Raw genomic sequence first — 144,179 nt, forward strand, 5'->3', positions numbered from 1 at the left:
AACAAAAACAAAACAATATTTACACATTTTCTTCCTTCTGCGGCAGCAACAATAGCATGCACGGCAGTCAGTGTGTCTGGTTTTTCCAACAGCCTCTGAATGCAACAGTTGGTTCACACTGATTAAAAGAATAAAAGCACGCTATAAAAATTTAAATAACCATAATTATGTTAAAAAATAAAATTATAAATATTTGACTGGTAGAAAATTATAGGAATATTTAGTTTTAAAATAAGGAAACTATGAGCCACAGTTAATTATCAGTAAAAGAAAAAAATATTGAATATCAGTTTATTTACATGAAACATCATCAATGATTTATTTTTAGTGCCAATAATAATAATAACTAATTAACACTGATCTCATAACGTTAACACGGTGTCAAACTAGGGCGAATGACGTCACACACAACCAATACAAGGCGGGCGTTTGGTCTTCCCGAACACTCATTGGCTGAGAGTTAGAGAGGGGGCGGAATCTTTCAAAAGCAACAGCTTGCTGAGGAAGTAGATCCGTGCAGGGGTGAGTAGAGACATGCAGCGGCTTTGTTTTTGTTTTCTACCCTATTAAACTCCATCAGATGCCTCGTGGTGACCGTCCAGCAGCCCGGGAATGTCCCCCGGAGCTGCCGATGGTTTCTGCGGCGTCACGTTGGCGTGTTTTACCGGTTATTTAGTGGGTCGGAGTGACAGAGCAGGTAGCGTTAGCAAACAGCAGGAAGTCCGGTTACTGCAGGTTTCCTGATAATCACAAATAAACAGGTCACAGAGCAGGCTGGGGGCGGAGGGATACACCAGGGCGGACTAATCTGACCCTGTTTATTCTCCACTGTTTACAGGCTAGAGCCTATTTGTTTAGGGAAGGACGCGAGGGGGCAGACAAGAGAAGGAAGGAGAGGAGGAAAGGAGGCAGAGAAGGAAAGGAGGAAGCAGAGAAGGAAAGGAGGGAGAAGAGGAAAGGATGAGGGGAAAGGGAAAGAAAGAGGCAGAGAAGGAAAGGAGGTGACAGGGAAGGAAAGTTGGAGGCAGAGAAGGATAAGAGGAAGTGGAGAAGGAGGCAGAGAAGGACAGGAGGAGACAGAAGGACAAGAGGAAGTAGAGAAGGATAAGAGGAGGCAGAGAAGGACAGGAGGAGGCAGAGAAGGAGTCAGAGAAGGACAGGAGGAAGTAGAGGAGGCAGAGAAGGAAAAGAGGAGGCCATTAAATATTTTTTGTCTTTGTGGCAGCAGGTGGCGATGCTGTGACATCACACCTCTAGGCATCCAATGACAGCACTGGGATCATGCCCGTGGGCGGGGTTCTTCGCAGGACGGACTGATGAGGAGGAGGCAGAGCCATGACGGGCGAGGGGAGGAGGGTGGGCGGGTGGAGGCGGAGGAGGGCGTGCCGGTGGGCGGGGCACCCCAGCTCGCCGTCTTCCTGTTCCCCTCCGAGATGGCGTTCTACGCCGAGCAGAGGAGCACCCACAGGCGGGTGCTGACCCTCTACAACCCCTACACCTTCAGCCTGAGCTTCAAGAGTGAGTGCAGCCATGTTTAGGGTGTGGCCACGCTCCCTCCGCCTCTAACAGCCTCTCTCTGTCCTCACAGTGTGGTGCACGGCGCCCTCGCTCTACAGGGTGGTGGAGGCGGAGGGCAGCGTCCGGGCCAAGTCCTGCGTCGACCTGTGAGTGCTTTAAACATCATTTAACATAGTTAAAGGGACAGTCATGTGATCAGACACTTCCTCTTCCTGTCAGGGTGGTGCGTCACCTCGACGTCTCTCCCAGAAACTGGGGCCGCAGGGATCGGTTCCGCATGGAGGTGAGGGGAGGAGGTCAGGTTGGGAGACGGGAGATCTGGGCGGAGCTTAAAGGAGGCCGAGAGGAAGAGGAGCAAAGAGGAGGCCAGCAGAGGGCTCCACCCCCTCTAACTGCTCTATCCCCTCTGCTCGTGCCCACACACACACGCCTGCCGCTGCCTGCCTGCACAGGTGAGACACACAGATGATTGGACAGCTCCTACAGCAGTGCACTCTGGGACATGTAGTTCATGTTACTGATGAGGTTTCTGTGTGTGTGTGTGCAGCTGTGCGCAGTGTGTCTCAGTGGGTTGTGTGTGTGGCCGTGGCGATGCTCTGTGTCACGGTGTTGATGCTCCCCCTCCACACCGACAGCAGCTCAGTGGTTCCACGCTGGCTGCACGTCTCCACCAATCAGAAGCTTGTCTGTGCCTACACCCTAGGTAACACACACACCTGCATATCTGTGTGATCAGACAGAGAGAGGAGGCAAGGAAGGAAGTGAGGAAAGGGAAACAAAGAAGTAGAGAAGGAAGCAGAAAAGAAAACTAGGGGACAGATAAGAAAAGGGAAGGAAGGAAGGAGGCAGAGAAGTAAATGAGAAGGTAAAGAAGCAAGGAGATAGAGAAGGAAATAATGGAACAAGGAGGTAGAAAAGGAAATGAAAAGGTAGTAAAGAAAATGAGGCACATTACGAAACAAGGACATAGAGAAGGAACTGAGGATTTAAAGGAGGTAGAGAAGGAGATTAGGATGCAGTAAAGGAAACAGAAAGGGAGAGAAGGAAGCGAGGAGATGTGGAAGGAAGCAGTGACGGTGTGGTTGTCTCCTAGGTCTCATCACCATGGTGTTTCTCCAGTGACGTCACGCTGCAGTGACCTGTGACCTCGCCGCCGTCCATGTGGGAGCTGAGGGTCTTCGTGATGAATGTCATGTGACCGCTGAGTGTTTGAAAAAGCTTTATTTAAACGTGTAAAGGATGCAGACCGAGCTCAGTCTGCATTCCAGGACGCCTCGAGGCCACGGTGGATGTGTGTGTTATGTGTGTTCAGATGTAAATAAAAGAGAAAGGGATGATTTCCACGATTTATGGTCTTTATTGAGCTGTGAACGGAGCTGTCAGCAGCATGTTTGTATAAAGTTATTCCGAACAGTCCTCAGAGGGGAACGCCGGAGCGGTCTGAGGGTCTCTGATGGATGTGGGCGGCTGTGTCAGGAGTTCAGACTCCGACCTGCTGCTCAGCGTGTCGCACTTTGTCACAGAGATGTCAATGAATACATTTTTTTTTTTAAAGTCCAAACTTTGCGTGCTTAGGGCTTCTGGGTAATGGCGGGCCTGGGAGTCATTTCTCCCTGAGCTTCCTAAGAAGTCCAAACTTAAAAGTTAATTTACGCAGCCACTGTCACAAACCCAGCTTGAGACATGCAGAAAAACAACAAATTCACGTGTTCAGCAGTCGAACCCTGCAGAACAGAAGCTCCGGGAGCGAAGACGACTACACCACACCCATGGAAACAGCTTCAGCTAACAAACGGGAGACAGAGGCTAGCACCCCGACCACCACTCCTGAGAAAAAAACACACACATGGACAAAAGGACGAAAGGTACGTCCCAGAACACTGAGGCTATACTGAATGCTATAAGCTCGCTGGGACAGAAAGTAGATGACCGCGTGGAAGAAGTTGGTATTCAAATGAAACAGCACAGCGCAATGTTAGCGGATATCGCTAAGTCAGTGCAGGTCAACTCAGAGGAGTTTAAAGTGTGTAAGATGAAAATAATAGACATGGAGAAACAAGTGGATATACTCACCAAAGAAAATCTGCACCTGAAAGAAGGAGTCCTAACCAGTGAAAGATAGAAAAGATGGTGGTGCCTGTGCAGAAAAGGAAAAGTCCACTGAGAACATCCAAGCTGAAGTTTGGAGCTTCTGTGCAAAATTGAACCCGACTTAGCAACAAAGATAAATGAAGTTGATGCTGTCCACAGAGTTGGTTGTAAGATACAAAGCAGGAACCTACAAATCATCATCCTGTTTGTGAGGCGACATCTGGAGGAGAACTAAAACTTCTCCAGTTTGCAAAGAAGAAGGAATTCGCTTCTCAGAGGATTTGACCCCAGAAGACTGGAAAGCGAGACGAGCGCTGTGGCCAAGAATTGAAAAAGCAAGAAAAGAAGGCAAAGCGGCGGGCTTCAGGGACCCTTATGGTTTCATCGAAGGCAGACGCATTATGGAGAACCCTCCGGAGACAGAGATGCAGCATAAATATTTTGGAAAGGTTGTGGACAGTTCTGTTAAGGGGGCCTCTACTTTAAGGTTTTCCCACTCTCCTAACTTCTTCTAACATGTTCATGTGTTTAGTTAAAAACTCATCTTTCTTTTAGATCGTTTAGATCTGTATCTGTTTCTGCACGGCGAAGGAACGAACCAAGAAGATTCAGATGATTGGATTTTTCACCACAGAGAGGCGCCAGAAAGACTGAAGGCTGTCAATAAATGAATCAGTACAGTCTGTACCAAAACAAGTTGTAGAATCAGGAATTTGGCTCCCTGGCAGCCTTGGACTGCTGCTTATCTCATTCTTCTCCTGGATGTTTTGTTAACAGATATTAAGGAGCTTATCTGAAATATAGTGAATGACAGCACTATTGAAACACCACTTCTTAAATGGGAACACTTCAAATATAACATTAGGAAGCATTCAGTTAGATTTGGACAAGATTTAAAGAGGAAAATGAAAGCAGAAGAAATGATGGTGGTCAAAGGTCTTATGTCACTTTACAGTAAATTAAGTTGGAGTGATGAGGACAAAGAAACCATAAACACATCACAGTCTAAATATGATGAGATATGAATAGGAAAAAGGTGCCTACAGAAGGTCCAGAGGCAGGTGGATCGAAGAGGGAGAAAAGAACAGTGTCTGCCTCTGTGACTTCGAAAAACGCACACAGGAATATAATGCAATTAATGGTCTTATGACTGATGGATGTTCAGAGCCTAAATGAATAACAAAGTGTTTAATTTTTACATTCATCTCTACAAATCTTCACATACAGAATAAAAGACTTCATTCTTTTTTGATAAAGTAAGAAATCTGATTCCTATTATTGATGAAAGGTTAAGAATCTCTGAATTTGATGGAACTTATGGAAACAATGAAACAAGGTATAATAAAACTAACCCCCAAACCTGGAAAAGATAAGAAAAATGTAAACAATTTAAGACCTATTACACTTTTGAATACAGATTACAGGATCCTCACCACAGGTTTGGCAACATGATCAAAAACAGGTTTATCTAAACTAATCAAACACAGTCTGGCTCCTAAAAGGCAGATCCATCCATAACAACACCGCCTGGTTCAGGACCTTATTGATTACAGTCATCTGATACAAGATGATGGTTTGATGTTGTTTCTAGATTTCCATAAAGCGTTCGATTCTGAGGAACAAACATTTACTGTCAACACACTGAGACATTTTGGTAACAGGTTTATTGATATGATCACTATGTTGAACACCAATATAAACAGCTGTATTTATCTGAGGGCACATGTGCTACATTTACAGTAGAAAGAGGGATTAGGCAGGGTTGTAATATCTCACCTCTCTTATTTATTATAGTCACAGAACTACTAGCAATAACTATAAAAAAACTCCAGTATCGAAGGGTTGGAAATAAATAAGCATAAAATAATCATAAGCCAGTTTGTAGATGACACTCTTCTTAAAGAACAAAGAGCAAACACAGCTGGTTTTAAAGGAATTAGAGTTGTTTTCTCAGGGCTGCAGTTAAAATGTGAAATTATGAGCATTCATAACTGCTCTGAATCCTCCATTTTCAATATCCCAGTTAAAAAAAGAGATCAGGTATTTAGGAATCTGGATCTTTAGGAAGTCGTTGTTTTTCTTGTTTATGCTTTACTAATAAAAACAAACAAACAAACAAACAAATCTTTGCGTGCCTGACACCGGAAACGCACCTGAAGGCGCTGCGCTCTTCTCGCGTGAACTTATAGTGACCGCGAGACTTGGAGCGAGGCGTAAGCATAGACGTGTGTATTCCCGTGTGTATGCGGAGTTCCGGCGGGGCAGGAGGAGCGGAGAAATGGAGGAGAAGAAGCAGGACGAGCCGAGCAGCGGCCGCGGGGAGTCCTCCTCAGGAGGCGCTGAGATCCAGGTGGGAGAGCAGCAGGACGGTCTGAGGGTCCGTGTGGGTCACAGGGGGATGTTTGTAACTTTACCGAGCGTGAGACCGGAGACACGGAGGCAAACATCGCTGCACAAACAGCGGGAATTCCGCGGGGCGTTTAAGTGCACCTCGGATACTCAACAATCAGTACAACAAAAGCCACGAGGGCTGTTTTTAGTTCCATAACGTGGACATGAATATGGTGCAGTTTGGAGGTTTGTTTAATCTTTCGATGCAGATGATGCTGTGACTTTGCCTTCAAACCAGGACTGTCAAACTTAAGCAAGAACGGGCTGATCAGGATTAACCTTTATTGAACATCTAAACTGAACATCTTTTAATCAGTAATATGAATACGAATTACCAGAAAACAGAAACTTTTCCTTCTACACATTAAATAATGTTTTTCTTCAAAAATAACATCAGGAAAAATTAGAATCACAATTTTTGCAATTTCTTTTTGATGTGATATCAGCAAAAAGTCCAGAAACAAGTTATTTAGTTTCCCTCTTATTCCATTTCTTTCCTACCTTCCATGAACTGACAGATTTCCTCAGGTAGCTCATCACCTGAGTGATCAGGCAGGAACTGTTTCCTCCAGACAGACTGAAAGTGCTGTGATTGAAAGCTTTGCCTCTTATAAACCTCTCTGTGTGTGTTACGGTGATTGTGACGCGTTGTGTCTGCAGGACTTTGCTGAATGCAGACGGTGCAGAGCAGAGTTTTCCTTCCAGCAGCATCACTGCAACGCTGAGCGGTTAAAACGCCGGCACCCTGGAGCTGCGACGTCAGCTCTGCGCCCTGGAGCTGCGACGTCAGCTCTGCGCCCTGGAGCTGCGACGTCAGCTCTGGATGGATACGTTAGAGCGTCGCTGATACCTGTTACTGTTTGTACAGGAATGTTTCTGTTAGTTTACCTGTCAGCAACAAGCTCTCATGGATGATGTTTGCTGAGCGCTAGGGCTGGGCAATATATCAATTTTTTAAAAAATATTGGTATATTTTCATACGCGATATGAGATGAGACAGTATCATTTATATCGATGTAGTCTAGGTCGTGTTACAGTCATACTTGTAGCTCCACCAGTTCACCTTTCTCTTCTCCCAGTTTGCCTCTGCACAGCTTTACACTGTCCCGCCTCTCTCCGCTTCCCCCCTAAAATCATCCAGGAAGTGACTGCATGGCAGTGTTCCCCATAGACATATGGTGTGTGGTGGAATTTCTTGTGATGCATAAGTTTATTTTCTTGCACAAGGAGAGAAGCTCACAGCAGAGGGTGAATCTGAGTGATATTCTCTGAAGCATCTGTACTTACATACAGCTTATATACACTTAACTCAGCCCCACCCTGGGTATAAAAACAGTTGACCTTAAGTCGTGCTTCTTGGAACGTGCCGGATGGGGTGACATTGAGAGAAATTCAGAGAAAAAGAGAGGAGGGGTCTCTGTTTGAGCGACAGTGGAAACAGGAACTGAGATGAACTCAGCGAATACAGAAATAAATTTGCAAGTGTTCAAAATATGCCAAGTACAAAACATGTACTTTAAATTTTTCCATTACAGGTGTTCCCTACTTAGTGACGTTGTTGCTAGATTGGTGGCTTTTCAGACCCTGCAGGTGACTTTTTTTTTTCAAAGAGCGACTCGCTACAAATGTAGCAACTTTTCCCGGTGATGGCAGCGACTTTTGGAGAGTTTTGGAAACCTGAAATCCTCCACTGTCACTGTGTGTTGTGTACATACAGCCTTTGTACCGCGTCTTTCGTATGCTTTGGCATCGCCCGGACCCCCTGGCTGCGGGAGGGCCCGGCATTACCACAACTCCATAGCAGAAGTTGGTTTGTACCGCAAGTCATGTGACCTTAATAGTGGAAGTGGGTGTTTTTTGTGTGCTTGCAGACGCTGCATTTTGCGTGTAGCTGTGATACGTCAGCGCATGTCTCTGGATTTACTGAGATGGCTAAAATCCTGCAGATGGAATTTTTTTCATTCAATCAGTCACAGTACTGGATATACAGGAGTACACACAGGAGGAAGTATTTTCCAGTGAAGTAGACTTCATCAGACTGGCTTTGTAAAGAATCAGTCAGCCTTTTGCTGTTTTTGCTCTGTATCTTTTCTGTTTACATTTTAATAGCACAGCTGTGAGTCTTTTTATAGAGGGAAAAAGTATTAATTTATTTGAGGAGCATTATTATTTAAATATGCCAGTAGTTGATTTTTGAGTAATTTCTCATGTATATCTACAGCTGAATATTAATAAAAGTGTCTGTGTGACATCTGGGACATGTAGCTTTTATTTTTTTATTTATTTATTTTTTTAAAACCTTTATTGTACCAGGTAAAAATGTTTGAGAACTAGTTCTCATTTACAAACATGACCTAGCTTTGACTCAGAGGAGCCTTTTTAATTATACCTTTTGGAAATAAATAAAAAAAAAAACAAACACAAAAAAAAAAGAAAAAAAGATATATATATATATATATATATATATATATATATATATATATTAGGGGTGGGACTCGATTAAAAAAATTAATCGAATTAATTACAAGCTTTGTAATTAATTAATCGAAATTAATCGCATTTTTTTTTTTTTTTTATACTCTTTATTTAACATTTTTCATTACAATAAAACATACAACACACACTGAACTTGGGGCACTGATTCTTAGTTAAGTATATATATACATTACAAGATATTACACCTAGTTATGCTTCCTTGCTCTTGTATGTTAACCATTTAGACCAACGTTTATTGTAAGAATGTCCTTTCATACGTAAAAGAAATGTCAGTTTTTCCATAGAATGAATCTCCTCCACGACGTCCCTCCAGTGGTCCAGCTGGGGGGGGGGTGTCTTTAGCCAAGATCGTGTAATTGCTTTTTTGCTAGCAATTGATAGAATTTTAAAAAGGTACTCATCCTCTTTTTGAAACAATTCTCCAGATATCAGCCCCAACAGAAAAATTCTAGGATCTTTGGGGATGACATACCCCAAAATTATCCCAGTAGTCTGACAGATTCCATCCCAGTAAGCTGCCAACTTTGGGCAGGACCAAAATACATGAGAATGATTGGCGTTCCGATATCCACATTGTCTCCAACATTGCTGTTCTTCCCCTCTATATCTACTAGTAATTTGCGGTGTAATAAAGTATCTAATTAAACACTTCCATCCAAATTCCCTCCATCTTTTAGAACTGGTAGACGTCTGTTGTGCCACACACATAGAAAGCCAAGCATCCTCTGTAATTTTTACTCCCAATTCCCTTTCCCATTTAGACTTAATATTCAAGGTGTTATTTCCATTATGTTTCTGCAACCCCTTATATAGTTTGGAAACAGTTTTGCATGGGAGGTGCGTATAAGCATTTGCAAAAATGTTCACAATAGTATTACCTTCTGGAGGAACACCTTTTTTAATTTTTGAATTGTAAAAGTGCCTGACCTGGAAATATTTAAATAAATCTCTATTCTCAAGGTTGTAATCCCTTTTCAGTTGCTCAAATGTTTTAAAAGTGTTACCTTCTACAAACTGGCACAAAGCCACAAGCCCTCTATCTTTCCAATCTAAAAAAGAAGAATCTAATTCTCCTGGTCGGAAATTTGAGTTACAGGAGGGCCACATCAGAAGTCCAGTGACATCTGCCAATCTGTACCTATCAACCACTTCTTTCCAGATTAACAACGTATCTTCATCTATACCATTCCCATTTTTGTCTGTAACTATTTTACCTCCCAGACGTGTCTGAGGTTGGGCCCCACCCTGGCTAAGTTCAATCTGTTTCCATCTAGTCTCCATTTCCAAGGAGCACCAGCAGACCATGAATCTCATCTGAGATGCGTAATAGTATTCTCTCAAATTTGGAAGAGCCAGACCCCCCTGGTCCCTATTAATTTGGAGTGTTTTAAATTTTACTCTTGGTCTGGTCCCGGACCAAATAAATCTGGAGATCAATCTGTCCCAGGCATGAAACTGTGCGCTAGATATTCTAGTAGGCAATGACATGAAAAGATATAAAAATCGAGGAAGTAGATTCATCCTCACTATTTCCATTCTAGCTGTGAAGTCCAACAATAACCTTGCCCAGGCTGTCAAATCTTTTTGTATGTTTTCAGTAAGATTATCAAAGTTCAAACTAAATAACTCATCCAAGTCTCGAGAAATGAATACTCCTAAATATTTTAGCTTTTTGGCATCCCACCTAAGTCCATATGTCTTTCTTATAAATTTACTAGGTGAGTAGTTAATTGTCAGAACCTGTGTTTTTGTGATGTTTAGACTGTAGCCCGACAGTTGACCAAACTCAGTTAATGCTGACATAACTCTGGGGAGCGTTGTATCTGGATTTTGGAGGTATGTGATTACATCATCTGCAAAGAGGGCAATCTTGTGTTCTATATTTGCAAAACTAACTCCCTTTATCCCATCATCCTCTCTAATGGCCTGTGCCAAGGGTTCAATGAATATTGCAAAAAGCGATGGGCTTAGACAACATCCCTGACGGGTTCCTCTGTGTAGTTGGAAGCTGTTTGTTAGGTGCCCATTGATTTTTACCCTGGCCCGTGGTTCATCATAAAGTGATCGCAAGCACCTAATAAACTGGTTATTAAAGCCCAGGCGCTCTAGTACCTTATATAAAAAAGTCCAGTTGACCCTATCAAAGGCTTTTTCTGCATCTAAACTAATTAATGCGGCACTGAGGCCCTGCTTTTTAGCTTGGTCTAATATATGCAATGTTCGTCTTATGCTGTCATGGGTTTGTCGGCCTTTGATGAATCCCGTCTGGTCTTCATGTATTAGGTCTAACAAATAATACTCCATTCTCCGAGAAATTATTGATGTAAAAATTTTATAGTCGACATTCAGAATTGAGATTGGGCGATATGATTCGCAGTATTCAACATTTTTCCCTTCTTTAGGGAGGACCGATATTACAGCCTCTCTCCAAGATGGTGGGATCTCAGCTCTGCTCAATGTCCAGTTCAAAGATTCAAGCAGGACAGGAGATAGCTCCTTCCTGAACGTCTTGTACCATTCATTTGGGAACCCATCGCTACCTGGGCACTTATTACTTTTCAAATGTCCAATAACTGTATCTAATTCTTCCTGTGTGATGGGGGCAGTTAGAGTTTTGTTTTGGGTTAGACCTAGTGAAGGTAGATCCAAAGATGCCAAATAATTATCAATATCAGTTATGTTAACTGATCTTGGGGCAGAATATAGTGTTTTAAAATAATTTTCAAAGGTCTTATGTATTTTATCCATGTCATAGGTTAAATTACCATCAGAGGGTTCTCTAATTTTGGTAATCGAATGCTTCAAATGGTGTTTACGAAGTTGTCTGGCTAAGATCCGGGTAGCTTTTGGGCCTGATTCGTAGAATGTTTGTTTGCAGAATCTTAATTTTTCCTCAAGTTCCTCGAATATCATATCGTTTATTTTGTTTTTAGTTTTTGTTATTTGTTCTAAAAATTCTCCATTGTTAGTTATTTGCTGTTTTAGTTCTAAGTTCCTCAGAGTTTTTTCCAGTTCATCGTATTTTAACCTCTTTATTTTTTTGAGGTAAGCAGTTCTAGAAATTAGTCTCCCTCTCATTACTGCCTTGACCGTGTCCCAAACTAAGGTGGGATTTACCTGCCCATTATTATTGTCTTTTACACATTCCGTTATTTCTTTTCTAATCTCCTTTGTTGTGGATTCATTATTAAGAATACCTATATTTAAGCGCCATAATGTTGTTTTAGGCCTACTAGTCAGACAGATGGACAAATAGATAATATTGTGGTCTGAAATATCAGATGTTCCAATTAAGCATTCCTTCACTTTAGATCTATCAATGGTGTTCATCAGAAACAGGTCAATCCTGGAGTGGACTTTGTGGGTAGAAGAGAAATGGGTAAATTCTCTTTCTTTAATATGGAGACCCCTCCAGACATCAAACAGGCCCATCTCCCTGATCAGGATATTTAGGTCTTTTGACCTACCAGTTTTTTGTTTCTTATGGCTTGTCGTATCTAGAGCAAAATTAGGGATTGTGTTCCAGTCTCCAGCACAAATAAGAACTCCTTCGCTAAGTGAGATAATGATGTCAAAGAACGTTTTTAAGAAAGTCCTGTCGCTCTCTGGCGGTACATATACATTAACTATCGTGACCACAACATTATCAATTCTCCCCTTTATAATAACAAATCTGCCCTCTTTATCTCCCTTCTCAGATATCAATTCAAAGTTCAGTGAATTAGAAATCAGGGTGATTACCCCGCTCTTTCTACTGTTTCTACAAGAGCTATAAAACGTGTTTAAGTAACCAAGTGACTTAAATTTGTCATGTTCTTGTTTAGACATATGTGTCTCTTGTAAAAGAGCAATTTGTATCCCATCTTTCTTCAATTTGGCTAAGACCCTTTTTCTTTTCACTGGACTATTCAAACCGTTTACATTCAAGGAAGCAATTTTTAAATTATATGACAGTATTGTACATAAATACCTTGACTGATTTGGCCCCTGAATCCAAAACACGAACAGTAACAAAACAAAACAGTAACAAACTGACTTCCAAGGTGAGGAGAAGCTCCTTCTTCTCGCTCTTGACCCCGTTGGCAAGTCGAGGGTTAAACCTCTCAAACTGAGAGGGCCCAAAAAGGACGGTAGAAGCGCCTTTGGGAAAAAACACGTCCATCCTATTAGTCCAACGTAGAAAAAAGATAAACAGTGACCTCTCCCACGAAGTAGTAAATCAGAGCCTAGTCAAAATAATACTGCATTATGTCATGTTGTTCTGCCTATTTTCATTCGATCATGCTCCGCTGGAAATCCTGTAGTTTGTTCTTGGCTCTCAGCGCCACCGCAGCGCCGCTGTTATCCACCGGCTGCCAGCCCAGCAGCTCCCGAAGCTTCCACTCCGCTCTGGAAACACCGTCAGCTATCGCCGGTTCCTCCGCCTGGATTCCGCGTCTCTTCAGCTCGTTGTAGGCTTCCCGGGCGCTGGAATATGTGCGAGTTCCTGATTCCCAGTGGATCCTTATGTTGGTAAACGGTGTTTGAAAGCGGATGCCTTTCACTTTGAGCGCTTTCTTGATAGCGTTATATTCTCTGCGCTTCTTCACTATCTCGGGTGCATAATCGTGGTCGAAGTGAATAATTGAAGAGCCCACCTGGATCTTGCCTTTTTTCCACACTTCTCTTAAGATCTTTTCCTTTGTGGAAAATTCCAGAAAGTTGACAATAATAGCCCTCGGTGGTGATTCGGGTGGGGGTTTACTTGTCAGAGTGCGATGTGCGCGCTGTATTTTCAAGTCCAGGTCCTCCGGTAGTTGTAGCTGGCTTCTCAAAAGCGTTTCGATATACTGTGTAGTGGAGTTCCCCTCCTGACCTTCTGGCACCCCAAATACACGAACGTTGCTTCTTCTGGAACGGGACTCTAAATCAAGCACTTTAAGCTGTGTTTTCCTCTGTTGTTCGATGCAGAAGCACAGCGCCTCCGTTGCCTCCTTTGCCCAGGTCTCTACTTGATGAACGCGGGCCTCCGCCTCATCAACACGCTCTGCCAGGCCCTGTACTTCAGTGGCGATATTGTCCAGCTTACCGTTGATCTCATGTCCCAGATGGTCGATATTTTGTTGTAGCTTTGCATTATCCCCCTTTAAGGCAGTCTTCAAATCGTCGATAGCCTTAAGAATTCCTTCCGAGTCCATGTTCGTTCCAGTGCTTTCAGCGTCTGAGCTAGCCACGTTGTCGTTAGCTTGTTTCAGGCACATGGTAGCCTTAGCTACTAGGGCACTTTTATCCTGAGCTTTAGGCATTTTTGTCGATTTTTTATGGCTCGACATGTTTCCCCTCCCGTTCATAAATTATTTTATCGAAACCGTGAGCGGATTAACGAGTTTTGAACGGAATATTTTGAAGTTAAGGTGGGAGAGAGGCTCTAACGCACCCGTCTACTCCATTTGCTCCGGAAGTCCCCCCGACTACAACTCACATTTCGAAATTAATCGCATTTTAATCGCATTTCAATATTTAACATGATAAATATTAATTTAAGTTTAGTTGATGAATGAATCAATATACATAAGCTTAAACTTCAAGATTTTGTTTATTTTCCCACCAGTCTACTACACAGACCAATGAAGGGTGGAAGTGCTCCTGTGATAAGCAAACCCCTGAAATTAAAGTTAAGCATCATAACTGGATAGTTTTATTCAACATTAATGTCTCACTTGTTATAGTTGGAAATTAATCATTAGCTCAGCTGTATTCCTTGATGTTGAAATGTGTTATGCTTGTTTTAACAGCTTATTTTGAATTAAAGACTTAAAATTAAACCACAAAAAGGAGAAAAAGTTCGTTCTCCGTTTAACAGCTGCTTTTACACAGCTGTGCTTCGCACTCACGGTTGCTAGGCGACATGAGCTACGCAGAGGTGACGACAGGCGACGCTGATATGAAGGCTAGCTGCTCACTTCCGGCCTTTGTGGGTTGCGAAAGATGTGGGCCGGGTCCTTCGCAGGATGCAGCCCCTAATTTGGACATTGTGCGTCGATATAATCTAGGGCTGCATAAAACGATTATTTTAGTAATCGAGTATTCTATCAATTATTCCAGCGATTAATCGAGTAATCGGATAAGAAATACTTTTTTTTTATTAACAGTTTATCTGCATATTTTAACTTCCGTACTGCAGTTTCTCGCCATGTGAACAAACAGCGGTGAATGGAGCAGCTACAAAGTTCTCTTTTCTTCACCTTAACACTTGCTGATCAGGTGCTTGATGAAGGACCTCCAGCTGTTTCACAGATTTAATGGTGGTTACTAAAAGAAAAAGCTGCTGTTTTGGACGCTGGAAAAACGTTTCCTTTTTCACTACTTGAGCTCACCGTCACAGCTTCGCCTCTTTGCGCTTGCGCAGTTAAAACCGCTGCCTGCTATGAGTGTTCTGAAAAACTAGTGGCTGCGGGAGCCATGGCGCATGTGTGAGTAATGGTGTAATGCTTTGTATTCACAAGCATTCTCGAAAATACGTTTCTACTGCAGGTCTATATTTAGTCACTAATTAGGGATTAAAGTATAAAAAATATTTTGAAGGAGCCCCTCGGTCCTGGGGGGCGGGCCTTCCGGTACCGAACCATCGCTAGTGCTAATGGCCCGCGCTCGCTAGCAAACCAGTTCTGGTAGCTACAGCTGAAGTAAAGACAAAAATAGCAGCTGAAATTCTCAGCGAGCACAACACACACAGACACACAGAGAGCAGTGGAGGCGTGGAAATGCATGTCAGCGACAGTTGCCACCCGTCCCGTAAAGTACGGAACACGGCATGTTACGGAGCCGTATTCCACGGAGTCCCGTAACATACGGGGTTCTGTATTTTACGAGACAGGTGGCAACTCTAGTGATGATCCACTCTGTGTTAAATGAAATCCATCGCAGCGACGGAGAGCTTTTTAGAATGTGTGCTTGTGTATACGTGAGTGATTCACACTCCAGTCCAGTAGGTGGCGGTAATGCAGTTCTATGTTGGTTTGCCAGCCCCCAATAAACCCACAAAAAAACGTCAGCACTAATGCTGCTAATGCTAGTGAGGAGTGCCGCTTACACCGAGACAGCTGAGCGCTGCAGAGTTTAAACGAAGCATCGACACAGTAAATTTGTGTCGATAAATTTTTAGAATCGATTTAATCGAGTTAATCGATGAATCGTTGCAGCCCTAATATAATCTGTATGCCTGGAACGTGCACTGAGAAATGTTCCACGGTGCAAAGTGCGATTAAAATGCGTTAAAAATTTTAACGCGTTAATTTCCCTGTAATTAATTAATCGAAATTAACGCGTTAAAGTCCCACCCCTAATATATATATATATATATATATATATATATATATATATATATATCTCGCCATTCAGCTAAAAAATATCGAGATATTACTTTTGGTCCATATCGCCCAGCCCTGCTGAGCGCCACCATTTCAGTGATGTTAGCTAACGAGTGAAGGAAAACAGGAGCAGCTACGTTAGCTCCTTTTTGTTTTTTTCCTCACATTAATATCAGTGTTCACTCTGAATAATAAACCTCTGTATGAACTGAATCATCTGTAAACTTTAATTTGAAGCCTTATTTAATTTTTTGGACAAAGGCCATTTTTATTTATTTGCACATTATATTTTCATTTAACATAAAAATTGCATTCACTTTAAATATGCATTGTTTATTTGATATTTATTGTGACGGTCACATTAAGCTTGAAATACATTTGATTAGTTTCAAACTTGTATTTTTATGGGTCATTATTTTAATTGTGAGAAGAGAACAACAAGGAGATGTTAACAGGTGGGCAGGCTTGAACAGGTGAGGTAAGATTGAAATAATTGTTGACTAATCGATTTAAAAAAAAAAAAAAAAAAAAGACAGATTATTCAACTACCAAAATAACCTTTATTTGCAGCCCTATTTAACACTGAGAGTATCATTGCTGATACCACTGCTCTTTGTTGTGAATTGCCATACGAACAATGGAAACATATATCGGAGAATGCTTGTGAATACAAAGCATTACAACATTAAGCTGTTGCAGCCTCCAGTTTTTCAACAAAAACACTGATAACACAACAGCAGCAGCTGTTTTACTGCAGTCTGTCTGCACACGTGAGGGAAGCACAAAGAGGTGGAGCCTTTACTGAGACTGTGAGCTCAGGTGGAGTGAAAGGAAATGTTTTTCTAGCATCCGTTTTTTCTGTAACCACATTAAGCCTTTACTCGGAAACAGCTGGAGGTCCTTCATCAACCACCCGATCAGCAGGTCAAGAAAGGAGAACTTTGTAGCTGCTCTATCCACCCTGTTTATGTCATACAGCAAACATCTGCAGTATAGAAGTTAAAATACACAGATGGACTGTTAATTGGAAAAAGTATTTATCTGACTAATTGATGGAATAATCAATAGAATACTCAATTACTAAAATAATCAGTAGTTGCAAAACAGGCAAACTGAGGGCTACTTTAGATCTACGTAACATTGCATACTGTGACCAGTATCAGTGTGCTTCCTGAACTCTGTTCATGCCTCAGTTATACCAAAGAAAATTCTGCAGAGTAATTAATGCTGGTTTAATCAAAGTTATCACAGGTTTATAATAAACACTAATAAATACTGGAATATCAGGGCTGTGCAATTAACGCGGCATATGTATGTGGTCGCCGGCTTCACCACTAAGCCACCCAGGCGCCCCAAAACATGATTATTATTAAATGATTTTGTCACATCATGTTCTGTATACTCCTAGCCCTGATTTATTCTGCAGCTTTGAGTCTTTGCTGCCCTAAAACAAAACCTACGTAACTGGCCAGTGATGTTGCCAGCACTGACGCTTGTTCAGGTGTATTATGTGTTAATTACTGTTAATTAATTAACACTGTTTTTGTAATCATTGGGAGTCAAAATCATAATCTAAATCAAGTTGTGATTAATTGCACAGCCCGAGTGCTAATCTCTTAGAATATTGCAGTATTTATTAGTGTTTATTATAAACCTGTGATAACCTGGATTACACAAGCATTAATTACTCTGCGGAGTAACCAGCGATGAATCACTTAGTGTTAAAGGGAATCCATCTCAGAGACGGACAACTTTTTCGAATCTGAGTTTTTTTTCCTCTAACTCCTGAATTACACTCTAGTCCAGTAGGTGGCAGTAATGCAGCTCTAAGCTGGTTTGAAAACCCCAAGTAAACTGATAAGACGAGGGAGAACTAATGCTACTAATGCGGGGGAAATGCTGCACTTAAACAGAGACACTCAAGCGCTGCAGAGTTAGAACAAAACATCGAAGCAACAAATTTGATTCAAGAATTTTCTATAAATGAATTATTTGAGTTACTCGAGGACTCAAACTCATATAAAGCCTTAAATACCTGTCAGAGTCTTTAAAAGCAGCCCTATTTCAGCCTGGAAGCCAAACTGTAACATCAGAGAGAAAGGAAAGAGGAAGAGAAGGAATTGAGGAGTAGAAGCAAAGGAGAAAGTAAATAAGGAAGGGTGAGTGAGAAAAGGAGAGGATACAGATAGGTTGTAGAGAAGAAAATATTTCTTTCTTTTCTTCCCTGTTTCAGTATCCTTGTTTCCTTCTTAACCAACCTTAGAGTTAAAATAACATAGTTTATGTATTGTCCTGGTTGACCTGTGATTTCTGTAACAGATACACTGCCGATATTCTGCTTTAAACAGTGTTATTCTATATGAAGAGGGGGCACAAGCTCAGCCCCAGCTCCATGTAAACAGTCATTTGGTGAGAGTTTTTAATGAACCTGTGTGTGGTTTGTGTTATTATGGTCACTTCATTGTACCAAACCCTCTCTTCTCTCTTATCACAGAAACATGGAGGCCACAGGAAAGCCAGGTACCATAGCTCTCAGAGGAGTCACATGGTTGAGAACCCATACAGCTGTGATCAGTGTGAGTCTGCCTTTGCTCAGCTGCAGTATCTCAAGATACACCAGCGTGTTCACACAGGAGAGAGGCCATACAGCTGTGATATCTGCGGGTCTGCTTTCACTCAGTCATGCCATCTGCAGAAGCACAAACGAAGTCACACTGGAGAGAAACCGTACAGCTGTGACCAGTGTGGCCAAGCTTTTACATTGAAATGTAGCCTGAAAACTCACTACATACGATTTCACACTGCAGAGAAACCATACAGCTGTGACCAGTGTGGCCGAACTTTTGCTAAGAAATTTTCCCTGAAAGTCCATCAGCAAATCCATACCAGAGAGAGTCCTCACTGGTGTGAGGACTGTGGGAAAACCTTTTCCCATATGTGCATAATTAAAAATCATCATCGAGTGCATGCTGGAGAGAGGCCGTACAGCTGTGACCAGTGTGGGAAAACTTTCAAATTGAGGAGGACCTTAAAGATCCATGGAAAAACGCACACTGGGGAGAAACCATATAGCTGTGCAGAGTGTGGGCAAAGGTTTACTCGTCCATGCTCCCTGAGAAAACATCAGCGAATTCATACTGGAGAAAGGCCATACAGCTGCAACGAGTGTGGGAAAACCTTTAGTCAGCAATTTAGCCTTACATGTCACATGCAAATCCATACAGGAGACAAACCGTTCTGGTGCGAGGAATGTGGGAAGAAATTCCGTCAAAAGCACAGCTTAACATTACATCAACAGAAACATCAATGTGGAGAGAAAAACACGCAACAGCAATCAGCATGAGCTGCTGATACGAGTCTGAGATGCTGGTGTGGAGGTGAGCTGGAGAGTTACAGACTTCACTGCCGCTCACAGCACAAAGCTGCTGAGCTGGAATCTCTTCATAAAGAATTGTTTGGTTTCTGCTGTTTTTCATAAAAGCTAATCATATCTTTTTTTTTTTAGTTTTTATGGCTGCAGTTTAGCTTTGAGTTCTAAGTTCCTGCTTCCTAAAGATCAAAACCACAATTGTGGAGTTTGCTTGTTGCTGGATGCTGCTGTGATTAGAGAGAAGAAAGGCTGGTCAAAAACTACAAAAACTGGACTTCAAACAAACGCTTCCTGGTTTTAAGCTGTGTTACAGTGTCTAAATTCCACCTGAAAAGAGAAACTGTTTTTCTGTTACTTTGAAGCTTTGCATGAGTTTGACCAGACTGTTTACACTGAAATGCCTGTAAAAAGAAATCATTAACTTCATTCTCTAGATGGGCTGAATAAAGATACAAGGAGATTTCTGCAGTTCATCAAAATATGTTTTTATTACCAAACGGCATAACAGATACATGAGGCATAATTGTGAACCCACACTAACATGTTATTTAGTCCTTATACAAATTTAAATCTTCAGGATAAAACAGAAGTTGTTTGCAGAGGTTAAAAAAAAAAAAGGTGAACATGTCTCCAGTTTATTTGTAGCCAATCTAAGCTGATCGTGCTTGAGGCACAGGATTAAAGTGTGATTTAAAGTCGACTCATCTTAATTTAATTTGAACTTTGAGTCATTTTTACAGTGAAATCAATTAAAACAGGCAAATATTTTAACATAAATATCCTTAAAAGGGACATATCATGCAAAATTCACTGTTCAGGCAGTGTTAATTTCGTTGACGAAATATTTTTGTCATACTTTCTCTCAACGACCCTTTTTTTTTCATGACGAAAATGAGACGATAACTAAATTAAAACCAACTAAAAGGATAAAAATGATGACAAAATTAACTGACTCTTTCGTCAACGAATGAAAACTAGGTGAAAATGCTTGGTGAGGACGACATCCAATCAGAACTGATTTAGAGAAGACCCGATGTATGGACACATTTGTCCTTTGACGTTGTGACAAACAAAACGATGTGTAAACCATATGGGGCAACTATCTCGGGTAAAAACACGACACATCTTAAACAACATCTGCAAACCAGTCACCCAGATCTCCATGCAAAGGTCAGCATTTCAATGTCATGCAGGGTAAAGTGTTTTTCCCAGTTTAGCGTTTGTGTTTAGAGAAAATCTCCACACCGCGGTGGATTAGCCTTTCCTAATCTTAGTCCTGAACACTGCCCTGTACCTTTCAGAGCGTCCTGCTGTAAAACGCTCGGATTATCTCAGTAAGGTGGTGTTAATGATCAGGTGTGTGGGAAGCAGGTGAAACACTAATGTTAATATTATTAATAATATTCCATAACTTTTAATAAATGTTTAATTTTGTGTGTGTATAATTACTAATTCAAGGGAACTGAAGAAAAAGCATTTACAATTTACACTCTTTATATTTTAGTCGACTAAATCCACTGTAGATTTAGTCAACTATGTTCTTACGATAATTCGTCGACTAAAACTAAACTAAAACTATTCAGATGACTAAATTATGACTAAAACTAAATTACATTTTAGTCAAAAGACTGACTAAATCAAAATTTGCTGTCAAAATTAACACTGTGTTCAGGCCTCTGTTGATGATTTGGTGTTCATTAAAACTTCAGCCCTTCATCGTGACACTTCCTGTAACTTAGCTTTAAAGCTTCAGGAACTATCGAAATACATGTTCACTATAAAGTGATAAATGGCCACTTGATGGCACTGTTAAAATGCGCTTAATTTTGTACTTTGCTAAATCAAACATGCATATAAACTTTAACATACACAATTAGCTACATGTTCTTTATGATTGATTAAAGCTTCAGTAGTTAATAATTGCATCATTCATTAATAACCGATTGTATTAATAGTACAGGGGGCGGGGCCTTTGTTACAGCCCCAGCCCTGCCTCATCTCCATGGAAGCCTTGGTCGGGTTCGTCAAAGGTCAGCCCGTGTTCTGCCTCTGTGCTGTCGTCCGACAGTCGTGGAAGCTCAAATGTTTCCTCTCTGGCTCCGCCCACGCCACCATCTCCCTCTGTGGCTGCTTCAGAGATATGATTGGTTTCTCTGTGCCGAGGTCGCGTCAGGAGGTGGTGAAAGGTCATCAGCAGAGGCTGGTTGGGGGCAGGGTTAAAGCAGAAGGAGAGGAGTCAGAGTCAATTTTTGCAGGAACATTTAAACACAACAGCTGGACAACAAATGATGAAATCAAAGAAAAGCAAAGAACAAAAGATAAAAAACAAGTTAAAAATGACAAGCTGCGTGTCTTTGTGACCTGCACAGAGACTGCAGATGGAAATGAGCAGTTTAGCTCAAATCTGGCACGTTTATATTTTATACAGTAACGTCCATCATCATCAATCTAAGCTGCCCGATCACAAAGAGTCTCAGTTAAAGAAGCAGCTTTGATGACAAGTTTGACTCCACAGAAGAAAAAACATGACCCAAGGACCCGAGAGCAGCTAATCTCAGCTCGTATGGAACAGTTTTGTTTGGTGTTGTGTGATGTCACAGTGATGTCACCCTGTGCTCGCTCTCCACGCTGTTGTCTCCGGTGTCTCTCTCTCCATCCCCATCTTGCTCACCCACTCTCTCTCCCAGTAAAACCAGTTCATTGAACCACAGGTTGGTGCTGGTGGTGCTGTTGGTGTAACTGGGAGGCTGAAGGAGCTCCACACTCTAACACACACACACACACACACACACACACATAAACACCTGTAACATTTAAACTCATTAAAATGAACTTTATTTAAATCAAAGTGACAGCTCACCTCCTGAGAGGAGTCCACCTGCTCCACAGCCTGCAGGATATGACATAACACACGTTATGACATCACACATTGTGGTATGGTAAGAGTAAGGATGTTTCTGCATTATGAGGACATTTGCTTAGGTCGGGGTGCACACAGACAGAAAAACACGTGTGTGTGTGTGTGTGTGTGTGTGTGGGGGGGGGGGGGGGGGGGGGGGGGGGGGGGGTGTTACCGTGTTTTCCAGGTTCAGCCGTTCTCTCAGCATTTGAGCACCCTGTAAACACATCCAAACAGCCTCATTTAGGTGCTCTGTCAGGTGCTGGTATTAACCACCTGCAGGTCTGAGAATTAGACCTGCATGTGACAGAACACACTGAACTGCAGCCACAGGACTAAAGGACAGACATGTTATACAATGACTGATGCTGCAGAGGCTTATGGGTAATGTAGTCGTCTATGTCATGTTCACAGATCAGAGGATAAACATCTGAACAGAGCGCCTGCATGAGCTGCTCTGCAGGACCAGACTTCATTTTCTTTTAAATAAATTAAAGATTAACAGACTCAGAGCTGCAAATAGAGACTCCGTGGATTCAGTCACATGCTGATGAAAACAGTGTTGTAATTCTGACCTCTGAACTTTGGCTTGACTCTGAGGAAACTGATGATGAAGAGGAGGAGGAGGAGGAAGTTAATATATGAGGGGGATCAGGAGGGGGGGACGGCTGCAGACACACAGGACACAACAGTGATGTTAGTAAAACCTAACAAGCAACTTGATGAACTTTACTGTCACAGCTCAGAGGGAAATACTGCATTACTGCAGAAAACTGAGAATAACATACTTTAACTACACGTTTGTGTACTCACTGCTGTTTGGTCCATTTGGTTTTGAAGGAGCTGAAGGCTGTGGAGTTCTCCTGGCAGCTAGACACACACACACACACACACACACAAGTGTGTTTTGCTATCTTTGTGGGGAATTTCCATTGACTTCCATTCATTTCTACAGCCTAAACCTTACCTTTACCCTTTTCCTAACCCTAACCATCACATACCTAACCCTAACCCTAACCTAAACTCAATTCATACCTTAGCCCTAACTCTGACCCCTGACCCAAAAACAGGGTTTCCCCTTGTGGGGACAAGGTTCCAGTCCCCACAAGGAGCAATTGGTCCCCACAACGTAGTATATGTCAGGAAAATTGTCCCCACAAGGTATTATAAACATACACACACACACACACACACACACACACACACACACACACACACACAGACAGACAGAGTCATCTCCGTGCCTCATGTCTGACTGATGAACCGACCAATAGGACGCATTCTTACAGGAGCAGCCTGGTTCTGATCCAGCAGGACGATCATCAGAAGCAGCCACATCCTGACAAACGTTCGAGGCGGTCCTGAAGGTCCGGGTTGGTCCTGGTGCTGCGGAGCGAATCCTGCGGGTTCTGACTGAGTCTCGCTGCGGTTCCTCTTTTTATCGTGTTTGGTAGGAAGTGTTATGTCATCATGTCACCCTCAGTCCCCACCCCCCCTCCTACTGATGTTACGCCCATCAACAAAAACAACAACAACAACAGGCGGATTTACACTGACAGTGTGTGTGTGTGAGTATTTACTGCAGTGAAAGTGGTTGTTATGTGGGTGTTTTATTGCTTTCATCGTGTTTATGATTCAAACAGCAGCTCAGCATCAGAATGATGGTTTAATTTCTCTCCATTGATGGAGAAATTAAACCTCCTTTCTTCTGCTGCAGGCCTCTGTAACAGCTGTGACGTCTGCAATACCTGTAACACCTGTAAGAGCTGTGACAGCTGTGACATTTGTAACCTTTGTGTTTCTGGTGTCCTTCATTAGTGCAGAGCTCCGTCTTCTGATGCAGGAGTTATTACTTATGGCTTAACCTACCTGTGCTTTGATAACCGCCTTCCTGACTCAGGGAAAAGGCATCTGGATATTCAGGTCTCATAAGGTTTGGGACATTCTTGGGAGTTTGTGGTTCCTCGGTGTGTGTAATTGCTTCATCCGTATAGGTTCTCAGCTCCTCATCATCGGTGGAGTCTGCAGCTTTAGTTTGAGGCTCAGAGTTCTCACTGAAAGACTAAAACAGAGGATCACAAACATCACCTGTGTGCACCATGAAGAAGGATTAACATGCAGGTGAGCATAGTAATCTGAAAGGGACTCGATGGCTGAAGACGGGACTCTGGGGGTCAGATCAGAGTCTTCAGCAGGCAGGTGTGGGCGTGTCTGCAGGAGACGCCATGAGCATAAACACAGACACAGCAGGATGGTCACATCTCAGTCTGAGTACACGAGTAAAAGTACTAACAGATACTCCACAGACCTTTAGCCATGAGGTAGGTGTTCCTTTGCAGGTCCAGGTATTTAGTGTTCCAGTGAGAGCCTTCTTATGTTTCTGGCTCAGATCTGTTTCCTGGTTTTTGCCTCTGTTCGCTCCTCTTTACCTGCTTAGTTGGACTGATCACCTGTGTACCAAACCCATCTTTATATCAGTGAAGACTCTGAACTTTTCTGTGATCTCGAAGTGCATTTAGATCCTCATTCTGTGTCTAACCAGCTGTTACAAAATCACAGCACTCGTGTGATTCACTCGTGTTATCACAGCACTTCATATTTTCTCTCCTCAGTTTCCCAGCATGCCTCAGGGGCAGAGGTGGAGGTGTTTTGAGGGGGTGGAGTCTGTCCTGCTGCCCTGTCAGGTATCAGCTGATGTTTCCAGAGACTTCACAGCAGCAGTGTGGGACCGCAAGGACCTCAACATCCCAACAGTCCACGTGCGTCTGCAGAGCGGTGATCAACTGGAACAACAAAACAATCATTACATCAACCGAACATCAATGAGAGCTGACGCTCTGCAGACTGGAGACCTCAGCCTCGCTCTGAGGACCCCTGCAGTCTCTGACAGTGGACCCTACACCTGCACCACCTGCAGACTTGGACAAGATCAGACCAAGATCCATGTGCAGCTGAAGGTCACAGGTCAGTGATGCAGATAAAGGTTGGAGGTCAGATTACAAATTAACTCTAATCTGAATTTAAAATTTGTTGTAAGATGTTCAAGATTTTGTGCTTCTGTTGATTACAGAACCTCCTCCTCCAGCCTGGACTAAAGTTCTACCTGGTGTCCTGGTTCCTGTGGTTCTCCTGGCTGCTGGCTTTGGTGTCTTCATATATTATAGATATAAAATTATGACGAGCAGAAAAGGTATGTGAGTGCGTGACTGTGTATGTTATTGGATCATACCATGAAAAACCAGTGAGTGCCTCCTCTCTTCAGAACCAGCTTTAGTGTTTTAATGAAGTTTAAATCAGTTTTTCAAACCTGGAAGTTTCATGTAGATTTCTTCTGTACTTACAGAGTTATGATGGCTCAAAAAAGCTGGAAAAATAAGACAAATAAAATAAGTGCCAAATTTTGACCCCAGCCTGTGAACTCCATGGGCTCACAGACTTTTCATGGCTTTATTAAATATACTCAGGTGATACTGAGGGGACAGGTAGGAGCTTTTTTCAGACCTGGCTGACTTAGTGTGTGTGTGTGTGTGTGTGTGTGTGTGTGTGTGTGTGTGTGTGTGTGTGTGTGTGTGTGTGTGTGTGTGTGTGTGTCGGATTGATGGAGCTGTGGTGAACCAACATAACAACACATCCAGCTGGCAGTAAACACATTTCACAACCAGCAGGATTTCCTGCCACACAACCACACAAAGCAGAAACCCACAACCCGAGTTTGAAAGAAGAGACATCAAGCAGGTTTCACTTGAACACAGTCTCAGCTCATCACTTCAACATCTCAGGTCTGCCTCAAAGATTCCCAGTGCAAAGATTTACATCTTTACAGGCATGATGGAACATGTTAGATCCCTGTGTTTTTTTTGAAGGGATGAAGGTTTTTAGATCAGTGCTCAGTGCTTCAGGGGTTCCTTGGTTAGTGTGATGTGATGGCTCTGTGAATATGGACCCTCAGCAGTGTAGCTGATGGAGTGACGGGTGCTCGGAGGATACAAGCACACAATATTGTCTAATGGAGGAACTGCTGCTGGGGTCTGATCTGGACTCTCCTGAGAGCTCAGAATAAAACCAGTTTAACCAAGAACTGGCCGTGGTGGCTCCCAGCTGAGCTCCCAGCTGTCCCATCACCGCCTGCTTCCCTCAGAGTCGTGGCAGCACAGAGAGCTGGAGCTCCAACGGGCAGAGCTTCCTCTGTGGTCAGCCTGCAGGGTTTCACCACCAGCTTTCTAAAAACATCCCACTATGTGTGTGTGTGTGTGTGTGTGTGTGTGTGTGTGTGTGTGTGTGTGTGTGTGTGTGTGTGTGAGAGAGAGAGAGAGAGAATCTGTGTATCCTTGTGTATGTGTGTGTGTGTGAGTGAGAGAGAGAATCTGTGTATCCTTGTGTGTGTGTGTGTGTGTGTGTGTGTGAGTGAGAGAGAGAATCTGTGTATCCTTGTGTGTGTGTGTGTGTGTGAGAGAGAGAGAGAGAGAGAGAGAGTATCTGTGTATCCTTGTGTATGTGTGTGTGTGTGTGTGTGTTTACGATCTGTTTCTAAATCAGTGCGTTGGGTGTAAAGTGGTGTTTATCTGCCTTCCGCAAACCACACACACACAGAGAGACACACACACACACACACAGAGACACACACACACACTGTGTGGTGTGTTCTCAGCAAACTGTGTGTCAGCAGAGGTGCTGGCTGATAACTGCTTTTTCCTTTCAAACTTTGTCTTGAGGATGATTTTTTTGCTTCAAATAGAAAAAAATTCACTTTTTTTTTTTTTTTTTTACTATTTTTGGACCCAAAACATAAATTCAAAGATTCATTTTTGAAACTTCTGAAACACATTTGTTTCTTTGTGTTGTCTCGTTAGAATAATCCCAGGAGTGTCTTTCCTAACCAGGTGTACAGGGTCTGAGCACGCTCAGTCAGAGAGCATGTCGTTAGCCTAATAGCATAATTGCCTAAGTCATATTTTGGCATATTTTGAGATACCTACCTAATTCTACTCTGCTTACAGTGTAGATACATTTAGATATATATCTCAATTTTGGCCAAAATATGACTTAGGCAATCATGCTATTAGGCTAACGATATGATAACCATATCTAAGGCTGCTGCTTATTTCTAACCTGCTTTAGTTCCCATGGAGATCCAGCCAGGTACAGGGTCAGGTGACTCTGAACTGCAGGTCTGAGTGTGGCTCCTGTGTAACGAGCTTCTTGTTTGCTGTGGATGTGATGTTTCCATCCAGTCCTCCACATTTAGCCGTGGCAGTAAGATCATGCTTTTCTGTTCGCCAGTCTGACCTTTGTCATTTACAGAGGCTGTTGCTGACCTTTGACCTGGAGCTGTATGTCTCTCAGTCTGCGTTCTTGTCGTCCCTCAGTGATGGAGCAGGCGTAGCTGCTGGAGTCGGTGGGTGCACTGAGCTCACTTTACTTGAGCCTCATCACACACAGGGTACAGATTAATCTGGTTCAGAATTGTCGGAGCTGCCTAATACAGTCAGTCAGTGCAGCTTCACACAAGTCTGACTCCGCTCTCTGTCTCAGTCCACTTTTTATACTCAGGGTTCAACAACCCTGTTACACAGTTATTGAAATATGCAAGCATGTAGCAGCTTATCAGTTCCTTCTTCTGTGCCCCTCACTGTCGCCTGTTAACGGCCTCATCTGGGTCCTGTAGACACCACTCATGTGTAAAGTGTAGATGGAGGGTCAACCTGAGGTCATGTGACTCATGCTGACTGTAGTTAAAATCATCAGTTTGTCTAATTTCTTGCATTAATGCTGCTGTCTGTGCACTTTGTGTGTCGCTGTATGTGTGTGTGTGTCCCACCAGCATGATGTCGGATCAAACACACTGACTGTAATATTGGTCACATAATGATGGCACAGCGAGGCTGTGTGATGATGGTTACACTGCAGTGAGTGCAGATCAGTCTGCTTCAAACACACTCAGTTTGTTACCATTGATGAGGAGCAGGAACACCGACCACATCCATCTGAATAGCATAAAAAGTGTTTCCATTACTTTAATACAGAGTTTATCAAACTCCACGTTCATTTACTTTGATTTATAGAGTTCTTCTTCCTTTGAATCTACAGCCTCATGTTTCATGCTGCTCTCTTTTTCCTCCATGTAATGGGGACCAGGGGTTCATTACCTTTACCTGCTTACATTATTTAATGAAGGATTGATATTTTAAGAAGCTATATGAAAGTGAACACACAAAGTTTGAGTATTCTTTGAGTTATTTTGTGTTAAAGTGACAGTTAAAGGCAAAGAAATGGAGGGGACTGGCCACCATACCTGTGAAAACCCTGGAACTGTTCATAACTTATCTGTTTTTAGTGATGTGTTGTGCTGTGTCGAGGCTTCGAAGCGTGTGTCGAGTAATTGAGGGAGATGTTTGTGTAGTGCATATCGAGGCTTGTGTCGGTGATAAGCGATTTGAACTATAAGGGACAGCGAAATGCAACGGACCCCCCCCCCCCCACACACACACACAGTTTGTGGTATTGGGGACTGTTGTGTGTTCGTCTGCAGTCTATTTGAGCTGTTTCTTGAAGTTTTCACTCCTGGGTTCACTGATTGGTCGGAAAGCTTCAATGCTTCATGAAGCTTCATCTCCCCATCACTGGATCTGTTTCATAAACTTTGATTCTGAGTTATAAATATTAATGTTAGCAGTACTCACCTTCTCCTGGTTGTCTCCTCAGCAGGATGTGGAGCATAGAGTGAAAGGAGCTCAATCACCTGCTTATGAGCCCCTGGAGCAAACCAAAATGCCAGGTTAGGGGAGGTCATTGACTTAGTTATAGGCATTTGTATATATGTAAATACCCCTTCTTTGTGCTATATTTTGTTTGGTGTTGGTGAATGTGATTATTTGGTTTTCATTTGTTTGCTACACCCAAACTTGGACTGATCCGGATGCTCACCCGTGGCAGGGAGAGTATAAAAGGAAGCTATTTGCTAGTGATGCCCAAATGAAGCAATAAAGCAGTATTGAGCAACTTTGCCAGTTGTATTGAACATGGTTCATTCAGTCAAAGGTTCATCTTAGTGACATCTAGTGGTGAAATAGTAGACAACAAACTCTGTCAATATATGTTCAGCTGATTGAGTAGACATATGCTGACTAGTATCTGGGATTGAGAGAGGGTGTGCTTTAGGAAACAAAGTAGGGAAGGTGGGTTGTGCTTGTATAACTCAGACAGTCATGAAATTTGGGGCTGGGAATTCAGAGGTTTTTATTTCGGAATAAGCGTTTTTCCACTGATTTTGGACTCAGGCGATTTCTTTTTTTTTGCTCACAACTTCTCCAGCTTCAGAAATGTCATGTTTGACATTACACATTATGACCAAATATCATGATATCAGTATGTCTGTGTAGATTCTCAGTTATCCAGGTCATAGTAGTCTCTGGAGCTTGAAAAAGGCGACTGGACTTCTTTTTGTTTCTTGAAGACGTTTCACCTCTCATCCGAAAGGCTTCTTCAGTTCTCAACCAAATGGTGGAGAGACCCAGGTATTTAAACCCCTGTGGGCGTAGTCCCCTGGAGGTGGTTATGACCCTCTATTGATCATGTGCTTGAACACATGTGCCCAGGTGTGAAGGGGGCGTGGGTCATATTTAATCAGTGGTTTCAGTTGAAACCAACTTAGGACTCCGCTCCATTGTTTCCTGTGGCCTATTGAGGTCACTGGAACAAAGGTGTGAATGGGGGTTGAGACGTCTGGGAAGGGAGCTCAGGACAGCACTGTACGCGGGGGAAAGTTGGTGACGTAATCCACCTCCTCTGTTCAATGATGGTTGTTCACAGTGGACATAGATGGCTTCTTTCACTCCTCTTTCAAACCATCTGTTTTCCCTGTCCAAAATGTGGACATTGGCATCCTCAAAAGAGTGCCCTTTTTCCTTCAGATGCAGATGTACTGCTGAATCTTGTCCTGTCGAAGTGGCTCTTCTATGTTGTGCCATTCGTTTGTGAAGAGGCTGTTTGGTTTCACCAATGTAGAGGTCCGAGCACTCTTCACTGCACTGAACAGCATACACTACATCGCTGATCTTGTGTTTGGCGGGTTTGTCCTTGGGATGAACCAGTTTTTGTCTTAGGGTGTGACTTGGTTTGAAGTATACTGAGATGTCATGCTTGGAGAAAATTCTTCTGAGTTTCTCTGACAAGCCTGACACATATGGGATGACAATGTTGTTCCTCTTGTCCTTCCTATTCTCTGTAGTTTGTGTTTGGCCTTCATTCCTGTGCATCTTAGCTGATTTGATGAAGGCCCAGTTGGGGTAACCCAACTGGGCCCAGAAGAATTTTCTCCAAGCATGACATCTCAGTATACTTCAAACCAAGTCACACCCTAAGACAAAAACTGGTTCATCCCAAGGACAAACCCGCCAAACACAAGATCAGCGATGTAGTGTATGCTGTTCAGTGCAGTGAAGAGTGCTCGGACCTCTACATTGGTGAAACCAAACAGCCTCTTCACAAACGAATGGCACAACATAGAAGAGCCACTTCGACAGGACAAGATTCAGCAGTACATCTGCATCTGAAGGAAAAAGGGCACTCTTTTGAGGATGCCAATGTCCACATTTTGGACAGGGAAAACAGATGGTTTGAAAGAGGAGTGAAAGAAGCCATCTATGTCCACTGTGAACAACCATCATTGAACAGAGGAGGTGGATTACGTCACCAACTTTCCCCCGCTTACAGTGCTGTCCTGAGCTCCCTTCCCAGACGTCTCAACCCCCATTCACACCTTTGTTCCAGTGACCTCAATAGGCCACAGGAAACAATGGAGCGGAGTCCTAAATTGGTTTCAACTGAAACCACTGATTAAATATGACCCACGCCCCCTTCACACCTGGGCACATGTGTTCAAGCACATGATCAATAGAGGGTCATAACCACCTCCAGGGGACTACGCCCACAGGGGTTTAAATACCTGGGTCTCTCCACCATTTGGTTGAGAACTGAAGAAGCCTTTCGGATGAGAGGTGAAACGTCTTCAAGAAACAAAAAGAAGTCCAGTCGCCTTTTTCAAGCTCCAGAGACTATCATGATATCAGGTTCTATTACACATAAAGATGGATGAATGTGTGTGTTGTGTTATTGAGCAGAGTGCTGGGAAAACATGGCATTAACTGGCTGTGCTTGTGTAACTACTGCTTTTGTGTTAATCTTGATACGACAGCGTCCGTCATTACGTTGAAAGGACGAGCCAGCAAAGGTTGTCTTTAATTCATAACTCAGCAGTAACTGTTGGTCATAACAACGCTGAAAGTGTGTTAGTATGAACCTGCTGACTGTCTCGCTCTCGCTCCTTCACTCGTAACCAGCGAATCACCTCAACCAGTCAGCTGATTCATTCTGAGAACAAAGCATTTGCTGCTTCAGATGTCATATGTCACGTCCTGAAGCAAGCTTCGAAGCAGTGGTTCTCTGGAGTTGTAAGCCCAGGGTTCGAAGCACGTATCAAAGCTTCAGTTTCACACTCTCATCACTACCAGCAGCCAAGCGGACCCTCCAGTAACCTTTAGTTTAATGCAGCTGACCTCAGTGAAGTCGGTATCTCACCTGTCCGCTCTACAGACAGATTAATTTACTGAAAGACGTATTTTGCTGTACAAAGTCTGCACTGTCTTTATAATATAATGTTAAATGATTATCATTGCTGCGCTCACTGTGTGCTCTCTAACAACTGCTGGCTGTAATGGACTGAGCAAAGCTGAACTCCTGAATGTCAGAGCAACAGACTGCAGTGTGATACTGAATAAATGCTGTGGGAGTTGATATTAGCTGACTGAGGATCACTGATGAGATCATTACTGATAAAATGATGCCTCAGCATATTTTATTACATTAAAACAAACTTTATTTGAATAAATAAATGGTGAAATTTAGTCTCTTTGACTTAAAAACGGTGAGTCTATCAGTTTTAGTTAATGTTTGGCTGTTTCACATAAATATGAGTATTTCACAATTTCACATTAGGACAATAAGAGAACACCATCACAAATTTTGGAAATAATGTGCATGAGTATTAGCCTGGGACAGGGCAGCTCCAACACAGGTGGAGACACAGGTGGAGACACGAGTAATAAGCTCCACCTGACAGTAAAGACAGGGAGAGAGAACAAGTCTACACACACCCAAACACCTTTGATATGGGCTCTTTCAAACTCTACACAGATAACTGCTGTCATCCAGTGAAGCCCAATAATCCTGCTTTTCTGGAACAAATGGAGAAATAACTCAAAGTTCAGATGAGACTCAGTGATGATTGCTCCAAACATCCTGAGGTGACCGTTGATGATTTGGGGAATTGCCCCCGAGGTGAATTCATCTCTTTCCAACCGGGGACCTTCTCCACAGCAGGTGGATGAACAGAGTGATTTATGGAATCGATGCAGGGCCATGAAAGTGTTTCCCACCTTCCTGATTTCTAAGGTTTCTAAGGTCACTGTTCAAACCATGAAATCTACCTGGCTCAGGAGGTCTCTATCATGTTTCACCTGCATACCAGAAGGAAGGGGGGGGGGGCTCTGAAGAACATAGAAACTCCATAATCAAAAAACACAGATCAACACAGCTCTAGGGGGCGGTGCGGTATAATGCAGGGGTGTCTAAACTTGCGGCCCACGAGCCACATCCGACCACGCCCACTTCCGGTCAGCGAATTGATGTCAAAAATAACATACAATTTGGCCCTTTAAGTTACTTTTTTGACATTTCGCCTTCCCCTCCAATGAAGAGGGTTAAGCGAAATGTCAAAAAAGTAACAGGGAGCCAATGAAGAGAAGTCAATATGGGAGAAATCTGCTCTCTCTTTCTAGTCCCTGTCAGTACTCTAGCTGCAGCATTTTGGATCAGCTGAAGGCTTTTCAGGGAGCTTTTAGGACAGCCTGATAATAATGAATTACAATAGTCCATCCTAGAAGTGGACTATTGTAATTCATGGACTATTGCTGAAAAGCTAATTCATGTTAGCTTTTCAGCAAACAGGATGTTTCTAATTTTAGAAATATTGCACAAATGCAAAAAAGCGGTCCTACATATTTGTTTAATATGTGCATTGAAGGACATATCCTGGTCAAAAATGACTCCAAGATTTCTCACAGTGTTACTGGAGGCCAAAGTAATGCCATCCAGAGTAAGTATCTGGTTAGACACCATGTTTCTAAGATTTGTGGGGCCGAGAAGAAGAATTTCAGTTTTATCTGAATTTAGAAGCAGGAAATTAGAGGTCATCCAGGCCTTAATGTTTTTAAGACATTCCTGCAGTTTAACTAATTGATGTGTGTCATCTGGCTTCATTGATAGGTAAAGCTGAGTATCATCTGCATAACAATGAAAATTGATGCAATGCTTTCTAATAATACTGCCTAAGGGAAGTATGTATAATGTAAATAGAATTGGTCCTAGCACAGAACCCTGTGGAACTCCATAATTAACCTTAGTGTGTGATTATATAAACAAGGTGTCAGGTTTTGGGCTGTGGCCAGCGTGGCAGAGGACCCCAATGCAGGACTCGTAAGGCAAGGAGCTTAATAATCCAAACTTTAATAGCACAACATAGCAAGAAACTGGAGCATAGACGTAAACGTAACATGAAGCACACAGCAGGAAAAACCAATGATTAACTGATGACCCGACAAGGAACTAAACAACACTGAACTTTAAATACACTGAGACATAATGAGGGAAAAGGGAAACAGGTGACAACACAGGTGAATGAAATACACTAACAAGACAAGGGGAAGTAAGCCCAAACACAAAGCACAATGAACACAAGATTGTCAAAATAAAACAGGAAGTGACCTAACCAAATACATGCAGACCTAACACAGGGAGACCGACATACAGAGGGAATCAGAACATGACCAACCAAACACAAGACATGAGACAAGGGAGAGACACTAAGAGAAACAGGGAGAACTAAACCAAAGGGAACCTAAACACAGAAGGGTCAAGACTAAAATACACAGGAGCACATGGAAAACCAGAACATGAAAAACCAAACAGAAAACAAAGAAACTAAAATTCCAGAAATCCTGAACAATCAGAAAACAGAACTTCACAAAAACTCAACACTGGGCCACCGGCCCAGGATCATGACACAAGGTCAAATATCCAGCCAGAATTATGTCAGATGCTTTTTAATGCATACCAAAAGTATCTGGTCAAGTTGTAACTTGCTAATGGACGTTTACCTACTTATTATTGGTGTGTGTGTATGTATATATATGACCCTGTGTGGATTAGAGAAAATTAAATAATTAAGTAATTAAATATATATTCTGTACAACAATTCCACCCTTGAAAAAGAACAGTGCAACTAAATCATTGAAAGACCAAAATTACCATGACATTAATGGCCATGATGATGGATGGAAACTTCTGACCACAACTGTACAGGCAGAACCCCTCTCCTTTGCTCTTATCGGAGCCCCTGGCCCTGTCATGATAGTGTACCTTGTGGTCTGCTAGCTCAGTTGGTGTATCTGGAATGAGTGAATGAATGCAGCTGTCCTTGTAAATCTTCTTCACTGCAACCTGCCACCTCAAAGTTTTAAATCTTATTTAAGAGAAATCTTGTGCTGGAGACAAAAGTGCTAGAAAGAGGCGAACTTTGTGATTGCCTCTTCAGCATCATCAGTGTGCTGGCAATGCAGTCTTGCTTTTACTTCCTGTTCCTGTGCCATCTCTGTCTTGTCCCTGTGGACACAGTATTCCATAGATGCTGGACCAGGATGCTGGTTAAAGAGAAACCCAGCTGTAACAGTCCACTCACTGCTTAGTCCTATTTTAAAGAGATTGTGCTGGCTGCAGGTGTTTGTTCTGCAGGATGTTTTCAGGACAAGTGACCACAAACAAAGCCAATGGAAGCACTGAAACAGAGAGCACTGAACTGCTGTGTCTATGGATTGTGTGTTGCCATCTTTCATTGTTAAAGTAACTTTTTCATAAACTTTCTGTGTTTTGATATGAACAACATTCAGAATGTGCTCCTTTGTTCATTCTTTGTTTGATTATTGATCCAATCAGACTTGCATCATAAAAAAATGTCAGGAAGGAATCTGATGGACAGTCACCAAACTGACTGATCAGCCATCAGAGGAGTCGGAGTAATGGAGCTTCTTCTGTTCCTGATGATCCCTGTTTGATGCTGGACCTGAGCTCTCCCTGCAGAGGAGACACAAGACAGTCAGAATCAATCAATCAATCAATCAATCAATCAATCAATCAATCAATCAATCAATCAATCAATCAATCAATCAATCAATCAATCAATCAATCAATCAATCAATCAATCAATCAATCAAACCTTTGAGTCTGAGTAGCATGGTTTTCTCCCTCCATATGTTACTCTCCTTCCTGTCAGCCTCACATCTATATCTCCCGCTGTCTCTCTCTGTGGGCTGTTTCAGGGTCAGACTGAGGTCTCCTGTTCTCAGAGGGTCTTCAGTCATCTTGGTTCTGCCTGTGAAATCTTGGTTCTGTTCTCCAAGCTGGTCAGAGCCGTTCTGATACACATGGACATTCATTAATGTTTTGGGTTCAATGCGTCTTCATTCCACTTTAGTGTCACCAGGTAGGTCACCTGTGGTTCTGAAGGGCAGCTGGACAGACTCCACCCCCTCCTCCACCTCCACCTGACAGTCTGAGAGGACAACAAATAAAACATGAGCTGTACAGACAGCAGCAGGTTTGTAAAGAAAGCTGAAGGACAGAAGCAGATGATCTCTTTTACTGTTTATACCCCACTCTGCATTTAATCAGATCACTCTGATAGAATCGATTTTAAGATTTTATTGCTTACTTTTAAAGCCTTAAACGGACTGGCACCTTTGTATCTGTCTGAGCTGCTTCACTGTCACACCCCTATAAGAGCTCTGAGGTCATCGAACCAGCTGCTCTTACAGAGGCCTAAAACTAGACTAAAACAGAGGTGATCGAGCTTTTGCAGCAGCAGCACCAAAGCTATGGAACGATCTACCTCTCCATATCCGCACAGCTCAGACGATACACACATTTAAATCTCTATTAAAAACACATTTCTTTTCCTTGGCATTTGGCTGCAGTGCTACCTCCTTTTAGATGATTGTTTTATGGTATTTTATGGTACTTGTTTTAAACGTTTTAATTTTTAATTTTCTTATGTTATTTATTGTTCTTAATGTTTTTATTTATTTATTTTTATTTTATTATTTTATTTATTTATTTATATATTTTTATTTTTATTTAGTATAGTCCTTGGGGTTACAGATCTTGTACAGCACTTTGGTCAACGTCGTTGTTTTAAATGTGCTTTATAAATAAACTTGACTTGACTTGACTTGACTCTGCATCTCTGTCTCTTCCACAGTGTGTCTTTTGTCCTGTCTCTCACCCCTCAGCCCCCCCTCAGCAGATGACTGCCCCTCCCTGAGCCTGGTTCTGCTGGAGGTTTCTTCCTGTTAAAGGGAGTTTTTCCTTCCCACTGTCAAGAAGTGCTGCTCATAGGGGGTCGTTTTGACTGTTTTCTCTGTATTATTGTAGGGTCTTTACCTTACAGTATAAAGCGCCTTGAGGTGACTGTTGTGAATTGGTGCTAAATAAATAAAATTGAACTGGATCAGAGGAGAAGGTAACAGGAGACAGAGATCAAAGTCGAAGCAGCTTTCAGGCTGTGATTTTTTAAAATTCTTTTTCTGTCCATGTGCTGCCTCACAGTAATTTCTCCTCCAAAATGCTCCTCTTGATGATATTTTGTTTGCTGTCCACTTCAGAGCTCAGGGCCATATGTTTACATCGTTGGTTTGAATTAGATTGTGTAAGAAGTGCAATTCACATATGTTCCATGAAACACAAAATGACCTGTGTCTATAGCACTGACCTCTGACTTTCAGCTTCACTTGTTTCTTCATCAGGACATTTCCCTCCCTGTCGTAGACGATGCAGGTGCAGATGTCTCTGTTCCACTGTATGGGGTATTTCACGGTCAGACTGAGGTCTCCAGTTTTCAGCAGGTCTTCATTCATCTCTGTTCGTTGCTTGAAAAGCCAGTCCTGTTTGTCAGGCTGGTCAGAGCCATATTGATACACATGGATCTTCCTGTTGTCTCTGTCCCTCCACTGCACTTTAGTGTCTTCACGGAGGTGAACTGTAGTTTTATAAGGCAGCTGGACAGACGCCACCCCTGACTCCACTTCCACCTGGGGGACTGAGAAGATTATAAAACACAATATGAGCTGTATAGACAGAGGCAGCAGCACTGAGCACATTTGCTCTGACTTGATGAAGTATAATATTTGGAGTGAAAAAAATGGGCCAGACACCCCATAGTCCCACAGGACCTCCCACAGGATACCCCGAGGGACACGGTTGAATGCCATTCTCCAAGTCCACAAAGCACATGTAGACCAGTTGGGCAAACTCCCACGCACAATCGAATATCCTTGAGAGGATAAAGAGCTGGTCCAGCATTCCATGACCAGGACGAAAACCGCGTTGTTCCCTTTGGATCCAAGGTTCGACTAACAGGTGGACCCTCCTTTCCAGCACCCTGGCATAGACCTTACCAGGGAGGCTGAGGAGTGAGGAGCACACCCTCCTGTCTCCCTTCTTAAAGATGGGGACCACCACCCTGGTCTGCCAATCCAGTGGCTCCGCCCCAGATCTCCACGCAATGTTGCAGAGGTGTATCAACCAAGACAGCCCTACAACATTTAGGGCCTTCAGGAACTCAGGGCGATTCTCATCCACCCCAGGGGCCCTGCCACCAAGGAGTTGTTTAACCACCTCAGGGACCTCACCCCCAGTTATTGGCGAGTCATCCCCCTCTTCCCCAGACTCTGCTTCCACTACAGAAGGTGTCATTGGGATTCAGGAGGTCCTCGAAGTATTAATTCCACCGGTCGACTATAGCCTCAGTTGAAGTCAGCAGCACCCCACCTGCACTATAAACCGTGTGAGTGGAGCACTGCTTTCCCCTCCTGAGTCACCTGACAGTTTGCCAGAATCACTTCGATGCTGTCCGAAAGTCTTTTTCCATAGCCTCTGAAATAAAATGTTATGGTCAACAGTATCAAAGCTGCACTGAGGTCCAACAGGACAAGCACAGAAATGAGTCCACTGTCAGAAGCTGTAAGAAGATCATTTGTAACCTTCACTAATGCTGTTTCTGTACTGTGATGAATTCTGAAACCTGACTGAAACTCTTCAAATAAACCGTTCCTCTGCAGATGATCAGTTAGCTGTTTTACAACTACTCTTTCAAGAATCTTTGAGAGAAAAGGAAGGTTGGAGATTGGCCTATAATTAGCTAGGACAACTGGGTCAGTGATGGCTTTTTAAGTAGCGGTTTAATTACAGCCACCTTAAATGTTTATGGATAATAAGTATGATCAATTAATCTTTATTAATGGGATATGTACCATAGACTTTTCAAGTGACTGTAGTTAAATCTTAGTCCTAATTTGAGCCAGCTGCTTTAGCTAATTATACACAACTTCCTGTTAGAGGAAGGACACAGAGCTCTGGGCGAGTTGAATGCATGATATGTAAGTGTAAATCCTCTGGTCTTATATGCAAAAAGAATTATTGCTCTGTCATGTGTGGTTGCAATTCTGCTGTATTTAAAAGCAGTTAGCAGGTCATAAGGGGTCCAGTCAGGATTTAGAGTTCATTATGCAAAGAAACAGCATTAGTGAAGGTTACTGATGACCTTCTTATGGCCTCTGACAGTGGACTCATCTCTGTCCCATTGGACCTCAGTGTTGCATTCTGTACTGTGGATCAAAACATTTTACTAGAGACTAGTGTTGTAGTACTCGAGATCGGTCTTGGTCTCGAGACCGGTCTCGAGACCGCTTTTTGATGGTCTCGGTCTTGTCATGGACTCGACCGCATTTGGTCTCGGTCTTGTCATGGACTCGGACCTTGCGGACTCGGGATTTTATTTCAAGACCAGTCAAGACCACAGCTGTGGAAATATCACTAAATTGCCAGAATACTGTCCAATTTATTTGTTAACATCTTTGCTTTTATTGGATGCAAAACGTACTGATTCAAATCCAACAAAGATTGCGCTCCTCTGCCTCTCAAAGGAGCGCACCTCACAGACTCCGCCCCGGCTAGGTCGCTGCTATTATCGCTGCTTACGCCTGTATCATTTCACCGCAGTTTGCAATCTACCACAGAGCACGGACAGTTTCATTCACAATGTGTATGTTTGATCTCACTATGGTCACGCGTGTGCTGCATAAATCGAAATAACTGCATGAACACGAAGAGAAGTAAGAGGGAAAATGAAGATCAAAGGAAAATTTCAGGCTTCCGATTCAACAAAAAAATCCCAGCATGAAAGGTAAATACCAACCTTCATGTATTTTGATACACAAACTAAAAATTTAATGCAAGTTTTAGGGCTGCAACGATTCTTGGAATAACGCAATTCGATTATTAAAAATCCTCGACACAAATTTGTTGCTTTGATGTTTGGTTTCAGCTCTGCAGCTCAGGTGTCTCTGTGTAAGCGGAGCATTTCCAAAAAAACAAAAACGAGCCTTTAACACGAGTGGATCGCTGAGATGTTTTTTCACGCCCCTACTTCTCTGTGCTGTGAGTGCGCATGTTTGAATGTGCGCACGTGTTGTGCAGAGGGTGTCAGCTGTTATTTTTTTCTTTACGTCAGCTGTAGCCACCAGAACAGATCTATAACCACAGTGTACTGGGGAAAGGGGGGCTGCCATTAGCACTAGCAATCGTTCGGTGCCCCCTCCACCACCATCAGTACAGAGGGGCTCCTTCAAAATGTTTTTATCAACCACCTGATCAGCAACATGAAGAACAGAGAACTTTGTAGCTGCTCCATCCACCCTGTTTGTTTCACACAGAGAAACATCTGCAGTACGGAAGTTAAAATATGCTGATGAGTTGTTAAAATGAAAAATTATTTCTTATCCAATTACTTGATTAATTGACGGAATAATCAATTAAATACTTGATTACTAAAATAATTGATAGTTGCAGCCCTACTTGTATTCAGAAAGCCATAGTCAAACATTAATTTTCAGCACCAGTAGAGCTATGAGAGGCCTTCAAGAATAAAATACTACAGTTCCCAGCAAGATGATGTCACTTCCTATTGTTGCATTAAAAACGTGATAGTTTATGCTCACAATATGGTGGCTGATATTCAAATGTAGGAAATGCTATTAGCAGCCGAGGAATCTGGATTATGTTTTTGTTGTGTATTTTTTTATGTGATTTCTGCAAACACAGTGGAAGGAAACGGCACTCTGGGACACATTAAATGCGTGATGTATAAATGTAACTTTTCTGGATTATATGTAAAAATGATCATTCTATCGATCTAATAAGGCCTGATTTAGAGTTCTGCATTGATCCTTTGTGTATAACTGAAAATCCTCTCTGAAGCAAACCTGACATGCACCTCGAGAAATGTAACTACACGTCCAAAAAAACTGATTACTGCTTTCTGGTTATGTCTTAGGCCCCATCACTCAATTAACAAGTGGGAGCGGCATTTAGTGGTTAGTATTAGCTTACTAATTAGCATTAGCATTAGTGCTGGGGTGAGAAATATTTCTTGCTAGAACCCGGAAGTTACCATGGCCACCACCAATGGTAACAGCAGAGAAGTAAGTAAGTTGTTTCTCCGCCATCAGTACATTGAGCTAGTGGTGGGCAGATTGATCCTGATATCGATAATATGGATGCCAACGTTGTATTGGTATTGATCAATATCAGTGTGATGAGATCGATACTTTGGCTTCAGTTTCTCTCCTGTATGCAGTTCTGCGGTTTCATCAAAGATGCGAGCTGACTGTCTAAGTGTCGCTCCTGTCACAGCACAGAGCACTTTGCTCCTCCCCTCCCCACAGTGTTTTGTTATACTGTCATGTGATGCATAACATATTTTATTTGGGAAAAAAAAGGATTTTGCTATGAAACATTTAAATCAAATTTAAATGTAAATTTGTAGAAAATTAGTGAATGAAGGAACATTTTTTATAAAATTTTTTTATTATACTTTCTGAAAAATCTACCTGGAAAAAAGTTTGCATTTGTTCTTGAGTGATGATTTTGTACACTTAATTTATGAAAAAAAATTCCAGACATCAATGTATGGGGAAAATTGTTTTATTCTATTGTTTCAGAACAATAACTTTTATTTTGATAAAGTATTTTCTACTTGCATATAAACTTTGCCCAATTCTATCCTGGGTTTTAACTAATTAATGATCCAAAGGAAAAAAATCTCAAACCAGTTAAACTTCATGGAAATTCTTCATAATTATTAAAAAGTATTGGTATCAGTATCGGTGATAATGGCCCTGTGGCATAGGATCGATACCAAATTATGAAGTGTTGCACACAACTACATTGAGCAGCATACACCAGGAGTGATTGACAGTGCTAAGACCCTCCTCCTGGCTCTGACTGGTTGTTTTTGACTGGGAGCGGTTCAGGGAGGAGGTGGAGGAGCTCCATTTTTTTCGCAGATTATCGGTCTCATACTGTCTGACATGGTGACAGTTTTAACAAATATGTAAAAACCAGATTTTTTACAAAAGTTACATCCTGCAGCTTTAATCTGTATAAGATTAAAGGCTTTAGTTCTTACTGTCGATGAGTGTTTGCCATTTTTTCAGTTTTACACATTTAGCTATGTGGTTTTGAAAAAGCACCCATTTTTACAAAGGTTGTTGGTTTAAAAACAACACAACTTTATGCATAGTTTATGAAAGGCAGAGAATAGTTAAGACTATTGTGATGAACTATGAATAATTGTTTTACATTCTGTGATAAATGATCTTTATTTAATGCCCAGGAGTATTAAATAAAGATGGTTATATTTATTTGAGCTGTGAGTTTTTAATATCAGGGTAATTTTATGGGAATGCGGATCTTTCAGATGAATTTGAGAAGTGATTTTGATCATTTTTCACATTTTATTGTGTCATGTAGTGTCAGGCACTGGTCTTGGTCTTGTCTCGGTCTCGCCCCCCCTCGGTCTTGGTCTCGACTGGTCTCGGACCCTAAAAGTCTTGGTCTTGTCTCGGTCTCGATACCCTCTGGTCTTGGTCTTGTCTCGGTCTCGGGTTAGGTGGTCTTGACTACAACACTACTAGAGACCCAAAGCTACTCTTGATATTAAGGGAAATGAGCTATTTATGTGATGAGTTACAGTTTTTGCTGTCACAGTTTGGAACTCTGAACTCTTTCAGCTTCTGGAAGAAGTTTGTGTGAGCGACAGTCAAACAGCCCCCAGAGGACACGTGCCAACCATCGGCATTATGGGTAGTGTAGAAGTAGAGACTCACCTGACATCAAATAGTGCCGAAAATGAAATAAGAGACCCACAAGCACCACAAGAAGAACTGGAACAGTCAGCAGAACCAGGACAGCTGTGACCCAGGATGGAAATGGTTCTGATAAAACAATTAAAAAAAAATGTGATCTCTGAACCCTGACCTTAATTTTTAGCACTGACTTCTGACTGTAGCTACACCACTGACCTTTGACCTGGAGCACTACTTTCTGTCTCAGGATGTCCTTGTCCCTGTAGATGGTGCAGATGTATCCTCCTGTGTCTCTCTCTGTGGGCTGTTCCAGGGTCAGACTGAGGTCTCCGGTTCTCAGCAGGTCTTCATTCATCTTCGTTCGGTCTCTATAAAGACCATCCTGTCTGTTAAGGTGATCACCTCTGTGAAGGTACTTGTGGACTATCACGAGTTCTCGGTCAGAGCGAGTCCACTCCACTCTGGTGTCCTCGGGCAGGTCAGGATTTGTTTTGCAGGGCAGGATGACAGTGTGAGCCTTCCTCCACCTTCACCTCCACCTGCTGGTCTGAGAGAACAATAAACCACAATATCAGCTACACGAGCAGTCATACTGATGGTAATCATAGCAGTTACCTACTCTGAGATTTGAGTATCTATGTTTCTGACATCCATGTTTAACCCCTTAACTGGCAAGGGCCCGGTGACGGGCCGTTTGTAGTCCCTTTTATATGGCAGGCTAGACCCTCCCATTTTTATTGACACGTCATTCGGCCAATCATGTAACTGGCTGCACCAAATCACCTGACAAAGCTACGTGACGCCCTCTGAGTATTATTGGCTCTGGGAAACCCATTTCTTAACATGATTGGCCGAATGAGGTGTCAGTCAAAATGGGCGGGTCTAGCCTGCCATATAAATGCACTTCATTCGGCCCGCGGACCAGACGCAGCCGATTAATAGGCTATGAAATGGGTTTTTCAGAGCCAATAATGACCAGAAGGCGTTATGTAGTTTTTGTCAGGTGATTTTTTTGCTGCCAGTTAAGGGGTTAAAAATCTTTAAACCTAAAAGCCCAGTCAGAGAAGATATCACGATAGTAACCATATCTAAGGTAAAATGGCAAAGCACAACAGACTCTGCATATCTTGAGAATTCACAGTAGAACATATGAATTTGACTAGTCAGTCAGCTGCACATCTGAACTACATGGTTTGTATTATGTTGAATGTACTGTGACTGCTGTTGTGTTTTGGCAATCAGGTATTCAGGGGCCTTCACTGATGCCTTCAGTGACCTGAGAATGCCTGGCAAAGGCCCCAGTCCATGAAATCTTCCAACTCCCAACTCTGGCAGAACTTTGACAGCATTCTGACAGGAGGCTGAGGACACTGATTCTGAATGGACCATGTTCCGCACCTCCATTGTTGAGGTTGGTACTCAGATCTGTGGCTGCAAGGTGGTTGGTGCCTGTCGTGGTGGTAATCCCCAAACCAGATGGTTGTCACCGGAGGTGAAGGGAGACATCAAGCTGAAGAAGGAGTCCTATCAGGCTTGGTTAGCCTGTGGGACTCTGGATGCAGCTTACGAGTACAGGCAAGCCCAGCAGAACGCAGCTCGGGCGGTAGCTGAAGCAAAAATTTGGGTGTTGGAGGAGTTCGGTGAGGCCATGGAAAAAGAGTGTCGGATGGCCTTAAAGCGATTCTGGCAAACCATTAGGCGACTCAGGAGGGGAAAGCGGTGCTCTACAGTGTAGGTGAGGCGCTGCTAACTTGTTATAGTCGGACAGTGGAAGGAATACTTCGAGGACCTCCTTAATCCCACTGACATGCCTTCTGTAGCAGAAGTAGAGTCCAGGGATGACTCACCCATCACTGGGAGTGAGGTCACTGAGGTGGTTAGACAACGCCTTGGTGGCAGGGCCCCTGGGGTGGATAAGATTTGCCCCGAGATCCTGAAGGCTCTGGATGTTATAAAGCTGTCGTGGTTGACATGCTTCTGCAACATCGCGTGAGATCTTAGTCCCTGAACAACCGCAGCGAGAGCTTGGTCCATATTCCCAGCAATGAGTTGTACTCATTTCCTGTGGGTGTTGGACTTTGCCAGGGCTGCCCTTTGTCACTGATTCTGTTCATAATTTTTATGGACAGAATTTCTAGGAGCAGCCAGGTGGTGGAAGGCTTCCACCTTGGTGGCTTCAGAATCTCGCCTCTGCTCTTTGCAGATGATGCAGTCCTGTTGATTTCATCAGGTGGTGGCCTCCAGCTCGCAGTGGAATGGTTCACAATCGAGTGTGAAGCAGCTGGCATAAGAATCAGCACCTCTAAGTCTGAGGCCATAATCCTCAGCCAGAAAGGGGAGGAGTGCCCACTCAGGGACGAGTTAATGCCCCAGGTAGAGGAGTTCAAGTATCCCAGGGTCTTGTTCACGAGTAATGGGAGAAGAGAACAGGAGATTGACAGACTGATCGGGGCTGCATCTGCAGTGATGCAGTGATGCAGTGATGCAGTGATGCGGACGCTGTCTGTTGTGGTGAAGAGGGAGCTGAGTGTGAAAGTGAAGCTGTTGATTTACGATCGATCTACGTCTCTACCCTCACCTATGGTCATGAGCTTTGGGTAGGGACCAAAAGAATCAGATCGCAAATACAAATTACAGAAATACGATTTCTTTGAAGTGTGGCTTGTCTCTCCTTTAGAGATAGGGTGAGGAATGCAGCCATTCAGGAGGGGTTTAAAGTAGAGCCGCAGCTCCTCCACATCGAAAAGAGCCAGTCGAGGTGGTTTGCACATCTGACTAGGATACCTCCTGGATGCCTCTTGAGGTGAGGTGTCCTTACTGGGAGGAGACCGTGACCAAGGACATGCTGGAGAGATTATGTCTCTCGGGCTGGCCTGGGAACGCCTTGGGGTTTCTCTGAATGAGCTGATGGAAGTAGCTGGGGAGATGGAGGTCTGAGCTTCTCTGCTTAGGCTTCCGCCACCAGGACCTGGCCTTGGATAAGTGGAAGAAAATGGATGGATGGATGGATGGATGGATGGATGGATGGATGGATGGATGGATGGATGGATGGATGGATGGATATACTGTTCTTTGCTTTAGAGATGAAGGAATAGTCTATTAATAGTTCAGAGGATATAAATCTACAGAATTTTCTATTTTACCATTCATGGAAAGGTCTGTGAACTTTCTGTAAAACATGGATAATATCCTGGCCAAAAATGACCAAGACATGTTCAGATTTTGCAGATTTACAGTGTAGTAGTTGACTGATCTTGAACTTATCTGTTTACTTTATGAAAAATCTTTTTTTAGTATACAAAATGTGACTGTTTTAGCATATTGACCACCAGTCTGACCAGTACTGATCTTTCACCTGTATTAACAGAGGCTGTTGGAATTTGTTGCTGACCTTTGACCTGCAGCTGTATGTCTCTCAGTCTGCGTTCGTCTCTTCCATCACTGATGGAGCAGGTGTAGTTGCTGCTGTCAGTCAGCTGTGGTGTCCTCAGAGTGAGGCTGAAGTCTCCAGTATCCAGAGCATCAAACCTCACTGATGTGCGCTGGTTTTGCCCTCTAAGGTCATCTCCTCCTTCTCGTAGCAGGTGCACAGATTTGGGATGGAGATCATTGCGAGTCCACATCACTGTGGGCTCCTCAGGTATAAAACCTGAGTACAGACAGGGCAGCAGGACAGACTCTGCCCCCTCAGTCACCTCCACCACCACAGCCAGGGCATGCTGGGAAGCTGTGAGGACACACAAACAGAAACACCAACTTTATCTGCAGGAACCAGAGTGACGAGCTTTACAGGCAGTGAGTACATAAGTTACAGTTAATGAGACACTGAAGCCAAAGAAATGTTACATTTAATCTGCATGTGTTTAAACTGAGTGTAGAAGCTGTTCCCTCAAAGGGGAGAGTCCTCTGCTGGTGAACCAGGGAGGCATGGAAGAGTCTCAGTCACTGCACTTAAACTGAACATTTGTAAAGAAACTGATTTGTTTGGATCTCTCATGTTGAAAGTGCGAAGGGACCAGAGTGTTTCCTCAGCACACACACTGAGGCTCACCTGTGTGACTCACTGAGCTGACATCATTGAGGCTCACCTGTGTGAAAGGCTTCAGACTGATTGGTCAGAAAGATGACTCTCAGGTATAATTGCTGCAAACAGCATGAAGGAGACTGGCAGCCACAAAGGAATTCATTTTCCAATCTTTCTCCAATCAAAGATCAAAGATGAAGCTGTGACTGTTGGTTAGCAGACAATGTTGAAATGTCAGAAATGAGCATAAGCAGCAGCTTTGACTGTGCTGATGAAATCTGGGAGGAAGACAGTTAAGGCTTCCTGTTCACACTGATCCCAGAACAGCTGACTTATGAATCTGCATCCAAAGATTCAGCTGCACACATTTATTTCACTGTGGCATCAAAACTGCTGCAGATCAATACATTTATTGACTAATGACCCAAAACAAACCTCTGTCTCTGGTTCTGTTTATTGAATCGTGATGACCCCCCCCCCCCCCCCCCACTGATGCCCCTCTGAGGGCTCCTACCTCTAAAACCAGCGACCAATCAGCTGTGTGTAAAATGCTGTCACCTGGAAGCTCCCTCAGAGCTTTGAAGCTTTTAAAGAATGACTGAAGTCTCTTTGTGGTCAGCATCAGAAATATGAAACATATTGACCCTGTTAGCCGTTTGAATGTTGCAGAAGTCGTCACGAGCTCGCAGCACCTCAGCCGGACTCCTGCTGACTGCTCTAAAATCTGCAGCTTTGAATCCCTTTGAGAAGCTTTACAGGGGCAGAGCTGAAGGAGAAAGACTCAAACATGAAGAAAGAGAAACTCACAGCACAGTTATTGAATGATGGAGACGTTTGTTTCTGAGCTTGGTGGAGGAGGGCTCTCTGAATGTGGCTCTTCTTCATATTAGTATTTGGATGCAGCAGTGAGACAGCAGAGTGAGCAATAAGACAGACGTGCAGCCACACAAAGTTTCTATTTGATTCATTCAAGCAAAGACGGAAGCTCACCTCTGCACTGTGTGTGCTCACATGATACAGGAGCTCACTGTGACATCATCACAGGTGAAACAGGAAGTGGGCCCCCCTCGTGCACAGTAACAGGTTGTGATTTGTAGCTGTGTGACATTAAATGTGATTTGTAATGGATGCTGTTTGGTTTTTCTAGCAGAGCTCGATGACTGCAGCTGATCTGACGTCTCCTCTCTGAAAGCTGCGGCACAGCTAAGGCAAAGCAGCCAATCAGAGAAGAAGCCACAGGTAACAGGAAGCTTTCACGTCTCTGAGTTCTTCCAAATGATTTGTGCAGCTCAAATATCCTGTGTTCCTAACATCCATCCAGCTGAAGTGACAAACAGGAAAACGAAGCTCATTTTATCCACAGTTTGACTTGAACTTAGTTTGTAAACCAACTATAGAGTTTGAGTTAGTTCCACTTTTTTCCTTTGCTCATTTTGATTGATTTCAGTGAAGCAAAATGTTTTGGACTCTTTGTTATTTGCTTGGTTTTGGTTCACAGAGGTCCAATAGCAAAACACCATTCGGGTTCAGATCGGGCAGGCCGTTCCTCCCAATCACACCCCTCCAGGTCTCACTGTCATTGCCCACGTGAGCGTTGAAGTCTCCAGCAAGACCATGGAGTCCCCAGATGGAGCACTCTCCAGCACCCCGCCCAGCGACTCTAAAAAGGGTGGGTACTCTGAACTGTCATTCGGCGCATAAGCGCAAACAACAGTCAGGACCCGTTCCCCGGCCCAAAGGCGCAGGGAAACTACCCTCTCGTCCACCGGTGTAAACTCCGGCGTACAGACAGCAAGCCGGGGGGATACAAGAATACCCACCCCAGCTCGCCGCCTCTCACCGAGGGCAACTCCAGACTGGAACAGAGTCCAGCCCTTCTCCAGGAGACTGGTTCCAGAGCCCAGGCCATGCGTTGTGTCGGGTTTTTTTTGCGGCTCTCTCCCCCTGTTGCTCTTACCAGGCGGAGGGGAGACCAATGGGAACAAATGCACCTTGAGAAAAGCTCCACACTTCACAGAAACTCACTGGAGATGAGCAGGTTTCGCTTCCAGGATTTATTAAAGCACAAAGTTAAACAAAGTACAAGATAGCAAAAAGTTAAACAAAATGCAAGAAAGCAAAAAGCCTCCCGAGAGTGAGTGCCTTGGTGCTGTTATAAGGTGGTAGAAAAGCAAAGAAATAAACGTCCAGAGTTTAACAGAGTATAAAAAACAGAAGCCCTCCCGGGAGTGAGAGCCTGCAGCCGCTGCAAACACGGGTGAGAGGAAGAGCAAAGAAGAGTGCTCCCTCCCAACTTTGCCTCTGCCTTTTATAGACCAACCTCACACCTCCTCCAGCTGTTATCAGGCGGAGGGGACATATTAAGATGCTCTTTAGGCAACAGTTCTATGACTTGATCTCGGGGGGCTAGCAAGACACCCAACTTTCCCACGGCCCGAAGTCCAGGTGCGCTTCCACCCCTCCCTTCCAGGACTCACTCCGGCTACTCGCCCTCCCCTCGGGAGAAGCTGGGTCAAAAGTGCACTGTGTAAAAGGTGAAGCTCCTCACAAAGGTGGGGGCTAGCATTACTTAATGGAAAAATCCCAGGTCGCAGCAGATGGCCTCAGCATTTTTACCTGTCTACAGCATGCAGAGCTTCAGTGTGTGAGTGACAATATAGGTGACAAATAATACATAATGTGACCATTAATTAGAGTGTGTGATTAATATATATAACAATACATGATATAAAAATATTGATAGAAAATACTGATGTCATCAAGATAAAAATACACGACAGTTGAGGTGAGCCCAACTAGATCTAGCTGGTATCTCTCAACCTCACGCACTAGCTCAGGCTCCTTCCCCACCAGAGAGGTGACATTCCATGTCCCAATAGCCAGTTTCGATAGCCGGGGATCGGTCCGCCAGGCCCTCCGTTCTCGGCCACCGCCCGACACACACTGCACCCGACCCCTACGACACCTCCTGTGGGTGGTGGGCCTACAGGAGGCCTTCACGTTGTTGTGGAGATTAATGCTGTGATATGCTACTCTATCTTAGTTCAACTTTTATACACAGACTTAGACACAGTTACAGTTATTGAAATATGCAAGCATGTAGCAGCGTATCAGTTCCTTCTTCTGTGCCCTTCACTGTCGCCTGTTAACGGCCTCATCTGGGTCCTGTAGACACAAAACATCAGACCAAAACACACATTCTTTTCCAGGAAATCATCAGCATGTGATTTTGTTGTTTCTCTGCTATGCAGTCTGATTTCTATCTGCTGTGCAGTTACTTCAACACCTTCACGTTGTTGTGAAGATTAATGCTGTGATATGCTACTTGATGCTGTATTTCTATTTAGATTGTTATATTAATGGTGTGTCTACGTTGCAGCATATTTACACCCCTTCCTTCACACGGCTGCAAGTCTTTTGTTATGGAGGAAAAAAAGCATGAATTTATTTGAGGAGCATTATTATTTAAATATGCCAGTGGTTTATTTTTGAGCAGTTTCTCCTGTACATCTACAGCTGAATGTTAATAAAAGTGTGTGTGTGTGACATCTGGGACATGTAGCTTTGACTCAGAAGAAGCCACAGGTAACAGGAAGCTTTCACGTCTCTGAGTTCTTCCAAATGATTTGTGCAGCTCAAATATCCTGTGTTCCTAACATCCATCCAGCTGAAGTGACAAACAGGAAAACGAAGCTCATTTTATCCACAGTTTGACTTGAACTTAGTTTGTAAACCAACTATAGAGTTTGAGTTAGTTCCACTTTTTTCCTTTGCTCATTTTGATTGATTTCAGTGAAGCAAAATGTTTTGGACTCTTTGTTATTTGCTTGGTTTTGGTTCACTAGAATAACCTGCAGAGAGCTCCAACAGTCAGAGTGGCCTCATCTCTGTTCACTCCAGTGGAGCTTTGTTTGTGAAATATCAGCTAAATCTAATCTAGAAATAATTGTGTGTGTGAGCTCAGGAGGATTGAGCCTGAAGACTCTGCAGTGAGACAGCACCCTGACCCTGAGACTCCCCCTGACAGCTTCAAGCTTCTGATTTGGAAGAAAGCCAACATGACGCTTCCCAGTGCTCTGACCTTTGGAAGGAAAAGAAAAGGTCAAAGGTGGAGCCTGAATAGGATTCATTTGCATATTTGCTGCTGTTTGAATCCATAGCTGAGATTGTTGTTTGTAAATGAAGCCAAACATTTGTCTCCTCCTGGTGTCGCTGGGATAACTGTACATGTACTCTGATCTGTGAGTGAGTGCAGCACAGCACACAGCAGCAGAGACTGGATACAAGGAGAAGAGCACAAAGGACACACAAACACTGGGAGACATGCTGTTCATTTGATGAGTTTATTAGAGATTTCCATCATGGAGTCATTGTGGGAACGAACTGCAGGGAAAAGAGCAAAGATCCAGAAATCCAATCCAGAGTTTCTCTGTGACAAACACAAACATGTTAAAGACACAAATAGACATTAATAGTCTTTAGTGACTGTTCATCCACATCAGTGTTTGTGTTGAAGACATCAGTGTTGGTCTCAGTGTGGTTAACAGCAGTCAGCAGTCCAATTAGAAAAAGCTCATTTCAAACACTTCATGCAGTTCATCTTCTCACCAGCAGAGGGCCACAAATCACCATCAATGAAGACTCCAAGGAGATGTTAGTGACATCAGAGCTGCACATCAACATCTGATCAATATGGAAGTTCATGTTTCTGTCATTGGATCAGTTCAAAAGCACAAAGCATGCAAATGTGCTCTTATTGTGAAAAGGTGCTCCTGCTGAGAGCTTCCTTCCTGTCCTGCTTCCATCAATGAGTCCAACAGTAAGAGCATGTGGAGAGGTTGGAAAAATGGCATTAAGAAAGAGAAATCAAAGATTTGGATGGATTTGAATGAGCTCAGACTTGTTGAAAATGCAGAGGAGCTGGTTGTGAAGTGAGCTTCAGAGAAACACAACATCCTGATATTCACTGTGAAGCTTTGAGTGGAAAAAGACAGAAAAACAACATGTGGATCCTGGAATAATGGCAGCTTCCATCTTTAAAGGACTGAAGAGGAAGAAGTTTACAAGGAATCATTGAGAACAGTTTAAAACATCAACTGATTGAATCCATGAATGTGAAAACGTGTTTGTGAGTGAAAGAGACAGACATGTACAGACTGAACTATCTGTTCAACAGTCAGAGTGTTTCTCTAACAGGAGGACGCTCTTTACACTCAGCTCAGCACACACACACTGAGGCACCACACCAGAACCTAAACCCAGGATAAAGAGGTTCAGTGAATGTGGTGTTGAAGGTGTGGAGGTGGATCAGAGTGTCAGAGGAGACTCTGTAGAAGGACAGAGTGCCAGCAGGATAGTCCACATACACTGCTACTCTGTTAGAGCCAGAGGAGGAGGAGGAGGAGGAGGAGGAGAAGGAGATGGATGTTACTCTGTCATTGTGAATGACAGACTGAGGACCACCATCATAGCAGTTCAGACTCCAGGACTGATCATTCCTTCCAAACCAACAGTCTTCACCGTCTCCTTTCCTTCTGATTCTTCTATAACTCACTGATATATAAACGTTTCCTCTCCACTCGACCTCCCAGTAACAGCGACCAGTCAGACCATTTCTACACAGCAGCTGAGGATAAACATCAAACCTGTCTGGATGATCAGGATATGACTGAACCTCCTTCACATGTGTCACCTTCCTGTTGTTGTCAGACAGTTGTAGCTTTGTGTTCACTGTGTTTGTGTCGATTGTGAGTTGACAGGAATCTGATGGAGAGAACAAACACAATCCAGCTGCAGTTATTGATCCATCATCTGTTCATTGATTGACACTTTGATGATGACTCCTGACATCAGAGATGTGAATGAGTGATGTGACAGTTTGAAGATGGTTGAATGTGTGCTGCTTTGTTTTCATCAATCACATTAAAAACACACTTACACTTCCTCAGACCTGGGCTCAGCCATCGCACTCCAGCAGGCTCCGCCCTGAAAGGAGGAGGGGGGTCAGAGGTTATTTCCTGTCTTCCTCTGAGCGTCTGCGTCTCTGTTTTCTACATGTTTTTGTTCTGGCTTGGCCGCACGGCTAATTTCCCTTTAGGGCCGATGAAAGTGAAGCTGCGAGCACCACGAGGGATGACCGCATCATTGAACTGTTCTCAGATCAGCATCAAAACCCTGCAGCTGCAGGTCTGACCCGGCTACAGGCAGAGGCAGTGATGGCCAGTGGGAGCCTGTTTGAACACTTTGGAGTTCATTCTTTGAAGCTTTCAGTCTGGATGTTGTTGATGAGAAAGAAAGCATTCAAATGCAGCACTGGTCTCATCAAACTTCTTCTCCATCATTAAGTAGAGGAAAAGAAGTGACAGAGTCACAGCTGTGCTTCAGAGGCACACACACACTTGAAGATGTCTGACCTTTGAATATGACAAGTATAGGAAAATGATCCACGGATCAAGGAGATCAGATCCTGTGGATTAGTCTGCAGCACCATCAGATTGTTTTCCTGTTTTTGTCTCAAAGTGTCCTTTATACAGTCAGAAAGGCACAAAAGTCAAGAGGATTTAACACAACAGCTGAAATGATGTTAGAACAGAGGATGTCCACGTGTTGGGCTCTTTGTCTTTCAGCAGTGCTTCACAGGATCTTCCAGTTACACATTGTTTTCACACTGGAACAACATTTGAATCTTCATTTGAACATCAATTCAAAATGACTCATTGAAGGGAATTTACAGCTTTTGTCTTCCAGCTGAGAACTTAGAAGATCTGCAAACTGCACAAGGTTGTTAAAAGACTTGAAGCTGGAAATGAGCTCAAAATGGAAAACTGGCTCTGAAATCTGAGACTACATCACGCAGAATAATCACACCAAGAAGAACAACTTCCTCTGTGGAGCTCAGGGGTGGAGCTATGAAGAGGAGAGAGCAAAAGAGTTTAGGCTCCGCCCCCAATGTTTCAGAGCCTAGCAGCGGCCCTGGTCAGAAGCTACCAGAAACAGGTAAGGGTACCAGAGCGGGCCTATCCAGGCTGTGGGTCAGGACCCCTCCCACCGTTCCTTCACAGTCCCAAGTGTGTAATCCTTAATCCAAGAACAAGCGACAGCAGCAACAGCATCCAGGAAGAATTCCAAAAGCCCACCAATCCTGACACGGACACACCGTCCAATCAGCTCGTCTCTCAGCGTCTGCACCTGTGCTTTGCTCCCACCTGTCTCTGGTTTGCAGGTAGCTCCCAGTGGATATCCTATCCTCTTTTCCTGTGCCTGCTTTGGATATCTCTTTGATGGACTTTGTGTTTCCTCATTTTGGACTTTTGCATTTGGCCCAATAAACGCTCCTTTTTCTCACTTCCTTCCTGCCTCTGGATCTGCACCTGGCTCCTCTCTAAATGCACTGATTTATTGCATTGTTGTCACTTCCATTATTTTATAGTGTGTGTTGGCTTTTCAAAGCACACTGTGACCTTTGTCTCTGAAAGAAATGCAGAAATGCATTTGTGCAGGGCTGCTGCCTTTAAATGAAAACATCTCCCTGTAGCTGTCAGCTTCTATCACAGCTCTGATTAGAAAACTGTGATCAGTTTGTTCTTCTTTGGATCAAGCTAGGCTAACAGTTTCCTGCTTCCAGTGTTTGTAGGAAGCTAGGATCAATATGTCCTCGGCCTCTCTGTGCACACATTCATCTGATCTGAATCAGGCTCAGAGGGAAAAATGAGTTTTCCCAAAATCCTGCACTGTTAAATATCCTGAGATATCTACAACTTGTTCCTGGAGACGTTCTCTTTTGAGACCCCCTACATTAATATCCCTTATTGTTCACTTCCAAGAGTGTTTTTGTTGTGAGCAAAGGAAAAATGTTCCTGCATGTGTGATTGTTGATGTCACATGTGCATGAAACAAACAGGAAGTGAGTGAAGGACACAGGAAATGCTTCCAGCTCTTCCTCCTCTATCAGACATCCTCTCCATACCTGAGAGTGTCCAGTCTCCAGCGTGGATCCTTCAGTGCGGCCGACAGCAGCTTCATTCCTGAGTCTCCTGGATGATTGTAGCTCAGGTCCAGCTCTCTCAGATGGGAGGGGTTGGAGCTCAGAGCTGAGGCCAGAGAAGTACAGCCTTCCTCTGTGATCAGACAGCCTGACAGACTGCAGACACACAAAACAACAATCCATCTGTGAGCAATCATTTCCTGTTTGTCACATACAATAACATCTATCATTTCCATCCAATCAATTTAATGGAGCTTTATTTATAAGTGACAATTGCCAACAGACAACAGCATCATCTCAGGTTGTGTAACAGTGGAAGGTAACAGCCTCCAATCTTAGAGAGAAAGCCCCAACCATCAGACAATCCACTGTGAGCAGCACTTGGTGATGGTGGGAAGGAAGAACTCCCTCTGACAGAAAGATGCTTCCAATGAAAACAGGCTCCAGGAGGAGCTCGGACCATGACTGGTTTCAGTGTGAGGGCAAAGAGAAGAGAGCAGAGATGAGCTCAGAGAGACAAGAACCAAACACAAACTAAGGAGAGAGAAGAGCAAAGTTAAGGAGCTGCAGTAGTGGCAGATCAAAGCATCAGGAGGGAAAAGAGGGGAGTGCAGAAGAAATGCATCATGGGAAGTCCAGCAGCAGCCTGAGCCTATAGCAGCAGAACTAAGGGAGGCTTCAGGGTCACCTGATCCAGCTCCAACTAGAAGCTTGATCCAAAAGGAAAGTTTGAAGCTGATCTTAAAGCAGAGAAGGGGTCTGTCTCCTGGACTCAAACTGGGAGCTGCTTCCACAGCAAGTTCAACATTTGGAAAAAGCTTTGAAAAAGTGTTTGTGCTGCACAAGAACATCTGGCCTTGGTATCCTGTCATGTCCTGGAGTGTTGAGGAGGAGAGGAGCCAAATCCAGATGCAGAAGCAGACTGACTGAACCTTTGATTAGTTTGATGGAAACAAAGTGCAGAAGAAAAAGCCATGAAAAACTAGAAGGAGGATCCAGAGAGGCAGGCAGCACCTGAGGAGGACAAACTGAGCCTGAGACAAAGTGGACATCCTAAAAGTGTCTCCTATCTCCTTTTCCTAAGCTGGGAGGTGGCAGGAGAATTAATAAGGACTCAGGAAAAGAGAAGAGCGCTGAGAATCTGAACCGCTTCACACTCGTCTCTCCTTAACAACGTGATGCTGGATGTGTTGGAACTACAATGTGCAGAAGATGGACTACAAAACCCACATCTTCCTTCAGCACAGTGTGTTCTTCCCCTGCTGTTTGATGCAGCTCATTTAAAGGAGAGCAGCCTGTGAAAAGCTTCATTCCAAAGGTGGAATCTGAAAGAAAAAGGAACATTTGGGCTCAGATTTCCTGACGTCTGCAGCTCAAAGACTTCTTTGGAAGTTCAAAAGCTGCTGGATTCACTAAAGAGGCTCAGAGTCAGTTTGGGACTCAAAGTTGTGGACACCAGGATTTTTGCTGCTGTCCTGATGGCATCTGGATTTGGAGGAGTTTGACTTTGAGGAGGAGAAGATTTCAATGAATCCCACAAACATCAGTGAGAGAAACAAAGCCCATCTTCTACCTGCTGTGGTTGCGATGGATGCTCAGAGGAGTGTTTTTAGGAGGGGACATGTTATCAGAATGAGCACTCTGCATGGACGGCTCAAAGCTGTGAGCGCAGCTCCAAAACTCTGTCCTCAAACTCTTCACTCAGTCCTCACGCTGAGTGTTTAGAGCTGAGTGTTTAACAATGAAATGAAAGATTAGAATTTCTCTGAAATGTCCCTTTAAGTTTGCTCAATGACAAAAGTCTCAATGAGGCTCCATGAAGCAAAGGTGGGCCCACACTCTTTCTGCACACACACTCCAGCCAGCAGATATTCTTCCAATAAACCAACTGGAACACCAATGAAAGCTGCTGCAGGCCTGAAGTGATGCTCGGGAGCTCTGTGGCACAAACTGGTCGGCCGTTTCACTCCAGGAGCAAAAAGAAAATCTGCTCCTTATAATGCTGAAGCTGCACATTTACAGTCTGGGAGGAGCAGGAGGAGGAGGAGAGCAGGCTGATGAAGATCTCTGCTGATGCACAAGTCTCTGCACCTCCAGCTCATCTCTGCTGGAGTCTCTCAGTCAGCCGAGGAATGATCCCGAGATGGTGCCGTCTCCGTGGTAACTCTGTAGCTCCAGCTGATGGAGCTTCACAGTCTTCCTCATCAGTAACATCAACTACAGCCTATAATGTCAGCTGAGGGAGCTAAACAGTGGCTATGAGTCCATTCACTCTGCTAATGAATGCTACACACACACACACACACACACACACACACACACACACACACACAGAGACACACAGACAGAGACACACACAAATACACACACACACACACACACACACACACAGACACACACTTCCTCCTTCTCCAACCAATAGCAGAGTAGCATCACTCTGATCATGGAAACTACTTCCTGTTACAATCATGAGCCCTTCACAATAAAACAGGAAGCTTGTAAACATGAACCATATATAATGTAAAGTCTCTTTTAAACTGATTTAACACACTGAACCATTTTAAAGGGATTCCATTTAAATCTTTACAAATAATTTAAGCACAATTATTTTCTCCTCTCCTTTCATAAAGCACTGGTTCTCAAACTTTTCCCATCATGCCCCACTGGACAGGTGCCTCTTTCCCACCAACAGGGTTCCGGTGCCAGTGGCTTCATTTGAATCGTTAGGCGGGTTTTCCACCACTGAAGCACTCGGTCCTCGGCTGAAAAACGGGTTCAGTTCCGGCCCCGCAAACTAGCTGGTGAGGGAATTGATTATTGCAGATTTATGAAATGCAAGGCTCAGCGTGGAGGTGCATTATTTTGATAAGGGAAAGAAGGTCTGAAGGAAGGAATTCTGAGGCGGAGTATTTCTCCCACTGCTTACACCAGGCAGAAGAGGAGTGGGGGGTTGCATAACTGAGAGAGGAGAGTTGGCCCTAAAGGAAAAACAATTCCTTATAAGGCATTAGGGCAGGTCCCCGGGGCATAAAAAAGGGATGCGCAAACAGACAGACAGATTGCAGCCAGCGTTCATTTTGGGATGAGAAAAGTGTAAACGTGGTAAGGGAGTATTAATTGCAATCTCCAAGCATGCTTGTTTAATTCTGCATTATTTTTGGCCCTCATGTATTATGTGTGGTGATTAATAAATTTTAAGAATGAAACTGAAAGTCTGACCTTACTTTCTTTCATCACGATCCCGGGGGGAGCGGGACGAAGGAAGCCTGTTATCCCAATAATTTTGGGGGCTCGTCCGGGATAAAGAAAGAAAGGTAGGATAAATTGGAGAGGGCTGTTTGAGCCAGACGAACCGGGAAACGAACCGATCTGACCCAGCGCGGAAAATCCTTGAGAAGGTAAGGCAGAAACCTGTTTTATCGAATGTCTGCCGATTGAGTATTTTCAAACAGTGGTCAGATCACGTTTAATTCCTGTGTTTCTAAATTAAAAAAGACATCAATAATGCAGAATGTCAGGATAAATAAAAAGAAAGTAAAATAAGGAAAGGAAATATTGTGTTACTTAACGAATGGTTTAGTGTAAAGGGAAAAGTAAAATAAGATTAGATAGTTTTGCTCAGCGATTGGTCATCACCAGCCAGGCTCAGACGTGGGTCCTGTCCACAGCGGCCTGGGGTTGGTGGATAGACTGGGTGCAAGGCCCGAGAGGATTGGAGCTCTCTTGAAGATTAAAATATAGAAATAAAAGGTGAAAGGCCTTGGGGGATTAGAGACCCCTAAATATTAAAATAGGGTGAGAGGCCCGGAGTAGGTTAGACGTATTCCAAGCATAGGGTGAAAGGCCCGGAAAAATTATAATAAGAATTCCCAGCATATTAAAATAATAGAGCAAGCTTCGGAATAATTATTAATAAAAGACTCTAAGCATAAAAGCATTAAAAGAAGGGTGGAAGGCCCGGGGTAATTATTGACAAAAGAACCCCAAGCATCATAAAAGTAAACCATTCGAGGGAAAACTGTTTTGTTATCCCTTGTAAGCCCCGCAAGGGGTCACCCGGACCCGTCCCCCCGTCCCACTGAGGCTTGGGGGTCGAGGGGACCCCAGGCCTCCTGACTGTGTGGCCAGTGATAGTCATTGCACTGCGTGTGACGGGGACACTCGCGCGCACACACAGACACGCACGCACGCATGCATGCACGCACTTGCACAGAGACACACACACTAGCACACACAAATGCACGCACGCGCACACAGACACACACTCGCACACACAAACGCACACACTCACACAGACACACATACACACACACGGACACTCACGCACACAGACACAGACACACACAAGCACTCAAGAATGGAGCAGACCGGACCGAAAGCGAGGCTACGCAAAGGCCGCTGCAATCGCAGGTCGAGGACTCGACGACGCGAACCCAGGGATCGCGATCACGATCGTCATCGTCATCGACTTCAGCATCGCCAAACAACCGCTCGATCGCGATTGCGATAAAAAAAAAAAATTTGCACTCGTGGGGTTGGCCGGCTTCGTTTATCGATGAGGCGACACGACATGAACCTACGATCATCATCATCATCACCATCATCACCATCATCATCATCATCATCATCATCATCACTATTGCCAAACAACCGCTCGATCGTGTTTGCGATAAAAAAGAAAATCACACTCGTGGAGTTGGCCGGCTTCGTTTATCGATGAGGCGACACGACGCGAACCTACGATCGCCATCATCATCACCATCATCATCATCATCATCACCATCGCCAAACAACCACACTCGATAGCGATTGAGATAAAAAAAAACTCCAAAAATCCCCAAAACCGCCCAAAAAACCGTGCACCACCGAGCGCGGACTTTGCAACACGATAGCCCCAAGCCAAGTTTTGCTTCCGTCACTGCGTAACAAACAACACACTAAAACAAACAAAGCGGTGTCATGCGAATCGTAAAGGACCGTGACCGTCGACACAGCAGGCAGAGGAAAGTCGGGTCATGTCGTGTACGCGAGCGTTCGATTACCGGCGTGCGACGCGACCGCCGCCACCGCCGCCACTGCCGCCGCCGGATGCTGCGATCCTGTCGCCTCGGCTAGCTGAGGCAATCGCGGCGATCATGTTGTCTCGCGGCCACGCCGCCTTGGACAATCGGGGTTCCTCCTCGGGTCGGAGTTGCGGACCGCAGTCTACCGGCGAGGACCGGGCCGGGGACGGAGGGTACTATGAAGAGGGAGATTACGATACCGAAGAAGAAGAAGAAGAAGAAGAAGAAGAAGAAGAGAATAAGGAGAGCGGAGAGCAGGATGAAGAGGGAGAACTCGTCATGGAGGAGGAGGATGATGATGAGGGAGATTACGATACAGAAGAAGAAGAAGAAAAAGAAGAAGAAGAAGAAGAAGAAGAAGAAGAAGAAGGGGTAGATGGTGCCAGAGGCCAGGATGAGGAGAGATATCGTGACACGAAGGGAGTTTGCAACACGGAGGATGAGGATGATGATGAGGGAGATTACGATACAGAAGAAGAAGAAGAAGAAGAAGAAGAGGTAGAGGGTGCCAGAGGGCAGGATGAGGAGAGATATCGTGACACGGCGGGAGATTGTGACAGGGAGGATGAGGATGATGATGATGATGAAGGAGATTATGATACAGAAGAAGAAGAAGAAGAAGAAGAAGAAGAGGAAGGTGCCGGAGGGCATGATGAGGATAGAGATCGCGACATGGAGGAGGAGGAGGAGGAGGAGGAGGAGGAGGAAGAGGAATCGATGATGGCGTCGAATCGAGGGACGGTTACGTGGAGATCGACTCCGTTCTCCTCCGATCGCCGGCATCGTTCCTCGCGACGGCAGCGGCGCATCTCGTCGTCTTCGTCGAACCCGTCGTCTTCGCGCCCACGACGCCGTGTCGCAAAACTCGACGGCTTCGGCGTTCCTGGCGTACTTTGAACCCCAACTCGAGGACCGGGTGATCGCGATGACGAACCTGGAGGCCGGCAGGAGGGCTGGGGTGGGGAGGGGGATTGACGGCTGGCGACCCATGGGTCGAGCCGAGTTTCGCGCGAACGTGGGACTGCTGATCCTCGCCGGTGTGTACAGGTCGAGGGGCGAGGCGTGCGAGAGCCTGTGGCACGCGGAGAGCGGTCGCTCGATATTTCGTGTGACCATGCCCCTCAAGACGTTCCGCGCGTACTCCGCGGCCCTGCGATTTGACGATCGCGACACCAGAGAGGTGTGGTGTGAGAGGCTGCCTCTCCTGTACGAGCCCGGACCCGAGGTCACGGTGGAGGAGAGGCTGGTTCCCTTCAAAGGTGCGTGTGTGTGTGTGTGTGTGTGCGTGTGTACGACAGAGGCGGTGTGCAAGGTTTTACGCGTAATGAAGCGCTACCCAAAAAAAAAAAAAAGGGGAAAAAAAAAAGAAGAAAAACAAAAACTCCTATTCTACACCCCACCCCACCCCCCCTCAACCCCAGGTCGATGTCCCTTCAAGCAACATCCAGCCCAGAGGAGAAAGACGGGTTCACCTTCTGGGAAAAAAGGGTGCGAAAGAAACCACATGAGGATGCTGTGGAAGGCTGGAGAAAGCTTTATGACATTTACACCTGTTGTATGTGCCTTGACCACAGAAAAAAAGAGAGAAATTGAAAATAAAGATTCAAAAGAGATGGGGAATGGAACTCCAGAGCCATCGACACCATCAGCAGAGGATCTTGACAGCTCTCCTAAGGAAAAGAAGGGGAAAGACGGAAATTCAGGTAACTATCCCGTGATTAACATAACTGGAGGACAGATGGAACTCCATGGGATAGATCATCCACCACCTTATAAGGCACCGAAAAAACTGGGACTGGAACAAAAATGGACAGGAAATGGGGGAGTGCAAGGTGGAAAGGAGATGGAAGATGACCAGTTCCTGTTTGGAGGAGCCCACCTAAAAGAGGGAGAGTCTCCGAGGGAGCGGAGACGGTTAAAGAAAGGCAAGAAAAAGGAAAAGGAGAAAAGAAAAGACCCCAAGAGGCAAAGGGGTAAAAGGCAAATTAAATTACAGGCTGAAATAGATGGAGACGTGGACTCTGAGAGTGAAAACTCTCAGCATTCACCAGAACAATCAGAACCAGAGTCAGAAGCCTCAGAGGAGGAGGATCTCTGCCGACAACAGTATGAAATGTGGGAGCAAATGGCACAAAACTACACTGAAATGCAGGAACACCTGCTGGACATAAGAGAACAACTGAAGAATAAGGAGGAGAAATCTGAAGAGGAACATCAGGCTGGTAGTGACGAAGAAACACATGAAACAGGGGAACCATCCAGTGGGACCCGAAGCAAAACATTGCCCACACAAATGCCATTATTAGCCAGAATAAAAGGAGGTCCCCTGCATTATAAACCCTTTGGTTTAGGGGATATTCAAACATTGGCAGATCAGCTACCTCCCCCATCCGAAGGAGGAGCTAAATTCCTACATGCGCTAGATCGCCTTACACAAGGCTACGTAGTCGCAGTGGGTGATTTCAGGGCTGTGGCAGCACAACGAATGTCGAGAAGGGACCTTAAAGAGGTCCAAGAATTGGCCCAAATGGAGAATGACTCAGACGATACTCCCCTACACTACAGAGGAGTTGCCTTGGGTGCAGCTATGAGGGAAGTTTTCCCTAGGAATGTAGCTCCAGCCATTCCTAAACTCATGTGGGACACATCTGAGGCCCCTAGAGTTTATTTAGATAAGGTTAAAGACACCTGGCTCCAAGAGACAGGTGCTCATCCTTATAAAGAAGGAGCGAACAAAGAGTGGTTCAGGAAGGCGGTACTGGAGGGAATGCCAGGGGAAATTAAGGAACTGATGCAAAACAATCCTGATATACCAGGGTGTGAGGACACCAAATGGGAAAGACACTTAGTACACCATATGCAACGACACAAAGACACAAAAGATGAAGAATCCAGTAAGGTGAAGGATTTACAGGCCCAATTGTTGAAACTCCAACTCGGCAAAGCAAGACAAGAAGCGACTGAGTTAAAGAAAAATAGTAAACGGACCACAAAACAAATGGTGGTTCGCATGGCGAACCCAGAGGAACCGAATTGGCCGGATTTGGATCCGGATTCGGATCCTGCCGGTCATCAGTTACCATTTCCACAGAGAAACCCACAGCGTGGGTGGGGGGCTCCGAGGGGGAAACTTTTGAGACCGTTTGGCGGACCAGGGGGACCACCTCGTGCATTAGCCTGTTTTCTGTGTGGTCAGATGGGTCACTGGGTCAGGAACTGTCCTATGAACAGACAAGGACCAGCAAGCCGTGGGAGAGCACGTGGCAACCCTGAATACATGGGCACCACCACAACGCCCAGGAGGGTGGACAGCGCCTAATCCACAGGCCGCACCCGATCACCAGTTTGCACCAGGAGTGCGGTACCAGGCTCCAGGCGGCCAGTACCCCCTGTGGGAGGACACCTGGGGTTCGGATCCAGGACAGTATTAAGGACACAGGGAGGCCACGGAGAAGAGGGAATGGCAGAACCACTTCTCCCAGTGATGGTGGCAGGCAAAACTATGCCATTCCTGGTTGACACAGGAGTGACTCATTCCACAATAAGACAATTATCTGGACTGACACCGTTGTCGGACAAGACAGTCGACGTGGTTGGCTTCTCTGGGGTGCCACAAACTCTGCCCATAACAAAACCACTTAACACGGTGGTAGCTAAACAGACAGTGCATCATTTATTTGTAGTTGCCAAACATGTACCAGTGAATCTCCTGGGAAGAGATTTATTGATGAAGTTGGGAGCACCGATTCTGTGTAATGCAGATGGAGTGACAATTACCCTACCTGATGGGCAAACAAGGACGTGTGATTATCAGCCCTCCAGTTGGAAGCACCAACTATTGATGCAACCCCTGGCCACACAGACACACACTGCTGACATTTACTGGGCTTTGTTGAAACCAGAAACGCCAACAAAGGCAGGCATATTGACTTTGTTCCGCAGGTGGGAACCCTGGATCGCTGGATTGGGACCATATGTCTCTCCGCCTGACCCTCCCCATGTCACGTTGTTTTACGATCGAGATGACACAGATTGGTATAAAGACGCTTTTGCCGAGCTGGAGGGTCAACAATGGGAGGTAGCGGTTTCTGATTTATATGTGGCTCCTGAGGAAGTCGCAGCAGCGGTTAGTTTCACCTCCGACCAGCAAAATTGGTATATAATGGTGGAGACATCAGTTCCACATGTCTCGCTGGCATTACCTTCAGGACACGCGGCCAAAGAATTAGGGCCCATGATGAAACGTGCAGAGGGCCTGACAGATTGGGTCCCGACACAGATCCCCGGACTCACTTACTCTCCAAGTATCAAAATGTACCGAATTTATGTGCGTGCAAATAATCAGGCTAATTTGGAACACGTCACGCTAGACCAAGAACACGGCCAAGAATACTCTGATCACGAGCAGGCTGAAGTCATAATTGCCCGGCTAGCTTGTACTTTGTGGTCAAGAGGACCAGCCGATGCGGGGCACTGTCAGTGGTTACCTCCTATTACATTCAAGTTCAAAAGGTCCATCCCATTTGGATTCCCCAGTACCCTCACAAACCTGCAGCTGAAGCTGGTATCACAGACACCATTCAAGGACTCCTGAAGACGGGAGTCCTTGAACCTTCACAGTCCAATTGGAACACCCCGATTTTACCTGTGGAGAAGGTGGAGACCGGTAAGTACCGAATGGCTCATGATTTGTGGGCCGTAAATAAAATTGTGGTAACTCCCACCTTACCGGTGCCAAACCCCTACACCGCTCTCTCATCGCTCCTTCCCACACAAAAATGGTTTTCCTGTATAGACCTGGCAAATGCATTCTTCTGCCTTCCTCTGGCAGAGAGTTGTAGAGACATGTTCTCCTTCACCTTCCAGGGGCGACAACTCCGGTACATACGGGTCCCGCAGGGATTTATTTTGTCACCGGGACTCTTCAATCAGGCCTTAAAAGAAGCCGTATCAGGCTGCGAGCTCCCACCCGACTGTACACTAATTCAGTATGTGGATGATATTCTCATCGCAGCCACAACAGCGGCAGATTGCCTCCAGGCCACACACGATGTGCTCTGGCGGTTACATGCCCGCGGATTCAAGGCCAGCAAAGACAAATTACAGATAGCCCGTCCCACTGTTAAATTTTTGGGGTGCCTCATTAACAGACAGGGAGCCGGCATGTCCCCGAATCACAGACAAACCATCTTGCAACATCCAAAACCGGCCACAGTAAAGCAAATGTTATCATTTTTGGGTCTTGCAGGGTTCAGTAGAAGTTATGTACCAGACTTTGTGAACCTGACCAATCACCTCAGAGAAATGGTGAGAGAAAAGGGCATGAGAAACCTTACAGCCCCACTCCAGTGGACAGTCTCAGCAGAAGAGGCATTCACAAAACTGAAACAATCCTTAGCGGGAGCAGCGGATCTGGCTCACCCAGATTATGCATTTCCCTTCTTATGGGGTGGCTGTAGCTCAGTAGGTAGAGCAGGTCACCTACTGATCAGAAGGTCAGCGGTTTGATTCCTGGCTACTCCAGGCTACATGCCAATGTATCCTTGGGCAAGATACTTAACCCCAAGTTGCTCTCCAACCGTCCCGTCGGAGTATGAATGTGTATGAATGATAGTTAATTAAAAGCACTTAGCTTAGCAAAAAACATGGAAGTGCTTGTATGAATGGGAGTGCATGGGTGAATGTAAACATGTTGTAATAGCGCTTTGAGTGCTCTGACTGAGTAGAAAAGCGCTATATAAGAGCTAGTCCATTTACCATTTACCATTTACCTTCTTCTTGGATGTTTCTGTACAGGACAACATGGTCAATGGTGTCCTGTATCAGAAACAAAGGGGGAGAAGGTGTATTCTAATGTATCTAAGCGTGATGCTGGACCCATTAGAAAGAAGGCACCCGGTGTGCACACAACACGCAGCAGGGATAGCAAAACTCATTCAAAAGACAGCACACATAGTGATGGGACACCAGTTGGTGGTCCTAACAACACACAGTGTGGTAGCATTTGTGAACTCACAGATTTTCACACTAGCTCCGCTGAGACAGGGAAGACTGAGCAAGATTCTGGAAGCCCCAAACCTGGTGTTTACACACCAAGGGATCAACGTGGCTGACCAGATCTCAGGGGGAGAACCACATGATTGCCAAGAGAAGGTCTTGGAAGACCTAAAAATCAGACCAGACCAAGTCAGCGAACCGATAGAGGGCGCTAAAAACTGGTACACAGATGGATGCTGCTATAAAGACAAACAGGGAGACCTCCAAGCAGGGTATGCGGTAGTTAGGGAGACAGAGACAGGTTATCAGGTCGTAAGAGCAGAGAAGTTAACAGACAGACCATGAGCTCAGAGAGCAGAGCTCCTAGCAATGATCACAGCAGTGCAACATGCAAAGGACAGAGAAGTGAATATTTACACCGACTCGGCCTACGTGGCAGGAGCTGTGCATGTGGAACTTAAACAATGGGAAAGAGCGGGATATCGAACGGCAACCATGACCCCTGTAAAGCATGCAGAAGAAATGGCGATCTTGGCCCACGCTGTCCAGGGATCAACTAGGGTGGCAGTGATAAAATGTAAAGGACATGACAGAGAAGGGAGCAGAGTGGCAAAAGGAAACGAGGAGGCTGATCAGCGAGCTAAAGAAGCAGCAGGATACACCCCTAGACATCAAATGATGATGAGCCATTCACAGGTAAGTGATCTACTCCCTAGGATCGACATTGATATGATCAAAGATTGTCAAAAGAGAGCATCACTTCAGGAGAAGACTGTTTGGAAACAACGAGGAGGCACTGAAACTGAAGGTGTGTGGAGAGGACCAGATGGTCGACCTATTCTTCCCCCAGAATTGACATCAAGTCTAATAGAAGAAGCCCACGGGCCAGGACATGTGGGGGCACAACAAATTCTGAGGAACTTGAGCCACTGGTTGCACCCCTACCTGGCTGACATGGCAAAGAGATGGGTAAGAGACTGTGAAATTTGTGGTAAGTACAACCCAAACCCCACATGGGAGCGTTCACATTGCAGGTAAGACCAGGGGAAGACATTGTGATTGATTACACTGACATGATTGACAGAGTTCGAGGGTATCGCTACCTCCTGGTGATGGTCAAATCGATCACGGGATGGCCCGAAGCGTACCCCGCAAAAAATGAAGACAGTAAAACAGTGATCAAATGTTTGATAAATCATTACATACCACAACATGGGTTTCCGAGAAGAGTGAGATCTGACAACGGAAGGCATTTTAAAAACAGAGACCTACAGGCAGTGGAATTAGCCTTAGGCCTCAAACACAAATTCGGCACGGTGTACCACCCAGAATCTCAGGGCAAAGTTGAGCGCATGAACCAGAATCTAAAAACTAAATTGGCTAAAAATTGATTGGGTTACCGCTCTTCCAATAGCATTGTCACAAATAAGGAGCTCACTTAACAAGGTGACAGGGTTTACACCATTTGAACTGTTGACAGGTAGACAGTTCCCAGGCCCTACAGCAGCTATTCCTGGGGAAGGGCAACATATAACCAACTTCCAGTACAAATCATATTTTGATGAACTTAAAGCTTTGCTCTCAGGTTTTGTCTCACAGGTGCACGATGGAGTGACGGGAGGCCAAAAGGGGGAGCCACACACAGCAGAGTGGGTCCTTCTGAAGGTCATCAAGAGGAAGTGGTCAGAGCCCAGGTGGACAGGACCCCACCGGGTGGTCGAGAGAACGTCGCATGCTGTGCGCCTACAAGGAAAAGGAGACACCTGGTACCACTGGAGCCAGTGCGCTCCAGCAGAAGAACCAGGAAGAACGGTTCAAGAAATCCAGAGCGTGTTGAAAGGGTCCTCTGCTGGCGACCCCAACAAGGCTCTTTCAATCACGGGGCAGAATAATCCCCAGGTAGAGCCTCTGGCTGAGGTAGTCCACCCTCAGTAAGCAACGTGATCTCCTCCGGCTGGAGGATCTGAAGACAGAAGATAGAAGATCGACGTAAAGACAATTGCAAGTAGTATCAGAATAACAGATAATCTCACCACACATTACTTATTATGACTGGCAAAATGTATGATAACTGGAAATTGATGGTCATGCTTGGAGTACTTAGCATAGGGAATTTTGGTCACTTGTGGATGCTGTTGCATGCTCTGCATCCGATTCCTCTGTATTCGGTGTATCACCAGAACCATTGAAGGAGGGTTTAAGGACCCACCTCCAGCATATCAGATGCTGTTGCTTGGAATGGATTAAGAGGAGCTGGAGTGGGAGCCCGCAGGGGCACCTACAACTGATTGTGAGCTCTAGAAGAGCTCAAAAGGGGGAATTGAGGGAATTGATTATTGCAGATTTATGAAATCAGAATCAGAATCTTTATTGTCATTGTACACAGAAGTTGCACAACGAAATTTAAAATGCATTCCTTTCTAGGTGCCTCAGACAATAAATAATAAAATAATAAAAATATGAGTGATAAAAATGATTACTAAAATACAGTGCACAATAGTAAATTAACAGACGAATCTAGCCCCAATACACACCAACGCACGCACACAGTCAGCACTACCACCCCACATCACTGTCCAAACCACACAGAGTTCAGTTCAATGATAGCCCTGGCATAAAAGCTGTTCCTCAGTCTGTTTGTTCTGGCCTTCATTGTCCTGAAACGTCTGCCTGATGGCAGTAGCTGAAACAAGGAGTGTCCAGGGTGTGAAGGGTCCTGGAGGATGTTCTGTGCCCTCCTCTGGCAGCGGGCATTGAACAGTTCCTGGAGGGAGGGCAGGGGACAGCCTATGATCTTTTGAGCCGTGTTGATGATTCGCTGGAGTGTTTTCCTGTCTGCTGCTGTGCAGCTGTTGAACCACACGCACAGACAGTAGGTCAGGATGCTCTCTACAGAGCAACGGTAGAAGGACACCAGCAGATTCTGGGTCAGATGGTTGCTCCTAAGAACCCTCAGGAAATGCAGTCTCTGTTGGGCCTTCCTGACAATGCTGGTCGTATTGATACTCCAGGTCAAATCATCCTGCAGATGTACTCCAAGGAACCTAAAATCTGAAACCAGCTCCACTTCATCCCCCTCGATGAACAGAGGTTGAATGACATGTGTTGTCCTCCTAAAGTCTACTACCATCTCCTTTGTCTTAGTGGTGTTCAGGATCAAGTTATTCTCACTGCACCACCTTGACAGCCGCTGCACCTCGTCCCGGTATGCTGACTCATCCCCGCCTGATATGAGCCCCACCACAGTGGTGTCATCCGCAAACTTAATGATGCAGTTACTGGCATGTATGGAGGTGCAGTCATGTGTGTAGAGGGTGAAGAGTAGGGGACTCAGCACACAGCCCTGTGGAGAGCCGGTGCTGAGGCTGATGGCTGAAGAGAGGTGGGGACCTACTCTTACCCTCTGGGAACGGTCTGTCAGGAAGTCCTTGATCCAAAGACAGGTGGAGCGTGGTATCCCCAGATCTGACAGTTTAGTCACCAGTCTGCCAGGAAGGATGGTGTTAAACGCCGAGCTGAAGTCCACAAAGAGCAGCCGAGCGTAGTTCCCCCCCTGCTCCAGGTGAGAGAAGGCAGAGTGGAGGGCCGTGGCAATGGCGTCCTCTGTGGACCGGTTGGCTCTGTAGGCAAACTGGTGGGGGTCTAGTCTGGGGGAGAGACTGGAGATGACGTGAGCCCGGACAAGCTTTTCAAAGCACTTCATAACAATTGGTGTGAGTGCTACTGGCCTGTAGTCATTCAAACCTCTGATAGTGTTCTTCTTGGGGATGGGGACGATAATGGAGGACTTCAGGCAGGAAGGGACAGCAGCCTGGCTCAGGGACTGGTTAAAAATGCTGGTAAAAATACCAGCCAGCTGAGCCGCACAGACCTTCAGTATCCGTCCAGAGACACCATCGGGCCCCACAGCTTTCCTGGGGTTCACATTTTCCAGCATACGCCTCACCTCTTGCTCTTGCAGCCTGAGGATGCTGCTGCTGCCTGCTGATGGATGTTGGATGGCTGTCTCTGGTTGCTGTACCTCAAAGCGTGCAAAGAAGCTGTTCAGCTCCTCTGCCAGATTGATGTTACGCTGATCAACTAACAGGCTGGGTTTGTAGTTCAAAATATGCCGAACCCCTTGCCACACCTGCCTGAAGTCGTGGCTCTGGAAACAGTCCTCAATCCTCCTCTTATACACAGCCTTGGCCTCCCTGATGCCCCTCTTCAGGTTGGCTCTGGCAGCGCTGTAAAGCGCCCCATCACCAGCTCTGAAGGCGATGTTCCTCTCTCTGAGTAAGCTCTGCACCTTTCCATTCATCCATGGCTTTCTATTTGGAAAAACCCGGATATTCTTGTCCACAGTTACAGTGTCGGTGCAGAACTTGATGTAGTCCAGAACAGCCGAGGTATACTGCTCCAGGTCCTGGTGCTTGAATACGTCCCAGTCAGTTGTTTCAAAGCAGTCCTGCAGCTGTTGAGAGGCACCTTCAGGCCAGGTCTGAACAGTCTTAGATGTAGAAAGAGCAGTTTTGCTGAGGGGGGTGTATGCTGGAATCATAAGCAGGGACAGATGGTCTGACTGGCCCAGATGTGGCAGTGGCACAGCCCTGAAACCCAGCTTGATGTTAGAGTAGACTTTATCCAGTGTGCTGTTCCCTCTTGTAGGGCATTTAACATGCTGATGGAACTTGGGTAGAACAGTCTTTAAATCGACATGGTTAAAGTCTCCTGCAATGATGTGTACAGCCTCAGGATATCTGCTCTGTTGACTGCAAACCGTGTCATGTAAGAGACTAACAGCCGAGTTAGCATTAGCATCAGGGGGAAGATAAACAACAGTGATCAAAACAGCTGTAAACTCACGGGGCAGATAGATGGGCCTGCATTTAACAGTCATGTACTCCAGGTCCGGAGAGCAGTGGCTGTTCACAGTCATACTGTCTGTACACCAACTGTTGTTTACATACAAGCACACACCCCCTCCTCTGCTCTTACCGGAGGTCCGCATTCTGTCATGCCGGTGCGTTGTCCTGCCGGCTAGCTCGATGGCTGCATCAGGAATGGATGAATGAAGCCAGGTCTCAGTGAAGAGCAAAACGCAGCAGTCCTTCACGGTCCTGTTTGTAGCCACCAGCAGTCTCAACTCATCCATTTTATTCGGGAGTGATCTTACATTGGCGAGGAAAACACTGGGTAACGGAGGTCTATGAGGCCGTTTACGTAGCCTCTCCAAAACGCCAGCTCTGCCGCCTCTTTTCTGCCTCCTTTCTCTGCGCCGTCTCCGTCTGCGACCCCCCCTCACAGGGATGATGAACCACAAAGAGCCAGGTGGTCTGGCGATGTCCACCGGGATGTTGTGAGAGTGGAGGAAGTCAGCCATAACCGCCTGCTCACTTTGTGCTCCTATATGTAGGAGTTCGTGCCGTCTGTATGTTATAATGTCCGCCCGACATAATGGTGATGTGTTGAGCCACAGTTGAAGCACACATAACAACATACACAATTTCACACAGCACCGAAAAGGAGAGCACTGAGCCGCTGCGACTATGCGCGCCGCCATCTTGCCGCCAGAAATGCAAGGCTCAGCGTGGAGGTGCATTATTTTGATCAGGGAAAGAAGGGTAAGAAGTCTGAGGAGGAGTATTTCTCCCACTGCTTACACCAGGCAGAAGAGGAGTGGGGGTCGCATAACTGAGAGAGGAGAGTTGGCCCTGAGGGAAAACAATTCCTTATAAGGTATTAGGGCAGGTCCCCGGGGCATAAAAAAGGGATGCGCAAAAAGACAGATAGATTGCAGCCAGCGTTCATTTTGGGATGAGAAAAGTGTAAACGTGGTAAGGGATATTAATTGCAATCTCCAAGCATGCTTGTTTAATTCTGCATTATTTTTGGCCTTCATGTATTATGTGTGGTGATTAATAAATTTTAAGAATGAAACTGAAATTCCGACCTTACTTTCTTTCATCACAAACCCGGGGGTAGCGGGACGAAGGAAGCCTGTTATCCCAATGCTGGTCTCGAACCAAGAACACGTGACGAAAGCGGCAGAAGGGCGTGACTCTGCCGTCTCAACATCAAGTTTTCTACCATATTACACGTGTATCACATGAGAAAAGTGAAGCGATTTTCACGACTGTGAATTAGGTTGGGCTCTAAGGCTGAACTTGCTGCTTTGTATCAGTTCATATGACAGATAAAAGGACACAAAGTGCGTACTTGTGGTCTTGCTCTAATCGCTGTCTGTGTTTCCCTCTGTGCTGCACACAGATGCTGCAGTAGTTTGGTTTGGAGCCTAAAACGTATTTGCAGCACAGAAAGGGGAGCGTGTTCTCCCACGTTTGTGCGCTTCGGCTTCCGTGTCCAGACGAGGACCCGCCCACACTCATACGTAAAGGAGCAGTTCACAGAAACGTGGTGGGAACGCGGGCCCGTTCTTGAGTGTTTCAGATTCATTGGGAACAGAACCAGCACCAGCTCCTTGACGGAGGAAAAGTAGCATCAGACATCACAGGCTAAAAAAAAAAAAGACTGACATGTTCATGTATTTAAAAAAAAAAAGCGGGGCGGGGGGGCAGGTTTTGAAGCTGTTTTAGGTACCAAGTTGTGGTGAGCCGGGCACTCTTAAACAGTGAGTAATATTTACCAGTGTGTTTCAAATGTAATTTTGGGTACAAAGCTGTACAATGTTTCACTAATAAGTTTATCATTACCTGCTATTTTTATGCAGGATTGTTACATTAAGACAGCTAAGTTAAATCTCCTCACTCAGTTCAACAGTTAGTAATGTTGAGTCACAACAATGGTCCTGAATTTGAATCCAGGCTGGAGTTTGTATGTTCTTCCTGTGTTTGTGTGGGTTCTCTCTGGGTATGCCAGTTTACTCCCACAGTCCAAAGACATGCAATTAGTGGGCTTAGGTTAATTGGTTAACCTGAGTTAGGTGTAAATGTGAATGAGAATGAGGTTGTCTGTCTGTCTGTGTTAGCCCTGCGACAGGCTGACAACCTGTCCAGGGTGTACCCTATGACTGCTGGCTCCCACTCCACTTTCATGTCCACAGGTGTATAAACCAGCACCTAGGCATGCAGACTGCTTCTACCAACATTAGTGAAAGAATGGGTCGCTCTCAGGAGCTCAGTGAACTCCAGCGTGGTACCGTGATAGGATGATACCTGTGCAACAAGTCCAGTCACTGCTAAATATTTCCAGTCAGCTGTTAGTGGGATTATAACAAAGTGGAAATGACTGGGAAAGACAGCAGCTCAGCCATGAAGTGGTAGGCCACGTAAAATCACAGAGTGGGGTCAGAGGATGCTGAGGGTTTGGTCAGTTTGGGGATGGCCCCTTCCTGTTCCAACATCACTACAAAGCAGCTCCATAAAGACATGGATGAGCCAGTTTGGTGTGAAGAGTCCTGACCTCATCCTGATAAAAACACCTTTGGGATGGATTAGAGCGATGAGTGTGAGCTGGGCCTTCTCTGCAACATCAGTGTCTGACCTCACAGATGTGTGAATGGTCAGAAATTCCCATAAACACTCCTAAACCTGTGGAAAGCCTTAATAGAAGAGTTGCAGCTGTGGGCTGACATCATATTAAACCCTATACATTAATAATGGCATGTTACTCAAGTTCATGTGTGTGAAGGCAGACGAGTGAATACATTTGGAAATATAGTGTATCATTCAGATTTTGAATGATCATCAGAAAAAAAAAAAAGAATCCTGACCTGAGAATTTCCAGTTCACAGTGTGGTATCTTCACTCTAACAGACAGGAGCTTCACTCCTGAGTCCTTCAGTTCATTTTTACTCAGGTCCAGCTCTCTCAGACTAGAGGACTGAGAGCTGAGAACTGAGGCCAGAGCTTCACAGCTTCTCTCTGTGAGATCACAACCACTCAGTCTGAAAAATCATAAACAAGACCATTAATACAGGTATTAAAGTGTGTTCATGATGCAGTGAGGAGTAACTATTTTACAATATTTAACCTTGTTTTCAAAGGAATACTCAGTGCCTTATGTAAACAGGCTAGAAATGTAGGTAACACTTTATAAAAATCACACACTGCTAAGCATTAGTAAGGTATTAGTAAATAATTAATCTATAAAGTATTACTCCTTCTTAGTATGAGATTTATAAGCACACACATAGACACACACAGTTTATTCTTCATTAATAAACTCATAACATGTTTAGTGACAGTATTTTTGTGGTTTCTAAATGATGGTGAACTCAGCTGGAATGAGAAAAGTGAAAACTTTGAGTGAATGGATTGAGGGGCGCCTGGCCACGGTGACCTGACTTCTTTATTTAATTCAGGAGCACTTTGGAAATGAACCTGATTCGATGGTGGCTTATTTGACTAAAGCTAGCTAACTGGCTACAGAGGAAACGGGAACTTGAGGATCAAACTAAAGAAATTACAAACTCTTACACCCCAGTATATTATCAGTTTAATGTGGTAGAACATTTACTAAGTTCACACCTGTTTGTGATGCTGTGTGGAACATTCATTATTGTCTTGTTGCATTATTCATGTTTTATTTTCAGTGAAGAAGCTTCAGCATATTTAAGCTAAGTTCCCTCCAGCTGCTCAGTGCGTATTTTTCTCTCTTCCTACAAACTTAAACGCAGAGTTATGTTTCCATTTTGAGGTAAATATTTGTATGTTCTTTATCACTTTGTGTTGTTTTTCTGTTGTGAAGACAGGTGAAACTAGTGTGTGTGTGTGTGTGTGTGTGTGTGTGTGTGTGTGTGTGTGTGTGTGTGTGTGTGTGTGTGTGTGTGTGTGTGTGTGTGTGTGTGTCAAGGTCCTGCTGACTTCTCAGTTTCATTTGTAAATATTTCCTAACTCATAGATTGTCCTCACTACAGATGACATCACACAAAATGCTTAACTAACAACTAGTAACATCCTGAAATAGCCATCAAATAAAATATGAAATAAGGATTTATAAAACCTGTATTAAACTCACAGACAACCAGCTCTTACATAATCTTAATATGTGTAAATGTGCATCTAAATGCTTCTGTTAATCATTTGCTTAGACTTCCTAAATGATAGCAGGAAGCTTTACCAGCTGCTAAATAACTAGCTTGTACTTCATGTAACATTTTATTTAGAAATGGTCAGTCCAACATTTATATATGAGCTTTGTAATCATATAAAATATTTGGGGCAACATTTTAACCCCATATTTATGTTTATAAATAACATAATAAGGTGGAATATGGCTTTATAAAAGGTTAATATATTTACTAATACCTTCCTGATACCCAAATAATAGTGTGTAATTATTATTAAATGGTCACCAAAATGTAGTAATTAACTGTGACTTAGAAATAATGAAACATGTTAAGATAGAACACTAACAGGATAAAGCTGAACTTTATTAGGTAAATATTGAATTGGGTACTTTTACCAAAAGAGAAAACACAAAATGTTTTTTGATCTGACCTGAGATTTTCCAGTTTACAATGTGGACTCTTCACCCCAGCAGACAGAAGCTTCATTCCTGCATCCTCCAGGTTGTTGTTACTCAGGTCCAGCTCTCTCAGACTAGAGGACTGGGAGCTGAGAACTGAGGACAGAACTTCACAGTTTCTCTTTGAAAGGTTACAGCCACTCAGTCTGAAGAAGTATAAATACAAAGATCGATAATGTTACTGTGTGTTCATGATGCAATGAGAGCTTACTAGATTTTGGTTTGTGAAGGACTCCTCAATGACTTCTGTTAAACGGTTTTAAAAATTTACCCATATACTCTAACTTGGGGGTAATTTAAATTATAAATATACAGGAATAAAAATGGTAAATTATACCTTTATTATATAATTTTTAATTAAAAAAGACAAAGCCACTTGATCTGACCTGAGAGTTTCCAGCGTACAGTGTGGACTCTGCAGTCATGCAGACAGAAGCTTCAGTCCTGAATCCTGCAGGTTGTTGTTACTCAGGTCCAGCTCTCTCAGACTAGAGGACTGGGAGCTGAGAACTGAGGACAGAGCTTCACAGCTTCTTTTTGAGAGGTTACAGAAATTCAGTCTGGAAAAAATATTTGTGATAAAAATGTAATGTTTGAATTTAGACAATAAAAATATATACAGTACTGTTGCAAAGGAAATCAGAAACAATTGCTGTGATTTTTAAAACAAATGCAAATATACATAAAATACAGTAATTAGGGCTGCAACTATTGATTATTTTAACAATCAAGTATTCTATCGATTATTCCATCAATTACCTGAGTAACTGGATAAGAAATACTTTTTTATATTAACAATTCATCTGCATATTTTAACTTCCATACTGCAGTTTTTCTCTGTGTGAAACAAACAGGGTGGATGGAGCAGCTACAAAGTTTTCTGTTCTTCATTTGCTGATCAGGTGGTTGATGAAGGACCTCCAGCTGTTTCCCAGTAAAGGTTTTAAGGTGGTTACAGAAAAAAAGCACTGCTGTTTTGGATGCTAGAAAAATGTTTCCTGTTGCTCCACCTGAGCTCACCGTCTCAGTAATGGCTCCGCCTCTTTGTGCTAACTGCATGTGTTCAGACAGACAGCACATAAAGCAGCTGCTGCTGTTGTGTTATCAGTGTTTCTGTTGGAAAACTGGGGGCTGCATGAGCTCAATATTGTAATTCTTTTTATTCACAAGCATCCTCCTAAATAGGTTTCTACTGAAGGTCTATTTTTAGTCTTTAATCAGTGATTAAAGCATAAAAGATATTTTGACGGAGATCCCGGGGTACTGATCGGGGGGAGGGGGGGCAATCGCTAGTGCTAATGATGGCACCCACTAGCAAACTGTGGTTATAGCAAAATTCTCAGAACAGCAAACACAAACACACACAGCAGAAAGCAGTGGAGACATGAAAAAACATGCCAGCAATGGTCCACTCTGTCTTGAAGGGTCGTTTTTTACAAATGAAGGAAATCCATTACAGTGAGAGAAAACTTTAATGCTGTTAATGCAGGTGAAACACTGTGCTTACAGGGTGACACCTGAGTGCTGCAGAGTTTAAACGAAGCATCAAAGCAACAAATTGGTGTCAAGAATTTTTTGGCAGCACAGTGGCGTGGTGGTTAGCTCTGCGCCCCACAGCCAGAAGGACAGCTCGACAGTCTCCCCGTGTCTGCGTGGGTTTCCTCCCACAGCAGTCACTGGGGTTAGGTTAACTGTTGATTCTAAATTGGTGTGAATGTGAGTGAATGGTTGTCTGTCTCTCTGTGCGACAGGCTGCGACCTGTACAGGGTGTACCCTGCATCTTGCCCTATGACAGCTGGGATAGGCTCCAGCCCCCTGCGACCCTGAACAGGATAAGTGGAAGAGAATGGATGGATGGAATTATTTGAGTTACTTGAGGAATCGTTGCATCCCTGCAGTACAAGAGGTTAAATATGTGGTATCAATTTTACAAGATTGCCAACACCATTGGCTGAAGTGCAGCTCCAAACCATGACAAAGCCTCCACAGTGTTTTACAGATGGTTGTCGACATTCATTGTTGTATCTTTGCCCTGACCTCCTCCAGACATATCGAAGATAATTTGCACCAGAAATTTCAAATTTGGATTCATTTTTCCATCAGACCTGTTAATAATTTTCAGTCCAGTTCTTGTATAATTTGGCCTTTCCTCCCCGTTTCACTTCCATTTCTGATGAGCCTTTGATGAACAGCAGGTGGATCAAGTGAAGACCAGATGCATCCGTCAGGTCCTGTCTCAGGTCTGTAGTGTATTTGTTCCTATTTCTTTATGACATGACTCTCAGATAGTGCAGATACTGTCTGCTGTTGTCATGGGCCTGGGCCTCTGGTCCAGCGCTTTATGTTTGTTTTTGATATTTTGATCTGCATTATGTTATTTTCCATGTGTTAGGCTCCTGGTTTTGATTCCACATGTATTCTTTGATTGTGGATGTTTGTGTGCTTATTGTTTATCCTGTTCATGTGTCCTAGCCCTGGTCCTTGTGTTTTCTTACTTCCTGTTTTGTTCTGGTATGTCCTTGTGCTTTAGGTTAGTTTTGCTTGCTGTGTTTCCCTCCCAGCTGTTTCCCATTAGCCCAGTCCCTGGTGTGTAGATATTGTCTAGGTTCTTCTCAGTTCTTTGTCAGGTCATTACATGTTTGACGTCGTCTGGTTCCTCTGCTGTGTGCTCTCCTTCCGTGTTTCTCCACGCTTCCAGTGATTTTGTAACTTGTTTTTCTGGCTCCATCCAGTTTTGTTTTCCATGGTTTCCAGCAATAAAGCTGAGGTTTTTTGAGTTTACATTCTGTCTCTGGAGTCTGCATTATTGGGTCCTAATCCAGCACATTTCATGACAGATGTAAATAGTGTTTCAGGCCTGCCCCTTCTCTTGTCCTCCACGTGTCCAGTTTACTTAAAATCTTTAAAGGACACACTGCACACCATTCTGTGATATTCCACTTTTTCAATTAACCTGTTAACTGGCCGTGTCCCGCCCGCAGGACATTTTAAGTGCTTCAGAATTTGAAGCCTCATAGCGTCACAGTAACGCTGCAGTCTGCCCTTACGATGCTTTTATATGACAGAGTAGACCCTCTGAATTGGATTGACACCTCATTTGGCCAATCCTGTTATGAAATGGATTTTCAAGAGCCAATAATAACCAGACAGCGTCATGTGACTTCTCTGGACATGCCTCAAATGTTCTCCAATCGTTCTGATTGGTCAACTCTGACCCAAACTCTAAAACCATAGATGTATAGCCAATAAAACTCCTGACACGTGGGTATATGGCACCTTGGGGTGTGTTTTCACATGAATCCACAAAGTTGCTGCACAATAAGTGCGTATTACATGAGCAAAGCCGAGCTGGAAATAACACTCTGTGCGTTGTAGTGACCTTGGCGGTGTTTTCCGTACTTTTTCTCACTAACGGATTTCATAAATATCTCAAAACAAGCTACAGGGGTTTGACAATGAAACTGAAACACCTGTCACTTTAGTGTGGGAGGTTTCATGGCTAAATTGGACCAGCCTGGTGGCCAATCTTCATCAACTGCACATTGCACCAGTAAGAGCAGAGTGTGAAGGTCCAATTAGCAGGGTAAGAGCACAGTTTTGCTCAAAATATTGCAATGCACACAACATTATGGGTGACATACCAGAGTTCAAAAGAGGACAAATTGTTGGTGCATGTCTTGCTGGCTAATCTGTGACCAAGACAGCAAGTCTCTGTGATGTATCAAGAGCCACGGTATCCAGGGTAATGTCAGCATACCACCAAGAAGGACGAACCACATCCAACAGGATTAACTGTGGACGCAAGAGGAAGCTGTCTGAAAGGGATGTTGTGGTCTAAAACCAGGTGTTTCAGTTTCATTGTCCAACCCCTGTATATTTCTTCAATGAAGTGACAAAGTGACTCACAAGAGTGGATTATTATTTATTAGAGGACTTCGTCGCTGATTCGACCGTTTTATCACTGCAGAACCCCACGAATGAACAGCTGTTACTCAGAAGGTGATTCATAGTAAGTGTAACTTTTTATTTTCAGCTCGTCCTCGTGTTATATGTTGTTTAGATATAAATAGGTTTTTATGGTAGACATACACCATTATCTAGAAAATATCACCGTACGCTGCTGTGGCTCCACTTGTATCGTGTGTCTGTGTGCACACTATATTGTCTAGTGGCGTGCTTTACATATTGAAATTTGCAAGAGTCCAGGTGATAGGGGGCAGGGAAGGTGTACTGTAAGTATCAATTGGGGGTTTCGTGGGGTTCTCTATTGCGTCCGCATCAGCCGGTGAAAGGCCACGGTGAGGTGGACAATGTCTCAGAGCTTCATTTGAGATTCGCTGTGATCACATCGTCAATAGTGTAATTCATATTTTATTGTATTTATATGTCTATATTTTTCATTAATTCACACTACCAGTACATTTGTATATATCAGAGGATTCCTCAGGGTAGTATCTTTGATTAGAGCCTCATTGATGACTGTATGTTGAAGCATTGATGAGTTACAGCCAGTTTTCTGTGTTCCAAACTCAATAGCTACATACTCATTACAGTTAAAGCAGTTATTTTTTTTTTAAATAAAGATAAATCCTCATTAATGTTACTTAACTCAGAAGAAAGAAACAGTGCTGGGAATCCTTTCCAATTCAAAAAAGCAGACTGTTTTACATATTTGGGGATTAGGATAGTACCATGTATAAATGACATTGTCGGGGTTAATTACAACCCCATGCTAGACTCAATTACATCCTCTATAGATAGATGGAACTATATACCCTTATCACTTATAGCAAGAATTAATATTCTTAAATTAAATATAATGCCCAAACTTTTGTATTTGTTTCAGAATATCCCACTGCCACCTCCTGCCAATCTATTTCCATCCCTAAAGAATATGTTCACACGTTTCTTGTGGAACAATAGGCGACCGAGGCTACGTTTATCACTTTTGTACCTTCCGTATGATAGAGGAGGCCTCAGGTGCCCCAATCCACTTTGGTACTACTGGGCAGCTCAATTGAGGACCATGATGTACTACTTTACAGATAAGTCCCACCAACCTTGGATGAATATTGAAAATTGTTCTGTTCCTCTTCCTCTCCCACATTACGTATACTCCACAACAGTTAAAATGTTGAAAAAAAAGACAAAAAATCCTATAGTCAGAAATATGATTTCAATTTGGTATCAGGTTAAGAGGTATTTAGGCGAATCCTCCTCTCTGTCACGCTACAGCCCAATATGGGGTAATCAATCTTTCCCTCCAGGCAGGGCAGACCCTGGTTTCAGGAAATGGGCTGAAAAAGGTCTAAAGACAATAGGAGATCTTATGGGATCAGAAGGTGGGTTTGTGATGCCATTTGAAGAGTTGATTGCCAGATATGATATCCCAAGTAAACATTATTTTAAATATCTACAGGTGAGAAACTTTATCAGATCATCTCAAAATCAGTGTGTGTCAATTCCCCCACTGTCCACTTTGGAAATGGAAATGAATAAAGATTGCTTTGGGAAAAGAATCATTTCCAAATTATATAACATGTTAGCAGAGGGATCCTCCGAGTCTTCTTCATGTAAACTTAAAGCCTGGAGGGAAGATTTACAGGAGAATTTATCCTCTGAGGACTGGGAAGAGGCATGCGCTGAAGCACAAACACAAACTACCAATACACGCCTCAAAGTACTGCAATATAACTGGCTAATGAGGACATATGTGACACCAGAAAAGCTTAATAAGTATAATGGTGCCATCCCAGACTGGTGTAACAGATGTGAAGAGGAGAAGGGGACGTTTTTCCATTGTGTTTGGAAATGCAATAAAATTCAACAATTCTGGAGAGAAATTAAACAAGCTTTAGAGATTATACTAGGTATAAAATTAGCTCTTGACCCTAAACTGTTCATTTTAGGTCTATATCCGGATGGACATCGTATGTCCAGAAAAATAATTACTGCCATGGATTTATGTTTACTACTTGCAAAAAGAGTCATAGCACTCTCATGGAAGAGCACCAGTAAACCAAAATTCATTAACTGGATTAATGAAATCTCCACAACTTTATCCATGGAAAAGATTACTTATACTATAAAGGGGAAACTACCACAATTTCAAAACATTTGGGGTCCTTTTATGGAATATTTAGAGTGTGTGGATTTAACGAACGGGGGGAGTGGGGTGGATGAGGTGTAGTTACTAGTGATTATCTGCAGTATCCTTTTCTAAAAATAATCTGTTTTCTTTGTATACTGGACTTCCTTATTTTGTGAGAACTGTATATCCGAGTTTGTATTTTTTGAATCATATACACAATAGTGAAATAATTTGGGCTAACCCTTGATAATATAGAGAAACCTTTGTTGCTGTGGTTGTTGGGTTCGTGTCCTTCTGTCTTGTTTTGTTTTGGGGTTTACCCACCTGTTTTCTCATTTTGTGTTTTTTTATTTTTTTAAATTCTCTTTTCTCATACATTCTGTACTGTCATTTAAATGCTGCTCTAAGATATCTTATAAGCACCTGACTTGCAAGGAAAGGCAAGCTGAAAACTGGACAATAATTTAGTTGCCCTTGATGTTTCCTTTGAGAGAGCATGCTTATTTTTGTATATTATTGGAAGCATTTTTGAAAACCCAATAAAGATAATGTTGGAAAAAAAAAAGCAGTTTTTTTTTAGATTACTAATTACTCTTTTTAAGTATGATTTATTTCTGATTTTACACAATAGGGAACATCAGAACAGAAAAACATTAGTTATGTCATAACACATTAATTGGAATAATAAACATGAACCAGTAAATGACACATTGACATTTTTAAAAATTGTTTTTAAATGCCTGGATCAATTTTACATAAGTCAACAGTCTCTCACACGACAAAATCAAAACCTTTTAGTTGTCCCACATAGAAGACTAAGGACCGGGGGGGGGGGCAGAGCTTTTCAGGCAGTGGTGCCAAAGCTCTGGAACTCTGGAACCACTCCAGCTACAAAAGTGAGTACACCCTCACATGTCTGCATATATTTATGAAGTATATCTCTAAATGGGACAACACTGACAAAATGACACTTTGACACAATGAACAGTAGTCTGTGTGCAGCTTATATAACAGTCTTCATGCAGAGCAACAATTCGTCTTTAAGATCCTCACAGAGTTCTTTGCCATGTTGGAACTTTCAGTGTCCAGTATGAGAGAGTGTGAGAGCTGTACTACAAAACTGAACACACCTGCTCCCTATGCACACCTGAGACCTAGTAACACTAACGAGTCACATGACATTTTGGAGGGGAAATGACAAGCAGTGCTCAATTTGGACATTTATGGGTGTAGTCTCTTAGGGGTCTACTCACTTTTGTTACTGCTGGTTTAGACATTAATGGCTGTATATTGAGTTATTTTGAGGGAAGAATAACACTGTTATATAAGCTGCACACAGACTACTTTTCATTGTGTCAAAGTGTCATTTTGTCAGTGTTGTCCCATGAAAAGATATACTTAAATATCTGCAGACATGTGAGGGGTGTACTCACTTTTGTGATACACTGTATGTTAAAAACTGGGAGCTGCGTGAGCGTAATCTTGTAATGCTTTATATTCACAAGCATTCTCCTAAATATGTTTCTACAGCAGGTCTATATTTAGTCACTAATCAGTATCAAAAATATTTTGACGGTCCTTCCGGTACCGCAGGGTCACCAGTGCTAACAGCTGCACTCGCTAGCAATATGTCCAGAATCAGAATCAGAATCAGAAGGTTTTTATTGCCATATGGGTGAACAGGTTCACAGCATTAGGAAATTGCTGCGGTACTTCGTGCTTACAGAAAAAAAAACCAAATAAGTATAAAAACTATAAGACAATATACAAGTATACAAATTGCAAATATACAGAGATATTAGAGCTTACAAAATATACAGTGCAGAGACTAATTAAAAGATAAAAGAATGTAGACTATATTCCACTAATATGTACATCAGTGCAGTCAGACAGGTGCATAGACATAGGGTCATCAGCGTTTGTGGAGGGTGGTAGTAACAGTCTTAGGGTAATTGTTCATGAGTCCAACAGCAGAGGGGAAGAAACTGTTCTTATGGCGGGAGGTTCTGGTCCGTATGGACCGTAGCCTCCTGCCTGAGGGGAGAGGGTCAAAAAGTCTGTGCCCAGGGTGAGAGTGGTCGGCTGTGATCCGACCTGCACGCCCCAGTGTCCTGGAGGTGTACAGGTCCTGGAGAGATGGGAGGTTACAGCCAATCACCTTCTCAGCAGAGTGCACAACGCGCTGTAGTCTCTGTTTGTCCCTAGTGGTGGCTCCAGCGTACCACACAGTGATGGAGGAGGTAAGGATGTAAGGATGGATGGATGGATGGATGGAGGTCCGGGAGCTGAAGGAGAGAAAAAAATAACAGCTGATTCTCAGCACAGTGAGCACAACACACAAACACGCAGAGAGCGGTGGAGGCGGAAAAACATGTCAGCGATGATCGCTCAGTGTCAAAGGGAATCCGTCGCAGCGACGGTGAACTTTATAGAATCTGAGGAGGGTTTTTTTCTATATTCTGATCCACTCCATTCCAGTAGGTGGTGGTACTGCAGCTCTCAGCTGGTTTGGTCAACCGCAAACCCACAAGAAGAAGACGAGGAGAACTGTAATGCAGCTAATGTGGGTCGGATCGGATTGGATTGCATTTTTTATTTCTTTCCAATATCTGATCCAGTAATTTAGGCCAGGATCGGACCGATACTGAATATCGGATTGGCGCATCCCTAAATATTACCATACCAAAATAGTTGGGTGAAAAAAAAAGAAACAAAGAAAAAAGTAAATAAATAAACATTTCACAGATTTCATAAACAATAAAGAATTTTTAAAAAGGAGGGGGGGGGGTACACTAAAGAGAAAACAACTAAAGGGCTCAATATATGCTGTGCTACTGTAATTGATGAGAGTTAGGTACAGGGTATGCGCAGCTACAGCTGGGATGATTGGAGATAGCACCACTCATGGGGTCACATCCAGTGTCAAAGACATAACATGATTCAAGAGCAGTGACCAGATTTTTGAGAATGTGGTTTCGGAGCCTTCGAGAGAATACCTAATTTTTTCTAGTTTCATGAAGAAGAGGGCATCTGTTATCCAGTGAGAATGTGTGGGTGGGAGAGCATTCTTCCTGTGCATCAGAATAATACGTCTAGCTAACAGTGTGAGGAACGCCACAAGGTCAGCAAGATGGGGTGATGTGATTTTTGGGGCGGACCCTGAATAAAGCAGTGAGTGCAGAGGGCTGTATTGCGGTCGAGGTGACTCCAGAAAGGGAATTAATGACAGATTCCCAAAATGGGGATAGAGAGGGACAGGTCCAAAACATATGAGCAAGACTGGCTGGACTCAAACCACACTTCACACAACTTGAATCCATGTCAGTTAAAGCATTTTTGACTGCAAAAATGAAAAATGTAGCTTGATATCTTCACAAAGAGTCCAAGCTTTTGCATGAACTCCGAAGAGTTCAGGAACAGCAGCTGATGTAATTTTGGGTTTCCTTTTTCAGGCATTTTTGGTGATTTTGGAGCGGCCAGTTAACAGGTTCATAACTCTCAGGAAATCAACTTCTTGGGGCAAAAATACTATTTTATCCTTTTAAACTGTGCTATCTTTGGGATTATACAACCTTCCACTAAAGAAATTTGAACAAGAGCAAAGGCCTAAAGATACAGTTTAAAATTGGTTCTTGGCCCAGTTGTCTGTCATTTATAGACACAATACTGGTCCTTTCATTGAATTTGGTGCCTTTGAGTATTAAGTGGCTTAAAGGGCAATAAAATAAATAAATCTAAAAAGACAAGAAACAGGGAGGTGGTAGATTTAATGATACTAGCTCAGTACCTGCTGGTACAGGCATACAGTACTGTTCGTCACTTTTCCAATTCTAATATCTGTGATCATTGTGAACATATTATTGGTAAATACTAATAATTATTACATACAGAACCTTGGTGCAGATCCTCAGTTCATCTGAAACAAGCTATTTTACGGCCAGTGTCCCAAAAGGCAGATTATGTTTTGATTAGCCAGTCTCACGAAGCCTGCTGAAAGGCAGCAAGAAGTTCCAGCAGTGTGAAAATGTATTTCCTCATTTCTTTGTCTTTTTTCATATTGGCTACACTTGTATGTTTCAAATCATCTAACAAATTTCAATATTGCAAAAAAATGACTGCATTCTGCATTTTGCGCATATTTTTAAATGATTATTTAATTTGTTTAGGGGGAAAGAAAGCTATCTAAATATAGCTGGCCCTGTATGAAAAGTAAATTAAATAACTGACAGCAGGAACTTCACATTACTGGGGAGGAACTTTGGCCCGCTCGTTTGCAGAATTGTTTCAATTTAGGCAAACTGGAGGATTTTCTAGCATTAAGGCTAACAACCTTAATAACAGCTTCAACTCTTCTGTGAAGGTTTAGGTGTGTTTATGGGAATTTGTGACCATTCTTCCAGAAGAAGATGTGTGAGGTCAGACAATGATGTTGGACAAGAAGACCTGGCTCACAGTCAGGACTCTGTGCAGGTCAGTCAAGTTCTTCCACACCAAACTGGCTCATCCATGTCTTCACTGCTTGATGTGTTTTACATCCCTGCATTCGATGCCTTGCTTAAGGCCCCGTGATACAAGGCTTGGATGCAGCTGCTAGGATGGTAACCCATTCCATGAAGCTCTCGATGCACTCTTCTTGAACAAATCTTAAGACCAAGTTTGGAGATTTGTCCTGATTGACTCTTGGCGGTGACCTCTGTGCACTATGCGCCTCAGCAGAGTGTGCAGGTGACCCCACTCTGTGATTTTGTGTGGCCTATCACTGAGTTGCTTCCACTTTGTTATAATCCCACTAACAGCTGACTGTGGAACATTTAGTAGTGACTGGACTTGTTGCACAGGTATCATCCTATCACGGTACCACGCTGGAATTCACTGAGCTCCTGAGAGCGACCCATTCTTTCACTGATGTTTGTAGTAGCAGTCTGCATGCCGAGGTGCTGGTTTATACACCTGTGGAAATGACTGTGGAAGAGACTGGAACACCTGAATTCAATGATCTTGATGGACAAGTGAATACTTTTGGCAATATAGTGCATTTTATACACTTATACTTAAATTTAATTTTAACTTAAGTAGTAGTAATTATGGACTTGGAGGAATTGTTCTCTACAAACACCACACTCATAGGCAAGTGCACAGAATGATATAAATTGGCTATTCTGAAAAAGATGGTCAAGCTGAGTGACAGCTTTGTGTCAGGATATATTCCTGGACCTGGAAACAGAATCATGGCTGAACAGCTCAAGGAAAGTGAACTTGTGAGAGGGTGCTGAAGGATCAGACCTTCATACTTAAAAATACTGGAAGTACTTGGTGGTGATGGATGAAGTTTTCTGTAGAGGCTTCATCAAGAGAGATAATACTCCACTAAGAACACGGATTATGAATTTCTCAAGCAGAGGAATAAAGTGAAGGTAATGTATACTGAGTGGGTGGAGAAGACACATTTTGTTTTGTGAATCAACAAGTGATAATTTTTTTTTTTAGATCTGATAAAAGAACCCACAGCAGTGAGAACTCAATGGAGAACATCAGAGTAACAGAGCACTAGATCATTCCACATGCTTTTGGTAGGAACTAAATGTCATTGATTTTTATTCTTTTTATTTGTGTTTGAATTTATTTGGAGGAGTTAATAATTATCAGCTATGTGTCCACCACAGACTGGATCTGGATGGTACTTTAATAAGAGTTTAACTGGGAAATGTCTGAGAAATGTGATGACTGTCTCTATGACACATAAAGAGGATCACATGATTGCGAGCACCCACAATGATTTGATTTGATTCAATACATTTACTCACAGAGCTTTGTTGGAGGCTTTGACCACTGGCAGCAGCCTCAGCAGAGCCTCCTCTGAAGCAGAGTATTTCTGCAGGTCAAACACATCCAGATCTTCTTCTGATGACAGTAAGATGAAGACCAGAGCTGACCACTGAGCAGGAGACAGTTCATCTGTGGAGAGACTTCCTGATCTCAGGGACTGTTGGATCTCCTCCACTAGAGAACCATCATTCAGTTCATTCAGACAGTGGAACAGATTGATGCTTTTCTCTGCAGACAGATTCTCATTGAGCTTCTTCTTGATGTACTGGACTGTTTCCTGATTGGTCTGTGAGCTACTTCCTGTCTGTGTCAGCAGGCCTCTTAGGAGACTCTGATTGGTCTGCAGTAAAAGACCCAGGAGGAAGCGGAGGAACAAGTCCAGGTGTCCATTTGGACTCTGTAAGGCCTTGTTCACAGCACTCTGATGGAGAGCTTGTAGCTTTGGTTTATTAAATAATTGAGACCACATGGAGGTTGTTTGTTGTTCTTCCAGCAGATTGAGTCCAGAGTTGATGAAGGTCAGATGGACATGAAGAGCAGCCAGAAACTCCTGAACACTCAGATGGATGAAGCAGAACACCTTGTCCTGGTACAGCCCTCTCTCCTCTTTAAAGATCTGTGTGAACACTCCTGAGTACAATGAGGCTGCTCTGATATCGATGCCACACTCTGTCAGGTCTGATTCATAGAAGATCAGGTTTCCTTTCTGCAGCTGATACAAAGCCAGTTTTCCCAGAGACTCAATCATCTTCCTGCTTTCTGGACTCCAGTGTGGATCTGTCTCAGCTCCTCCATCATACTTGACCTTCTTCACTTTGGCCTGAACCACCAGGAAGTGGATGTACATCTCAGTCAGGGTCTTGGGCAGCTCTCCTCTCTCTCTGGTCTTCAGCACGTCCTCCAGAACTGTAGCAGTGATCCAGCAGAAGACTGGGATGTGGCACATGATGTGGAGGCTTCGTGAGGTCTTGATGTGGGAGATGATCCTGCTGGCCTGCTCCTCATCTCTGAATCTCTTCCTGAAGTACTCCTCCTTCTGTGGGTCAGTGAACCCTCTGACCTCTGTCACCCTGCTAACACACTGAGGAGGGATCTGATTGGCTGCTGCAGGTCGTGTGGTTATCCAGAGGTGAGCAGAGGGAAGCAGGTTCCCCCTGATGAGGTTTGTCAGCAGCACATCCACTGAGGTGGACTTTCTAGGGTCAGTCAGGATTGTAGTTTTGTGGAAGTCCAGAGGAAGTCGACACTCATCCAGACCATCAAAGATGAACACAACCTGGAAGTGTTCAAAGCTGCAGATTCCTGCTTCTTTGGTTTCAGTGAAGAAGTGATGAACAAGTTCCACCAAGCTGAACTTTTCCTCTTTCAGCACATTCACCTCTCTGAAAGTCAATGGAAACATGAACTGGATGTCCTGGTTGGCTTTGTCTTCAGCCCAGTCGAGGGTGTATTTCTGTGTTAGGACTGTTTTCCCAATGCCAGCCACTCCCTTTGTCAGCACTGTTCTGATTGGTTCATCTCTTCCAGGTGAGCCTTTAAAGATGTCTTCTTGTCTGATTGTTGTTTCTGGTCTGTCTGGTTTCCTGGATGCTGTTTCAATCTGTCTGACCTCATGTTCCTCATTGACCTCTGCAGCCCCTCCCTCTGTGATGTAGAGCTCTGTGTAGATCTGATTCAGGAGGGTTGGGTTTCCTGCTTTAGCGATGCCCTCAAACACACACTGGAACTTCTTCTTCAGAGCAGATTTAAGTTCATACTGACAAACTGCAGCACGACGTTCTGAATGAATAAAGAACATCGGTTAATGTTTTACAAAATAGATGTGACTATTTCATCTCCATAAAGAATGCCTGTTTGAATCCATGCTGTTTAATCTCTTTAAACTTCAGTAAATGTCTCATTCATCCAGCAGCTTCAATCTTTAGAGAAATCCTCTTACTGCTCTGCAGACGCTCAGCCAGCTCCTCCTGCTTCATTCTCCTCAGGAAGTCCAGTGTGATCTTCACTAATGCCTCTCCGCTGCTCCTCCTCTGCTCTTCATCCTCCCTCTCTAAGCATTCTGGGTAATCTGGACTCAGGATCTTCTGGATCTTCTTCAGCTCATCCTTCACAAAAGTGATGATGTTGTCCTCCAGCAGCTGGAACAGAATACTTTATGAATGAGCCAATCAGACTGAAATCATGGAGCCAAACATCAGATCCATGTTGGACACACTGACAATCCACTGGTCTCCAAAGAGCAGCATGGAGATGACTGTGAGCAGAATAGATGTAACAGTAGTTGTTGTACATGTACAGACCTGAAATATGGAGTCCAGCTGTGTTTGATGCTGCTGGGCAGACTGACCACTGGGACCCTCTGAGCTCTGCTGGTCCACTCTGTGGAGGAACCATCAAGAATGAGTTCAAGCACAGGGTAAAGATGCAGTCAGTGATATTTGGACAGAAACAGTGACTCAGTGACTCCCTGTAGCTGTAAATGTTCTTCATCCAGCTGATCCCACTGAGAACCAACAGCTCAGCTTAGTGTGCTGCTTTGAGTCTCAGAGCTCTGCTGAGCATCAACAACTTCTGAGCCAAAAGCTTCAAAATCTCATGTTGGAAACCTGATGTTTTACAGACAGAACCTCGAGCACTTGATGGAATACCTTTGACATAAAGCTGAATTCCAATCAGGATCATTGGGAGCAAAAGCCCAGTTATGAATGAGGAAAAGCCCAAATGAAGTGCTAACAGGTCCTCTTTAGGATCAACAGCTGGAAATCATTTAGCTCAGAAGACTCAGCCCTCTGAGATGTGATTAGTTCCTCCCTCAGCTCAACATCCTCAGATCAATGAGATGATTTTAGCTCCCAAACTTCATCATCTGCCCTTCAGGACTCGACTACAGAGCTGCTAACTAGCTCTGATTCAGCTGTTTCCTGATAGTAAACCATGCATGTATGTGAGAGCTTCAAGTCTCAGCTGTTTGTCATGACAGAGGCAGCTACACTACAGAGGCTGAATCCATATGATTACCTGGTTCAGACCCCACAGAGCTGTCTGATGCTCTGGGTGTAGGAACACCTTTTTACCATCAAGGTCACTGCCAGGATCAGACTTCTCCCCTCCTGTGACCAAACCAACCAATCAGGAGATTTCACATCCCTGTATTAAAGCATTACCACTCACAAAGGTTTCATTGGATCAGAGCAACACAAAATGTGACCTGGATCAGACTGTGAGCTGCTACAAAGCCACTGAGGGTCAATAGTTTAAACTGTGAGTCAGGACTCTCGGAGGAGCGTGGCATCTCCTCTTCATCAGCAGTAGGAGTTGGTACTGTACACAATCAGGTCCACAGGTCAGGCTTCCTGCTTTTTACCTAAACTGGCTCAGTCAGCTACAACGTGGCTTCTTCCAATAACAACAATTCATTTGGTTTTCCAGCTCTTCCAGAAGGATCAGCTCCTGGAGCTGCTCTTTAGTCTCCACTTTCTGGGAACTACAGCTGCACCTTTATGGCCAAAATGATAACCACCATTATTTTGTTCAGTACTGAGATCAGGATTATTTGCTATAATATACATGATCGGACCAAAACCTAACACACAATTGATCCCACAGGGCGCTGCTTTCACTTTTATAGATACAGTCACTAATTACAGCAGCTGGTCCATGACAAGACCCTGGGGGATCCTCGCCTGGTCCATGACTATAATCAGGACCCCCTTCAATGACGTCCTCAGTGCAGCCACAGGTGGTAACGCCCCCAAGGAGTGTGGAGGAAAACCGGGCATAATGTCTTGTGTTTCCACCAGGGGGCGCTGCCACAGTGGAAGCTCATTTATTTCCTGCCTGCCTTCATGCCTCTAAATTTGCCCTGACCTTCAATAATGATCATGAATCAGTGGTTAGCACTGTCACCTCCAAAGAAAAATGATTTCCAGAGAGGAGAACATATCTTTGGTCTGGAGGGTTTTTCCTGCAGCCTTTGTTTCTCTCTGTGTTTAGTGGACACACGTCTTCCACAGAAGATTGATGGTCACTATTAGAGACACCATGAAAATGCTGCCTGTACTTTTCTGCCACAAACTCATAAAGTGGTGAGACAGCAGCTTCAACAACACTGTGAGAGTCTGAGCTCTGCTCTAAGCTCAGTGATCAATGAGCCTCCAGAGCTTTACCATCTAGAGCTCAGAGTAAGAGTGAGGTGCAGCTCTTTGGATCCTCCAGCTCTGTCCTTTCACTCTGCTGCAGCTCTCTCTCCTCCTTCAGTGGCTGAGTCACCTGATCCACAGAGCCAATCAGACTCTTAAGCCAGGATCTCCTGTTCAACCAGAGCATTCATGATTTTAACTCTCAGTTCTTCTTTCCTCCAATGAGCCTGAACACCAGCACCATACTGGTGTCAGCATCTGTCACAGACCTGTCCAAATCAGACACCATGACCACAACTCAAAGAAAGACTCACCTTATTCAGTCACAGTCGCATACAGACACACTAGCCTACCAAACAAGGCAATGCAGCGTGCTAACAAGAGATGCTACCAAGCTACAAGAAGATGAGAACCTGCAGGAAGCTGAATGATGTGAAGCTGCAGCTGTAGCAGGAGTAGGCCTCAACACAACTACAGCTAACAACACCAACCAGGACTCACAACTGCACACAAACCAGAACACAATCAGTACAACTTAACCCTTCAAGAAGCACACAACATGCAGGCTGCACAGTTACAGACTCACACAGACAGCAGTAAGCATGAGCTACATTAGCTGTTGGCTAGCCTCACTCAGAGGTCATCATGTCCTCCCACATGCTCCCTCTGACAGATGATTGACATGTCTGCCCTCCTCCTCTACAACCTTCACAGTTTCCTGCTCTGCTTCCTCCTGAGACTCAGTTCACATCCAGCTGCTCTGAGTTGCTGCTATAACTGAGACTTCATTGCTGCATTAATGATGGTGAGCCTTTCTGGAACAGCAAACAGGCCCAACCACCTCCACCATGTTTCACAGAGAGACAAACTCTGGATTCTTTCTGCTCAGTTCATCCTCACTTCCTGTCATGTGACTCGTCCACATGACATTTAGCTGTAGGCGGTGTTTTTGGAGTGCAGCCCTGCCATGAACACCACTGCTGCTCAGTGTTCTCCTGATGGTGGTCTCAGTAACACTCCCCAATATGATCCAGGCCTTTAGCTGCTGAGACGTTACCCTGGGTCCCTGTGTGACCCCCCAGACTCTTTAACAGCTCACTCTCAAAGATGGCACACAAAGACATGAGAATGAGAGACAGAGCAGCTCTGATCTTTCAATAAAAACAGGCTCCCACAGATATGAGCATCGCTCTGCTCAAACACTAATGACTGAGTCTAAGATTGTTTCCTTCTTTGGTTTCTTTCAATCAAACTTCAGGACTTGTGGAACAATCTGAGGATGTTTCAGCTCATATTTATCAGGAACACAGAAACATGTGAAGGAGCTCATCACAGTTCTCTTACTCTGTTGGTCCATCACTGAAGAGTGGAGGTTTATCTTTGGACCGGTCACTCCTCATGGACGGACAGCTGGATCCTGCAGGCTCTGCTCTGTCCTCCTCTTCCTCCTGAGTGAGTCTGAGAGGGAAACCACAAACACTCAGTGAGTTCACATTAACAGCAGGAACTGAGTTACAGTCTCTTTGTCCACTGAGCTGATCTCTGAGCTGGAAACTAGAAACCAGGTCACCATGATCCACATCAGGGATCAGAGAAACCTGATTCCACCTGCTGACTCTGACATTTCAGAGCTCACAATAACAAACACAAAGAGCAGGAAATCTTCTCAGGATATTAGAAACCCTCTGAGTGTGATGCAGTCAGCTCAGTGCAAACTCCAACCTCACTGTCAAACTATCCTCAAGCTCTTTGATGGACACTCACACACTTTAGGATCACATGATGCTCCCACATGATCTGTGTCTGCGTGGAACATGTGACCTGCTGCAGCTGTGATTGGCTGACCGTCCTCCAATCACATCAGAGCGTGTGGAAGAAGAAGAAGAAGAGCAACAAGAACATTTCCTGCACAGATTCATGTTGGTGAAATGATGAACAGGCATCAGTGTGGCCACCTGCATCCTTCTTTAGTGTTGGAGCCTCAGCAGGTAAACTCACAGGTGCTTTGTGTGCCAACAACAACACAACAGCAGACTGCTGTGTGCTGTTAGAGAACAACAACAAAGAAATGATTTTACAGAGCAAATATTCAGCTCAGTCTTTACTTCCTGTTTGTTGGGAACGCCTCCTGAAGTCCAGCACAGCCGTCCCTGATTTCATATGAATCCTTTGAAATCATCATCACAGTTTATTGGAGGAAAACTGGCACCAAAAACTCCTCGTAGCTTCATAAATGAACAGGCAGGTACGAAGCTGAACTCTCAATCACATTCATTCATTCATGTTCACTCACGCTGCTGTTTACACACATTTAAACCAGATTCACATCTGTTTCTACTATTGTAATGTTCACATTTGAAGGTTAATGTCTCCATTTAATGAGCGGCTCAATCTCACATGTTTCTGTTCTCAGATCTGTGGATTTTTTGCACCATTAATATTTGTGATGTGAAGTGTTTCCTTACCAAGCAAAGCCCCTCAGAGGCGTCTCACACACTTCCTGTTAGAGTCCAACACTTCCTGCACAGTGTTTGGACTCTGAGCCTTAAACTGACTGATGTCTGCTGAGACTGACAGGTGGTGGGACCGCCCACCTGGAACAAGTTTCACTTCCTGTTTGCTGAAGTGGATTTTCAGCTCTTTAGAAACCAAAGGCTTGTTTTTCAGAAACAGTTTCAATGGGATTGAAGGAATGACGTGTTTGCACTGCAGTTTCTATCCAACAACATCAAGCAGTTAAATCAAAGAGTTCATGTTACTGACAGCTCACCTCTCTGCAGCAGACGCACGCTGACCTTTAAAATTAATGACAAGCTCTGCAGACCGGTCACTCTTTAAGGACACACAGCTGGGTCCAGGTCCAGATCCAGGTCCAGGTCCAGGTGGGTTCCTGTGAATAATGATGCAGCAGTGATGTGAGTGCTGAGCTGTGACATGGAGAAGAGTCATGGACAGTTAGAGATGGTCATCTCACCTCTGAGCTTTGGTCTGGCTCTCATGTTCCCCACACAGAGTGGTTTTAGAGGGAGGGACTCCCTCCTCTCTGTCCTCACACTGATCCATGCTGCTCAATTCACATCAGCTCACCAGGGTTATTATAGTTAACGAAAACGAACGAAATAACGAAAACTGAAATTGAAAAAACATTGTCGTTAACTGAAATAAATAAAAACTATAATTAAAAGGAAAAAAACGATAACTAATTAAAACTGAATTGTGAGTTTACAAAACTAACTAAAACTAACTGAAATTATCGATAAACTGACTTTCATTTACTTGTTTTTTTTTTTTAAGCCTTGTGGATTGATATGAAATCATTGTTTCCGCTCTCCGAGTTTAAGCTGGGAGCGCCACAGGCCAACTGTGTGAGTGCGCATGTGCTGGTCCGCAAAGTAATGGCTGCGGTCTGCAGAGAAAGCGGCAGAGTCCCGTATGGAGGTTCTTTGAGTACAAACACCTGCACACGACCACAAGGTAATTAACACACACAATCCAGCTACACAAGCATAAATGTGGACATGAGGTCGACAACTTCCGTAGGTTGTGTACAAAGACCCTGCAAGTTTATTTAGGAGCATCTAACCAAGCTAGCTCCAAAACAGAAGCAGCTTCAGGTGGTGAGAACATCAGGATGCAGCTGGATTTGAGCTTTGACTCCTTCAAAGAGTTTGTTTTTGTCAAACACCACATGTAGCTGTTGTTAATCTGCTGCACTGATGCTGAACTTTATTGTGGAGTTTATTGTAGCATTTATTGAGTTTGGGAGTTCATATTTTTCTTTGTTTCTCCCTGCTGATGTTCATGTGTGTCCTTAATATTACACACATTTAGCATGTCTTGTGAACAGCTGGTTGTTGAATATATTTCTTTAAATGGTATCTTTTGTCAAGTTTTCATTACACAATAGTCACTTTTGCGCCTTGAATCTTGCACCTGATTAGGTATGGAAATAATAAAACTAATACTGAAACTAACTGAAACTAACTAAAACTATGCATGAAACCAAAAATAAAAACTAATAAAAATAAGAAAAAACACTCTGAAAACTAATTAAAACTAACTGAATTAGAGAAAAAAAAGTAAAAACTAACTAAAACTAAACTATAATGTAAAATCCAAAACTAATATAACCCTGCAGCTCACACACACTTTCTACCTTCACCTGCAGAGGAAACACAAATCATTGATGCTCACATCAACTGACAGCTGCAGAGCTCATGTCTGATGTGTTGGACTAACATCCACTCCATGTGAGACACAGCTTTCATCAGTTCACTACAAAAAGTGTCCCAGAGAGCCGATTTCAGCCTCCAAATGCCTCCATTCCTGGAGTCCTACAAACCAACAGGTCCAACATGACTGTAGAAATGCAGAGAGCAGCTTTATTTCAGGAACAATGCCCAGGACCAAGCTGCTGCTGACAGAGGCTTCACACTCTGACTGCTACAGATACCTGCTTTCAGCCTCAGAGCTACGCTGACTAAGGTCAAAGGTCACAGGAAACTAAAGGAATCCTGTGATGCTGCTGGGAGTTCTGGTACAGACTAGCAGCATTTAGTGATTTAGCTCCAGATTGAATCCTTATAACTGACAGATGTGCACAGAAACATGTGGAGCACAGAGAGCAGATCATAGAAACAAAGATCAGCATGAATTCAGTCTTAAGAGAATTTCAGCTCACAGAGCCAACAAAGACAAACTGATGGTCAAAGCTTCGATCATTCTGATATTTAAAGTAACATGCAACAAATCATTCCACCTTAAAAGGTGTTTAAATGTCAAAGAGGAAATTAAATCAGGAGTAGTTCATTCACATGAACTGTCATCTCATAGCGACCTTTGACCTTTTATTCAACTGCTGAACCACCATCGTTGATGGTAGAATAACATCATCATCAACATCAGTCTGTGTGTTCGATCTGTTAAACTTACAGCATTACACTGTACAAACTCTACATTTCCTGTCTCTTTCAAATTAAAATGTTGGTGAAGTGAGCTCACAGTCAGTGTTTCTGTTCCTCTTTTCTCTCCGTGGCCTCAGAAATGCTCATTTATTTATGAGAACGCTGTTAAACTGGTTTTATTGAAAATATGAATTCAAATGAAGATAAAATGACATCCGAGGGAACGTTTACCACCCGTCCATCAAAATGACACCAAGGAAATCTGAAGTGACCTCTGGGTCAACGTTAGTGCAGCCGTGAAAGTGCAGAACAGAAAAAGGTGAAATATTGAAAGCAGAATCAGAGAAGGAGAGCTGAGAAGAAACTTCAATACTTTAGGTTACAGAAGCAGATCAAACCTTCACAGACAAAATAACTGCTCCTAACATCTTCCTGAGAACCTGAACTCAGAAACAGCTCTGCTGCTGCTCTTTTTGCACAGTTATACTCACACACTGAAGACTCCAGTTTAACGGGCGGCCTCGGTGCTCCAGCTGTGAGTCCGTTACCGTGAACTATGGAGCTGGAACTAAGCTGCACACAGCTGATGTTAGCCAGGAAAACACTCCAGACTGCTTCCATTACCTTCACAGGGAGACGGATCAGCTGACACCAAGTTCAGGAGAGAGAAGTGAAACTTTTAGAAAGGAAGAAACACTCAGAGAGGCGTTTGAGGGAAGCTGGGATTAAGCAACAGCAGAAATGGATCTGTGTGGACTTTAGAAACATGTTGGAGGCTTTCTGTCCTGTTAGTGAGCGCAGCCTTAAAATGATGTTTCTCTGTGACACTTTGAATCCAAACTGATTTTACAAAGACTCAGTGTATGAGTAGTAGCTGCTTTCAGCTGAGCTGTGTCCTCAACTTCATTTAAACTGAATGGTTTCCAAAATAAAAGTCCTGCTGTCAGAGTCAGAAGTGCTCTCACTGAAAAGGAAAAATGAAAATGCTCTTTAAGGACGGCACCTGTCACTGGTTCAATATCACGATCAGAACATAAATAAGGAAGGTGGACTTTGAGTTTGTAACTGTAGAAGTTCAGCTGTGAAAACTCAGGAAAAAGGGAAGCATTCAAAGAGAGCAGAGAAGAAAAGTCCTGCAGGAACTCTGAGACCGTGAAGTTACAGAAGCAGATCAAACACCGAGAGAACAAACTGACTCTGATGTCTCGATGAAAAGATGAATTCAGATCTTATGGAGTTAATTTCCTGCCAAAAGGTTGCACACAAATAAAACCTGTTTTACAAACTGTCCTCGGACATAAAATGATCTCTCCTCGAATACAAAACAGCTTCTCTGTGAGTACGAAACATTTCGTTTGTGCCAAAAGTCACGCAATACCTTAGATGGAATTAGCCATTTCCCCCCTCGACAGCAGGGGGTGCTATCGAGACGACTGAAAGGCGCCGAGAGCTGCTGGGCCCAAGGAAGACTGGTGTTAGACGCTATCTCACTGCTAACACCATGAGCCTGTGAGTTTAAAAACTTTTCTGGTGAAGAATCCAATGATAGTTATGTCATATTCAGAGCATAAACTACTTTACTTTAAGTTCACTGCAGTGTTACTGGTTACTGGACCATATTACGTGTCACTCCATACAGAGTAAAAAATTAAAGCTAGCTACCTATGAAATGAAAGCAACCCTACCTAGAACTGTTAAAGAGCCATAGCACTTCTACCAATAACACTTTTGTTTATTCAGCCAGTCATACCTTTAATGAATGCAGAGAAAATGCATGCATGCCTATGTGCAAATGCAACTGATTCTTATGGAACTTGAAATCATTATAATGAGTTGACACTGATTAAATCGAAATAGGATGCGAGGCAATTAATTGACTTTATCCCTCTTTGTATGTATGTGTTTCCAGAGGCCGGAGCTTGCTCATATTGAGACTGCTACAAGGAATTTACTGTCTCTTTTAACAGCAACAGTCAGTCAAGGACAGGTTCAGAATCCAGTCCAGAATCAGCAAGTTTAGCCACATATACAGGGTCGATCTCCCAGTCAGGAACTGAGAGTTAGACAGGCCAATGTCCAGCAAGAAATGGCAAAGTTAGAAAAATTATCTATCTATCTATCTATCTATCTATCTATCTATCTATCTATCTATCTATCTATCTATCTATCTATCTATCTATCTATCTATCTATCTATCTATCTATCTATCTATCTATATTTTATTATTATTATTATCATTATTATTATTATTATATTACATATCTTCCAATTTACTTCACAGGTCTTTTCCTGGTCTTTTCAGAAGAGAGAGGATTAGTGGCAAACGCAGATTTCCTGCACCACTTAAAAATATTTCTCCAGCCCCCTCAAAGACCACAAATCTCCAGTTTTATTTACTGCCAAAACCCATGACCATTTATTAATTTGGTGTATCTTTTTGTATATTGTCAAAAAGATTTCAGCAGTACTTCAGGCTGAATATCCTAAATTGGAGACCTTGGCTGGTGGATGGATGCTATACAAGTCAGTAGGTAAGCAAATTCAACATCATTTGGTATAACTGTGATTAGTATTATTTTAACAAAAGTGTAAGAATTTGGTTTTTACTTTCATGTTGCAAGACAGTGCTAGTGAAAGAATTTAGATAATAAGAGTGAGTGCTGCTTAAGCCTTTAGGGTTCTGTGTGTTCGCTTATCGAACAGGAATGACACAAACAGGAAAAAGGAGTCTAATTATTAAATTTAATAAAGCCATTTCAAACAGTTTACAGATTAATCTGGTTCAGAATTGTTGGAGCTGCCTAATGCAGTCAGTCTGACACCGCTCTCTATCTTAGTTCAACTTTTATACACAGACTTAGACACAGTTACAAAGTTACTGAAATATGCGAGCATGTAGCAGCTTATCAGTTCCTTCTTCTGTGCCCTTCACTGTCGCCTGTTAACGGCCTCATCTGGATCCTGTAGACACAAAACATCAGACCAAAACACACATTCTTTTCCAGGAAATCATCAGCATGTGATTTTGTTGTTTCTCTGCTGTGCAGTCTGATTTCTGTCTGCTGTACAGTTATTTCAACACCTTCACCTTGTTGTGAAGATTAATTCTGCAATATGCCACTTGATGATATGTTTCTATTTAAATTGTTATATTTATGGTATATCTAGTGTGCAGCATATTTACATTCCTTCCTTCACTAGCTATCGTCATTATTTCAGTTAATTATTGTTTAAGGTTAAAATAAATTTCCTTGCTTTCAAAAATATTGAAGGAGGGAGTGGCCAGAGAAAACTTTCTGTGATTCCACCCGAGTCTGAAGGCTATACTGCAAAACTTCTGAAGACTGCATCCAATAATGGAAGACATGTAATTTTCATCATTCCACTTCAACATGAAATCAGCACCGAGCCTCTACCTGCTAATGCTCCTGAGTTCAGCAAAATGCCAAAGTCGCAGTGCAAAACCTGTGGAGAAATTCTACCCTTACAAGTTCTTGCTCTGCATGTACAGTCTTGTTGCAAGGCTATGGAAGACAGTGAAGAAGTAGGTTTTCTATACAGTACTTCCTGTGATCCAAACTATCTTGTTCTGAAAATTTTTTACATTTCTATGAAGTACTTATTGAAGAATTGTCTTACAACAACTGTATTATATAAAAAGTTATATGTTTTTTAAAAACAGGAAACTGATAATGGTGCTGAGAAAAAAGATGACCAAGAGGATCTGGATGTATCTTTTGTTTCCAGCTTTCAGAACAATAAGTTGTCAAATGATGTCAAGAGAGGATTGAGATCTTGATTGCCGCTAGCCTAAGCTTGGTGCTGAATGTACAATCATAATTCTAATTTATAGAACCGTTAGAGAATGAAGTATATGATTTACGATCAAATGATGTGTGTAAGTGTAACAGAAATGATGGCTGGAGCAGTGTGTTGAGGAAATTGCGAAATCCTTGAGCTAAGGGTAAAATGAGGAACTGAAAGCTGTTGCCTGGAGACGCGCAGAGCAAAGTTAGAAACATGTCCAGGCATGTTCAGAATGGAAAAGTACCTAAAAAGAACCTAAAAGGCCCAATGAAGTAATGGTTAAGCCAACAGTCCCATAAATGGGTATGGACAATGGGGTGATAACTAGGAATGAAGTAATGTCTAAGTCAAACACCCTAAAAGGATATCAGGAATGGGGTGATAGCTGTCATGATGATGTTTAGAAAATAGGATGTGTCTTAGAATTACGATATATAAAGAGGATGCACAGGAGCAACAGTCGAGAGATTCTTGGGAGCCCTTCCCAGCACCAGGACTGATCTGCAGAGTGGACAGAGCCAACCCAGCTGTGGATATCTAATTGACTTAGAATGGTTTTGCGTGCGTTCTCCCTGTCATTTCAGATGAAGATTGGAGGTGTGGTTCCTTGATCTCGATGCCATGATGTACTTTTTGTATCTCATATTTGTTAGTTTTGGTGCATTTGTCTCTGCAAACAACTGCTACACAAGCCAGGATCTTGTGGACATTGGCTACCGGCGCAAGATATCAGTATCAAGTGATTTTCACTACACTCATAACATCCCAGACAACATAGCGAGACCGCCGGGTGCTCCATGGATTGTTATCGGGTCTAGCAGGCCGCACTCTGCTACACGGAGATCGGACCAAGGACTCCGGTAAGAGCAGGGGAGGGGGTCTCTGTATTTACGTGCATGAGGACTGGTGTAACAACGGAACAATCATAGACAAACATTGTTCCCCAGACCTCGAGTACATGTCTGTAAGATGTCGGCCTTTTTTTCTACCCAGAGAGCTAACAGTAGTGATCGTCACAGCTGTGTATATATCTCCCGATGCTAACGTTAGCATGGCGCTCTCTCTCCTGCTGAACGCCATTAACGAACAGCAGCGGGTCCACCCCGACGGTGTTCTTATTATCGCGGGAGACTTTAACAAGGCCAACTTAAGGATTGATGTAGAATAAAGTGTTTTTTTTACTTAGTAATTTTAATGTGTTGTGTTTTTTACAGTTTACACTGTTTACCTGCTGTCCTTTTTTATTTGGTGTTTTGTGTTTTCTTTTTTGGTTAGTCCGCCCAGTGCTGAGCTGTGTTCTTTCCTGGTATATGTGAGGGCGGACTAACTATTCTATATATTTTTGTTGTATGTCTTGTGTTGTTTTGGGTCTCTTCCCTGTCTAGACAATTATTCCATGTTTGCTGTTAATGATAATCCTAAAACCCGATTCCGTTTGCAGTGTACCTGGGTGTTTGCATGCGATTGAATTGCAGTGAAAGGAGTGCATCAGATAGCTTGCAGTGAACGGTTGCAGTGTTTATGCGGGTATGACCGCCTGAAGTGGTGTTTTGATTCGGGTCAAATGGTTTGTGATTAACAGTGCATGGAAAAGATTTTCAAGAAGGGAACCTTTTCCCCCTTAATTTGTGTAATAATAAACGCTATCATTGCGCTAACTTACATTTTTGTTCTTTGTGATTTATTCCAGCCACGGGACCTGTAACATACTGAACACTGCACCCAGGGGTGAAAGTACTTTTAAATTCTTGCCGGTCCTATGACAAAAACATTAAAGTTAAAAAAAAAGATACCGTTTAAATAAATATATTCAACAACCAGCTGTTCACAAGACAGCAGCACTAAATGTATGTAATATTAAGGACACAAATGAACATCGAGAAACATGAAGAAAAACAAACTCCAAAACTCAATAAAATCTACAATAAAGTTCAGCATCAGTGCAGCACATTAACAACACCTACATGTGGTGTTTGACAAAAACAAACTGCATCACAGCTCAAATCCAGCTGCATCCTGATGTTGAAGCTGCTTCTGTTCTGGAGCTGCTCACAGAGCTAGCTTGGTTAGGTGCTCGCTTCAGCGTCGTCTCCGAAACCTGCTTCGACACACCTGCATCACGTGACCGTGGCTAAGCGAGGCTTTAGCGCGGTTCACTCCTGCTGTTTCCAGGCGGCCGAGGCGCCACAATTCATTTGTTTCTCCTTCTTTAATGAACCTGTCATTGTGGGCGGGGCCTTGTAATTACTGAATCAATGTTTTTATTGATTACAGGTGGACACGTGCACGTATAACGGATTCTTACTGTGGACGGTGAAGAACGAAGGAGGCGATCCGTTTACAAACAGGAGAAAGATCTTCAACGACCTGAGTGCACACAGGGACAGCTGACTGTGGGGCTGAAACCCTCCATCCTCCACTTGTTTCTGACCTCTATTTATTTCAGAGCCATCAGGGGAACTTCCCCCAGTCTGACCTGCATCCACCCTCCGCTCAGTGTCCTCCTCAGTCATGCTGATCACCACGATTGCAAGCGTATCAGTAGGATTCAGCTTCAGGGTGCACAGTGACCGACTGGACGGGCCTGAATGGTGAAACCCGTCGATCAGCTGACGCTGCAACCTGTGACCCGCAAACTGCCCAGCAGGAGGATTCCTACTGAAGACCAATATTTGTAATCAAGAAAAACCGCGTCTGTGTGATCTGTTTCTGAATTCTCAGGACAAATGAGTTTTTCTGTTTTATTCCCACTGAGGTTTCTGTCATGATCCTGGGCTGGTGGCCCAGTGTTTTGCGTTCTATTTGTGAAGTTCTGTTTTGTTCTATTTCTAGTTTTGGAATCTGAGTTTCTTTGTTTTCTGTTTTGGTTCTTCATGTTCTGGTTTTCCCTGTACTCCTGTGTGTTTAAGCCGTGACCCTCCTGTGTTTAGGTTCCCTTTGGTTTAGTTCTCCGTGTTTCTTAGTGTCTCTCCCTTGTCTCAGGTCTTGTTTAGTTGGTCGTGTTCTCATTCCCTCTGTCAGTCTCTGTGTTAAGTCGGCATGTATTTGGTTAGGTCACTTCCTGTTTTATTTTGACAATCTTGTGTTCATTGTGCTTTGTGTTGAGGTTTACTTTCCCTTGTCTCAGTGTATTTCGTTCACCTGTGTTGTCACCTGTTTCCCTTTTTCCCTCATTATGTCTCACGGTATTTAAGTCTCAGTGTTGTTTAGTTCAGTGTTTGGGTCCTCGTCAGTTTTTCGCTGTGTTTTGTCCTCTAGTTTTCAAGTTCCTAGTTTGCTGTTTTGTATTTATTGAAATTATTATCAATAAATCGTCTCTCGATCCTTGCTCTCGCCGTGTCCTGCACCCAGCCGTGACAGTTTCTGTGTAAATGTCCCATAAACAGCAGGACAAAGGCTGCAGGTTCAAAGCCTCACAGACTCAAACATCACGCTCATGTCACAGACACAGACTGTGTGCAGTTATCACAATAAACAACATTTTTCTCAGTATTTTTATTTTATAAATTGGTTTGTGTGTTAGTGAAATAATAAAAACTGTAACAGCCTCTCGGATGTTAACAGAGTGAAAATAGTCACAGCTGCTGTCTTTAACAGTCTCCTCGTTCCTCCAGACCACGTGCTGATCATAATTATTGATGGTCAGGTATAATCAGGAGCTTTGTGCAGGACGCGCCTGTGTCATTGTTTCATTGAACAGCATTATAGAGATGTGGCAATAACCAAACTGTCCAGCAGGTGTCACTGTGCAGATGGTTTCAGATTGTTTCAAAGCTTCGATACAATTCCAGCACAAATGCTTCAAACGCTTCACTGTTTCACAAAGCCTCACTTTGCCCATCACTAGGGATCAGGTGAGTGGAAACAGTGGGAACACACTGAGGCCCCCTACAGGGCAGGTGGGGAACAGCAGGGATCTGAAACCATGTGAGATGTTAGTGAGAACTTAGAAAAAAGGTCCTTCAGATGCTCTAAGTGATCAAAGTTGATGTCAAACAGAAGATAAATCCACTGATTGTTTGTAAAGTTGATCTGCTGCTCACATGAATCCTGGGATCAAAGCTTGATTTGATTGAAGCTTCTTCAAAGCACATTTGAACATGTTGAGCTCATCAATGAAAGTGCAGACTGAGAGTGGATCACATGATCTTGAAGGAGGGTCAAACATGTTCAGTATTGTCACACAGGTCTAGATGATCCCTGATATCATAGCTGCTCCAACATTGATGATCATATTTGAAGAATTATTACTGATGGCAGCAAAGTTTGAATGGAGCTCTCTGTCTGTGCTGATTTGTCGCCCTCTGGAGGTGCAAACACAAACTGCACGATGTCACTTTAATGAACACAGCTGACACGAAGTGTTTTGAAATGAGCGACACGTCGCAGCATCCAGTTTGTCCCAGTAAAACGAGCTCCTGCAGCAGTGGATAAACTGTGTGCTGCTCACAGTTAGCAGAGACACATCTGGAATCAACATCAGCCATTCAAAGCTCTTCTTCTTCTTTGCTCCTCCACTTGTCCACTTTCCTGCATTTCCAAAGGACACACTGCACACCATGCTGAGATGGTCCAAGTCTGCAGCTCATATCTCTGTGATGATCACCTTGTTGCTGCACGAATACTATTTGATGTGTGTCAAACTGTGTTATCTTTGGCATTTTTCATGGATCGACCAAAGAAATGGGAACAAATGATGTGTGTGTGTAACAGGCTGCTGGTAACAAAGTGTCTAAAGCTTCAGATGTTTTCAGCGCTCTGGTTTGTTTAAAGCTGGATCAGCATCACGTCTTCATTCAGCTGCTGACTCCTGAGGGAACATTTAGCATCTTTAGTGAGTTTAGTGGAAATGTGCCTCACAAAGATGACATGTTGCTAATGAGGATTCAAATGCAGCTCTGATAGAAACACTCTCACTTTGTCTAATGTGAGAAACGGCTTCAAGATCCTGAAGAAGAAATGATGATGATTTAGTGTGAATGCAGCTTCAAATGGAGGCTCTGCTCTTTATGTTGCTGTCAGAGGTCAGGCTGTGAGTGTGTTACAGCTGTCAGCACACAGACACACAAGCACAGCTTCATGTTTCTATCAGCAGATTCATGTGGACTCGCCTTCATTTGCATCAACAACCTTTCTGTTTGTTTCTTTTTGCCATTTTTGCTCCATTGTTTTGGTTTTTGCTCCTTTGGCGTTTCTTTTCTTTCTCATTGGGAACATTTGCACCTTTGATTTGGCGCCTCCTTCAGTCAGATTCATTATCAGGGGAGCAGCTGCTGGACAGCTCCCAGGCTTCAGGGTGTGGATCCAAAGAGAGAGGTTGCAGGTTCAAATCCAGCTTTCAGCTTCTTGTTTGTAGAAAGGCCCTTTTTAATAGTTGCTGTCACTCACACAGTCACACCTCCACAATGATGTGGTGCAGTGACGTGCGGTGAGGGTCGTGACTGGTGAGGCACTGACGTCATCACATCAGATTTACAAACATATAGCTTATTCACCATTTGATTGGCAACAGTTGTTTTGTTTAACATTAACATAGTCTGAAGCAAACCTTTTAGCTCCGGTGTTGGTCTTCCTTTAATTATTATCTTCTGCTTCGATTGAAAGTCCAGTTTAGAAAATTCTTTCAGTTGAGTTATGTAATCTTCCATGTTGAACATAAGGCCAAGCAACAGGAAAAACTAACTGGCCTTGCTAACTGTTTATGGTAGCTTGCCGCCGAGGAGTCGTAGAGTCCCTGGGATCACCAGCGCCCCCTACCATGAGGCACGAGAACTGCGTGCCTCACCTAGTGTCTCTTCACAGCAGTTTCATGATCGCTCAACACAAGAATGCATTACACACACATACAGTTGTTAATGAAAAAAACAAAAAATAAACTGTGCATTATATACACCAGCTAAAATATAGAAATTTAGTTCATATAGTAAAAGTGTTAGAACATTTTAATAGCCACATGCAAAGGGAAAGTAATCCGGTCTCACTGCATAGCATGCCAGCACAGTTAGTAGTCATTGGCAATGACTATACTGAGCCGCACCACGGATTGCGCAATCCGTGGTGCGGCTCGCCGGGCTGGTGCCTCACCGTTCGTCTCTTAGTATTTGACCGGCAAATGCGAAAATTCAGCGATTTTGAAAAAACTAATCTAAAAATGGTGTAGTTAAATGGAAAAGAACTTTAAAATACAAATCACTGAATGAATATAACCATTTAATTTATTTTTTAATTTTATATTTCCACGATGACAGGTGAGGCCGTGCCTCACCTGCCTCCCCTGACTGCACGTCACTGATGTGGTGGATGCTGGTGGTGCAGAGCAGCTGAATACCTCAGTAGGCTCAGTGAGAAACTCCAAATGGAAGGTTGCAGGTTCCCTTCCAGCTTCTGCTGATCAGTGTTCTTATCATGATCAATGAGCTCTGCTCCATCTTTCTGCTGCTCTTTCTCTCCTCATCCTGCACCTTCATGTCTCCTGTCCTCTGATGGAAAACCACCAGCTGCCTTCTTGTTGCTGCCTTCAGTTGGATCAGCAACAATGACAAAGGTGAGACGACTCAGGAAACTGTTGCTGCTTTAAATGCTCTTACAGACTGCAGTCTGATTGAAGCCTTTAAATGGACCTGATTTCTGCTCCATTCAATCAGAGGCTTAAAGCAGCACTTGGAAACAGAACTCCAATATGATCCTATCAGCATGGATGGGCTGTGTTGAAACCAGAAAGGCCAACACAGACAGGCATATTGACTTTGTTTCGTAGGTGGGAACCCTGGATCGCTGGATGGGGACCATATGTCTCTCCGCCTGACCCTCCCCATGTCACGTTGTTCTATGACCAAGACGACACAGATTGGTATAAAGACACTTTTGCCGAGCTGGAGGATCAGCAATGGCAGGTAGCAGTTTTTGATTTATACGTGGCTCCTGAGGGAGTCGCAGCGGTGGTTATTCTCACCTCCGATCAACAAAATTGGTATATGATGGCGGAGACATCTGTTCCACATGTCGCTGGCATTACATTCAGGACACGCGGCTAAAGAATTAGGGCCCATGATGAAACGCGCAGGTGGCCTAACAAATTGGGTCCCGACACAGATCCCCGGACTCACTTACTCTCCAAGTACAAAAAAGTACCGAATGGCTCATGATTTGCGGGCCGTAAATAAAATTGTGGTAACTCTCACCCAACTGATGCCAAATCCCTACACTGCTCTCTTATCACTCCTTCTCACACAAAAATGGTTTTCATGTATAGACCTGGCTCTTCCAGATTACGAATTCCTTTTTTCTTTCTCTTTTTTTTTTCTTGGATGTTTCTGTACAGGACAACCTGGTCAACGTGTCCTGTATCAGAAACAAAGAGGGAGAAGAGGTATTCTAATGTATTTAAGCGTGATGCTGGACCCATTAGAAAGAAGGCACCTGGTGTGCACAGAACACGCGGCAGGGATAGCAAAACCTATTCAGAATCTTAGGGCAAAGTTACTTAAATTGGCTAAAATCTGTGTACAGAGTAAAATTGATTGGGTTACAGCCCTATTAGTAGCATTGTTACAAATAAGGAGCTCACTTAACAAAGTAACAGGGTTAACACCATTTGAACTGTTGACAGGTAGACCGTTCCCAGGCCCTACAGCAGCTATTTCTGGGGAAGGCCAACACATAACCAATTTCCAGTACAAATCATATTTTGATGAATTTAAAGCTTTGTTTTCAGGTTTTATTTCACAGGTGCACGACGGAGTGACGGGAGGCCACTCAAGGACCCACTCATAGCAGAGTGGGTCCTTCTGAAGGTCATCAAGAGAAAGTGGTCAGAGCCCAGGTGGACAGGACCCCACCAGGTTGTCGAGAGAACATCGCATGCTGTGCGCCTAAAAAGAAAAGGAGACACCTGCTACCACTGGAGCCAGTGCGCTCCAGCAGAAGAACCAGGAAGAACGGTTCAAGAAATCCAGAGCATGTTGAAAGGGTCATCTGCTGGAGACTCCAACAAGGCTCTTCCACAAACGGGGCAGAATAATTCCCAGGTAGAGTCTCTGGCTGAGGTAGTCTACCCTCAGTCAGCAACGTGATCCAGACCGGCTGGGAAGGATCTGAAGAAAGAAGAGAGAAGAAGGAAGACCGAAAGAAAAGCTGACTAATTATATTTTTGTTTTTTCCTTTGTATATCTAGGTTAACCGCCATGATGGGCCAGCTGTACGGGAGTTGGAAGTGGTTAACAGTGTTGTCTGTGCTTAGTGTAATGTTTCTGTGGGGAATTTTGGGATTGTGTGAAAAAGGCCAAGACAGCAGGGAGAGACCCCAAACCATTGACCAAACACCAAGGGTAAGATGCTCTAAAAGACAGGCCTCAGGGACAGGTAAGCTAAAATCACACGATACATGTTTAAACTCTTACAGGGGTTGGAATTTAATTTAATTTAATTATAGAAGGGACACCTCAATCATTCCATTTCGATCTTTGCGACATAATTGACTGTGGCGAGAGATCAGTAACTTGGCGGGGTTATGACTTGTATTTGTGTGCGGCCCCAGGAGTACAAGCTGATTGTTCCAGAGGGAGCAGACCGTGTGGGCCCTTAGGATGTCTCAATAGCTTATGTTCAGATTGGGGACAGGTAATAGCATGGACGGGTCCCTTTTGGACCCCAAATTATTCTTATGGTCCCCAGGGAAAGGCGTATCAGATAAAATTTCAGAAAATTCTGCAAGGGGGATCGGGACAGCAGAAGGTGAACCCGGTACTGTTAAGTATTGACCGAATAACTGGGTTTTTTTTTCCTCAGCCTTATTACGATCCCTAGGTTTTATATTTAATTTTAGGTGCAGATCAGACGGGGGCTGACGCACAGGGAAAAATCAAAATAAATTTTATTGGAAAAGCACAAACGCAAACCTCGCAAGCAAATTCCATTATGGACAAAACCAGGCCTGAGATAGAACCGGTGGTAGATTCGCGAGTCAAAGTAACCGATTATACAAAGCTCAAAGCGCAAGAAGCAATAGAGCTTGCGACTGGATATGGACAAGGAAACATGTGGCTGGACTGGTTAGTATCCACAGCTCGCGAACAGAGGATGGAGGACTGTATCGCCTGCGCCTCAGCCCGCCCGCATTTATATACTGAACCCGCCCCATTATATCCGAATGACACATGGGGGTATAACTGTATGCTAGGATTGACCCGAGAAGGGACCCCCTTGAATTGTTCTACATTGGCGGCGATATTTCCCCCAATTGATAACCGAACTAAATCGAACCGGTCAAGGGCAATCAAACTTACACCTGTTTCAAGTTTAACTCGACAACTCGAGCCGGAAACCCAACTTCGGTTAGGACATTCTTGGGCAATATCGATTTAAATTGGTGCAGCACCACGTTAGGCGGGGATGAAATTGGAACATGGGCTAGAAGTGGGTTGTACTATTATTGTGGGGGTAGGCGGTTAACCGTAAGGATTCCGAAAAACTCTGATGGAGTTTGTGCAATGGTTCGATTGGCCACCCCACTGCTGCTATTGGGAGAAAGAGTAACCCCGCTTAAGGTAGATTCACGAAGAGGGGGGGGAGAGTATGCTGTAGTACCGCGAGACCTCGTGAATCTCGGCAGCATTGTACATGGCGGCGTGAATCTAACTACTTAACCCTTCCCTGATTTAGTTTTTTTCTCGCCAACTTACTACTAGACAGCGTAAAAGGTAATAAATATATATATCTCTAGTTAATTTCAATTATTTTCAGCACTCTGGAGGACGGTGACGAGGACCTGCACAGTTTGCAACTGTATATTGACCAGTGTTTTGAGAGAGTCGTCATGAGGAAAGCGGAGAAGACGCCGACTCCCTCAACCTGCAAAAATACTCCATCCACAAAAAGAAGCCGCCCTGAAGTTTCCCCGGGATGGCATCTCCACCTACCAATGATATTGTGGAAATTCTGGAGTCCATTAATAACAAATTGTCCAGCTTTGACGCCCGCTTGGCCCTGGTTGAAATCCTCTACAAGGAGTTTCAGGCCCTGCGGGAGTCAGTCGAGTTCAGCCAGCATCAGGTGGAAACACTGGCTGCTGAAAACGCTGTCCTCAGAGAATCTGTGAATTCCCTCACTGAGGAAATGACCCGGCTCTCAAAAGAAAACAAAAAAATTAAAGAAACGGTTATCGAGCTTCAGGCCCATTACCTTTGGATCTTTTTTTTTTTTTTTTCTCTCTCTCTCTCTTTCTTTCAGTGGTTGCACTATTTTTTCACTTATGTTACTTTCCACCTCTCCCCTTCCGCATACGTTTAATGCTGCAATTTACCACAAAAACATACAGCACATACACAGCTATGCAGGGCGGACATACACTGACATACAGCGCAGACACATGCAGGCATGCCGCGTGCACATACACGTACACATACACATAGCTTTAGCGAACATACAACACTTCACCAATTAGTTTATACATGACTACACTGAGGTTTGTTTCAGGGAATGTACGCGGAGTTGGTTCGAGGGAAAAGAGACTAAAAATTGTTAATTGGTTAAATTATTTACAGGCTGACGTTGTGTTTCTTCAGGAGACACATCTGTCTAAAACATCTGCACACACTCTCTCTTCTCCACAGTTCCCTCACATGTTCTCAGCCTGCTACAAGAGGTGTAGCTATATTGATTAACAGGAAGATTAACTTTAACATTAACAACACCACAATAGATCCAGAAGGTAGATTTATAATAGTTAATTTATCTATTCAGAATACAGACCTATGTATTGCTAGTATATATGGACCAAATGTTGATGATCCCTCCTTCTTTCATGCTTTCTTCACCTCACTCTCTGATCACTCTGACACCACACTTGTAATAGGAGGAGACTTCAACCTGGTACTTAATGCAGATATTGACAGGCTCAGTACAGCAGTGAGTCAGAGGAGCTGGCAGTCTGCAGACATTCTTAAACAGTACATGAAGGATTTTGGTCTTTGTGATGCTTGGTGTTCACATCACCCCACTCTGAGGCATTATAGTTTTTTCTCACCAGTACACAAGTCTCACTCCTGCTTAGATTACTTTTTACAGATGCAGCCACCGAAAATTTCCGGCCGATCCGTGACGCGACCTTGGCCGGTCCTTGGCCGATTCGTGGCCGAACCTCGGCCTAAACGCGATCCCCCGCTAATGACGTAGGAATTCCGGCCACTGGTGGGAACGCCCCTAAGCAGCATTTGGGGAAAATGGTGGTAATGTCTTGTTTATCCACCAGGAGGAGCAGTAATAGTGGAAGCGCATTCATTTACAGCCCGCTGTATACTGTACCAAGGATCCTCACATCATTGAACTGTAATTGTAAGCGGAACTGTCCATTAAAAACAATAGAAAGATGAGAGTAAAGCGGTCATTATAGTGGAGCAGTGAGTATTGTCTGGAGGGACGGGCTGGACTTGAAGTTCAGCCCGTGACCTCGGACAGGCTGTGAGCGAAACTGGGTAAAAAAATAATTAAAATAATTCTGATCACCAGCCGGTTTGGCCTGGGAATGACCTGGGAAGCCTAATCCTCTCATCAGTGTCACATTGTTCTTCCAAGTCTTCACAATGTTAAGCTTTTTGTTTGTTTATATTTTCCCTTTTATTTTATAATCAAAACTGCGACCAAAATGACTCCTTCCCAAACTAATAATACCGGCAGTCGTTATTGTATGTTGAGCTAGGGTTAGGGTTAGTAATTGCATAATAAGTGGATTATTTACTTCTTTGACTCTCCTCCACCTGCTTCATCAAACCTCAGCAGTAACATATATGAAGGCAGCAGCTGACACAGTAACAGTGAGCGCAGCGCACTGTGCAGTCTAAACTCTGCTCTGATTAATTATATGAATGTACAGCGAGTCAATCAGGATTGTGAAACGTCAGCTGCAGACCCCTCAGTCTCCATCATCAGATCAATGCCCGGTTCATTTTCCATTTTATAAACAATACTTTAGAGGTTTTCGTGAAGTCACACTGTGACAGTGACGTGCATTAGTGTGTGTGTGTCATCAGTGGCTATAAAAGGCCTTTTCTTAAAGGATAAAGTGGTGTTTGAGCCACAGTTACGGCGGAGCGGCGGCTCCTTGAAATGGGACGCAGCCTTCCTGCGGCAGACAGCTAGCAGCAGGAACCGGACGCGCCAGGTTAGCCTAATAAGCTACTGAGGCGTCCATGACAACCACCATAGCAACAGCCTTTTAAGACCGTTTTAAAAACATCCTCAGAGTTCAAACGAACAAAAATATATGATTTGAAACAATTACAGCTGCAGAGCTGTGGCGGCTTCTTTAAACGTTGTTTACATAGATGATCATGAATGATACGATGTAGCTAGCAGTGTAGCTAGCAGTGAATGAGGTGACGTCATTGTGTGCGCATTTCACAGCTGTCTGTCTCAGTCTGTTGTTGATATTATTCCAATTAACATGTGTTTACTTTCTCTGGACCATCTCAGGTCCACCGTTACAATTTCAGCCTACAAAATGATTTAAATATGAACATACACTCTAACATCAGTGCGCTTTATGAAGTCCAATCCTTAAAATAAATATTATGTTTGTAAACATTCATGTCTCTGAAATAAGTACAGCTGTTCATGTTTGTCATTACCATTTTATTTGTTTAGAGAATTGTGAACTTCACATTGTGTATCTAATCAGTCTCAGCAACCTTCAGTCAGAGACTGAGACTGGATCACAGCTTTAACCTCTGCAGAGTCACAGACAGACACAAACCTTCCAAATCACACACAAGCAGCCCAGTCTCATCATTTTTGGATGCCTCTACTGTACACTACACTGTGATCAATATACTAAAAATTATAAATGAAAAGATAACATTCACATAAAGCTGTTTGAAAGTAAAATTTATAGGTACTTTCCAATAATATTTTTAAGAATCTCTGTCAGAGACCAGACAGAGCCATGACTCTCAAGAACCAGAGACTGAAATATGGAAAAAAAAAAATCCCTATGAGAAATAAATGTGCAACAGTAAATATTTTGTCCAGTGGAAAATAATCGTTTTGAAACAAAAGCTTCGGATATCATCAAACCAGAAAAATAGAACTCATTTTTTTCTTTAATAACACACCTTAGCATGTAGTAATGTGACACATTTCCAAACAACAATACATAGATTTTGTTCAATGTTTTGGTTGTGGCAGTGAAAACACATGTTGCTGTGTGTGAGTGTGACTGGCAGCCTGTGCACTGAGACCATGAAGCACACTTCTCTGAAGCAGCTTCTTCTTCTTCTTGGCATCAAAACAGAGGTGGGAGAAATCTACCAAAAGGAGAAAGAACATCTGAGGTGAAACCAGTCAGGACAAATGATTAAATTATATATAGTAGTTCAATACAGCCTCTCAGGTAGCTTTGTGTTGATTTCAGCTCACTGCTCCTGTCTGTGGACCCGTGGTTTTTATGTTTGTAACCACTTAACTTCCATTCATCTATTTAACTCAGGGAGGAGAAATGTCAGGTTGGTGCAGGCTGGTGAGTTTAGGAGGGAGGTGCGTTTGGTTCTCTGTTGTCATTATCTGAAAGATTTGGTTCACCCTGTGGCTGGGCTGTATCTGGGGTTATGTTGGACCTGTCACACTTACCAAGTTTCCCAGGTTGGTGTTTATGGTTTAGAACTTCTAGCTCTGGAGCAGCATCTGTGGCTGTGTAGGGTCCTGTTGGTTTTTGCTGTTTCTCCAGATCTGCGTTGGAAATTAGGTTATTGATCTCAGTGCATTCCTAAACAGGCTGAACAAGGTTATATATCGTCACCCTCCTAAAAAAAATGGTCAAAGACATTTTTTTTATTTTATTTTTGTCTAAATTAAATTTTCAACATTCGGTTCAGTTTTTGTGTTTTCTGAAAAGCCTGAAAAAATAAAGTAGACCATAATTTTGGGAGGGTGACGACATGTTTCATGGCTAAATAACATAACTGCTGCAGTCTGATGGTGTCAGCAAGATCTGAAGCAGTGGGTGACGAGGAAGAGGAGGAATACAACAATTTGAAGAGATCCCTCAGTCTACAGTCAGCACAAAGGCTACATTAGTGGCTGTTTGAGTTTCCTTCCATCTGCTGTGAACCTGAAGCACGGAGAACACAAAACATCTCTTCCAAATCTGGGATCACAATTACAAATATGTTCTTATTAAAGGTGAAATATGAGTTGTGACCTGGTTTTTATACACCTGGCGACCCTGGGTCATCATTGGTAACCCATCCTCACCCCCACACCCATCCCACACACATTCCGATCTACTGGCCCCGTGTACATAACAAAAGGTGGCCTAATGAGATGTAAACTGCCATTTGGAGGCGCTTGGTAGAAAAAGGAGTAGTGTGAAAATGCTGGTAGTTCTAGTGGTCCAAGTTGTTCACCCACTCTACTCTAAGTCTCAGAGTGGGCTTGGTTTGTGGCCTGAACTTGAGTTCAAGCTTCTCCAAACTCCACTGGTGTTGCTCTGCAGTAGCTGGTCCTCCATCTTCTTTCTGTAGGTGTGTTTTCCATCCCTGATTTTCCTTCTGAGATCCTTCTGCACAGCTCTCAGCTCCTCCTTATTTCCTGATCTAAAGGCTCTCTTCTTCTCCTTCAGGACAGCCTTTGTTTCAGAGCCACAGTTATGTACAACAAGTAATACTCAAGTGAATGTTAAACATGTATTAAAAGAAAAATGATTCAGCTCAGCTCACAAGAAACTGCTGGATACTATTCTGGAAATGCCTAATGAATACAAGGCCACTGTGAGCAATGACAAACCTTTAAACATGATAATCAAAAAGTACACATTAAGTATCATTGCTCACCTTTATTTATGAGAATGTCACTTCTCAAAATGATTGCATGCTGTCAGCTCTCATGGGTGAAGTTTGGCTTTGAGGGTTGGAGAAGAAGCTTTCCAGCACCTTTGGATTTCCAATTCAGTTCTGAAAGAGTAAAGACACAAACTACAATGATGTATGAAGCGGAAATGTTTGATTGTTGCTGCAGCACAAAACAGGTTTATAAACTGGTAGCTGATATAGCCTGAAGTATTAAAGATGAACCTCCTCTTCCACAAAAAAAAAAAAAGATTTAGTGCTTCTTATTGCTGTTCTCAAATCTGCTCCCTCCACTGATAAACAGCAACAATGTAAAACATATTAATGAATCAGTAACAAAATTATGGTGTTGAAAGTAAGTAGCCTGATGCTTCTAGATTAGTGACTCCAAAGCAGGCTGAGTCAAAACCTGAAATGGAGACTGGGTTTGTTTAAAGCTGAGGACAGTGACTCAGTCCCTGCTCACTGACAGGATTCCCAGAGTCTGGAAGCTTCTCCATGATGGGTAATACACTGTAAGTTTCAGCTCATTCTCAGGTGCTGGCAGGTTTCATGGATCCCCAGGTTTGTCACAGAGGATTAAAGGCAGCCAGACTTTCAGTTTTATGTGTGTAGCGCCAAATCACAACAGTCACCTCAAGGCTCTTTCCACAGAAGAGCTGAAGGCTCTGCATCCCATTCTACTCTTAAGTATCATAGGAACCACAAGTAAGCCAGCAGTCTGAAGTATAAACAGACTGCTCTTTGTTTAAATAGTGAATATAAGAAACTTGCTAATATAAGGTTTGTTTACAGTGAATATAAAGAAATCACGGAAACCTCCCCAGCAGTCTAGGCCTATAGCAACATAACTAAGAGAGGCTTCAGGGTCACCTGATCCAGCAACTGTGTTCAGACCAGTATCATTTTATTTTACATTGTGATAACCCTGGGTCAGTTCAGTGCAGATTAAATGAAGCACTGTACTCGCAGATATTGAATATGGATGCAGTGAAGCTCATCAGGATATTTATTTGGAATCTGTGGCTGAAAATAATCATTTTACTTAACTAGTAAGTCCAGAAGCTCATATTTCTGTCATAACATTGTTTAATAGTGAACGCTTTCCTACGATATCCGCTAACATTTGCACAAAAGACGGCAAAACCCGCAATAATCTCTACAAATGCATCTCAGAGTTGGGATATCAGCGCTCTCTTACACCACATTAATCTAATTTCAAGTGCTTATTGAACTCACTGCCTTAATAATATCACTATATAAACGCTGTCCATTGAAGTCCTCTTACCTGTACACTGCAGCATCCGCCGGAAGTCAGCGAGCATGGCTTCTGTAGTCCTTCGTCTGTAGTCCTTCTCTGTCAGTGATCCTCCGTTAGAACGATAACTACCTTCTCGACTGATTACGAGGTGCAGACGGCCCTTGCTGGCCCATATCTACAGGCCTGAAAACCGCTAATAAAGTCAGTAATTACCTGATAACACCCGAAGCGGGTGAACGAATGCAATTTACCTGGACAGCAACGGGAATACGCGTGACCGTGGTCACGGCCGATGGGGTGATGGGTACTGTAGTTCATTTATTTATTCATCGTTGGTTCATGGATTTAACACAGAAGAAAAAACGGCTTCAGACCACAGAACTCACAGAAAAAATTGGACACCGAATATAGCACTAACCATAAACACGTAAATATAAATTTAGACCTAAAAAGCCCCACAAATGTCATCGTTACAACCATAAGCAGCACCCCACATTAAATGAAACAAGGAGAAATTCATGTCAAAAGGAAAAGTGGCGCTTAAGGATCGCAATTAAAGGCATAATTCAGCTTCTGAGCTTCCGGTTCAAAAGAAAAGGGGGGAAAAAAGGGGGACAGGGCCAAAAAAAAAAAACTATACTGCAGCTTAGAAGCCGTGCTCAGAGGCACGAACTTTATCCCACTGCATTTCAGGCAGAATAGAAGTCGTGCCGAGTAACACGAAAAAAGAGGGAATTCGTGTTCATGAGCACGAATCAATAGATTAAATTTCGTGACTACTGCACGAACTGCCGTGAGACCGGGTTGGCTCAGCGCAGCACCGCTTCTTTTTTAAACTACTGTATTTATTTACTTATTTAGTTAAAAGATGAAGTGAAACAAAGGAATCTTTTGGTGATTCGCAATGGAAATGTGTGAAAGGTCATACTGACAAAAATTTTAGGCATCTATTTTAGGTTTTCAAAACTTGATACTTCACCAAAACTTTTTTGAATCACAGAACTCAACATTTTTGTTAAGAACGCGCCACCTTTTGGTGACAGTCTACAATTGAGGGAAAGGGGTGTGTTCATGCTGGAAAGTAGATACGCCCAGGAGAAGGAGGGGGACTTCCAGCCCGACGACAGCCGGACGTCGGCCAGCTGGGGGCTGGACTTCAGCTGGCCGACGTCTGGCTGGATGCGGCAACTTTAGGTGGCTGCATCTGTAGTTAGCAGCTCCATGATGATGAACATCACAGACACTCAGATTCATCCTATCACTATCAGTGATCATACACCGGTGTCTATGTCTCTGACACAGAAAAGAGTCACACCACCAATTAGGAACTGGAGATTTAATACATCATTACTTAAAGAACAAGACTTCATTAATTATTTCAAAAAGGAGTGGGCTATATACCTAGAAAATAATGATCTGCCAGGAATATCACCATGTGTTCTTTGGGAAGCAGGAAAGGCAGTAATGCGGGGCAAAATAATATCTTACTGCTCGCAAAGGAAAAATAAAGAAAAAACACTTGTGTTAGAATTAGAACAAAAAATTAAATCTTTAGAAACTGCCTATGCTGCTTCACCACAAGAACATATAATTCACAACTTGAGAAAACTAAAATTGGAATTAAATGAAATAACTGATAAGAAGACACAATTTATGTTACAGAGGCTGTGTTTAGAAAATTTTGAACATGGAAACAAATCTGGAAAATTCCTGGCCAACCAGTTAAAACTGAATAAAGAAAAAACAGCTATTCCTTCTATTAAACACACAACTGGTAACATTATTCATGACCCACAACAAATAAATAAATGTTTCAAAGACTTTTATGAAGCCTTATACTCATCACAGATTGATCCATCTGATACTGAAATTGAAGAATATCTCAATAACATAAATCTACCAAAATTAAATGAGGAACAGGTTGCAGCTCTGGATTCACCTCTCTCAACGTCTGAATTCCAAGACACCCTACAGCACCTTCCAAATAATAAGGCTCCAGGTCCAGATGGTTTTCCAGCTGAGTTTTATAAAGAATTTTGGTCTGAGCTAGCTCCCATTTTTTTCAGAATGGTGACTCAGATTCAGAATGATCACATCTTATCTCCAACCTTAAACTCTGCTAACATTAGCCTGCTTCTTAAACCAGGCAAAGACCCCACACTCCCATCCAGCTACAGGCCAATCTCACTCATAAATGTAGATCTTAAGATAATTTGCAAAGTCTTGGCCAGAAGATTAGAAAATATTACCCCACTCATAATACATCCTGATCAAACGCGTTTTATCAAGGGTCGACATGCAGCCAATAATACACGCAGATTAGGGTTTAATATTTTTCCCGAAAATGACATGAATCAAATCCCGGGAAATGACGAGCCATTTCCCGGGAATCCCGGGAAAAAGTTTATTTATTTTTTTATTTTAATTAGGCCTTCCGTAGCCTGTGTCGGCCTTAACCTATTGTGATATTGTAGAGGTAGCTTTCCAGCTATGTCCTGTTATGCCCAGTAGGGGGCAACATCGGCTTGATTAACGCAATAAAACCTACATCTGGACATTCGAGTGCTCGAGCTATGCGGTGTTGTATTGTTCCTCAACACTCCCTTAACAAATATAATTCGAATATTCCTCCATTGTACATGGAATTATACCAAGATATTTTACAACTGCTGGTGCAAAACAATACGGTTCATCTCCACAGCATTGATAAAGGCTCAGCCACGCTGTCGTGGCGACATCTGTTGCGCTATATCTCCACCAGTGGAACGCTGTAATAGTCATTGAAAAGTTAACTACCGTACTACACTATAATATGGCATAACACAGGGCCTTGAGTAATGCACTACGACTTGGTCATTGCCATTCTGGCAACAGCAAATTTATAACACCGTGTCTGAGGGTTAAAGTAGGTTCGCTGTGAATCGTCTTTTGAAAAACTGGCCAATCCTTATAGCCTAAAAAATATACATTTTACTCAACTCCATTTTAAAAGCGAAATATGTTAAAGCAATCTATTTCATGATAATTTCTTCACACATTAGGCCCGTATCCTAATTCATGATTGTTAGTAAGCGGCTGCAAACGAGGAAAAGAAACACTCGAAGTTAAACAGATATTTCTTTATTGTTCAGGGCAGGCATATTTTATAGGCTATATAATGCAATATAACAATATATAATAATATAAAATTATATAATACAAAATACCTTAGGGTAAACACATTGCCTACGATTTCAACAAATTAAAGAGGAAAAAAGCACAACTGTGTAATACCTCTATTAAAACGCTTGAGATGAAGGCTGAAGCCTTAAACGGAGGCTGAACGTGCCTGAAATGAAGAGTAATGCTTTTCGCATTAAACGAACCCTTCTCTCAATATTTCCTTAAATTTAACATTCTGAAGCTTTCTTTTCTTTCTGAAAGTCAAATCGACGCGCGCGACTTTTTTCCCGGTTTCCCGTCTAACGTTTCCCGGGAAACGGGAAATGGTTCTGATCGCATTTCCCGGGAATCCCGGATCCCGGGATTAAACCCTAACGCAGATTAATAAATGTAATAGATTACTGTTCCATTAACAAATTAGAAACCACAGTTGTTTCTTTAGATGCAGAGAAGGCATTTGACCGGGTTAACTGGAAATTTTTATTAGCAGTTCTACAAAAATTTGGATTTGGTTCATCCTTCATTAATTGGATCAGAATACTATACAGCTCCCCCAATGCACGGGTTAGGACAAATGATCTTATTTGCCAAAGCTTCAGTCTGCAGAGGGGCACCAGGCAGGGCTGCCCACTCTCTCCCTCACTTTTTGTCATCTTTATTGAGCCACTGGCAGCAGCAATTAGACAAAATGCAAATATTAAAGGAATTCAAACAAAAAATACAGACCATAAGATAAGCCTTTATGCTGATGATGTAAGATAAGATAAAAACTTTAATGACCCCACGACGGGGAAATTTGCGCATTACAGCAGCTCAGTACAGAAAACTAAAAATAGAATAGAATAAAATAGAAAAACACTATACACATATACATAAGCACTATATACAGAAAATATATAGTCAATACACACATGTACATATACACACATATACACACACATCAAAACCCTATATACAGATATCAAAATATTATATACATTGTAGCCGGTAAGGTACACAGCATACACGGTATGCATTATATGGGTGAGTGTAATAAATAAAATGTATCTGGACTGTAAGGATAAAGTGATGGCAGAGGAGGTAAAGTGTCCAAGTGACTCAAGACATTATGAAGTGTTGTACAGTCTAACTGCTGTTGGGATGAATGACCTGCGAAAGCGCTCCTTCCTGCAGCGAGGATGTTTCAGTCTCTGACTGAAGGAGCTGCTCAGCTCACCCACGGTCTCATGCAGAGGGTGATGGGGGTTGTTCATGATGGATGTCAGCTTTGCTAACATCCTCCTCTCACCCATCGCCATCACAGACTCCAGAGGACATCCCAACACAGAGCTAGACCTCCGCACCAGTTTGTCGATCCTGCTCCTGTCCCTTTCTGTGCATCCACCCCCCCAGCAGGCCACTGCATAGAAAAGGGCAGATGCTACCACTGAGTCATAAAAGGTCTTTAACAGAGTCCTGCAGACACCAAAGGACCTCAGTCTCCTCAGCAGGTGGAGTCGACTCTGGCCCTTCTTATACAGGACATCTGTATTTGTAGTCCAGTCCAACTTGTTATTGAGATGAACACCCAGGTATTTGTAGGAGACCACTGTCTCAATATGCTTTCCCTGGATGTTCACCGGTGCTGTAGGGGGTGGCTTCCTCCTGAAGTCTATGATCATCTCCTTCGTCTTGCTGGCGTTGATTTGGAGTGCGTTGTTCTCACACCAGTCGACAAAGTCACTGATGACACCCCTGTATTCCTGGTCGTTCCCATCTGATACACATCCAATGATGGCCGTATCATCTGAGAACTTCTGTAGGTGGCAGTGGTCCGAGTTGTACCTGAAGTCTGAGGTGTACAATCTCGGGTCTCTCCTCCGGGAGTACGCTCCTGTTGCACAGGGCTAACAGCTGATCCCGGCTGTAAACAATAGAGTGGCTCACCGGTTCTCCAGATGAAGTGGTGAAAAGTCCCAAAAAGAGTATAAGGAATCCCACTACTCTAATGAAACTTTGCAGGTCCATGGCGGGTTTGATATCCGATATAACTACGAAACAAGAGTCTGAAAGAAAACCTTAAAATACAAGAAAAACACACAAGAAAGGGAAGTAACCTGGGAGCTGCAGTAACAGGCTGCCTACCGTGGCGCCATCTTGGAAAGAAAAAAAAAAAAAAAAAAAATGTATTACTTTTCCTTGGGAATGCGCAAGCTTCTCTCTTGAAGACAATTAACCTGATAGATAAATTCTCATCTATATCTGATTACTCTATTAACTGGAGTAAATCAACAGTTTTGCCTCTAAACTGTAATTTTGAGAACACCACCACCATGCCACTTCAGTCAGGCAACATTAAATATTTGGGTACAAATTTTTCTGCCAGACTCTCAGACTTGGTTCGATTAAATCACATTCCTCTATTAAAAATGATAGAGGATGATCTCACACGTTGGAATAATTTACCTATATCACTCATGGGTAGAGTCTCCACCATTAAAATGATGGTTTTGCCAAAAATCCTCTATTTGTTCTCACTGATCCCTAATAAACCTTCTGTTGCTTGGTTTAAGACACTAGATTCAAACATGACAATTTCTGTGGAAAAACAAACCATCATGAATAAGCTTAAAAACTTTACAAAAGCCAAAATGCAGTGGTGGTCTAAAGCTACCAAATTTTTATCACTACTTCTTAGCCAGTAGGTTGCAATATGTTTCAAAATGGATCAAACCAAGTTCACTAGACAGACCATAGTTGGACCTCGAACAAGCACTTTGTGGAAAACTAAAAATTTCTGATCTACCTTTCATTAGCTCCTGTATCAAGCAAGATAATTGCTTTAAAAGCCTTAACATAAACACCTCTCTGACAGCCTGGTGGGAATTTAAAAAAAATAACTAAGTCTTCACTTATCCCAAGTAAACTGATACCCATTTGGAACAATCCAGATACATGCCAGAAAAAGAAAAATACTGAATTTTCTGTCATGGCATGAAAAGGGTATAAATAACTTAGAGCACATTATTCAAGATGGAAACTTTATTCCATTTCAAGAACTTATATCAAAATATGGAATCAGCAGCAGTAGATTTCTGGAATATCAGCAACTGAGGTCCATCATACAGGCAAGATTTAATTTAAATGATCTGAACTTGGAAATACCTGTATGGGTAACAGAATTTCTAAATCTCTGTACTCCTAAATTGCTATCAAAAATATACAAGCTATTGTTTAAAATTAATGATTCAATTTCCCTCCCAACTAAAAAATGAGAGCGGGATCTTTCAATCAATCCAGATGAAAACTTCTGGACAGATATATGTTTAAATGTCTAAAAGTCCAAATTTACAACTTATACATACAAAACTCTGCATAGAATACACTATACAGGACAACGAATGTTCCAAATGGGCCTCAGACACTCAAATATATACACCCACTGTTCAGGCGAGCACGCTGAGAATTATATGCATGCTACATGGTCTTGCGTGCCTGTTCAAAGGTTCTGGCAGAAGATATGTGAAGACTTATCCACATGGTTTAATTGTGATATCCCAGCCTCACCCAAACTGTGCATCTTAGGTGATGTAAGTGAATTAAATATGGAAGCAAATACGTCACATTTAGTTCTTACTGCCTTATGCATCGCTAAGAAAACTATCCTCATGAATTGGAAATCAAAAGCTGATTTATGTATTACACACTATAGAAATTTACTTTTTGATCATATTAGTCTAGCGAGAATGTCTGCAAACTCTAAAAACCAATTGGACAAATTTGATTATCTCTGGTCCCCGCTGATCAATTCCATCATTTAGTGGGGGTGATTGGCTGTAGTCTCGTCTCTTCTGGGGCCTGGCGGGTGGCTGGGGGCGGGCCGGGGGGCCAGGGGGCCCGGGTGTCTGATGGGTCCCGGACTGGAGGACTGTGGCTACGTTTTGAGGTGTCTGTGTGCGGGCCCTGGTTGGTGGGGGGGCTTGGATGGATGCTCTTATGGCCTTTGGGTTGGGGGCTGGGGTGCCTGTGGTGGTGGAGGCTGGCCCTGGGTTGGGTGGCCGGCCCCCTCTGCGGGGGTTGTAGTGTGGGTCTGGGGCCCTGGTGCCCAGGGTTGCCCATTTCCAGGCTGGGCCCCTTCCTGTGCTGAGGGGTCTGCGCTCCCTTGGGCGCACCGCCGTGTGGGGTGGGTTGGCCTGTGTCGTGATGTCTGGCCGGCATTCCGGGATGCTGGGGTGCCCGCATATCCTCTGGGGGGGTGGGGCGCTCAGGTGTGGGAGCAGCGGTTCTCACGGGGGACTGGTTGGTCCTGGACTCGGGACCACTGTGTTTGTGTATGTGTATGGATAGGATCAGGGTTATAATAGTTTTGGATTTTACATTATAGTTTAGTTTTAGTTAGTTTTTACTTTTTTTTCTCTAATTCAGTTAGTTTTAATTAGTTTTCAGAGGGGTTTTGCTCGTTTTTATTAGTTTTTATTTTTGGTTTTATGCTTAGTTTTAGTTAGTTTCAGTATTAGTTTTAGTATTTTCATACTTAATCAGGTACGCTTTAAAGATACCCTTTAAAGAAATATATTCAGCAACCAACTGTTCACAGACAGCAGAACTACATGCTAAATGTGTGTAATATTAAGGACACACATGAACATCAACAGGGAGAAACTGCTAACAATATGAACTCCAAAACTCGATAAATTCTACAATAAACTCCCAATAAAGTTCAGCCTCAGTGCAGCAGATTAACAACAGCTACATGTGGTGTTTGACAAAAACAAACTCTTTGAAGGAGTCAAAGCTCAAATCCAGCTGCATCCTGATGTTCTCTCCACCTGATGCTGCTTCTGTTTTGGAGCTAGCTTGGTTAGATGCTCGCTGATTAGACTTGCAGGGTCTTTGCGGCCTCTGTAGCCTACGGAAGTGTCCGACCTCATGTCCGCATTTATGCATGTATAGCTGGATTGCGTGTGTTAATTACCTTGTGGTTGTGTGCTGGGGGTTTTTTGGTCCTTGCTCTTTGTGCTCAGTTTTTAGGGTGCAAACATATTTGTCCCTGTTTTTTCACTTTCTTCATTTCTTCACGTCCATTCCCATAGTTTCAGCAGCTCCCTCCAGGAATTTGCTGACATTTGTGAGTCCTTATATTGATGCTTTGATTATTAGTCCTGATTGTTATTATCTGACTGATAAAGTAGCCGGAAACGCACAAAGACTAAACACAACGTTGTGGGCTGCGTTGACCCGACGAGTAGTCACGTTTCTCTGGAGGTGCAGGCCGGGTTGCCTTGTAGGATGAGAGCGGTTTCCGTAGCTGCCTTGTGTGCACTTCTCAGGTCTACTTTGATGTTGGTGTTTTTTTTCCTGACTAAGAAGTGTTCCGTACATCATCCACAACATCATCCACAACAAGACACTCGCTGCTATCTGTGCTATCATAGTAAAAAAAAAAAAAAAAAACACCACATGGGACTCTCTGAGGAGCAGCGCGGTGTGCGCACGCACGCACATGCGCACCCATTTGCCCGACGGCGTTCCGAGCTTAAACTCGGAGAGAGGAAAAAAATGATTTCATATCAATCCACAAGACTTTTGAAAAAATAACAATATCTATAATTTCAGTTAGTTTTAGTTAGTTTTGTAAACTCACAATTCAGTTTTAGTTAGTTGTCGTTTCTTCCTTTTAATTTTAGTTTTTATTTATTTCAGTTAACGACAATGTTTTTTCAATTTCAGTTTTCGTTATTTCGTTCGTTTTCGTTAACTATAATAACCCTGGATAGGATGTTTGCTGTTGTCCTTTGGGTGTGGGCGTGATGTTTGTTGTCGTCTTTTTGTGTGTGTATGTGTGGGCGTGTGTGTAGGTAGGTGTGTGTGTGTGTAGGTATGCGTGTTTGTGTCTGTCTACGGTGTGGGTGGTGGGTGCTGGCCTTGGGGACGGCGGTGCTCTGGGGGTGTGGCCCCTGCAGGCCCTGGACCTGCCTTCCCTGCCCTACAGTTGGGTGTAGGAAACCTGGGTGTCCGATGAGCCAGTATTTAGTTGGCTCTCTTCCTCCGGGGGTAGTCTCTAGCCCCGGTCATATGTATCCTGGCCCTTCCCCTCCTCCTACTCAATCAACACAACACAACACACACGTAGGGTTGGGCCATTTCCCTGACTCTGCTCACTGCATTGCATGATATCCCACCCCCCCTTTTTAATTACACTGTACAGCTCACAACACGTCATAGTACACATAGGGCCTTGGGGGGCAGGTGTATCACACCATGGCTAGTAGGTGGAGCTGCTGAAGTGGCTCCACTTATTTGTTTGCTGCTGCCTGCTCCTCAATTTTATCTACATCTTAGACATTGAGGGCCTTGGGGGGATGGTGTAGATGGGCGCTGTTGTCCAGTGCGCATGTTACATCTGTCCCCCCAATTTTATTAGCACTGTAGCTATCATACAGTCATGTACATTCCTCTCAATACACGCACCCACATACACCTAACATATCACCCCAACCATTTTGAGTGGGAGGAGGGGGTGGGCAGGTCTTCCCACACCCGGGTTTCATGTACCCTGCCGGGGGTAGGGACTGGCTAGTAGTTCGGGGCTGGGTTCCTGAGTGTCGGGCGGTCCCCAGGCGCCTGGGGCCTCAGGGCTGCATTCTCGGCTCGTGCTGGGGGGGGCCGGCCTGCTGGAGGCGCGGGCTGCTCATTGCCTCTGGCTCTCTGGGCTCTTGCCCGTTGACCGTGGGGGCCCCGTCTGGGGTCTTTCTCCTCTGGGGTGTGCGCGCAGTTGCCATTGGGTTGTGTGGTCTCGGGTCTTCTGTGCTCCTGGTGGGCCGTGGATGACCCGGGTCCCCTGGGTCTTTCTCTGCCTGCCTCTGGATCCCGTGGGAGTGTGGTTGCAGCTTCTTGCCCTCATTATTGAGTATGTTCCATGACAGAGGAACACATATACATTACTACAAACTACAGCAAGACTGTATGCGTGTGTGTGTATATGCGTGTGTCTGTGTCTGTGTGTGTGTGTGTATATATATATATATATATATATATATATATAAATAAAATAATATGTGTGAAGGTGTATGTACGTGTACCTTTTATCTTCTATTTTTTTCCTGCCCCCCCCCCCCCCTTTTCTTTTTTTCCTCTTTCTTTTTTCTTTTTGCTTTCCATCTCTCTCTTCTTCTGTCAGATCTGGCAAAAATAAATTTAAAAAAAAAGAAAATTAACAAGAATAGCCTATAGAAAAATATTATAGAGCACGTCTTGTGAAAGCAAATATGTTTGGTACAATAATGCCTTCGGATTATCATTCCGATTGCGAAAACTGCCAGACATGACAGGTCAAAAAAAAAAGAAAAAAAACAAAAACAACATCCTGATATTCACTGTGAAGCTTTGAGTGGAAAAAGACAGAAAAACAACATGTGGATCCTGGAATAATGGCAGCTTCCATCTTTAAAGGACTGAAGAGGAAGAAGTTTACAAGGAATCATTGAGAACAGTTTCAAACATCAACTGATTGAATCCATGAATGTGAAAACGTGTTTGTGAGTGAAAGAGACAGACATGTACAGACTGAACTATCTGTTCAACAGTCAGAGTGTTTCTCTAACAGGAGGACGCTCTTTACACTCAGCTCAGCACACACACACTGAGGAACCAGGAGACCAGAACATAAACCCAGGATAAAGAGGTTCAGTGAATGTGGTGTTGAAGGTGTGGAGGTGGATCAGAGTGTCAGAGGAGACTTTGTAGAAGGACAGAGTGCCAGCAGGACAGTCCACATACACTGCTACTCTGTTAGAGACAGGGGAAGAGGAGGAGGAAGAGGACGATGTTTTTCTTTTATTATGCCTAACACACTGAGGATGACCATCATAGCAGCTCAGACTCCAGGATTGATCATTGTGTCCAAACACATAGTCTTCACTGCCTCCTTTCCTTCTGATTCTTCTGTAACTCACTGATATATAAACGTTTCCTCTCCACTCGACCTCCCAGTAACAGCGACCAGTCAGACCATTTCTACACAGCAGCTGAGTCCAACCATCAAACCTGTCTGGATGATCAGGATATGACTGAACCTCCTCCACATATGTCACCTTCCTGTTGTTGTCAGACAGTTGTAGCTTTGTGTTCACTGTGTTTGTGTCGATTGTGAGTTGACAGGAATCTGATGGAGAGAACAAACACAATCCAGCTGCAGTTATTGATCCATCATCTGTTCATTGATTGACACTTTGATGATGACTCCTGACATCAGAGATGTGAATGAGTGATGTGACAGTTTGAAGATGGTTGAATGTGTGCTGCTTTGTTTTCATCAATCACATTAAAAACACACTTACACTTCCTCAGACCTGGGCTCAGCCATCGCACTCCAGCAGGCTCCGCCCTGAAAGGAGGAGGGGGGTCAGAGGTTATTTCCTGTCTTCCTCTGAGCGTCTGCGTCTCTGTTTTCTACATGTTTTTGTTCTGGCTCGGCCGCACGGCTAATTTCCCTTTAGGGCCGATGAAAGCGAACCTGCGAGCACCACGAGGGACGACCGCATCATTGAACTGTTCTCAGATCAGCATCAAAACCCTGCAGCTGCAGGTCTGACCCGGCTACAGGCAGAGGCAGTGATGGCCAGTGGGAGCCTGTTTGAACACTTTGGAGTTCATTCTTTGAAGCTTTCAGTCTGGATGTTGTTGATGAGAAAGAAAGCATTCAAATGCAGCACTGGTCTCATCAAACTTCTTCTCCATCATTAAGTAGAGGAAAAGAAGTGACAGAGTCACAGCTGTGCTTGAAGATGTCTGACCTTTGAATATGACAAGTATAGGAAAATGATCCATGGATCAAGGAGATCAGATCCTGTGGATTAGTCTGCAGCACCATCAGATTGTTTTCCTGTTTTTGTCTCAAAGTGTCCTTTATACAGTCAGAAAGGCACAAAAGTCAAGAGGATTTAACCCAACAGCTGAAATGATGTTAGAACAGAGGATGTCCACGTGTTGGGCTCTTTGTCTTTCAGCAGTGCTTCACAGGATCTTCCAGTTACACATTGTTTTCACACTGGAACAACATTTGAATCTTCATTTGAACATCAATTCAAAATGACTCATTGAAGGGAATTTGCAGCTTTTGTCTTCCAGCTGAGAACTTAGAAGTTCTGCAAACTGCACAAGGTTGTTAAAAGACTTGAAGCTGGAAATGAGCTCAAAATGGAAAACTGGCTCTGAAATCTGAGACTACATCACGCAGAATAATCACACCAAGAAGAACAACTTCCTCTGTGGAGCTCAGGGGCGGAGCTCAAGGGTGGATATGTAGAACAGACAGCTAAAGCTTTTAGGCTCCGCCCCCAATGTTTCAGAGCCTAGCAGCGGCCCTGGTCAGAAGCTACCAGAAACAGGTAAGGGTACCAGAGCGGGCCTATCCAGGCTGTGGGTCAGGACCCCTCCCACCGTTCCTTCACAGTCCCAAGTGTGTAATCCTTAATCCAAGAACAAGCGACAGCAGCAACAGCATCCAGGAAGAATTCCAAAAGCCCACCAATCCTGACACGGACACACCGTCCAATCAGCTCGTCTCTCACCGACCAAAAGCTCTCTCAGCGTCTGCACCTGTGCTTTGCTCCCACCTGTCTCTGGTTTGCAGGTAGCTCCCAGTGGATATCCTGTCCTCTTTTCCTGTGCCTGCTTTGGATTTCTCTTTGATGGACTTTGTGTTTCCTCATTTTGGACTTTTGCATTTGGCCCAATAAACGCTCCTTTTTCTCACTTCCTTCCTGCCTCTGGATCTGCACCTGGCTCCTCTCTAAATGCACTGATTTATTGCATTGTTGTCACTTCCATTATTTTATAGTGTGTGTTGGCTTTTCAAAGCACACTGTGACCTTTGTCTCTGACAGAAATGCATTTGTGCAGGGCTGCTGCCTTTAAATGAAAACATCTCCCTGTAGCTGTCAGCTTCTACCACAGCTCTGATTAGAAAACTGTGATCAGTTTGTTCTTCTTTGGATCAAGCTAGGCTAACAGTTTCCTGCTTCCAGTGTTTGTAGGAAGCTAGGATCAATATGTCCTCGGCCTCTCTGTGCACACATTCATCTGATCTGAATCAGGCTCAGAGGGATAAATGAGTTTTCCCAAAATCCTGCACTGTTAAATATCCTGAGATATCTACAACTTGTTCCTGGAGAAGTTCTCCTTGGAGACCCCCTACCTTAATATCCCTTATTGTTCACTTCCAAGAGTGTTTTTGTTGTGAGCAAAGGAAAAATGTTCCTGCATGTGTGATTGTTGATGTCACATGTGCATGAAACAAACAGGAAGTGAGTGAAGGACACAGGAAATGCTTCCAGCTCTTCCTCCTCTATCAGACATCCTCTCCATACCTGAGAGTGTCCAGTCTCCAGCGTGGATCCTTCAGTGCGGCCGACAGCAGCTTCATTCCTGAGTCTCCTGGATGATTGTAGCTCAGGTCCAGCTCTCTCAGATGGGAGGGGTTGGAGCTCAGAGCTGAGGCCAGAGAAGTACAGCCTTCCTCTGTGATCAAACAGCCTGACAGACTGCAGACACACAAAACAATAATCCATCTATGAGCAATCATTTCCTGTTTGTCACATACAATAACATCTATCCATTTCCATCCATTCAATTTAATGCAGCTTTATTTATAAGTGACAATTGCCAACAGACAACAGCATCATCTCAGGTTGTGTAACAGTGTAAGGTAACAGCCTCCAATCTTAGAGAGAAAGCCCCAACCATCAGACAATCCACTGTGAGCAGCACTTGATGATGGTGGGAAGGAAGAACTCCCTCTGACAGAAAGATGCTTCCAATGAAAACAGGCTCCAGGAGGAGCTCGGACCATGACTGGTTTCAGTGTGAGGGCAAAGAGAAGAGAGCAGAGATGAGCTCAGAGAGACTAGAACCAAACACAAACTAAGGAGAGAGAAGAGCAAAGTTAAGGAGCTGCAGTAGTGGCAGATCAAAGCATCAGGAGGGAAAAGAGGGGAGTGCAGAAGAAATGCATCATGGGAAGTCCAGCAGCAGCCTGAGCCTATAGCAGCAGAACTAAGGGAGGCTTCAGGGTCACCTGATCCAGCTCCAACTAGAAGCTTGATCCAAAAGGAAAGTTTGAAGCTGATCTTAAAGCAGAGAGGGGGTCTGTCTCCTGGACTCAAACTGGGAGCTGCTTCCACAGCAAGTTCAACATTTGGAAAAAGCTTTGAAAAAGTGTTTGTGCTGCACAAGAACATCTGGCCTTGGTATCCTGTCATGTCCTGGAGTGTTGAGGAGGAGAGGAGCCAAATCCAGATGCAGAAGCAGACTGACTGAACCTTTGATTAGTTTGATGGAAACAAAGTGAAGAAGAAAAAGCCATGAAAAACTAGAAGGAGGATCCAGAGAGGCAGGCAGCACCTGAGGAGGACAAACTGAGCCTGACACAAAGTGGACATCCTAAAAGTGTCTCCTATCTCCTTTTCCTAAGCTGGGAGGTGGCAGGAGAATTAATAAGGACTCAGGAAAAGAGAAGAGCGCTGAGAATCTGAACCGCTTCAAACTCGTCTCTCCTTAACAACGTGATGCTAGATGTCCGACGTGTTGGAACTACAATGTGCAGAAGATGGACTACAAAAGCCACATCTTCCTTCAGCACAGTGTGTTCTTCCCCTGCTGTTTGATGCAGCTCATTTAAAGGAGAGCAGCCTGTGAAAAGCTTCATTCCAAAGGTGGAATCTGAAAGAAAAAGGAACATTTGGGCTCAGATTTCCTGACGTCTGCAGCTCAAAGACTTCTTTGGAAGTTCAAAAGCTGCTGGATTCACTAAAGAGGCTCAGAGTCAGTTTGGGACTCAAAGTTGTGGACACCAGGATTTTTGCTGCTGTCCTGATGGCATCTGGATTTGGAGGAGTTTCGCTTTGAGGAGGAGAAGATTTCAATGAATCCCACAAAGATCAGTGAGAGAAACAAAGCCCATCTTCTATCTGCTGTGGTTGTGATGGATGCTCAGAGGAGTGTTTTTAGGAGGGGACATGTTATCAGAATGAGCCTCTGCATGGACGGCTCAAAGCTGTGAGCGCAGCTCCAAAACTCTGTCCTCAAACTCTTCACTCAGTCCTCACGCTGAGTGTTTAGAGCTGAGCTCCACTTCCTGCTCCTCAGTAATGCTGATCTGACTGAAACAGAGCACAAATGAACTGAGCTGCTTTTTCTCAGCAGTGCGCACACAGAGAGTCACTTCTCTCTGCTCAATCTGTGACCAATCAAAGCTGTGACAATGCAGCTCTCCATCAATCTGTGTGAGTGTGTTAGATTCATGCCTGAATGCTGCAATGTGCTATTGAAAAATCCCATGTTCTCTGTTCCTGCTGATCCACTCAAACTCCTTTCCTGCTCCTTGTTTAGGATTTCTAGGACTGACATCAGAAATCTGCTCTCTCTTTCTAGCCCCTGTCAGTACTCTAGCTGCAGCATTTTGGATCAGCTGAAGGCTTTTCAGGGAGCTTTTAGGACAGCCTGATAATAATGAATTGCAATAGTCCAGCCTAGAAGTAATAAATGCATGAATTAGCTTTTCAGCATCACTCTGAGAAAGGATGTTTCTAATTTTAGAAATATTGCACAAATAAAAAAGGCGGTCCTACATATTTGTTTAATATGTGCATTGAAGGACAAATCCTGGTCAAAAATGACTCCAAGATTTCTCACAGTGTTACTGGAGGCCAAAGTAATGCCATCCAGAGTAAGTATCTGGTTTGACACCATGTTTCTAAGATTTGTGGGGCCGAGAACAAGAATTTCAGTTTTATCTGAATTTATAAGCAGGCCTTAATGTCTTTAAGACATTACTGCAGTTTAACTAATTGATGTGTGTCATCTGGCTTCATTGATAGGTAAAGCTGAGTATCATCTGCATAACAATGAAAATTGATGCAGTGCTTTCTAATAATACTGCCTAAGGGAAGCATGTATAATGTAAATAAAATTGGTCCTAGCACAGAACCCTGTGGAACTCCATAATTAACCTTAGTGTGTGAAGAAGACTCCCCATTTACATGAACAAATTGGAGTCTATGAGATAAATATGATTCAAACCACTGCAGTGCAGTACCTTTAATACCTATAGCAAGCTCTAATCTCTGTAATAAAATGTTATGGTCAACAGTATCAAAGCTGCACTAAGGTCCAACAGGACAAGAACAGAGATGACTCCACTGTCAGAGACTGTAAGAAGATAATTTGTAACCTTCACTAATGCTGTTTCTGTGCTGTGATGAATTCTGAAACCTGACTGAAACTCTTCAAATAAACCGTTCCTCTGCAGATGATCAGTTAGCTGTTTTACAACTACTCTTTCAAGAATCTTTGAGAGAAAAGGAAGGTTGGAGATTGGCCTATAATTAGCTAAGACAGCTGGGTCAAGTGATGGCTTTTTAAGTAGAGGTTTAATTACAGCCACCTTGAAGGCCTGTGGTACATAGCCAACTAATAAAGACTGATTGATCATTTTTAAGATAGAAGCATCAATAATTGGAAAGACTTCTTTGAACAGTCTAGTAGGAATGGGATCTAACAAACATGTTGCTGGTTTGGAGGAAGTAACTATCAACTGGAGCCAAAGAGTCTAAACAAATACCAGCAGTGCTGAAAGCAGCCGAACATGAAGAATAATCTTTGAGATGGTTACCAATAATTTTTTCTCTAATGTCTAAAATTTTATTTGTAAAGAAATCCATGAAGTCAATGCTAAGGAATACTCGGCTCTACAGAGCTCTGACTCTTTGTCAGCCTGGCTACAGTGCTGAAAACAAACCTGGGGTTGTTCTTATTTTCTTCAATTAATGATGAGTAGTAAGATGTCCTAGCTTTACGGAGGGCTTTTTTATAGAGCCAGTTACGCCAATCAGAGGTCACTAAAATTAATATTGACTCAGTGTGTAAATTTGCAAAAACAATGTCGGACTCTGTAGTTTTCTCTGGGCCCCTCCCCAATCAGACCAGGAGCGACATGTTTAGCCGCACGTTCTCCTTGAATCGCTGGCTGTCTGAGTGGTGTCCAAAAAACGACGTGGGCTTCATAGATAATTGGCAAAGTTTCTGGGGATAACCTGGTCTTGTTAGGAGAGATGGCATCCATCCCACTTTGGATGGCGCAGCTCTCATTTCTCATTTCCCAGGGTTGAGACCAGGAAGCAGAGTTGCAGTCTTACATGCCTCTCTGCAGCTTCTCTCCTCCTGCCGGCCCAAAACCCCATCCCCATAGAGTCGGTGCCTGCTCCCAGACCACCAAAAAACAAAGCTAAAATCAGCAAAAAGCTATTTAAGCATAAAAATTAAAAAACAATAAATGATACAGCTTCATCAACTGCACCAAAGAATAAAACAATTAAATGTTTTATTCAGACATATAAAGCTGAATATCATCAACATATAACATATAAACATATAAATGGTAAGAAATCACCTTAATTTTAAACATTAGGTCTCTCTCTTCCAAGTCCCTATTAGTAAATGATTTAATAATTGATCAACGTATTGATTTATTCTGCCTTACAGAAACCTGGTTACAGCAGGATGAATATGTTAGTTTAAATGAATCAACACCCCCGAGTCACAGTAACTGTCAGAATGCTTGAAGCACAGGTCGAGGAGGAGGAGTGGCAGCAATCCTCAATTCCAGCTTATTAATTAATCAAAGACCCAGACAAAGTTTTCATTCTTTTGAAAGCCTGACTCTTAGTCTTGTCCATCCTAATTGGGAAAATCAAAAACCTGTTTTATTTGTTATTATCTATCGTCCACCTGGTCCTTACTCAGAGTTTCTGTCTGATTTCTCAGACTTTTTATCTGATTTAGTGCTCAGTTCAGATAAAATCATTATAGTGGGTGATTTTAACATCCATGTAGATGCTGAGAATGACAGCCTCAACACTGCATTTAATCTATTGTTAGATTCAATTGGCTTCTCTCAAAATGTAAAGGAGCCCACCCACCACTTTAATCATACTCTGGATCTTGTCCTAAAATATGGCATAGAAACTGAAGACTTAACAGTATTCCCTGAAAGCCCCCTCCTGTCTGATCATTTCTTAGTAACATTTACATTTACTTTAATGGATTACACAGCAGTGGGGAATAAGTTTTATTACAGTAGAAGTCTTTGTGAAAGTGCTGTAACTAAGTTTAAGGATCTAATTCATTCATTATTATGCTCTTCAGTGCCAACACAGTACAGAGCAGCTACCTAAACTCTGCTCCCAGTGAGGTCGATTATCTCGTCAATAGTTTTACATCCTCACTGCGTATAACTTTGGATACTGTGGCTCCTCTGAAAAGGAAAGCTTCAAATCAGAAGTGCCTGACTCTGTGGTATAATTCACAAACGCACAGCTTAAAGCAGATAACCCGAAAGCTGGAGAGGGAATGGCGTCTCACTAAATTAGAAGATGCTCATTTAGCCTGGAAAAAGAGTTTGTTGCTCTATAAAAAAGCCCTCCAAAACACACACACACACACACACACACACACACACACAAACACACACACACACACACACACACACACACACACACACACACACACACACACACACACACACACACACACACACACACACCCTGTCTAGGTTTACTGTGTTCATGCCTGCAAATCTGACTTATTCATGGACTTACAAGATTTCTATTACAGGCTTTTATTTTCCATCAATCACAAACAAAAAAAAAAAAGGTTGCGTGTAAGGGGGGGGGGCAGGCAGGAGGAGGGGAGGTGAAGGAGCACAGGGGTGCCTAATCAGTGCCATGCCTCTGTTGTTGATCATATCGTGCACAGCTGTTAAATACAGAAAATGCCGAATACATAAATAATTTCGCCGCATCATTTTGGCGCCCCCCTCTTCTGAGGCGCCCCTATGCATTGCATGTAGTGCACACCCAGTTTTTGCGCCACTGTCTCCCATCTCCATTCTGTAAGTGCGCTCTCTTTCTCACACTCTTTATTATATTTCTTTTTCTATATTTTCCCCACTTACTGGAGCTCATTCTTGCACTGCCTCCTCACTCTGGGCTCTTATGAGTGTTTGTTTGGGTGTGCGCCCAGTCAACTTGTGTGGGAACGATAAACAGGAAACGGGGGCTTGGAACGGACAAACTACCTACCACTCGTCTTTTGCTTTATTATAGCGCGCCGAGAGATAATCCACGAGTTTCACTTGGACAGAAAGTCAGGTCCAAATAAGCAACTTCGCTTTCAAAAACAAGCCCAAAAAACCCGGGACTCAGTCGGTTATAATAAGCAGACTTTGCAACACATCGCTCCTCTCATGAAGGCCCTCTTTGCCCAGCCCCCTCCTACCTGCTCTGCTCTGATAGGTACCTGCGGTCACGTGACTCAGCGGCACTCAGTAAGTAAGTAAATTTTATTTATTTAACGCTTTTCACAGACACTAGTCACAAAGCGCTGTACATGCAGAACACACACAAAAACAGACAGTAAATAAACACCATAATATCTAAAAACTAATAATGTAAAGCTAAAAATAATTAAAGACCATAATAGCTAAAACTAAAATTAATTAAAATTTCTCAATAGAAGGCCTTTTTAAAAAGGAAAGTTTTTAACTGCTTTTTAAAAGAATCCACAGAGTCAGCTGAGCATAGATGTAGAGGCAGGCTGTTCCACAGCTTTGGTGCCACTGACTGAAAGGCTCTGTCCCCCCTAGTCTTTAGTTGTGTGCAGGGAACAGCTAACAAATTCTGAGCCTGCAAACAAAGACAGCGAGAAGCAGTATATTTCATGAGAAGCTCGGAAATATAATCTGGAGCCTGGCCATTTAATGCTCTGTATGTGAAAACGAGAATTTTAAATTGAATCCTAAAATCGATTGGGAGCCAATGTAAGGAACGTAAAATAGGAGTAATGTGAGCTTGCTTGCTAGAATTTGTTAATAATCTGGCTGCAGCATTTTGTATTGCTTGGAGACGTGAAAGAGATGATTTGTCCAAGCCAGTAAACAGGGCATTGCAATAATCTAAACGCGAAGACACATATACATGAATAATTTTTTCCAGATCAGCCTTGGAGACCATATGTCGTAATTTAGAGATGTTTCTTAAATGAAAGAAGCAGGAACGAGACAGAGCTCTTACGTGTGAGTCAAAGCTCAAAGAGGAATCAAATATTACTCCAAGATTACGGATGCTGGAATTAGCGGTGGGACAAAAAGAGGCAAGAGCCTGACTGACTTTTATATATAGCTCAGGAGGAGCTATAATCATAGTCTCAGTCTTATTGGCATTTAAAACTAGGTAATTACTGGAGAGCCACTCACTGATCCGGGTTAAACACTGGACTAGGGTGGACAACCTATCCAGCTGCTGGGGCTTAAAAGACATATACAGCTGAATATCATCAGCATATAAATGGTAAGAAATCACCTTAAAATACTGAATGATGCCAGCTAAAGGGAGCATATAAAAAGAAAATAATAATGGACCCAGGACTGAACCCTGTGGGGTTCAGTCCAGCAGTCATGTCAGCCGTAGTGAGTGAGAAAGCGGAGACACCGTAGACAGCCACATAGGCTACGTTCACACTGCAGCCTGAATTGACCCAATTCCAATTTTTTTTGCCTTTATGCGATGTATCTGATCTTTTCATGACAGTCTGAACAACATAGATCTCTCGTCTTGCATTTATTTCAACACACAGCTAATACGACCCAACAACAACACACACTCACGTAATTTTATTAGGTACACCTGTGTGCCCCAAACTGTAGCCGGCCCCTTTACTGAGGAATGTGTCTACACCTGCCTCAGGCTCTGCAGCCTCTCCAGATGGTTACTGTGGGCACATTATTGTAGTATTAAAATCTGTACCAGCTTAAAAAGCTGCAGCTCCCACTCAGTTTTTCAGTGTAGATTTAAAGTTAGCTTAGAAATACTTTTAAATTTCTTTAAAACTTTTCACCTTGTTCTACATTTTTATACTTTTTCTGAACCATCTTTTAATTTTTCGTGTTTATCTATTTAGACTTTTTATTATATATTTTAATCCTACCACTATGAAAGGAAACTATGGGGGGGATGTAAATAGTAATCAGATTCCAATAATCCATCAAAAGGAAAATTTACAAGGCCCCTTGATAATTCCTTAAAGGTTAGCCATTTGTACAATAATATGAATCAGTGGAAAAGTCTGAATGCTGACCTGAGAGTTTCCAGCATACAATGTGGACTCTGCGCTGCTGCAGACAGAAGCTTCAGTCCTGAATCCTGCAGGTTGTTGTTACTCAGGTCCAGCTCTCTCAGATTAGAGGACTGGGAACTGAGAACTGAGGACAAAGCGTCACAGCTTCTCTCTGAGAGGGTACAGCCACTCAATCTGAAAAATAGAAGATGACCAATGACCAACAAACATTTCTGTTAAAGTGACATCAGTGTGCAGTGAAGAGATAGTAGATTTAGCAATATTTAAGTCTGTTTTATTGTTCTTCCCCAGAATCCTTGGTCTCTTATTAAAATACAACATAAGGATGCATTTAACCTTCAATGGGTCAAATCAATAATTGGTTCATTTTGAAAAACAAAATATCATTTGATCTGACCTCAAAATATTCAGTTTATAAGTGAGACTCTGCAGTCCAGCAGACAGAAGCTTCAGTCCTGAATCCTGCAGGTTGGTGATACTCAGGTCCAGCTCTCTCAGACTAGAGGACTGGGAGCTGAGGACTGAGGACAGAGCTTCACAGCTTTTTTCTGGGAGGTTACAGATACTCAGTCTGAAAATTAAAACATTAACAATCATACAAACACTGTTGTTAGAGTGTAACCAACACCAATTAGCAATAACTAACCTGTATTAATCTGCATTTTAAAGAATCTTTAATTGTCTTGTGTTGAACAGGTTAGAAATAATGAAAATAATTTATTTCTTTTATTAATAACCATATTAATATGGTTGATTTTTATCTGCTAAAATAATTTATTTGGTTAATTTAGTCAGATTGTAACAAACAGAATATCTATTGTTCTGACCTGAGAGTGTTCAGTTTGCAGTGTGGACTCTCCACTGCAGCAGACAGCTTCTTCACTCCTGACTCCTGCAGGCTCTTGGTACTCAGGTCCAGCTCTCTCAGACTACAAGACTGGGAGCTGAGAACTGACAGCAGATCTTCACAGCGTTTCTCTGAGAGGTTACAGCTGCTCAGTCTGAAAAATAATATTTGTGATCAGCTAAAAATCAGTTTATATCTTGGACCTCAACAAAAACCACAACAACAAAAACAAGTGTGTGTCCACTACAATTCATGAGAAACAACTTAAAGACTGGAAAAGAAAAGCATTTTAAATTTGCTCAGTAGAAACACAATTATACCAACATGTTTAAATGGAAGCCAGTGAAGAGCTGATAGATTTAGTGACACTAGTTTCGTCCCTGCTGGCACAGGCCTGTTTGAATATCTTTGATTATTGTTGCTTAATGCAGTTCACATTAATCTTTATGCATCACATCCTGGACCCTGGTGTAGCCTCTCATTTTATCCTCTAACTAAAACAAGCTGCTTTAGCTCCTCCCCCTTTAAGGCCACCCGCCCTAAAAGTCTACTTTCTTCTGATTGGCTAGTTTCATGAAGCCTGCTGAAGAGCAGCAGTCATTGTGAGCTCCACCTCCTCCACCTTCTGATTTAGGAATCCTGAAAAACTGTAAACCTACCAAAAACCTGATTTCTGTCTCATGATTGGGAATCAAATCTTCTCAGATCCATCTGTACATTTTAGAGCCTGATTCTGGAGTATGACAGTGGAAACAGGAACATCCACAGCAACAAAGATTACAGCAGGACGTCTCTGTTTGGGAAGTGTGAAGGAGCTCTGAGCCGCATCCTTCACTTGATAGGTGATGAATCATTTTATATCTTTGATATTGCCTGAAGATTTTGATATCTCAAAGATTTGGTTAAACCATATACTAGTGAATGATGTGAGTACTGGTTTGATATATTTAAATGTATTTAAGGTGTTGATGGTTTTAAAGTAATTAGTTATGGCAGTTATTAACCCTTGTTTCTTCCGAGGTCCATTTCTGATTGGTGGGGGGTGGTGTTTTCATGAAGCGCGCACATGAGGATATGCCACCTGACTTCCATTCTTAATCAACGGATTGGACTGAACCATGGGATATGGAAGGCAGGGAAGGGGGTTATTTTGCCATGGGGATTTTGTTAAAATGCTTTCTATTATTATTTAGATTTGCGCTAGTTTCATGCTTTCATGTCAGAGAACAGCCTGACGACAGACGGAGGCTATGCTGTAGTCACGCGAGACTTTGTGAATCTCGGCAGAATCGCCAATGGCGGCATGATTCCATTTGCAAACATTTGAGTGATTAGCTTTTTTTCCGCCAATTTATAAAGTAGACAGGCTTAAAACTAACAAATCTAGATAGTTTTTTTCAGCCTAACTTAAATTATTTACAACAATCTGGAGGACGGTGAAGAGGACCTGGACAGTCTGTTGCGTTACATCGACGGGTGTTTTGAGCGAGTCGTTATGGGGAAACCCGACAAGACGTCGACTCCCTCCAACAGCAAGGGAACTCCGGCCACGAAAAGAAGCCGCCCCGAAGATTCCCTAGAGGCGGTATCGCCACCCACCACTAATATTGTGGGCATTCTGGAGTCCATTGACAACAAGCTGTCAAGCTTTGACGCCCGCTTGGCCCTGGTTGAAATCCTCCACAAGGAGTTTCAGGCCCTGTGGGAGTCAGTCGAGTTCAGCCAGCATCAGGTGGAAACACTGGCTGCTGAAAACGCTGTCCTCAGAGAGTCGGTGAATTCCCTCACCGAGGAAACGACCCGGCTCTCAGCTGAAAATAAGAAAATTAAAGAATCTATTATCGAGCTTCATGCCCGCAGCATGAGAGAAAATCTTGTGTTTTCAGGTATTCCGGAAAAGGCAGAGGAGGACCCGGAGGCTACAGTGAAGGAGTTTATCCAAACTCACCTGAAGCTCCCGGATGACACCGTGAAGACCATCGCCTTCCATAGAGTCCACCGCCTGGGAGGAAAGTGACCCGGAGCACGCAGACCCAGACCGATCGTGGCCAAATTCGAACACTTTAAACAAAAAGAGCTGGTGAAGAGCCGCGGCCGGGAGCTGAGAGGGACGGACTTCAGCGTCAACGACCAGTTTCCGAAAGAGATCCTGGAGCGACGCAAGGTCCTGTTCCCCATCCGGAAGAAGCTCATGCAGGGAGGCTCCCGGGCTGTCATCGCCGTGGACAAACTGTATGTAAACGGACAGCTTTACCGCGACAAAAGCACCACGCCATGGCTCTACTGATCGATCAGGTGATCTGTGTCCATATTAACCCTCTTTTCTGAGTTTTTTTTTTTTTTTTTTGTTTTTTTTTCTACTTTCTCTGCAGTTTTCTAAATGTATATTCAACTGTCTAAATAGTACCAATAACGCCGATTAATGAGCATAGTGCCGTGATCACTTGTTTGTTTTGTTTAAAGGATGTTTCTTCTTCTTCTCCTCCTCTTTTTTCCTCCTCTTCTTATTTCAGTCTTATGTCACTCAGGTCACTTTTTTCACGTATTTTTTATTTCTGCAATCAGCACGTCAACACGCCAACATACAGAGCATACGCACACATACACACACACACACCCACCAACATACAGCGCATATACACACACATCTTTAGTGAGCACACAACAGCCCATTAGTTAGGTTAAACATGAGCACACTCAGATTTGTCTCATGGAATGTACACGGAGCTGGTTCGAGGGAAAAAAGACTAAAAATTTTTAATCAGTTAAAAGACTTAAAAGCAGATGTTGTTCTTTTACAGGAGACACACATGTCCAAAACATCTGTGCACACTCTCTCCTCTCCACAGTTCCCTCACACTTACTCAGCCTGCTACAACTCCAAACAAAGAGGTGTAGCTATACTGATTAACAGGAAGATAAACTTCAACATTAGCAACACTACAATAGACCCTGAAGGTAGATTTATAATACTTAATTTATCTATTCAGAATACAGATTTATGTATTGCTAGCATATATGGACCAAATGTTGATGACCCCTCCTTCTTTCATACTTTCTTCACCTCACTATCTGATCACAATGACACTACACTAGTAATAGGAGGAGACTTCAACCTGGTACTTAATGCAGATATTGACAGGCTCAGTACAGCAGTGAATCAGAGGAACTGGCAGTCTGCAGACATTCTTAAACAGTACATGAAGGATTTTGGTCTTTGTGATGCTTGGCGTTCACATCACCCCACTCTGAGGGATTATAGTTTTTTCTCACCAGTATATCACTCCCACTCCCGCATAGACTACTTTCTAGTTAGCAGCTCCATGATGATGGACATTACAGACACTCAGATTCATCCTATCACGATCAGTGATCATGCACCGGTGTCTCTCTCTCTGACACAGAAAAAGTTACACCACCAACCAGGAACTGGAGATTTAATACATCATTACTTAAAGAACAAGATTTCATTAATTATTTCAAAAAGGAGTGGTCAGCATATTTAGAAAATAATGATCTTCCGGAAATATCACCATGTGTTCTTTGGGAAGCAGGAAAGGCAGTAATGCGGGGCAAAATAATATCTTACTGCTCGCATAGGAAAAATAAAGAAAAAACACTTGTGTTAGAATTAGAACAGAAAATTAAATCTTTAGAAACTGCCTATGCTGCTTCACCACAAGAACATATAATTAACAACCTGAGGAAACTGAAACTGGAGTTAAATGAAATAACTGATAAAAGGACACAATTTATGTTGCAGAGGCTGCGTTTGGAAAACTTCGAGCATGGAAACAAATCTGGAAAATTCCTGGCCAACCAATTAAAACTAAATAAAGAAAAAACAGCTATTTATTCTATTAAAGATTCAACTGGTAACATTACTCATGACCCACAACAAATAAATACCTCTTTTAAAGACTTTTATGAAGCTTTATACTCACCACAGATTGATACTGAAATGGAAGAATTTCTTAACAATATAATTCTACCAAAACTAGATGACGATCAAGCTGCAGCTCTGGATTTACCTCTTTCATTATCTGAACTTAGTGAAGCAGTACAGCACCTCCCAAATAATAAAGCCCCAGGTCCAGATGGTTTTCCAGCCGACGTTTATAAAGAATTTTGGTCAGAGCTAGCTCCCATTTTTTTAAGAATGGTAACTCAGATTCAGAGTGATCACATCTTATCTCCAACCCTAAACTCTGCTAACATTAGCCTGCTTCTTAAACCAGGCAAAGACCCCACACTCCCATCCAGCTACAGGCCAATCTCTCTCATTAATGTAGATCTTAAAATAATTTGCAAAGCCCTTGCCAAAAGATTAGAAAGTATTACTCCATTTATTGTACATCCAGATCAAACAGGTTTTATCAAGGGTCGGCACTCAGCCAATAATACACGTCGACTGATAAATATAATAGACTATTGTTCTATTAACAAATTAGAGACGACAGTCGTGTCTTTAGATGCAGAAAAGGCATTTGATCGGGTAAATTGGAAATTCTTACTAGCAGTTCTACAAAAATTTGGATTCGGTTCATCCTTTATAAACTGGATCAAAACACTACACAGCTCCCCAAATGCACGTGTTAGGACAAATGATCTCATTTCCCAAAGCTTCAGTCTGCAGAGGGGCACTAGGCAGGGCTGCCCACTCTCTCCCTCTCTTTTTGTAATTTTCATTGAGCCACTAGCAGCAGCAATCCATCAAAATGCAAATATTAAAGGGATTCAAACTGAAAATATGAACCATAAAATTAGCCTTTATGCTGATGATGTATTACTTTTCCTTGGGAATTCACAAGCTTCTCTCTTGAAGACTATCACACTGATAGATAAGTTCTCATCTATATCCGATTACTCTATCAATTGGAGTAAATCAACAGTTTTGCCTCTGAATTGTAATTTCCATAGAACCCCTAGGGCCCCACTAAAGTCAGGAAATATTAGATATTTAGGCATAAATTTTTCCGCCAGGCTCTCAGACTTGGTAAGATTAAATCATATCCCCTTATCAAAAACAATAGAGGATGATCTCACACGTTGGAATAGTTTACCTATATCACTCATGGGGAGAGTTGCTGCCATTAAAATGATGGTCTTACCAAAAATTAATTATCTATTTTCACTGATCCCTAATAAACCTTCTATTCCTTGGTTCAAGTCACTAGATTCAAACATCTCAAAATTTTTATGGAAAAACAAACCATCAAGAATAAGCTTAAAAACTTTACAAAAGCCAAAACAAAGTGGAGGTCTGGAATTACCAAACTTTTATTACTATTTCTTAAGCAATAGGTTGCAGTATATTTCAAAGTGGATCAAATCCAATTCATTAGACAACCCACGGCTGGATCTAGAACAGGAGTTTTGTGGAAAAATAAAAATCTCGAATCTACCTTTCATTAGCCCTAGTATTAAACATCATAACTGCTATAAAAGCCTTAGTATAAATACTTCTCTGACAGCTTGGTGGGAATTTTTGAAAATAACTAAATCTTCACTTATCCCCTGTAAGCTAACACCGATTTGGAACAATCCAGATATTTGTCAGAAAAAGAAAATGCTGAATTTTCCGTTATGGCGTGATAAGAGTGTAAATAATTTAGAACATATTATCCAAGATGGAAACCTTATTACATTCCAAGAACTTATGTCAAAATATAGAATTGGCAATGGTAGATTTCTGGAATATCAACAACTTAAGTCCATTTTACAGGGAAGATTTAACCTTAATCAGTTGAATCTAGAAATACCTACATGGGTAACAGAATTTCTTAACCTCTATACCCCAAAATTGTTGTCAAAATTGTATAAATTATTACTGAAAACTCATGATTCAGTTTCCCTCCCAATTGCAAAATGGGAGCGTGATCTTTCTGTTAACCTAGATCAAAATTTATGGACAGAAATATGTTTAAATATCTTCAAAATGACTAAAAGACCCCAAGTACAACTCTTACAATATAAAATTCTCCATAGAACACACTATACTGGACAAAGGATGTTCCAAATGGGCCTTACACATTCAAACATATGCACCCACTGTACAAGCAATTCAGAGGAGAATTATCTACATGCTCTGTGGTCTTGTGTACCTGTTCAGAGATTTTGGCAAAGGATATGTAAAGACCTATCCACATGGTTTAGCTGTCGCGTCCCAAC

General features: G+C 43.3%; 4 protein-coding genes and 1 pseudogene across 5 annotated transcripts; 2 read left to right on the top strand and 3 right to left on the bottom strand.

Moving 5' to 3' along the window:
- Window positions 1-457: 457 nt before the first annotated feature.
- On the top strand, window positions 458-2,837 carry LOC115777019 (motile sperm domain-containing protein 1-like). Of its 2 annotated transcripts, none has more exons than XM_030724828.1 (6): window positions 458-522; window positions 1,229-1,518; window positions 1,589-1,664; window positions 1,738-1,970; window positions 2,066-2,221; window positions 2,612-2,837. In XM_030724828.1, the coding sequence occupies exons 2-6, from the start codon at window positions 1,317-1,319 to the stop codon at window positions 2,638-2,640; spliced, it is 696 nt and encodes a 231-aa protein (XP_030580688.1). In that variant the 5' UTR covers window positions 458-522; window positions 1,229-1,316; the 3' UTR covers window positions 2,641-2,837. The 2 variants fall into 2 exon arrangements, with proteins under 2 accessions (XP_030580688.1, XP_030580687.1); XM_030724827.1 differs by having other exon boundaries at window positions 472-522; window positions 1,226-1,518.
- Window positions 2,838-5,839: 3,002 nt separating this feature from the next.
- On the top strand, window positions 5,840-19,141 carry LOC115777025 (putative zinc finger protein 702). The gene is made up of 3 exons (XM_030724833.1): window positions 5,840-5,959; window positions 18,340-18,885; window positions 19,016-19,141. Exons 1-3 carry the CDS (start codon window positions 5,888-5,890, stop codon window positions 19,127-19,129), a joined length of 732 nt encoding a protein of 243 aa, XP_030580693.1. The 5' UTR covers window positions 5,840-5,887; the 3' UTR covers window positions 19,130-19,141.
- Window positions 19,142-20,774: 1,633 nt separating this feature from the next.
- On the bottom strand, window positions 20,775-24,629 carry LOC115776924 (uncharacterized). Its single transcript, XM_030724728.1, has 9 exons — window positions 24,573-24,629; window positions 24,203-24,325; window positions 23,402-23,548; window positions 22,928-22,984; window positions 22,690-22,782; window positions 22,290-22,331; window positions 22,076-22,105; window positions 21,825-21,980; window positions 20,775-21,415 (listed from the first exon to the last, which is right to left on the bottom strand). Exons 1-9 carry the CDS (start codon window positions 24,627-24,629, stop codon window positions 21,191-21,193), a joined length of 930 nt encoding a protein of 309 aa, XP_030580588.1. The 3' UTR covers window positions 20,775-21,190.
- Window positions 24,630-35,204: 10,575 nt separating this feature from the next.
- On the bottom strand, window positions 35,205-47,335 carry LOC115776925 (uncharacterized; annotated as a pseudogene).
- Window positions 47,336-51,668: 4,333 nt separating this feature from the next.
- Window positions 51,669-94,018, bottom strand: LOC115776945 (NACHT, LRR and PYD domains-containing protein 12-like). The gene is made up of 10 exons (XM_030724744.1): window positions 93,994-94,018; window positions 93,790-93,909; window positions 92,364-92,477; window positions 89,181-89,259; window positions 88,820-89,018; window positions 86,859-88,659; window positions 74,935-75,108; window positions 54,417-54,590; window positions 52,389-52,435; window positions 51,669-52,213 (listed from the first exon to the last, which is right to left on the bottom strand). The coding sequence occupies exons 3-10, from the start codon at window positions 92,417-92,419 to the stop codon at window positions 51,669-51,671; spliced, it is 3,075 nt and encodes a 1,024-aa protein (XP_030580604.1). The 5' UTR covers window positions 92,420-92,477; window positions 93,790-93,909; window positions 93,994-94,018.
- Window positions 94,019-144,179: the final 50,161 nt, after the last annotated feature.

Source organism: Archocentrus centrarchus, unplaced genomic scaffold, assembly GCF_007364275.1.
Source record: "Archocentrus centrarchus isolate MPI-CPG fArcCen1 unplaced genomic scaffold, fArcCen1 scaffold_41_ctg1, whole genome shotgun sequence".
NCBI classification, from domain to species: domain Eukaryota; kingdom Metazoa; phylum Chordata; class Actinopteri; order Cichliformes; family Cichlidae; genus Archocentrus; species Archocentrus centrarchus.

Bases quoted from the DNA above. Each gene is read 5' to 3' on its own strand.
- LOC115777019 (XM_030724828.1), top strand. From the start codon at position 1,317: ATGAGGAGGAGGCAGAGCCATGACGGGCGAGGGGAGGAGGGTGGGCGG. The intron at 1,665-1,737 runs GTGAGTGCTTTA...TCTTCCTGTCAG, and splicing joins GCCAAGTCCTGCGTCGACCT to GGTGGTGCGTCACCTCGACG. The intron at 2,222-2,611 runs GTAACACACACA...GTTGTCTCCTAG, and splicing joins TGTCTGTGCCTACACCCTAG to GTCTCATCACCATGGTGTTT.
- LOC115777025 (XM_030724833.1), top strand. From the start codon at position 5,888: ATGGAGGAGAAGAAGCAGGACGAGCCGAGCAGCGGCCGCGGGGAGTCC. The intron at 5,960-18,339 runs GTGGGAGAGCAG...CTCTTATCACAG, and splicing joins CAGGAGGCGCTGAGATCCAG to AAACATGGAGGCCACAGGAA. The intron at 18,886-19,015 runs GGAAAAACGCAC...GCAACGAGTGTG, and splicing joins GGAGGACCTTAAAGATCCAT to GGAAAACCTTTAGTCAGCAA.
- LOC115776924 (XM_030724728.1), bottom strand. From the start codon at position 24,629: ATGCACTTCGAGATCACAGAAAAGTTCAGAGTCTTCACTGATATAAAG. The intron at 22,985-23,401 runs GTAAGAATGCGT...GTGTGTGTCTAG, and splicing joins ATCAGAACCAGGCTGCTCCT to CTGCCAGGAGAACTCCACAG. The intron at 21,981-22,075 runs GTGAGCTGTCAC...TGTGTGTGTTAG, and splicing joins AGGTGGACTCCTCTCAGGAG to AGTGTGGAGCTCCTTCAGCC.
- LOC115776945 (XM_030724744.1), bottom strand. From the start codon at position 92,419: ATGAGGAGTGACCGGTCCAAAGATAAACCTCCACTCTTCAGTGATGGA. The intron at 88,660-88,819 runs GTAAGAGGATTT...TTATTCATTCAG, and splicing joins GGCTGAGCGTCTGCAGAGCA to AACGTCGTGCTGCAGTTTGT. The intron at 75,109-86,858 runs GTGAGTAAATGT...ATACTTCTTCAG, and splicing joins AAAGCCTCCAACAAAGCTCT to ACTGAGTGGCTGTAACCTTT.